We start from the raw sequence: 144,179 nt of genomic DNA on the forward strand, positions 1-144,179 counted from the left end.
AAAGGAAGGCAAAAACTGTTGGCTTACTAGTTCAAGTTTGTTTTTCTGGTGTTTCTGGTTCATAGGTTTTCAATGAGTGAAACATTAATAACATTTAGTAAGGAATCTGAGTTAATTCTAGAATCAACAGGATGATTTTTGTGAGCTTCCTGCTATACAAGGAAATAGTCTGGACTGTCCAAATAGTAAAAATAAATATATTTATCTTTTGAAGTTTTGTAACAGGCATATTAGTTTTTTAGTGGAAATATATAGAGAAGAAACAGTTTCCAATTACTGCCTCAGGTAGGGAAAACGTGGCTTTATAATGGGCTTAACATGGCTTCTTAGAATGCCTTATGGTAGAAAGTGTGGGCTGTGCATGATAATAACAGAAGAGCTGAAGTTCTTTCTAATGGAGAATTTTACCTAATAGGGTCATGGGTCCTGCCTGGGAAGTGCATTATTAGGCGATTTTGTTGTGCGAACATCATAGAGTGTATTTGTACAAACCTAGATGGTACAGCCTACTATACACCTAAGCTGTATGTTGTAGCCTGTTGCTCCTAAGGTACAAACCTATATAGCGTGTTACTGTACCAAATATTATAGGCAGTTGTAACACAATAGTAAGTAACCGTGTGTCTAAAACATATCTAAACATAGAAAAGGTACAGTAAAAATGCAGTATTACAGACTTGGGACCACTGTTGTATATGCGGTCTGTTGATTGAAATGTAATTATGCATGACTGTATTTCTTTCAGAAGGGTGTTAAGTGTTGATTTTAACCTCTTAAAATTCTTGACATTTTGATCTTTACTGGTAGTGTCTGAAGATTAATTTGAAAGGTAATTATCTGATGTCTAACCTGCCTTGATATTAGAATGTACAGGATGTTTCATTTTCTAGAAGAAGGGGTTTCTTGCTTAATAGTGGTCAGAATTGCAGTGCAGAAATGGTTGGCTTGTGGTCCTTTCTAAAAGTTGGATACCATTTTTAAGTTTTGGAATCTTGCCTTTTAAATTTCAAGATTTTTAAATTCTCTTTCTAGAAAGTAATTATGTATTGAATAATTACTACATGCTCAGCATTATGCTGAGCTGTAATAATAGAGATGAGACACAGAACATACTTGACTGGTGGACCTATTTGAATTACATTTATTTACGTATTTTTTTCTTAGCTGAAAATACTCCTTGATCAAGTTGAAGAAGCAGTGGCAGATTTTGATGAATGTATTAGGTTAAGACCTGAGTCTGCTCTGGCACAAGCACAGAAATGTTTTGCATTGGTAGGTACTACTATCTTTTGTATTTTCCTAAACATCACCTTTATTTTCCAGTGTCAACAAAAATCAGTATCTCATTGTCTACAAAGTCTTCTCTTTCTTTCCCAAAGGATAACTACTGAGGAAAAAAGGTGCTGATTAATACCTAGCTCTTGTATTTCTCTAGACATTTGTTTGGATTCATCTTGATAGATGTTTGTCCCTGATTTTATATTTCCGTAAACAGAACTGGTCTCCCTGCTTCTCCACCATAAATCAATATAAAGAGCAAAAACATTTTGAGGAAATACTCTGTAAACATGACACCATGTAACTTGCTCTCTCACCCCTGTTTCATAGAACTATTTCTTAATATTCAGAAACACAAAGCTCAAAAGGTTGTGTTTTTTTTTTTAAAGTGCATTTCTAGTAAAATAAGGTACTTCCAGTTAGCTATATGGCTAGAGTTCTAAAAGAATTTTCCATTTAAAGGAAGAAATTGTGTCACAAATGTATATTATAAATGAAAAAAAATGACAAAAATTTTACTAGCTTTAAAATTCATTTATTGCAAAGTTCACTTCTTACAGATTAGTAGTATGCCCTCTTCTGCAGTATTGAACATCTTGAAATTGTATAGTGGCCATGGAGTCATAGTTGTACATAACGTTTGGCTCTCTGCTGCTGAGATACCTACTTGGAACCCTTTTAGATGCTGCAGATTGTGTTAGCAAATCACCTGTTTTTTGGAAATATTTATGTAATTTTGTATGTTTATGTTAACATTCCATGAGTTTTTGAGTTCTTGATTTGACAGGCCTGTTTTGATTTTTTTATAGTACCGCCAGGCATATACGGGAAACAACTCTTCACAAATCCAAGCAGCTATGAAAGGTTTTGAAGAAGTCATAAAGAAATTTCCAAGGTGTGCCGAAGGCTATGCACTATATGCCCAGGTAAATGTTCTTTCAGATTTTTAAAAAATAACTGCAAACGTATGCTACATCTCAGTATGGAAATCAGAAAACAGTGCTGTCATGGTTGCAGCTTCTTTGGAAGCAGGTGGCTTTGTTGCTGATTGATTCTCATGGCTCCTGGTTGGTCCTGAATCACCTCAGAAGAGGCTCCTTTGTTACACAGTTTGGAAATCATGGCCCTAAACTCAATATGGGGAAGCTTCAGGCAAAAATTTCTCTCCTATCTTCATTTGGATTGGTTTTGCAAAAAGTAATTGCCTTCGGAAAAAATTACCGTATGCAATTGGTGGAGAAAATATCCACAGAAAGGCATTTCTTTCTGTTTGGTCACTGCCTTTTTATGTGGCTAGGTTGTTGTAACAGTTAATTTTAATTTATCTTTGCTTTATCTAAAATTCTTGAAACTCTCTTGGTTTAGGATTGAAGGTATGGAAAGCAGGATTTATATCTGAATTGTTTTAACTTTCTTATTGTTGTCTGAAATTCTTGAAAACTTCTTAGTTTTAAATCATCCATTTAAATGAAAATGATTAGCTTCTTGTAGGTCATGGTCATACATTTTCCCCTCAAATAAATGACCTCTGAATGACTCAGTTTTCTTTCTTAAAGCTGAAAATTGGTTTTGGTATCTGCATAGACTAGCCATCTCAATACTCTATATCGGGGTACAGGTGCTTTGTGGCCTCTTAGGAATGGGGCCGCCCAGCGGGTGAGCATTGGGCAAGCTTCACTACCTGCGCTCCACCTCCTGTCACTGTCAAATCAGCAGCAGCATTAGATTCTCATGCCTGATGATCTGAGGTGGAACAGTTTCATCCCAAAACCATCCCTCCTCCTCCCACCCCCATCCATGGAAAAATTGTCTTCCACAAAACCAGTCCGTGGCGCCGGAAGTGCTGGGAAAGTGTTGGGGACTGATGCTCTATATACTTAATTTTTCTTTTTAATTACAAAAGACATGTTGGGTTTTTCTCCACAGCACAGAAATAGGAAACAATAACAAATTACTATCCCCTGGCTGTGCGTGGTGGCTCCTGCCTGCAATCCCAGCACTTTGAGAGGCTGAGGCGGGCAGATCACTTGAGCCAGGAGTTTGAGACTAGCCTGGCCAGCACAGAGAAACCCCATCTCTACTAAAAATACACAAATTAGCTGGGTGTGGTTTGGTGCACACCTGTTATCCCAGCAACTCGGGAGGCTGAGGTAGGAGAATCACTTGAACCCAGGAGGCAGAGGTTGCAGTGAGCTGAGATTGCACCACTGCACTCCAGGCTGGGCAACAGAGTGAGACTGTATTTCCAAAATATATATATATATATATATATATATATAAAACCATCCCTGGTTGACCCCTCTCCTTAAACCATTCCTAAGGTTGCTTATTTTGTTTCTAATTTCCTTCATGGTATCGCTAGGCAGGTTATAAGAACAATTTCACAAGGATTTTAAGGGTTTATTGAGGGTGGAACTATGAGAAAATTGGTTTGTGTTGGATCAGTTCTTTAGAGGTAGGTCTTATATATAACTGCATTGAAGTGTACATTTTAATCCTATGAATGGGTGAGTTTATGCCTTATAATTAGTAACAAACCGGGAAGTGACAGCAACATCCTCATCATTGTCATGGAATTCAGAAGGGCTTTTTTGGTGCAGATTTCTCTAAGCATCTAGAAGAGCAAAGGCCACTGAATAGCAACCGCTACTGGGGCACAGCTCTTCTGCAGAACTTTACCAATAGCGTATTTCCCTATTACTGTTCTGCCTTCAAGATAGGTTTGGTTTGTATGAGCTGTCTTCTCATCAGCATTAGCATTATTACAGTCATTTTGCACTCAGATTTCTTTTCTTTGATCTGTTTTCTAATTTTAGCTTCACTATATAGTATATGTAACTTTATATATGCATACAGTACATGTATGTATGTGTGTGTGTGTGTGTGTGTATATACTTAGTGTAACTTTTTTGGCCCTCAAAGCTTTGGTTTAGATGCTGGCCAGCTCGCAAAGTTACAACTTGAGCATAGTCTGATATCCACAGAACTGTGCCTTACATTTCAGCCGTGGGATTTGCCTTAAGATAGCTGATTATAGCTGCTTCTTTTGTTTTCAAAATAAGTATTTATTACATTATTGTTAACTGTGACAAACAATTGGGGAAAATCCTAAATGTTCAACAGAAGATTGAATTATGTTTGCAGAATTGTAGTACACTCACTTAATGGTATATTATGCAGCCATTAAAAGTTACAAATACATTAAAGTTAACAAAGCAAGATATAGCACTGCCTGTTATTAAAGGGAAAATTGTGTGCAAAATGAACTAAACCATGTGAAAGAAAACGAATAGGGAGGTAAATAGAGATAGATAAATATATCAGGAAGGCATCCATGCTCACAATGGTGGAAGCTATAAAAATATTTCTACTTTCTACATCTTTCTGATTTTTATTATAAAGAAGATGTGCTGACAATATTTCTTTGATATTTTTAAGAGAGATTTTTAAAATATTTCATTTAAGTTAGCTTATTTTAGGTATGAAAAGACTAAGAGCCATACAGCCAAATATAATGACTCACATAGTTCTTAAAAGTCATCTTATAAATAACCAGGGTTAACCGAATATGGGCTAGGTATTAGATAATATTAGGAAATTATTTTTGGAGATGTATTAGTTGAAGCAGTTATAGCTGCTTTTTAAAAAATCAGTAATTTCAGAGAAACAGCTCTGAAGACATTTAACACATACATCTTAATTTATACCTCCAGATGAATATTGCCCTTAAGATAATTCCCTGGCTGGGCGCGGTGGCTCACTCCTGTAATCCCAAAACTTTGGGAGGCCAAGGTGGGTGGATCACCTGAGGTCAGGAGTTTGAGTCCAACCTGGCCAACATAGTGAAACCCCATCTCTATTAAAAATACAAAAATTAGCCAAGCAAGGTGTTGTGGGCCTGTAGTCCCAGTTACTCAGGAGGCTGAGGCAGGGGGATCACTTGAACCCAAGAGGCGGAGGTTGCAGTGAGCAGAGATTGTGCCATTGCACCCCAGCCTGGGTGACAAGAATGAAACTCTGTCTCCAAAAAAAAAAAAAAATTCCCTTGAGCTGTTATTATGATAAATCATGAATAAGTGATGTGACTGTACCTATGAGAATGTGATATTAGAGCCGTCACTAAGAATGGGATTATCTGTATTGTTTACCAGAGATTATCTGCTATGGCAGGTAACCACTTGCTGAAGAAAGAGGACAGTTAAGATTTTATATTTACAGCAGTGCCACCTAAAAACTCCAACAATTAAGTTGTAAAATGTAAATCAGTCTGTATCCCCAAAACATGATAATTTTGTAATAATGAATAAATGAAGTAAATTTTTATAATGAACAATAAATACACTTTTAACTGCTTAGGTTGACAGTTACCTTAATATAACTGAAGTATCTCCTCACATAGGCATTAACAGATCAACAACAGTTTGGTAAAGCTGATGAAATGTATGATAAATGTATTGATTTGGAACCAGATAATGCCACAACGTATGTCCATAAAGGGTATGTATTTTTGTGCTTGTTTCAATGAGATAATGAATTTCTTGCCTAGTAATAAAATGTATTTATTTTGGCCACTGAGGAAGGGGACTGTGGTAGAGAAGTTAATTGACAAACTTCTTAATGCTCCTGGATGTCTTTTCATTCTTACAGAAATTAGTTAAGGAGGCTAGGCGCAGTGGCTCACACCTGTAATCCTAGTACTTTGGGAGGCCAAGGCGGGCGGATCACCTGAAGTAGGGAGTTCGAAACCTGCCTGGCCAACATGGTGAAACCCAGTGTCTACTAAAACTACAAAAAATTAGCCGGGTGTGGTGGCACATGCCCGATTCCCAGCTACTCAGGAGGCTAAGGAGTGAGAATCACTTGAACCCAGGAGGTGGAGGTTGCAGTGAGCCAAGATTACACCATTGCGTTCCAGCCTGGGCGGCAGAGTGAGGCTCTGTCTCAACAAAAAAAAAAAAAAAAAGAAAGAAATTAACGTACTATTTTTGCTCTATGTTAAGGGTTTTAATTTCAAACTGAATATCCTGTCAGCTGTTGCTTATATCAAAATAGGAAGCATACACAAGTGTTCGTGGCCTTTGTGTACTTGAATTATCCCAAGAAATTTCACTTAAATTTATATAAAGTGAAAAATAAGGGATGCAAGATAAGTTAGTAATAGAGCTTAGACCTTGAACAGTTTTTGTAATAAGGAACTTAGACTAGAAAACCAATATAAGTTGAGAAAAAAACACAATTTGATGCTGATTATATATTGCTTTAGGTTTTGTTTTTCCTTATAAGTTAACTTATAAGTTCATTGAAGGTAGAAATTGAGTCATATTAATACATGTGTATTTCTACTGATACTGGGCCATGGTCATATCTGACTATTTTTTTGCATTTGCAGTTTACTTCAACTTCAGTGGAAGCAAGATCTGGATAGAGGTTTGGAACTTATCAGCAAGGCTATTGAAATTGACAATAAATGTGATTTTGCCTATGAAACCATGGGAACTATTGAAGTACAAAGGTAACTTCTGGAGTCTGTTATTAGGAAACATATGGCAGCTCCATAGATATTTAGCTTTTTGTTCTTGTTACATACGTGTTAAAGTCTGTTATGTTCTTTCCTTTTTATTCCTTTTGGGGGAAAAAAAAATGCCCGTAATGTGCTTAGGCAGTGACATAAGGATTGGTAGCCAAGTTGCCAGAAAATCGGGACCCTCCTACTGAGAAGCATCCAGCCAAATAACTGGGCAAGTCGCAACATCAACTCAGAGCCCCTGAATTTTCTTTAAAATCAGAGTTGGATAACAATCTTTTTTGCAGCTCTGTCCTTAACCTCTTATTTTGTGTAAATGTTTATCCAGAATTGCTGTTAAGATCCACCATTAAAAGGTGACAACTATTTTATATATGAGATTTACTGTGTACCATCTTAATATTGGCATTGCCATTCATTTGAGCTTCCTACTCTAGGCCAGTACTGAACTTTAGGTGTTTTCTAAGTACTCTTTCAATTAATCTTCACCCCCATCTTTAATAAAGGTGGAGATTATGTGATCCCTAGTTTAACTGATGCCCAGACTGCTTAGGTTTACAAGGTTGCACAGTAAGCCAATAGAGAAGACAGGGTTTGAGCTCTGATATCACTGATGCCAAAGTCACTGATCTTGACACTATCACTTGTCAGGAAGCAGCATGAGTTTTCTTAATTCCCTATCATTCAGCCCCTCCTGTAGTCCTCTCCTTGCTCTACAGTAGGCAGAATATATATAGGCTGGTGGAAAAAAAAAAAGTATGTTTCTTTTGAACCATTCTGTACCCACAATGGCATGTAAATACTAAGTTTTTTTTTTTTTTTTTTTTCTCTCCTTTTTGTGAGATACCTCCAGCCCGGACTAGAGTACAGTGGTGCAATCTTGACTCTGCAACCTCTGCCTCCCGGGTTCAAGCAATTCTTGTGCCTCAGCCACCCAAGTAGCTGGGACTACAGGAACACACCACCATGCCCAGCTAACTTTTTGTATTTTTAGCAGAGATGGGGTTTTGCCATATTAGCCAGGCTGGTCTCAAACTCTTGGCCTCAAGTGATTTGCCCATCTCAGCCTCCTGAAGTGCTGGGATTACAGGTGTGAGCCACCACACCCAGCCTAAATTGTTTCTTAATTGCTAATTTGTTAATGTGAATAAAATATTCTTGTACTAGAATAGGATAGGGTGGTAGTTCTTAATCTTTTTTGAGTAATGCTGTGGATTCTTCTTAGAATAATGCACACAAAAACACTTTGCTTTTAATTTAAGGCTTTCATAGATCCTGGGTTAATTAAAGACCTCTGATTTAGGGTTTGATGGAATTTTGTTCACATGTTAATTGAACTTTTAAAAAATCCATTCTGAACCTTACCTTACAATTAAATAAGTGAATTTGAATAAATGAAATTGCAGATTATCCTAGGATTTTGCAGAGTTGCTTGCTCTTGGCCTAATGCCAGAACATGAACTCTTGAAAAAAGTTTTTTTAAAAATAAGTCTATCACGTTGCCATATATTGTAATAGGGGATTAAATATAGTCACCCTAGTGGTACTTCTTACTGGCATATATAGAGTCTAACTGGCACATATGCCAGTAAAATGACCTCACTAACATGTATGCCAGTTAAACTATATATGCAGGTAGGTGTGTGTGTGTGTGTGTGTGTATAGTAGGGACTTAATATTCTTCGTAGGATTGCATATATATGTAGCTAATACTAGTTACTTAAAACGGTTCTTAGATAGCTGTGGATTTGACCAGAATCAGGCAGAGGCAATAAATCTGAGTATTGTATGTAGGTAGAGTGTGCAGTAGTACATCAGGGAACTCACATAGACTGCCTGAAGAGTAGAGGTGCATGGGGTTGGGGACGTGCTGGTAAGAGATGAAGCGGAAAGAGGGGAGCCCACATCAGTCTGTGAAGGTGAGGCCCTTGCATGTCATTAGTGTCCCAAGATTATGTTACTGCTTTCCAAAGGACTCTCATAACAGTAGAAACATGCAGAATTTAGGAACCAGACGGAATTGTGATTTTTAGATAAGCCAATTAATTTCCGTAGTCTCACTGTTCTTATCAGTAAACACAGAATACAAGAGATATAATGTAAGCACATAATATTTGTAATAGTAGTTAACATTCATTGAGTGCTTTCAATGTGGTAGGTACTCTTGTTTATTATAAAAGAAGCATTTTACCAGAATCATAGTAGAAACTTAGCGGTCAGAGTTCATGTAGCATCACTTACAACCTTCATTGAATATTGTGAAGTGCTTGTTGAATCTGAGACTTAAAAATTTTGTTCTTTTAGAGGAAACATGGAGAAAGCCATTGACATGTTCAACAAAGCTATTAACCTGGCCAAATCGGAAATGGAGATGGCCCATCTGTATTCACTCTGCGATGCCGCCCATGCCCAGACAGAAGTTGCCAAGAAATACGGATTAAAACCACCAACATTATAAAATAGGGGGAAAGCAGACTGACCCTCTTTTTAAAAGTTTACCCCCTCTTCAACTGAACCCTAAAGACACTGTCATGAACTGTGTTGAATGGTGGAAATTAGTATTTCTGTTTGTGGTGTTGTTACTTGTTACATCTGTTTCATGTCTAGGTGTTGTGGGTGTGGCTGTTGAAGGAAGTTTGCAGTCTTGCAGCTTTTATTCCCTGTGCAACAAAAGATTAGAACATGTTAAAGGGATATTTAAATAAAGTTGCAAAGAGTACAAGTGATAATTGGCCATGCAAATAAAAACTGATTTGTTGATTTTTTTTTTTTAATGGGGGTTGGGAGTTGATTATGTTCTGGATGATTTCGTCTTTATATATATGTGTGAATAATGTAAGTATTTTACAGCATGTTGATTTTTAAATTAACATAGTAAATGCTGTAAAATAGATTTATATTCAATTAACTGCTTTCAGTTGATTTTTTGAAAGAAACAGGTTCAATGGGGGATTAAAGTAAAATTGAGAGACCCTTTAAACCATTGTCAGCATGCACAATGCCTCTGATTCTGCAGAGTTTTAGAAACTTGGTGGCACTTATTAATCCTCTTGGCCCCTTTCCACTCTAATGGATAATGTACATTGTTCTTAAAGTCCACAACAGCAGATTTTCTTACAGTAAATTATGCAGATGCAAAATATTCTGATTGAGATATGTGCTGGAAGACTGAGTATTGATGGGGGAGTGGACCAGACAAAGAGGTAAGATGAAACAGAAGTGTGTTTATAATTGTCTGTAACTATTTTCTATAATAATTAGTACTATTTAATGGTGTGCTTTTAAAAGTGTAGGATAGAGGGTACAGTGGCACTGTATATACTATTTATAGTCTCAGCTACTTGGGAGGCTGAGGCAAGAGGCTTGAGACCAGAAGCTCGAGGCTGTAATGTGCCATGATGATTGCACCTGCGAATAGCCACTGCACTCCACCCTGGGCAATATAGTGAGACCCCATGTCTTTAAAAAATTTTAGAACTTTTAAAAAATCAAAGTGCAGATTGCTTGTATGTATAACCCAAATAAAGGTAGAGTAAGTGTGATATATGGGAGTACTGAAATAGCTTAAAATTTCTAGTGAAGAAAATGTGGCTAAAGGGTCAAAAAGGATGTAAGACTTGGAGCCAGAGCATAGTATTTCCTGAAATAACAAGTTTAGTGCTTTAACTATGACTACATGTGCTTAAGGAATTTTGAGCCACTTATTTTTGAAGATGCTGAGGACATGTAGAGTCCTTTTTTTGTAGTGAGCTAACCTTGATCTCTAAGGACTACCTACCCACCCAGGTCCAGGTCTTCACTAGGGATACTGACAGCAGTGTTTTATCTTTACTCCGCCTCCTTACTTAGAAATCACTTTAAGATTTATTTCGAATTTCCACTTTTATAGACCATCCTTGTGCTTATATGCTAGATTGTTCTGGTGAGGGAAGGGTTGTGTTCTTCAGCGGTCTTTTGTTTTGAAATACTCAGGATGGGGAGAGGTTTATTTAAGAACGAATTATAATTATGGTTTACACTGTTGGGAATAAAGGAGCATTTTTATACCCCTTAAGGGTGCTTAATTCTGTTGAAACCAAAAAGATTTGTCTACAAATGCTATCTTTTAAAGAAACTATTAGAAATGACTCCCTTTCAAAGTCAATCTTTGGAAAATATTGGGGAGACCACTAATTAGTTGGTGCAGTTAATATAATTCAAGATGATTTGGATGATGGAAAGTTTGAGACCTCTGCATTTTGTTTTTAAATTATGCACCTTCTGATAGGCCCCGAATACAGAAATGTTCTACATCTCTGAATGATCTCTGACTTTAAAAAAGTTTTTATTTGCATGGCTGTATTTACATTAACACTGACATTTTCTTCTACTCTTCTCCCTTCTTTCACCTTGGGGTTGGGTAGAGGAACACAAAGGAAACTGAAGCATGTGCCATTCTATACTGTCATTCCAAATTTTCCTGGACTATTGCCTATTGTGAAAATATTTGAAACTGCACTGAAAGCTGCATCTGTCTGTATCTTTCTTTTGTAAATGACCTCACATGTAAATTCACCAAATAAATATTACATTCAAGCTCTTCTATCTATTTTTTAAATAGAAAGATAGGTAGTTTAGGCTGGGCACAGTGGCTCACGCCTTTAATCCCAGCACTTTGGCAGGCTGAGGTGGGCGGATCACAAGGTCAGGAGATCAAGACCATCCTGACTAACACAGTGAAATCCCGTCTCTACTAAAAATACAAAAAATAGCTGGGTGTGGTGGCAGGCGCCTGTGGTCCCAGCTACACAGGAGGCTGAGGCAGAAGAATCGCTTGAACCTGGGAGGCGGAGGTTGCAGTGAGCCGAGATCGCGCCCCTGCATTCCAGCCTGGGTGACAGAGTGAGACTCTGTCTCAAAAAAAAGAAAGGTAGTTTATTCATTTATTATGCTATTGGGTAAATTCACAGTGAATTGAAAATAGGAATATCTGGAAATGTTAGTATATGAAGCAAAAGAAGTTTGTTGGTATGAATGGTGGAGTTTCTCGAGAGCATCCACCCCTCCTACTGTGAAACAAGGCTCCACAGAGAGCTGGTAGAGCCAACTTACTTCATTCTTTGCCTCTACCTTACCCATACATGCACAGCAGCCTGGAAGGTTGCCAATCAGACATGGACCCTGCAGATAAGTTTATTTCGAGTCTGGTTTCACCAGTGGGATTGATCATAGTTGTCAACCACGTGGAGTCTCTCAGAAAGCCTACCTGAAATAATCATCCTTGAAAATTGTGGTATAAGTAGAGAATGCATCCCAAAACAATAAAAAGCAACTTTGGCTGTAAAATAATTCAAACAGAACTTTCTGCCCTCTGGGAACTCAAATTGCAGTTTAAATAGCAGTTTGGACCTGTAGGAGTCAACTAATTGTTATCGTAACACTATAAACAGAGGGACAATGTAATCTAACCAAACCAGGAAACTTATGAGTGTAGAATAATAATTACCCAAGATTGTCCTGTATGGGATTTGTATTTATAAGGAAATAACTTAGGAGTTGTTGTGGGGATACGGGTTATAATTAGTCCTATTCCCATCTTCTGCTAAATTGATTTGTGAACAAAGTGACAAAATTTTAGTTTACTTGCAAGCTTTACCATGCTGATCGGATGAGTAATGATTCCCCAAAAGATAGCCACATCCTTATCCCTGCAACGTGTGAATGTTACTTTAGTTGGCAAAAAATGGGCTTTGCAGATGTGATGAAGGGTCTTGAGAAAGAAGGGGAGATTGTCTTGCATGATCTGGTGACCTTAAAATGCAGTCACAAATGTCTACATAAGAGGAAGGTTTCAGACAGAAGAGGAAGTGGCAGTGTTGCCACAGAGGCAGAGCCTAGAGTGATGTGGCCACAAGCCAAATAATGTTGGCAACTACCAGAAACTGGAAAAGGCAAGAAACGGATCCTGCCCTAGAGCAGAGCACAGCTCTACCAACACCTTCATTTTGGCCCGATGAATTTGGACTCCAAAAGTGTAAGAGAATAACTTTTTTTCAGCCACTAAATTTGTGATAGTTTATTACATCAGCCGTAGAAAGGAATATTCCTTTGGCTATTGTGTACAAGCAGATAAATGGTTTAAAGGAATTCCTTTGAGTATGCTAAAGGAGAATGACTCCTGGGTCAGACAATAGACTTAATTATTTAGAACATAGCATGCAACATGAGCTTGAGCCCCAGATCCCATGGGAGCGACACGGGGCGATCTAGGTGGATACTGCACATGCAGTGGGTTTGCGCCACAGCCCAAATCTAATGAGGCCACAGGCAAACTGACCTGAGTTTTGCATCAGAGGGAAACGCTTTTTTTATTGTATTGGATAGTAAACAAACCTGTCCTATGCTCCAGAGGAAGACAGTGCTTTCTCTTCCAACAGCTGGCTTTTTCTTAGTCTCCAAACTTCATTCACAAGTAGAAATGAATGAAGGTAATTTGATAGGAAATGTGACAGTCTTCCAAAGCGGTCATTATACGAACATTCTCGATTGGACAGTTTGGAACAAAACACCAATGCCTCTACTCACCAAATGTATGAAGAACTGACTCCCCATCTCTACGTGTTCTTTTATGCATCTCAAGCTTAGTTTTTCACCAGTGTAGAGCATTACAGTGTCTGCCGTGGACAAGAGCATGGTGCAGGGAGAAATACTACTGGCCTGAGCATCAGGTGACCGTAGCTCTAAATCAACACTGTTTTTTTTTTTTTTTTTTTTTTTTTTGGGGGGGGGGGGGAGACAGTTTGTTTAACTCTGTTGGCCAGGCTGGAGTACAGTGGTGTGATCTTGGCTCACTGTAACCTCCGCCTGCCTTGCCCTCCCGAGTAGCTGGGATTACAGGCATGCGCCACCACACCTGGCTAATTTTTGTATTTTTAGTAGAGATGGGGTTTTGCCATGTTGGCCAGGCTGGTCTCGACCTCCTGACCTTAAGTGATCTGCCTGTCTCGGCCTCCCAAAGTGCTGGGATTACAGGCGTGAGCCACCGTGCCCGGCCTCTGAATCAACACTGCTTTCTAATGGAGCTAAGATCTTAAGTAAATGAATATTCAGCTCTACAGCCTATGAAGTTACATCACGTCCCAGGCTCTTCCCAGATCAGACTCCCTTAAGGTAAGGAAATCATTCCAGAATTATTTGACCAGAAAACTTGGCGAGAGAACAAGTGCAACCTGTAGGAATACATTCATCCCAACTCAACATTTACTAAGCACTCATGACGGTGAGGGTTAGCCATAAAAAGATGAACACAGAGGAGCTCAAAAACTGAGTTGTGGTGGGCTGGATAGTAAATGAACCTGCCATATGCTTCAGAGGAAGGTAGTCTCTAAAACAGAAGTACAATGTGCCATGGAAACAAGAGTAATAAATTGTGCTAAGCATTAAGGAATAAATAGGATTTAGGTAAGGAGCTTTCCAGATTGTGGGGAAACAACAACCACAACAAATCTAAGTAAAGGCACAGCATGAGCGTGAGATGAAAATGAGACACTCAAGGTGGAGTCCAGCAAAGTGAAGTTGTTCTTAAACGAGTGGGGAAGAGCCAGCAGGAGAGCTACGTGAACGAGAATTATCAGCGTATATTTAAGACCATGCATGTAGCTGAGATGACTCAGGACAAAATGTAAAACATAAAGGAGCTAAAAATAAAACTATTAATATAAGGACCTTTGACATCTACGGGACAATGTTAAGTGGTCAGAGAGGCAGTATGAACAACGTCACATCCACGGTGTTGAGTTTGAGAGGCCACGTGGACAGGTCTACAAATTGGTCTTTAGTAATCTGCCACAAGAGTATCACTGGAAAGATGAGGGCAGAATCTGGCTGCGGGGGTCTGAAAAGCAACTGAAAGAAACTAAGAAATTGGGTGAAAAAAGTCAGAGAGAGTAGTTTAGAGGATGGCATGCTCTTTGTTCTGAGGGAGAAACTTTGAGAATGAATCTACAGACAAAAGACTTAAAGCCTAGTTAGCACAATGGGATATACTTGGAGGATTCAATATGCTTCAGGAAGAGCTGGGATGACATTTGGAATTCCTGGGCCCTGCCCACCATGTTCTATTCTTGCAGATTCTTGTTCATTTGATTATGAATCAACTGTGAAGTAGATCATTGAACAAGAAGCACTATCTTTGTATGTATGTGTTTTGGTTATTTGTACATCAGGGGCTGAACTTATTCCTTGGTGATTTTAACAAGACCATTTTATCCTAAAGTGCTTTCTCTTCCAACAGCTGGTTTTTTCTTAGTCTCCAAACTTCATTCACAAGTAGAAATGAATGAAGGTAATTTGATAGGAAATGTGAAACTGGCACACACAGGTGGTCAGGAGGCATAAGGAAGAGCCCCTATTTAGCCCGGAGCACACGCGTCATTTCCCTTTCTATCCCTCCTGGCTTCACTGTACCGCGCACCACCAAAGCTTACACAGCAGTGCTGAAAAGTAGCACAACAGACTTAAAACCAGTGCCAATAGAGCAGAACATGAACGGTGAAACCTAAACTCTTGTCGAAACTTTTTTTTCACTTGGTATACTTTGCACAGACCTAACTTTTGGTATCCGGAAGGAGTCCACTCGATGTCACAATCTACTCCTTGGTCATTTAAAACCCCATAATGTTGTTTATTTATTCATTTGCAACCAATGCAACACTCATTATCTATGGCTCTCAGCTTCAAACAGCTAGGTCAAAGTCAAGTAGAACTGTCACCACAAACTGCACATCCTGACCTATTTCAGCAGAGGTCATCAACCCTGTGAGGAATTCACTTAAATGTGAATTCATTAGACTGGCCAACATGGTGAAACCCCATTTCTACTAAAAATACAAAAATTAGGCCGGGCACGGTGGCTCACGCCTGTAATCCTAGCATTTTGGGAGGCTAAGGCAGGTGGATCACTTGAAGTCAGGAGTTCAAGACCACACTGGCCAACATGGTGAAACCCCATCTCTCCTAAAAACACAAAAATTAGCCAGGCATTTTGTAAAAAATTACAGGCACATGCCTGTAGTCTCAGCTACTCAGGAGGCTGAGACCTGAGAATTGCTTGAACCCAGGAGGCAGAGGTTGCAGTGAACCGAGATCATGCCACTGCACTCCAGCCTGGGCAACATCGTGACTCTGTCTCAAAAAAAAAAAAAAAAAAAAAAGGAGTTTTAGCATCCACCTGCCTTACCTGTTACAGGAATGCTACATCTCTGTAAAGCGTCTTTGCTTCTGTAGCATCAAGACAGTTAGGATGGCTTGTCCGCTGGTTTTCAAACTTCTGAGCAGCTCTTTGGAGGAAAGGAAGTTTTTTGGGGAGTAAGAGAAAATCCAAGAGAGGCTCCTAGGTTCCACACATCCACATCAACCAGATCTTTCACTTTTTTTATACAGATGTGGGCTTTACAGTAAGACTATTTAAAAAAGAACATGTAATTTGTCATGAGACTATAGTAAAATATATAAAAATAAGGAAATACATTTTTTTTTTTAAAGAAAATGATTTCACACTATTGCAAGGTTTAATTATTTCAGTGTGCCTGCTAGGATAGAGAGCAGTGGTACTATAGTCTAGGGTTACCTGAAAGCACCTGACATCCTTTAAAAGGATCTGTGAGGTTGCTTTTTTGCAACAGCCAAAATCTGGAAATAGCCCAAATCTCCAACAGCAGGTAAATGGATAAACAAATCGTATACTACTCAGCAATAAAAAAGGAATGAATTATGAATTACTAATGCACACACCAGATGAATCTCCAAGTAATTTTGAGGTCTGATTGCTTCTGTCTAAAAATGAAAGAAGTAATTTTGAGTGAAAGTAAGTAATTTTGAGTGAAAGAAGACATACAGAGTATGTAATTTTGAGTGAAAGAAGTAATTTTGAGAGAAGACAGAAAAAGCACAAATGGCATGATTTCATTTTTATATAATTTTAGAAAATGCAAGCTAATCTATACTAATAAAATTTATCAGTGATTGACAGAGGACTAGCCAGAGGGATTATAATAGAGCACATGGAGACTTTTGGGTGTGGTAAATATGTTATCTTGATTGGAGTGGTTTACAGCTGTATATGTCAAAGTTTACCAAATTGCACACTTATTTTTTTAAAGTAAAATTATGCATCAATTGTAAATTAAAAACTCAATTTAAAAAAGTCATTTGTCTTTCTCTTGTTCTTAGTACACAGTGTTGTTTTCCAGAAGTATATATATAAATATATATATATTTCCATATATAGAGACAGAGAGAGAGAGTGAGTCTCTGGCTGACCTCAAACTTGTGGACTCAAGGGATCCTCCTGCCTCAGCCTCCAATGTAGATAGGACTACAGGCGCATGCTACTGCGCTTGGCTCAGTCCCTAATTTTTAACCACAAAAAGGATTCTCAAACCAAACTGTCTAAGAACTACTAGGTTCAATGATTGTTTATCTGTGGAGCTAGAAAATGTTACTGGGGAAAAAGAAAAAAGAAAAATAATGGAACTTTCAGACACACAACACTATCAAAAAAATCTTTTGCAGAGATTCATACTAAATTGCCTTCACTAATGGCACCACTGCCATTCTCCCATGGGGCTCTTTGTTGACCCAGTCCTTCCTGCAAGACCAGGGGGGCCTGGGGTTGAATGAGCAGCTCCTTTTTAAGTGTAAAGAGCCCAAAGGCTGGTAAGAGGCGTGGGGCTGCGAACTTCTCTGGCAAACACCAAAGATGTATCACCTTGCGTCCTATAGCTACTCATGAACCAAACATGGAACCTCAAGGTACTGCTTGGAAAAGAATAGCACCAGGTCACGTTTTCTAGATGATGGAGATTCCAACTCCAGCAATGGGATGAGAGGTTCATGACACAAATATATTTACATTAGGTGACTCAGTCACCAGGATACCAAGATCTGATACTTTCACAAACTGCCTGGAGGCAACTTAAGTATGGAAGAAGCTTCAGAACCAGCCCAGCTTTCTGCTCTCTGGTTCCAGGCTGCATCCTTTTTAACGATTTAATGTGGTGTGGAAAATGTCAGCATAATGAGGCTTTCTCATCTCAATAGAGAACCTAGGAAGGACAAGGCTGAATTTCCAAAAAAAAAAAAAAAAACTTCATGAAAGAATTTAATAGGGAGTTGATTATGTTGTAGGATCATATCCTCCTGTTCTGTGACACATTAGAAACATAAACTTTAGGGCTTTTTCATCTCCACAGCATAGAGGTCTGATCGCTTCTGTCTAAAAACGGGGATTTGCTGGCGTATTTCAGCCAGCTTCTTCAGGTCTGCAAAAAACAGGAAAGTACACTATTAATAATTTGCAACTCCTCACTAACCGAGGTGATTTCTTCCCTACACTGTATAAACCACCAGCGTCTTAGTAAGTAGCTTAGTAACATAGGTCTTATCTAGGTGCACAGATGGCCTGGCATCATTTCAAACCAAACCAAGAAAACTCAAGCTGATACACTCCCCAGGGCTTGGCCAGAGAACCAGACCCTAGAATATCCTCAGAGATCAATGAGGAGGGGCATAAAGGAACCCCTACGAATGACAGGGACTTCCCAGCTATGAAGTCTGGCCTCAGAACAATGGGGACATCAGAGACCTAAACCGTATCTGGGAAAATCTTACCTATGTCTGAATACACGATTGCTTCTTCTGTGCCAGCTTTGGCTAGGACCTCCCCCCTGAAAAAGATGCAGAAGAGAATGAGTGGATTCACTGATGTTTGGTGATATTCAAGGTCTGTTTTTTCCTCCCAAGCTCACAGGCCAAAGGGAAAAGTATGAGATTGAAAACAAGAAGGTAGTGGTACAGATTTCTGTCCTATCATTTAGGTAACTCGGTGACCTTATGGCAAGGTATTTTAGATCTCCATTTCCTAATCTATAAAGTGGAAATAAGCTCTGTGAGGGCTTGGTGATAAAATTGTGGATCATGTTTCATAAATTGCAAACCACTAGAAGATGGTGGTTATCTGATGATTATAAAGATCTGGGAACAGAGCTACCTACAACCAACAGGAAGCTCCATCTCATGCCCTCATGAGTGCATTTCAGTGGACCCCTTTACAAGAGCAGTCCAGACCTGTCTTCATACCTGCCTGGGCTGCTACCCTATGTGAGAGTGATGAAGCTGGGCCTAGGCAGGGCCCCAGATCTGCTGGGGTCTGTGCCCTGGTGGCTGTGATGCCTGAACCCCTGTGTTAATGGGCTTCAGTTTCAGATTTGAGGGAAAAGAGTTCAACCTCTGAAGACTGGGTAGAAGTGGTGTGGGGGATGGAGGGTAACCTCCCACTGGCAGGTGCCCTGCACTAGGGAACAGCCACACTCCTTCATAAATCCAGGGTAAGGCTGAGCTGTAAAACTATCTCCAGGAAGGGTGCGGTGGCTCATGCCTATAATCCCAGCACTTTGGGAGGCTAAGGTGGGTGGATCGCTTGAGGTCAGGAGTTCGAGACCAGCCTGGCCAACAAAGCAAGACCCCCCCCCATCAGTACTAAAAATACAAAAATTAGCTGGGCATGGTGGTGTGCACCTGTAATCTCAGCTACTCGGAGGCTGAGGCAGGAGAATGGCTCGAACCCGGGAGGCAGAGGTTGCAGCAGTGAGCTGAGATCGCACCACTGCACTCCAGCCTGGGCGACAGAGTGAAACTCCATCTCAAAAAAAAAAAAAAAGAAAAGAAAAGAAACTGGCTCCACTGCTTAGTCTCTTGGCCCAGAGCAAGGGTTCAAACCCTTATCTAGAGAAATGAAGCTTCTCCAGAATAATCTGACGTAACAACTGATTCTGTTTACCAGATAGCCACAAACAGACTTTTGGCACAAATGAGCTACAAGCACCACCATTTATGATACGTAACTGAATTATTTTCTGATTTTTCTCCATTTGCCCTGGCCTTCAAAGATCTCTGGACAGTGGAATTTGATGCAAGTTCAAGAAAATTTTCAAGGCAACTTAAGTCCTTCAGTGTCCCTCCTCAAGCTTAATGTGCAGGAGACCAACCGGAATCTCACACAAGTCATACCTTCCAAGGCCTCCCCACCACACACATTGAGCTTAGCCCTACCTATAAAGGCAGAAGAGAGAAGCCCTCAGAAACCCCACAGCAATATTTAACTCTTCTCAGTCTTGTTACTGGTACACTCATCCTGAAATGTAGACATACATACCAGTGTGTGTGTGTGCTTTCGTACGGAGAACTGGTGTGGGACACATCCAAGTTCTGAAGGCAGATGTCCTGGATTCAAACACTATTTCTAGCCACTTCATCTCTGTAATTCTACCATCTATAAACTGGGCTTGATAAGAACAAGTTCCCGAGAGTTCAAGTTGAGACCATGTGTGTGAAAGTACGATGTAAACTGTACAAATGCAGACCGTAAGGAATGCACATGAGCGTATGTCTGTACTTGTGTCTGGGCAGGCTTATGTGCTGGCTCCACTGAGTAATAAAATGCTTCTCCCTTTTGTAGGGGAGAGGGTCATAGTTTCACTTACTGAACCCATCCTTACTGCTCCTCTGGTCATTATACTGGGAGCAAAGTCCTCACCCTATAACTCATTCCTACCCTGGGACTAGCCAGCCAACTTAAATTTTAACCAAAAATGTCAGTCTCTTACTACAACCTGCCTGTCACTGCTGCCTTGTTTCCCCATGGGATCCAAGTACGACTGACAATGGAGGTCACCAGAAGCTCAGAAGAGGGCTAAGGCCAAGTGCTTGATCATGAGAGCAGGGTGATTTCTTTCCACACGGTTTTCAAGTGGAAGCTCCTCTCACAGAGACAGACGGAACGCTGGCAGGATATGCGGGGAAATGGGAGTGAGAGGTGGGCGCCTGGCTGCTCAGGAACCGGAAAACCCATCTGCCAACGAGCCGCCTCTGAAGCTCCGACTGAGCCGATTCTCACTTAGCCTCACTCACCAAGGGTTCACCACGGTGCTGTGTCCCCAGGCAACGTAGGAGGCTTTGTCATCCCGGGCGGGAGAGGCTGTGGCCACATACACCTGATTATCAACAGCCCTGTAGTCAGCAGACAGGGAAGAGGTAAATCACACATTATAAATCTGACATTTTTCTAACCCAAGTAGATAGATCCTTCTTTTAAAAAATAGGACAGTTCAGGCTAACTCAGATGCAGAAGGAAGCCAGAGCCATGGAACCTTCTCTTTCAAAAGTTACCTTACTGCATAAGCCAGTGGTTCTCAACAAGGAGCAATGTTGTCCACCCAATTTGACAATGTCTGGAGATCTTCCTGACGGTCGTGACTAAGGAGATGCTACTGACATCGAGTAGGTAGAGACCAGGGATGCTGCAAACGTCCTACCGTGCACAGGATAGCCCCCAAAGAATTACACACCTAAATGTCAACAGTGCCGCTGCCGAGATACCCGCCGTAAGCTAACATAACAGAAGAGCTTCTCTGGTTAAAGCAAGTCAAGGTGGCTGGAGAGAACGGGAGTGGCCTCATGAGAGCAATACACCTTGCAGGCCGCGTGGTGCTTCCGTGCCCGTGGTGGCAGTCCCACCACCTCAAATAGAACAAAAATGGCAGCTCGCAGTCCAGGTACATCAAACCAGCTCACCCGGGAGCCCTCTAGACTTCATGGACCCATGTTGGGTCATCTCAGTATCCCAGAAACTTTTCTTTCTTTTGACAAAACTGTACCTTCATTAATACTCATGGCATCTTATACCCCTACCCCCATCTTCCACCATGCAACCAGCTAAAACCTCTTTCCTTTCCATTAAAAATTACCACCATCTCTAGAAGTGAGAATAGCGGCTACCTCTAGGCAGAGGGAAGAGTACTGACTAGAAAGGGGCAGAAAAGGGAGCATCCTCGGGGGCTGGAAATGTTCTGTATGTTCATCTTGGTGGCAGGTGAACACACAAAACTTTACCAACCTATCTGCTTAAAATGAGTACACTTTTTTGTATTACTTCAACTTTTAAAACTTCTAAAGAAAACCATCATCTCTGACCACCATTTCATGGGCTGTAGAGCACTTTACAGACAGACACACTCACACACACAGTCACACTCATTTTCCCTTCCATCTGACGTCCACCTATGCTATTTGCCCTTTACCACCTCTCAGCCTTAGAAGACTAAGGAAAGGCACCTGTGACCTGCCAAAGATGCTTGTGCAAAGCCCTAGAGTCACAGGTTAGAAGAACAGGAGCTTCTAGTGAGTCTCTTGGCACAGTACCGTCAGGACTAGTAGGACGGTGTGAAGGAGGGGGTAGGATAAGCATCCTGATCTGAATGGCATAGAATCAGCTGGGTACAGACCACAGATCTCTCCCTAGGTCAAGCTAAACTAATCCCTGCCTTTTCACTGGCTTCTGGGGCTCTGAAGACATAAGCTCCGTGGGTCTCAATGTCTCTGTAAAAGTTGCTGGAACTGACTTAAGAGGGAACAATCACATCTAATCACAGAAAAATGAAATCACTACCCATCTAACACACTGAATATTGAAATGCCAAAACCACAGTTTCGGCAGGGCTTAGGGCTCATGCCTGTAATCTCAGCACTTTGAGAGGCTGAGGCGGGAAGATCACTTGAGGCCAGGAGACTGAGACCAGCTTGGTCAACAGAGTGAGGCTCTATCTCTACAAAAAATAAAAAATTAGCGAGGCATGGTGGCACATGCTTGTAGTCCCAGCTACTCAGGAGGCTGAGGCAGGAGGATCTCTGGAGCCCAGGATTTCAAGGCTGTAATGAGCTATGATTATACCACTGCACTCCAGCCTGGGCAACGGTAAGACCCCATCTCTTAAAAAAACAAAAAAGTACAGTTTCCAAAATCCATGAGGTTGGTACTGTGGCTTCTGAGGAGAAAGTGCGCAGCAGTAGAAGTCCTCCTTACAGCTTCATCCTTCCCAACTGCATTTGGATACAAGGGCATCCTGAGTCACGGGCAGAATCCACATCAAGAAGGCTGGTACCTCCACCCAACCGGAAATCTTTCCACAAAGAGGACATACCGAGAGGCTTGAATATATGGTTCCTTTCTTACCGGCTTCGCTGAAGCAACTCCCAGTGGGCTGGTCCAGTGGTCAGATTAAAAGCTCCTGGATATACCAACAGCTGGCAGCCTTTCGGAGAGAAAAGCCAAAGAACAGTGGATGCAGTGAGCACCCAGCACCACCAGTCCTCCCCACTCTTCCTTAGCTAGCAGGGACTGAACTCAAACTTTCCCAAACACAAAAAGATGTCAGCCAAGTCAGACAGTGCCAGCAGCAATTAAGTTTAATACCAACATGTAAGTCACACACATATGGACATACAAGAAAAGTGGTATTGATGACCAAAATCACATGTGACGTTGAGACAGAAATAATACAGGATGGTTGCAAGAGAAGAGACCATTCTAGGCAGCAGTTTCATATGACCAGCAAAAAGAAACTGTTGACATAGCTGTATAAGCTAGAGGCTAAGACCCTGAGAAACCAGGGCTAAGACCCAGTGGACTCAATATGTGCTGCATTTGACCTAGGTTTCACCTAGGACCTCATTATCCTCATTATAAGCTCATTAACACACTAAATCACACACCCACCAGTGCCATGATAGTTTCTGGAACACCCGTATTTGGTGAAAAAATGAGTGGCACCACAATTCCAAAAAATCTCCACCTTTTTCTAGGAAGCTTCATGAATATTTCACCCCTTGGTAAAGAAACCCATAAAGGTGGCGGGTGCAGTGGCCCACGCCTGTAATCCCAGCGCTTTGGGAGGCTGAGGCAGGTAAATCACCTGAGGTCAGCAGTTCAAGACCAGCCTGGCCAACATGATGAAAATACAAAAATACTAAAAATACTGTACTAAAAATACAAAACACTAGCCCGGCGTGGTGGCGAGCACCTGTAATCCCAGCTACTGGGGAGGTTGAGGCAGGAGATTGCTTGAATCTGTGAAGCAGAAGTTGTAGCGAGCCAAGAGCGCACCACTGCACTCCAGCCCGGGCAAAAGGTTGAGACTCTCAAAAAAAAAAAAAGGGGGGGGAACCCATAAATGTAGACGGCCCAAACCTCCTTGTGCACGACTCTCTTGAGTACACACACACTCCCTTTCTTGAGTGTGTGCTTTTCACTTTGCAGTAAATCTCCATACTTTCACTATTTTCTGACTCATCCTTGAATTCCTTCTTGCAATAATGTCAACAGCATGGACATGGCTGGGGTCAAGGTCCCACTGGTGTTTGGGGGCCTCCACTAGCCCACCAGCATCAACTTCACTTAAAAAAAAAAGTACAGAAAGCCTGGGCAACATAGAGAGACCCCATCTCTACAAAAAATTTAAAAATTAGCCAGGTGTGGTGGCATGTGCCTGGAGTCCCAGCTACTTGGGAGGCTGAGGTGGGAGGATCACTTCAGCCAAGGAGACCAAGGCTTCAGTGAGCCAGGATCACGCCTGCACTCTAGCCTGGATGGCAGTGAGACCCTGCCTCAAAACAAACAAAAATAAGGTAGAGAACTGTCATTCACATTTCTCTCAGCTCTGGCTGGGCGCAGTGGCTCATGCCTGTAATCCCAGCACTCTGGGAGGCCGAGGCGGGTATACACCTGAAGTCAGGAGTTCGAGACCAGTCTGGCCTCGAAATTATGGCCAGGTGGGTGCATCCCCTGGGAGGCGGAGGTTGCAGTGAGTCGAGATCACACCATTGTACTCCAGCCTGGGCGACAAGAGCTAAACTCTGTCTCCAAAAAAAAAAAAAACAAAAACAAAACAGAAACAAAAAAACAAATTTCTCTCAGCTCCATATGTCAGCTCCACATGGCCAATGACCACTTTCTGTAATTCTTTTCAACTGAAATTAGGGGCAGGGCAGTTGCCCTAATGCTTATTGATATATGGCTCAACAGAGACTACCGACCCCAGAGCCCATGCACCTCCACCTTCTGAGCAGGCAGTCAAACCATTTCCACCCGCTTCACTTGGTTAAGTGACAGTCTGTTTGGAAGTAGCTTCAAGCAGTCTAGTATTACGGATGCTGATATTTGTTGAGTACCACACGAGGGGCTTTATAGGTTCTCTCTTCTTAATCCTCATATCATTCCTATAACTAAACTGAGAACCACACTGCTCTAGAGGTTAAATCATTTAAGCAAAGCACTATGCCAATTAAAGGGAAGAGTTGGAACTAGAACCCACATCTTTTGAACTGGCTCTTCCCAGATACTGGCACATTTCTCCTCGTCTGGACCAAAATATCGCAGACTGTATTTCCACTCTGCCCAGTGTCTGGGGTACTGAGTGGTGAAATCCACTTCATTTCTACTGGGCTGCCAGTGACTCTCCGAACACAGTAACGAGAAGGACTCAAGGGTAGACCAGACCTTTATGAGCATAGCTCCTACCTTACATGATGTGTTTAATTACAATCCCTGAAAAACCCTGTTATCCACATGCAGCAAAAGTCTGGGAAGCCTCATGGGGGTGAAAGGGCTGGTGATGGAGAGATTAAAGAGCCCTCTCCCAGCTTTTATTGACGAAGGATCCCACATAGACCAGACTAGAACCAAGCCTCCAAGCACCCACGTAACACAGCTGTTGCACTGCCTCACCTCTCTGTGCGTAGATTTGTGCAAGCTCTGCAAACCGCATGTCGTAGCAGATGCCCAGACCCACTCTGCAGTAAGCTGTTTCCAAACAGAAAATGCACACGTTAAAAGTTAACTCCCTACAGCATGGTGTGGCAGAGCAACTCCTCCGTGACTTAATGATCACAAAACACTGACAGGGATAAATTAACACAGGACCTGAGGGCAGAGACAATGTACGAGCTCATTCCTACTTGGACTTCATCTCATAAAGACATCATTTACATCAGCAGAGTGAAGATGAGAAATGCATTCTAACTGAATGCTTATTATCTAGATGGGAGGTACTCAACCATGGCCTAATAGGTATACTCTGGAAGCCATAACAGGAGGCTACAATCAAATCAAAGGGCAAAATCGTGTCAAATCTTTAGTTCTCAAATAAGCCCGAACTTTCTAGATCTGTGATAATTCTCTGCCTTTCTCACTTATGGTCTTTCAGTTAGGTTATGTGAAGAAATTGGAGAGAGACAAAAAAGAAATAAATACCTGATTGTCTTCTACTGAGATTGCTAAAGAGGCAAACTTATCTGGTACATACGAGTATCAAATGTGGAGAAACTATCACCCGCACTCAACGTTTCAGATTCTTGAAATGTAATTTTTCCAGGAACATCAATGTCAAACAGATGGATCTGCATCACAAATAATGGATTTGATTACCTCTTTTCCAGCATGTAAAATGGAATGGCAGTAATGACAATGTCTTTCCCTGGGCGGATATAGAAGGTGCTCTAAGATCAACTATGCAAAGAGTACCCCCAAACTGCTCATAATCCACCCCACAAGCTGCCTGACACCTTATCAAAATGACTTCTACCACAGGGAACTGGAAAAATGATGCTGCACCTTTTATAACCCCTATTTTATACGTGGTATGCAAATCAACCTCTAGGTTTCTCATGGCAGGTAACTAATGTGTTGCTTTTTAAAAATATAAATGCTAGGCCAGGCGCGGTGGCTCAAGCCTGTAATCCCAGCACTTTGGGAGGCCGAGACGGGCGGATCACAAGGTAAGGAGATCAAGACCATCCTGGCTAACACAGTGAAACCCCGTCTCTACTAAAAATACAAAAAATTAGCCGGGCGCAGTGGCAGACGCCTCTAGTCCCAGCTACTCAGGAGGCTGAGGCAGGAGAATGGTGTGAACCCGGGAGGCGGAGCTTGCAGTGAGCCGAGATTGCGCCACTGCACTCCAGCCTGGGTGACAGAGCGAGACTCCGTCTCAAAAGAAAAGAAAAAAAAAAAAAAAATATATATATATATATATATATATATATAAATGCTAAATAAAGACTTCTCAGAGTCAGGCTGGACTTGGTGGCTCACGCCTGTAATCCCAGCACTTTGGGAGGCCAAGGTGGGTGGATCACCTGAGGTCAGGGGTTTGAGACCAGCCTGGCCAATGTGGTGAAACCTTGTCTCTACTAAAAATAGAAGAAAAGTTAGCCAGGGGTGATTGTGCACACCCATAGTCCCAGCTACTCAGGAGGCTGAGGCAGGAGAATTGCTCAAACCTGGGAGGTGGAGGTTGCAGTGAGCCGAGATTGCGCCATTGCACTCCAGCCTGGGTGACAGAGCAAGACTCTGTCTCAAAAAAAAAAAAAAAAAAAAAAAGACTTATCAGAATCAAACTGACAAATTGACAGGAGAGGTGGAAAGTGGGTGGGCATTTAAAAATAGGTAAAAATTCTGCAAACCAAATTCAGCAAAAGAATAATGCATCACTTCCAAATTGGATTTATTCAAAGAAAACAAATGCTGTTTAAGATTAGAAAATCAATCGATTTTACTAAAGTAACAAAGAAGAAAAAATCACATGATCATCTCAAAAGATGTATGAGCATTTGGTAGACTTCTACAGCCATTCCTGATTTAAAAAACAAAACAGAGGCCAGGCACAGTGGCTCACGCCTGTAATCCCAGCACTTTGGGAGGCCGAGACGGGCGGATCACGAGGTCAGGAGATCGAGACCATCCTGGCTAACATGGTGAAACCCCATCTCTACTAAAAATACAAAAATTAGCCGGGTGTGGTGGCGGGCGCCTGTAGTCCCAGCTACTTGAAAGACTGAGGCAGGAGAATGGCATGAACCCAGGAGGCAGAGCTTGCAGTGAGCCAAGATCGTGCCACTGCACTCCAGCCTGGGCGGCAGAGCTAGACTCCGTCTCAAAAAAGAAAGAAAAACTTCTAGGAAGGGAACTTTATTAATCTGATAAAGACTATCTGCAAAATACCTAAACAAACATCATACTTGATGATGACATACTAAAAACTCTCCCACTGAGATTGGGAACAAGACAAGGACACCTGCTTGATACAGGTACCAGAGAGCCTAAACAGAGCAAGAAAGAAAAGAAAAGTAAAAACTGTAACAACTGAAAAGAAAAAATGAAATCTGTCATTATTCTCAGATGATATAATTATGTACCTAGAAATTTTAAAAAATCTACAGATAAATTGTTAGAATTAATGAGTGAGTTTAGCAAGGTTGCTATAAGTTTTTTTCATTAAAAAAAAATTTTTTTTTGAGACAGAGTCATGCTCTGGCACCCAGGCTGGAGTGCAGTGGTGTGATGTTGGCTCACTGCAGGCTTGATCCCCCAGGCTCAAGCAATCCTCCCACCTCAGCCTCCTGAGTAGCTGGGACTACAGGCATACACCACCCCCACCCCAGCTAATTTCTTTTGTATTTTTTGTAGAGAAGGGGTTTTGCCATGTTACCCAGGCTGGTCTCCAACTCCTGAACTCAAGCAATCTGCCTGCCTCTACCTCGCAAAGTTCTGGGATTACAGCCAGGAGCCACCATGCCTCACCACAAAGTCAATATTTTAAAAACTTGCTCTACTTCTATATATTAGCAAGAAACAGAAAATGGGCCGGGCGTGGTGGCTCATGCCTGTAATCCCAGCACTTTGGGAGGCCAGGGCAGGCAGATCACCTGAGGTCAGGAGTTCAAGACCAGCCTGGACAACATGGTGAAACCCTGTCTCTACTAAAAGTACAAAAATTTTCCAGACATGGTGGTGTGTGCCTATAATCCCAGCCACTTGGGAAGCTGAAAGAAGAGAACGGCTTGAACCAGGGAGGTGGAGGTTGCAGTGAGCCGAGATCACACCACTGTACTCCAGCCTAAGGGACAGAGCAAGACTCCATCTCAAAAAAACAAAACAACAACAAAAAAACAGAAAATGAAAAAGCATCTAAAAACACCAATGAGGAATAAATCTCAGAAATGTTATACAAAATTAAACCCAAAACACTATAAAAAGAAATTGAGAGAAAGTAAAGAAAGCGTAATAAATGTCAGGATATATACCACATTCATGGGATGGAAAACTTAATACTAAAAAGATATACTTCAAAGAGTTGGGTTAATAGCCCAGTGCTGGCTGTCCTTCCAGCAGGTGCACAGTAGCTCCTCTCAGACCAGCTCTCTTGTAGTTAACTATGAACTCTGGACAAAATAAAAGGCACGACTACTTAAAGCACTGAAGAACGACCAAAACGAAGCAGGCAAAACCTGAAGAGAAGAACACAAACATGTGGAAGCAGGGAAGAGCCCTGGGTGAACTTCCCGGTTCTATTTACCGCCGTTACCCTGAAGCAAGGTCTTAGCTGCTGTGATAAGTGGTGGTGAAAATTACCCATAATCACACTGGCTTGAAGAACCAGAGCTGGAAACCAAGGGGGGAAATCCTGAAATGGAGAAAGCAAAGAGTCGAGAGCCCTAAATTCTACATATAAAATCTTTCTAAATCTCTGGCTGATCAATGAGTTAAACAGAAGTGGGGCAGAACAACCAGATAGAACAGAGCAGCTAAAGTTGCTGCCCACGTTACGAAGAAGATACAAGTTTGGTGTTTGAATGCGACCAAGTTAACCATCAGTTAAAACAAAATATTCAACACTTTTTGGAAGACTATAATAGAATCTGGAATCTCTACAACATATAATCCACTATACAATCTTAAATTAGTAGATACTCAAAGAAACAGAAGTGTGACTCAGACTGCAAAGAAAGGCAATCAAATGAACACAGATCCTGCTATGACCCAGATGTTACATTTTTGTTGTTGTTGTTTGTTTAGACATGAGTTCATTTACATCAAAGGCCTTTTAAAGGCCTAAGAGTCTCATTCTGTGGCACACAGAAAGTCTGATAATTATCAGACTTTAAAGCAGCTATAGAAACTGACTAAGCTCAAGAGTGTAAAGAAAAATATGCTTTTAATGAACCAACAGAAAATATAGAGTACTAAAAACTATAAAAAAGAAACTAAAGGGTATTTCAGAACTGAAAATCTTTTTTTTTTTTTTTTTTGAGACGGAGTCTTGCTCTGTCGCCCGAGCTGGAGTGCAGTGGCCTGATCTCAGCTCACTGCAAGCTCCGCCTCCCGGGTTTACGCCATTCTCCTGCCTCAGCCTCCGGAGTAGCTGGGACTATAGGCGCCCGCCACCACGCCCGGCTAGTTTTTTGTATTTTTAGTAGAGACGGGGTTTCAGTGTGTTAGCCAGGATGGTCTCGATCTCCTGACCTCGTGATCCGCCCGTCTCGGCCTCCCAAAGTGCTGGGATTACAGGCTTGAGCCACCGCGCCCGGCCAGAACTGAAAATCTTAATATCTGAATTTTTTTAAATGTCACTGGGTTGGCTTACAGAAAATTGAACAAGACAGAAGAAATAGTGAAAAAGTCTGAAAGATCAACAGAAATTAATCTGTAGAAGAGAAGGAAAAAGTATTGGAAAAACAAAAACAGAAAAACAGAGCCTGGTGACCTGAAAAAATATTTAAAAATATAATGTACATATACTGGAGCTCCATAAGAAAAAGGAACAGAAAAATATTTAACAAAATAGTGTCAAAAAAACTTCCCAAACACAGTGAAAGATTTAAGTTTACAGTTTCAAGAAGTACCAAGGAAGACAAAGACAAAGGAAACCACATCTAGGCAGAGCAGAGTGAAAATACTAAGAACTAAAGATTATGAAAACATCTTGAAAGAAGAAAGAGAAAAACAACAAATTATATCCCAGGGAATAATACAAATTACTACCCACTTCTCATCAGGGAAGGAAAAAAAAAAAAAAAAGACTAGATAACAACTACTAGTGGAAAAAAAAAGAAAACTGTCAATCCAAAGTTTTATTCCAGCAAAAATATCTTTCAAGAATGAAAACAATGTAAAGACATATTCGTAAAGAAAAACGAACAGAATTCCTAGCTAACAGACCCTCAGTACAAAAATTCTAAACGAGGGCCTTTGGTCTGAAGGATATACCAGATAGAAGAAGGATCTTCAGGAAGGAAAGAAAAACACTCAGAAATGATAAATATTTGGATAAGCATCAAGATTGTTTTCTTCTTAATTTCTTTAAAATACATATGACTATTTAAATCAAGTATTACTGTTTTGTTGGATTTATAACATACATATATGGACTACAAATGACAACTATAGCATAAAGAATAAGGGCAGGGGCAGTGGGGTAGAAAAATGGACTTATACCATTATAAGGTTCTTAAATTTCACATAAAGTGATATCATATGAACTCTTAAGTAGCCTATGAAAAGTTAAGGATGCATATTATAATTCCCAGGGCAACAACTGGAAGAAAAAAAAAAAAAAAGCAAAGAGGTATAACTAAAAAAATAAATTAAAACAGAACTCTAAAAAATATTCAATTAATCCAAAATAATACAGAAAAGATGAACAGAGGGAAAAAAAGTAAAATGTCTGTATCCCTAAATTCAATCATATCAATAAGTGCATTAAATATAAATGGACTAACCAATTAAAAGACACAGATTGTCAGAATAAAGAAAAAATTAAGATATAATTATATGCTGTTGACAAGAGATCTACTTAAAATATGAAAACACATATAGCTTGAGAACAAAGAACTGGAAAAACCACGTACTAGCAAACAGTAGGCATAAGAAGCCTGGAGTGGTTACAGTGATAGCAGAGATAAAGCAGAATTCAAGACAAAAGGTATTACAAGAAAAAAGAGAGAGACATTTCATAATGATAAAAGGGTCAACTCATCAAGAAGACTTAATGATACTAAATGTATATGCATTTTTTTTTTGTTTTTGAGACGGAGTCTTGCTCTGTCTTGCCCAGGCTGGAGTGCGGTGGCATGATCTTGGCTCACTGCAGCCTCTACCTCCCAGGTTCCAGCGATTCTCCTGTCTCAGCTTCCCAAGTAGGTGGGACTATAGCCATGAGCCACCACACTCAGCCAATTTTGTATTTTTTTTTTTTAATCTTTTTTTTTTTTTTGAGACGGAGTCTCGCTCTGTCGCCCAGGCTGGAGTGTAGTGGCTGGATCTCAGCTCACAGCAAGCTCCGCCTCCCAGGTTTACGCCATTCTCCTGCCTCAGCCTCCCGAGTAGCTGGGACTACAGGCGTCTGCTACCACACCCAGCTAATTTTTTGTATTTTTAGCAGAGACAGGGTTTCACCATGCTGGCCAGGCTGGTCTTGAACCCCTGACCCCAGGTGATCCACCCACTTCGACCTCCCAAAGTGCTGGGATTACAGGCATGGGGCACTGCACCTGGCCATGTGTATGCATTTAACACTAAAAAGATGGCAACTCTTCCCAAAGTGTTCTCTATATACTCAATGAAATACTAATAAAAATTACTATAGGTTGGCCGGGCGCGGTGGCTCATGCCTGTAATCCCAGCACTTTGGGAGCCTGAGGCAGGCAGATCACTTTGGGAGTCCAAGGCAGGAGATCAAGACCATTCTGGCTAACATGGTGAAACCACGTCTCTACTAAAAATACAAAAAAGTAGCTGGGTGTGGTAGCAGACACCTGTAGTCCCAGCTACTCAGGAGGCTGAGGCAGGAGAATGATGTGAACTGAGGAGGTGGAGCTTGCAGTGAGCCAAGATTGCGCCACTGCACTCCAGCCTGGGCGACAGAGCGAGACTCCGTCTAAAAATAAAACCAAAAAAACAACAAAAAAATGTACTATAGGTTGTTCCTTTGCAGAAATTGACAGGTTGTGTCTAAAATTTATATAAAAATGCAAATGGCCAAGAATAACCACCTGTGCCAATCAGCTAAAACCCTAATACATGTATGATAAAATGAGAGGGACTAGGGGACTTCATAGCACATTCTTTTGTTTTTTCCACACATTGTTGCTGGCTTAAAGATAACAAATGATTATGCCACACTTCCTACTTACCTTTCTGTACTTTGCTAGTAAAGTTCCATCAGGCCCAAACACAGCACAGGTGTTATATAATTTCCCAGCATCCTCTTCAGGGATAGAGCCTTTCATTGAGAGAAGAAATGTAACATAAGAAAAAGAATAGAACAATTCTTTTGTGAGAAAGGGATAAAAGCCTGATAACTTGGGTCCAAAAATAAAGAACTCATCTTTTACGGTTTATTTATTAATTTTGTTTTTAGAATAAGGCAACACCTCATTCTATGGGTTAAGTATTCCCTTATATGGGTTATTTAATCCCTTCTATGGGTTATTTAATCATGGTGTTTAAATAAGTATTCCCTCCTATGGGTTATTTAATCATGGTGTTTTGTTTTTTTTTTTTTTTTGTCCTTCTTGAATATGATCTTTCAGAGATAAACTGCAGAGTGTAGACGGGATATGATTAGGTTAGATGCCAAAGACAGGCTTAAAAAATAACCAGACTGTTCCTGAAATTCAGCCATGTTCTTGAGCAACACTTAATCTCTAACATTAGGGCGAAATGAATAATTTCCCATTGCTTAACTTGAGTTCACCAGGTCCTGCAACAAAACTGTATCCCAAAAGATGAGAATGTAAAGTCAGAAGCCTCTCCATCACTGAATGCAGTTTCATCTCCAGGCTTCTTGCTTTGCCTTCATTTCTAATTCTTAATATATCATCGTACAGAAAACATTTTATTTGCTATATTTATAGAACTTTTTCTATGCTTATTTTTTTATTTAAGCAAACAAAACCTTTAAACATTTATTCCAAAACCACAAAAATAAAGTTACCTTTATGTATGTGGCCTCTATGGAAAAAAATTTTTTTCTCAATCCTCTATTAGTATAATAAAAAACATGCCTGGCATGATGGCTCACACCTGTAATCCCAGCACTTTGGAAGGCCAAGGTGGGCAGACCGCTTGAGCCTAAGAGTTCAAAACCAGCCTGGGCAACATGGTGAAACCCCATCTTTACAAAAAAATACAAAAATCAGCCAGGTATGGTGGCACACACCTGCAGTCCCAGCTACTCAGGAGGCTAAGAGGTGGGAGAATCACTTGAGCCTGTTAGGGTGAGGCTGCAGTGAGCCATGATCACACCACTGCACTCCAGCATTGGTGACAAAGCAGGACCTCACCTCAAAAAAAAAAAAATAAAGAAGAAGAAACTCTCTGCTTCAGCGTCCCAAGCTGAAGCTTCCCAAGTAGGGAATACAGGTGCATGCCACCACACCTGGCTCGTTCAGATGTTTTTAATGTTCAGGCCATTATACCTTGTGGGTATGAAGTTACCTCCAATGAGATATATGCTGCATTCCTTTGCTACTTCAGAAAGCTTCTGTGTGGATTCACCAGGAATTTTCTCTGCATATTCAGGAAAATATTTCGTTCCATATGGAGAATTAAAGCATTCCTAGAAAAATATTGGCAGAGAAAAAAAAAAAAGATCAAAACACCCATCCATTTTAAAGTTCTGCTGTAAGAGGCCATAGCTGCTGCTTCTCGCTCTGCTTTCAGTCGAAGGGTTAAAACACAGCTAATAAGAAAAACACTGACATCTCAAGGGTAAACAGCCTGTAGTCACAGGCAAGACTACAAAGCTAGCCTAGTGGGTTAGAAGAGACAAGTCACATGGGCTCTCCCAGAGTTCATTTAAAAAAAAAAAATGTTGGAGGCTCAGTGCTAAAACCAACATGTTCTGGTCCTATAAAGACTTAATTATATAAGTAATAAAGTGTCCAAGCACTGAGTATTTCAGTTTTCCCTATGTCCCTTAATATACTAGGATTTTGGCTTCTTCATCTGAACAAAGAGGAAGATCCAAAAGCTAAAGACCTATGACCATGTTGGCACATCCTACCTTACAAAGATCCTTGCTAAGGTCATCCTCCAGTCAAACACAAAACAATCTATGGGCTCCAAGGGACACTGCTGGACCCCAGGATACAAGAGGACAACCAGAGCTAGCAAACACTGTTCTGCTGGGTCTACAGGGCCCAGAACAGGATGGCTGCCCCCATACTGACCGGCAAAGAAACTATTTTGGCTCCTTGCATTGCTGCCTCCCGGATAAAGCTACAAGCTCGAGTGACGTTATCTGATTTGACGGAAGAAATTTGAAGCTGGATGAGGGCCATGCGGAAAGCTGAGGACAAAGACAAAAGAAAACAGCTGTCAGAGGCTTGAACTGCTGGATTCAGACAGAGCCATGGTTCTCAAATGGAAGGCAATTATGTCCCCTGGGGAACATCTGACAAAGTCTGAAGATACCTTGGATGCCACAACTGATGAGGTATGAGTGGCATCTAAATGAATAAAGACCAAGGATACTGCCAAACTTCCTACAATGCATAGGACAACCCCCTCCAGAACAAAGAATTATTTATCCTGTCCAAAATGTCAATAGTGCTAAAGTCTATCTGGAGATGGAGCAATATGCATGGGCAAAGTCCCATGCCAAGTGCAAGAATCTAGAGTGAACCAGCTTCTTACTATGCAGTGTAGGGAATGAAATGAGAATATGGCTTAAAGTAAAAAGACTGGGTTTTAATATGGTCCTGTCCCTTACTATTTGTTCTTGGACCTCTCGCCTATCTGCAGTCCATATACTGAGCATGTCCCAGCACAGAAAGTGCAATTCCTTGGAAGCTGCTCACGAGCAGCCCAGCTCGTGGGAAGGGAAGATGTCTGTCTCAGTTTCCCCAGTACTGGCTGGGTCACAGCACATTGATCCCGCTGCTGGCAGAGGGAAACCCTGGCAGCCCGTGAGCTGCACACATGCCTACTCACAGGACAGGGGTCCCAGGCACCTGTAACAGTCTGCACTTACCCCATAAACATTCCTGTGTCCAAGAGAACATGACATTAAACAGCAAATAACACCATGAGAGGTTGAGAGAGATACTGCAGAAGGAAAAGCTAACAGCACTTTTCCTTGCTCTCTGAACAAGGTGATTGGGTCCCACAAATGATGTAGCCAGCCCTGACAAGGTCTGTGCTCAGCCCTGGAGCAAGGAGGCTGGCGGCTCTTCCAAGCTTATTCCTTCCTGGAGGTAGTAGCTAGACATCTATTTGCTTTTCTTCTGTTTTTTAGAGTTCCCTTTTAGCTTTTATGAAAATCACTTTCCATTAGCTAATATTTTTAATTTTGAGGCAAGGTCTTGTTCTGTCGCCTAGGCTGGAGTGCAGTGGCACAAACATGGTTCACTGCAGCCTCGACCTCCTGGGTTCAGGCAATCCTCTTGTCTCAGCCTCTTATGTAGCTGGGACCACAGGTATGCACCACCATGCCTGGCTAATTTTTTAATTTTTTTTGTAGAGATAGGATCTCACTTTGTTGCCCAGGCTGGTCTCGAACTCCTGGGCTCAAGCAATCCTCCTGCCTCAGCCTCTCAAACTGCTAGGATTACAAGCATGAGCCACCACGCCTGGCCAAATAATAATTTCTAATATAAAATTTTCTGCTGGGCGTGGTGGCTCACACCTGTAATCCCAGCACTTTGGGAGGCCAAGGCAGGTGGATCACCTGAGGTCAGGAGTTTCAGACCAGCCTGCCCAACATGGTGAAACCTCGTCTCTATTAAAAATACAAAAATTAGCTGGGTGTGGTGGCAGGCACCTGTAATCCCAGCTACTCAGGAGGCTGAGGCAGGAGAATCACTTGAACCTGGGAGGTGGAGGTTGTGGTGAGCCAAGATCACGCCACTGCACTCCAGCCTGGACGACAGAGTTAGACTCAGTCTCTAAAATACCTAACTAACTAACTAACTAACTAAAAAAATAAATAAATTTCCTTGTTCCAGTTACTAGTGTTGTCTCCACGTTCTGCCTGGACCCTGATGGATACATAGTTCCTGCTCACGGTCTAGGGGGACGCCACAGTAAAGGATCCAAAGCACATCATAACCTCTGAAGCTCTGTGAAACTTCAGGAATTATTAGTAATGGCCTGCCCAAACTCCCCACCCCACCTGTGCTCCAGTCTGCAAATCCTACCATTAGAGAGCTATCTCTTCGGGTGTGTCCTGTAACAATGCAAATGTCTCCAGAAGAGGCAACAATGATAAACCTGGCCTCTGATGAAGGCCTGTTTGGCTCAGGGTTAACTAAAAGGAAAATTCAGATGTCCCATTCCTCAATCTATCCTAAATACAGTGAGAAGCACTAAATTTAACCCTGAAGGCAGCCTGCTAAATAGTTACAGAATCTGAAGGGATACAAAGGAAACTAAAACAGGAAATAACAGCTGGGGTTATTCTGGGGCAAACAGGTATTTTGAGCTGGTACCAGAACAGCAGACAAATCCACTAAATGTCTCCCCTCCATTTCCCGGGGTTAAGCCATCCTCCCTCCTCAGCTTCCCAAGTAGCTGGGACTACAGGGGCGTGCCACCACGCCGGGCTAATTTTGTATTTAATTTTAGTACAGACAGGTGTCGCCATGTTGCCCAGGCTGGTCTCCAACTCGGACTCCTGAGCTCAAGCGATCCTCCTGCCTCAGCCTCCCAAAGTGTTACTATTACAGGCGTGAGCCACGTGCCTGGCCATGTCTCTTATTCTGAGGGTGGGAAAGATAAAGCTCGCCATGGTTATGCTGATGGCTTCCTCTCCTACACATCTCACCCACAAGGGCGGGGTCCTCAACTAAGCCTAGGACTGCCTGTCATTCTGCAAATGACCCACTCTACAGACGTAGAAACCCCGCCACTGGGCAGTTCCTCATGCTAAGGACGTGACGCCAGTCACTCCATCTCATCTGTAAAGTGGAGACACAGTGACTTTTAAGGCTGCCCTAATATTCATCATAATCTAACAACGAAGGCCCAACGAAGGGGAGGAAAAAAAAAAAAAGAATAAAATACCGTGAGCGAAGGAACCAACAAGAAAATAAAATTTAAAGCAATGTGCCAGGTCCTTCACACATAAACTTCTGTGAGGTATCATTAACATCATTTTACAGATAAAGAAACGGGGCTTGCAGGGAGAAAGCTGCACAAAGTCACTGAACAAAGTAAGTGACACAGCAAGAAACCAAGTCAAAATCTGGAGCTGGGAAGTGAGGGGGGAAAGGAAGAACCGCCTGGGCACCTTTGTGCAGGGCGGGGCTGGAGGAGGTCACGCAACTTGAAAACACCCAAGGGAGTCGGATCCTACCACCGCGGCCCACACCGTGGAGAAATACACGTCCATCAGCCTCTCTCAAGCAGGACGCGGCGGGGGCCGGCGCGGCCTGGGCGGCCTGGTGCTTTCGGGGCCTCGCCCGCCACCCCGGAAGCCCGGAATCCGGGAGTGCGCCCGGCCGCCCCGCCACGCGATCCCGGACCCACGCGGACGCCCGCATCAGGGAAGGCCGCGCACGGCGGGAACGCGGGGCGAGGGGGCTGAGCCGGCCAAGCCACCGCCGGCGCCGCTCCAAAGCCTCCCCTCCGGCCCGAGCTCGAGCTGCAGCGCGCGGCCGCGCCACTTACTGGCCATGGCTCTCCCGACAAGCACCACCTGCGGCTCGGGCTGAGCGCTGGAGTCCGGGCGGACCTCGGCGACGCTACGGTGGGCGGGGCCCGCGTCAGAGGCCCCGCCCCACCCCGTCTCCCGGCCCCGGCCGCGGGTAGAGGGGTCTGCGGTCATTCCAGTGCGCCTGGAACACCAGGACGGACCAATGAGAAATGGTTAATTACCACAGTCCGGAAAAAGCATGCCTCGAAAGGCAAAGGGCAGAAGGGAACAGCCTAAGTCGAGGTGGTGTGCTGGCGAATGTTTAACAACCGAACTTTTCAGGGACGAAAGCCCTGATTTGTAGCGTTTGCTGATTCTCCGCAAAAGGACTAACTTTTAGCTGGTTGAATCAACTCTGTGGCCAGGGTAACATCGTATGCTAATAGGCTTGAGCTATTTGAACAAGTCGCTGTGACGGGGATGGAATGACCCTGGTTGTCCTCGAATACATTGTCATCTCTTTGCTAATATTCTTTTTTGTTTTGTTTGTTTTAGACAGAGTCTCGCTCTGTCACCCAGTCAGGAGTGCAGTGCAGCAATCTCGGCTCATTGCAGCCTCGACCTCCTGGGCTCCAGCGATCCTCCATCCTCAGCCTCCCAAGTAGCTGGGACTACAGGCACATGCCACCGCGTCTGGCTATTTCTTTTTTTTTTTTTTTTTTTTTTTAAGTGTTTTACTTTTAGTAGTGATGGGGTCTTGCTATGTTGCCCAGGCTGGTCTCAAACTCCTGAGCTCAAGACCCTACTACCTTAGCCTCCCAAAGTGCTGGGATTTATAGGCGTAAGCCTCTGGGATTATGGGCTTGAGCCGCTGAGCCCAGCCTATAGACTCTGATTTTTGCATTTTTATTTATTAGATTGCTTTTAAATTTTCGTGTTTTGTGGTTTTGTGCCTTGTCAAACTTGTGGAACAAAATTCCAAAACTTACCACCTTTTGGAATGCCCCAGAATAGTTTATACTGAAACAGATCCTGGTTTGTAAAAGAACACTATAAAAACATTTTGGGGGCAACTAGGGAGATTTAAATATGAATGAGATATTCGATGCTTTGATGATGAATTATTTTGTGCGCTATATGTTGTGATTGTGCCAATGTCTTTATTCTTAGAAAATGAGGAAGTATTTAGGGATGAACTGTCAGAATGTTTGACTTGAAAATCGTCAGCAAAAAGAAAATACATAAGATAAAGCAGATATGGCAAAATGTTAATTATTAAATTTAGGAGGAGGATACAGCTGTTCATGGTACTAGATTAAAACTTTGTAGAAGTTTAAAATTTTAAGCTTTCATAACAAAAAATTGGGGGGAAATACGTAGCAGTTACGGTCTTTCTGCAGCTTAAGAGACTATCTGGACTTGGCTTTGTAGCAGGAAGACCTTTAAAAACCTTTTAATTTCTGCTATGCTCATTAACCTATGAGGTTTCAGGGTCAACCTTTGGTCACGGACAACCTGTGAAAAAAAAAATTCATCTAGACTTCCAATTTTATTGGCTAAACATTGTATCTAATAGTGGTCCTAAACCTGGCTGGACATGTTATTTGAAGTGCTTGTTCAAAATGCAAATTATTTCAACTTTTTAGAAATGGATTCTTACAATGTTGCCCAGGCTGGTCTCAAACTCCTGGGCTCAAATGATCCCCCCACTTTGGCTTCCCAAAGTGCTGGCCTTATAGGCATGAGCCGTGGCATCCAGGTGGAGATGCCCAGTAGGCAACTGGACCAAAGCCTCAAGCTCAGAAGATGTCTGGGCCGGAAATTGACTTAGGAGTCATCAGCAGTTTTAACTAAGAGGAAGCTCTGAATTTGGATGAGAACACACAAGAGGAGTGTAAAAGGCACATGCAGAAGAAGAAGGGACTGTGGAGCCTGGGAAGGAGCCATTAGAGAAGGACCAGGCTGAGTGCAGTGGCTCACGCCTATAATCCCAGCACTTCGGGAGGCCGAGGCAGGTGGATCACGAGTTCAGGAGTTCGAGAGCAGCCTGATCAGCATGGTGAAACCCCGTCTCTACTAAAAATACAAAGATTAGCTGGGCGTGTTGGCACACGCCTGTAATCCCAGCTACTCAGGAGGCTGAGGCAGCAGAATCACTTGAACATGGGAGGTGGAGGTTGCAGTGAGCCGAGATCGTGCCACTGCACTCCAGCCTGGGCGACAGAGTGAGACGCCATTTCAAAAAAAAAAAGAGAGAGAGAGAGAAGCAGGACCAGGAGAAGGCTATCAAGACCAAAAGCCTAAGGGTACTGTCCCTCTGTCACATGCAGGGAAACTGCTGACTTGGGCACTATGGGTGTTCTGGGCACTAGGGATGTTCCTAGAGAAGGAAAAGCTAAGTGGAAGTGTGTTTTTTAAACCTTTCTTTAGAACTTTCTGGACATAATGGAAAAGCTAGTCACTGGGTTCTGGTTCTGGTTCTGGCTCTGACACTGGGATGTTAATACCTAGGGCAAATCACCTCACCCTCAGGACCTTTTACTCACCTATATATAAAAGGATTTAGAGGTAATGGAAGAAGAATCTGGCTGAAGGGTGAAGTTTGTGCAGCCCTGCCTGCCACCACTCCCCTCACTGTCCCTTCTCTGCAGCACCTCTGCTTTATCTCCATGTTCCCGTTCATCTGACATATGAAAATAGGCCAAAAAACAAAACTACCGGGCCAAATGGATCTTGAAAGCCCAGCTAAAAATCTGATGTGCCTTTTCAGTCTCTATTCTCATTTCTACCCATGTCTCACAGGTTTAATGACCATTTCCAGGCTGTTACTAGTCAGATTTTTATTTTTACTCCAGAGGATCTGTTTCAACATCTCCAGCTGCCGCCATCTCTATTTACATGTGTTAACATCAGTTCAGACTCAACTATGTGAAACTAAATGTATCACCTCCAAGAGCTTCTCCACCCAGCACTTACAGGCACCACAATTTATGCCCAGTTTTCTAATTCTCCCTGCTTTCCAGCCCTCCAAGAAAATCTAAGTCGCTTCAGTGACTTTCGAGTCTTTCATTCCCCACCTCTGGTAAGGGACAGGGCTCTTCTTACTCTCCTGAAATGTCCCTGATTCCTCCTTTCAGTTCCCACCACCACCATCCACAGGTAGGCCTTGCTTACCTTGGGGAGACTGCTACAGGCACGTCCTAACTGGTCTCTCCTTTCCCTCAGCATTCCTCCGGCTGCCGCTTCATAGTGTGAGTTGAGTCTGCGGGAACGTGAGCTCAGTTTTTGGGGGAGAGGTGGATATGTGTTCCAGGAAAACTCCGTGTTTTTCCTCTGCTCTTACATCACCATCACAGCAATCATCAACACAGAAGAATTCTGTGACCAAATGTGAGGGGGTTCCTCCCTACCGCCAAGCAGTGGACACCGGCTGGGTGTCCTCCTACTGAATTCCAACACTGTCTACCTGAGGAAGACACACCAGGCACCAGCCATATGTCTTGGACTCCAGAACTTCTGACAACCACTTTCAAGTTGGGGTTGCTATGACCCCATCTCTGGGTTTGAACGATTTGCTGGAGCAGCTCACGGAACTCACGGAAACATGTTTCCTGGTTTATTATAAAGGATGTTGCAAAGGCTACAGATGAAGAGGTGTAGGGCAAGGTATGGGAGGAGGGGCACAAAGCCTCCAGGCCCTCCTGGGCACACCACCCTCCAGAACCTCCACGTGGTCAGCTATCCAGAAGCTCTCCAACCCGCTTCTCTTGGGCTTCTGTGGGAACTTCATGTCATCAGCATTCCTTCCTCCAAGGGATAGGGCAGGAGCTCTCAGGAGAGTTTTAAGACCCAGCATCTGCAAGATTAGAGTCCTGCCTTGGGGCAGCAGGAGAGGCTGGAGAGATTCTGTTTCCTGGGTCCTGCCCCTGAGGCCTAACACACCTGGCATTATAATAAAAGACTTAAGGCTCTAGGAGTCAGGGACTGCGCTTGAAAATGTGTGTATGCATGTGTGTGAATACCTCGTAACACCACAATATGCAAATGCTAACAGCAGTCAGAAATTAGGGGCTGAAAATCAGAACTGCAGTCATTTGCAGAGAATAAGAGAAGAAATCTATGAGTAGATGTAATCTGAGAAGGAGAGTATGATACTACAGAAAGCAAAGGATCGAACTTGGGAATTATCATATTGAGTTAGAACTGTGTACAGCGAGGAGTCAAAGAGTGTATATGCATCTAAATATACACATACATGCACAGATACATAGAATTTTTAAATTTCTGATGCAGTTCTCCGCAAATCAGGAGACCTGAGTTCAAAACTTTGCTGACACACCATGTAACTTTGGACAAGTTGCTTAATGTTGGGAAACCAACTTAATATTCCCACGTGGGTTAGACAGGTACCTGTGGAGTTAAGCTGGCAACCTGAAGAGAAAAGCAAGTACTGAGAAGGCCACTAGCTCTGGCCTACTGTTTCCAGGACAGCAAACAGCAAAGAGGTGGCCCAGTAGGGCAGTTATGACCGTGAACTCTTCTGCGTGGATGTAAGTCTTCATTTCTCTAGGGTAAATACCTAGGAGAGGGGTTGCTGGGTTGTATAGTAAACGTATGTTTCTTCATAAGAAATTGCCTAACTGTTGTCTAGAGTGTCTGTACCACTTTGTACACCCACCAGCAATGTATGAATGTTCTAGTTGCTCCATATCCTCACCAGCACTCGGTATTGTCATTTTTTGTTTTTAATTTTAGCCAATCTAACTGGTGTGTAGTAGCATCTCATTGTGGTTTCGATTTACTTTTCCCCAACAGCTAATGATGATCTTTTCACATGCCTATTTGCCACCCATGTTTCTCTGAAGAAATGCTTCTTTTCCCCATTGTTTTGTTTTCTTATTGTTGTAGTGAAGAAAATTTTTATATATTCTGAACACAAATCCCTTGTTGGTATGTTTTGCAAGTACAGTATTTTCCCCCAGTATGTAGCTTGTCTTTTCCTTCTATTAAGTGTCTTTTGCAGAGCAAAAAATTTAAATTTATTTTTAATTAATTTTTTTTTTTTTTTTTGAGATGGAGTCTCACTCGGTCACCCAGGCTGGAGTGCAGTGGCGCGATCTCGGCTCGCTGCCACCTTTGCCTCCCGGAGTCAAGCGATTCTCTTACCTCGGCCTCCCAAGTAGCTGGGATTACAGGCACACACCCCCAAACTCAACTAACTTTTGTATTTTTAGTAGAGAGGGGGTTTCACCATGCAGGCCAGGCTGGTCTCTAACTCCTGACCTCGTGATCTGCCTGCCTCAGCCTCCCAAAGTGCTGGGATTATAGACGTGATTCATTCTTATGGATTGTGCTTTTCCTATGCCTAACAACTATGGCCTCACCCAAAATCATGAAAATTTTCTCCTGTTTTCTATTAGTTTTATAGGTTTACATTGCACATTTAGCTGTAGGATCCATTGAGTTAATTTTTGTATAAGGTTTGAGATATAAAGGGTGAAGTTAATTTCTTTGTATATGGGTATCTAGTTGTTCCAACGCCATGTGTTGAAAAGACTACCCTTTCTCAATTGAATTGCCTTTGAAACTTTGCTCAAAACAGCTGCCCATTATTTGTAAGGGTCTATTTTTTTTCATTTTATTTATTTTAATTATTTCCATAGGTTACTGGGGAACAGGTGGTCTTTGGTGACATGAGTGAATTCTTTAGTGGTGATTTGTGAAATTTTGGTACACCCATTCACCTGAGCAGTACATTCTGCACCCAATTTGTAGTGTTTTATCCCTCACCCCCTTCCCACTCTTTCCCCGAGTCCCCGCATTCCATTGTCTCATTCTTATGCCTTTGCATCCTCATAGCTTAGCTCCCACTTATGAGCGAGAAAGTATGATGTTTGGTTTTCCATTCCTGAGTTACTTCACTTAGAGTAATAGTCTCCAATATTATCCAGGTCTCTGCCAATGCCATTCATTAATTCCTTTTTATGACTGAATAGTATTCCATCATATATATACATACATATATATCCACTTGTTGATTGATGGGCATTTGAGCTGGTTCCATATTTTTGCAATTGCAAATTGTGCTGCTATAAACATGCATGTGCAAGTTATCCTTTTCTTATAATGACTTTTTTTCTTTTTGAGATGGTCTCTTGCTCTGTCACCCAGACTGGAGTGCAATGGCATGATCTCAGCTCACTGCAACCTCCACCTCCTGCGGTCAAGCAATTCTCCTGCCTCAGCCTCCCAAACAGCTGGGATTACAGGCGCCCACCACCATGCCCAACTAATTTTTGCATTTTTAGTAGAGACAGGGTTCCACCTTTTTGGCCAGGTTGGTCTCAAACTCCTGACCTCAGATGATCCACCTGCCTCAGCCTCCCAAAGTGCTGAGATTACAGGTGTGAGTCACCATGACCAGCCGATGACTTCTTTTCCTCTGGGGAGATACCTGGCAGTGGGATTGCTGAATCAAATGCTAGTTCTACTTTTCATTCTTTAAGGAATCTCCAGTTTTCCACCGTGGTTGTCCTAGTTTACATTCCCACCAGCAGCACAGACGCATTCCCTGTTTACAGCATCCATGCCAGTATCTGTTATTTTTTAATTTTTTGATTATGGCCATTCTTGGAGGAGTAAGATGGTATCACATTGTGGTTTTGATTTGCGTTCCCCTAATCATTAGTGATGTTGAGCATTTTTTCATGTTTTTGGCCATTTGTATATCTTCTTTTGAGAACTGTTTATTCATGTCCTTAGCACACTTTTTTTTTTTTTTGTGGTAGAACACAATTTTACTGTTTATATGTCCTGATTTTTTTATTATACTTAAGAACTCAAATATTAATATTACGTTCTAGGGTACATGTGCACAACGTGCAGATTTGTTACATAGGTATACATGTGCCATGTTGGTGTGCTGCACCCATTAACTCATCATTTACATTAGGTATTTCTCCTAATGCTATCCTTCCCCCTCACCCCACCCCACGACAGGCCCCGGTGTGTATTCCCCACCGTGTCCAAGTGTTCTCACTGTTCAATTCCCACCTGTGAGTGAGAACATGCGGTGTTTGGTTTTCTGTCCTTGTGACAGTTTGCTCAGAATGATGGTTTCCAGCTTCATCCATGTCCCTACAAAGGACATGAACGCATCCTTTTTTATGGCTGCATAGTATTCCATGGGCACACTTTTTGATGGGATTTTTTTCTTGCTAATTTGAGTTTGTTGTAGATTCTGGATATTAGTCCTTTGTCAGATGTGTAGATTGTGAAGATTTTCTCCCACTCCATGGGGTGTTTACTCTGCTGATTGTTCCTTTTGCCATGAAAAAAGCTCTTTAGTTGAATTAAGTCCCAAATATTTATCTTTGTTTTTATTGCATTTGCTTTTGGGTTCTTGGTCATGAAATCCTTGCCTAAGCCAGTGTCTAGAAGGGTTTTTCTGATGTTATCTTCCAGAATTTTTATAGTTTCAGATCTTAAAGTCTTTGATCCTTAAAAGTCCTTGGTAAAAAATATTTTTATTAAGCACTACATAACACACTGCATGCCACATAAAACTCTGCATAACATTCTCGCAGGGGTAAGTGACCATAGCTGAATTCTTTTCTCATCAATCAGGAAAATGAAAACGCTTCCTTAATCAATGTTCTCCAGTCTCTGACACATAATAACAATTAACTCCAAAAATGTGCCTCTCTTTCCATCAAACTCCACTGATATGAAAAATGGGCAACCTGTTTTTCCTTGCCCAGTTAGTGAACTTGTGGGTGTACCCAGTGGCCACTCTAGGGATTGCTATAATCAACAAGACACAGTAACAAGTGTTGGCAAGCAAGTGGAGAAATCACTCATATTGCCAGTAGGGAAGTAAAGTGGAATAGTTTGGAAGTTCCTTGAAAAGTTAAACATGGAATTAACATACAACTCAGTAATTCCACTCCTAGGTAAATATCCAAAAGAACTGAAAACGTGTAACACAAAAATTGGTACACAAATATTCACAGGGCATTATTCATAAAAGCCAAAAAGTGGAAGAAACCCAAATGTCCACCATCTGATGAATACATGAGTTGTATCTATACAATAAAATACTATTCAGCCACAAAAAATGAAATTCTGATACATGCTACAATGCAAACGAAGCTTTCAAATATTATGTTTTGAGGTTGGGCATGGTGGCTCATGCCTGTAATCCCAGCACTTTGGGAGGCTGAGGTGGGCAGATCACTTGAGGTCACAAGTTCGAGACCAGCCTGGCCAACATGGCAAAACCCTGTCTCTGCTAAAAATACAAAAATTAGCCGGGTGTGGTGGCACGCACCTGTAGTCCCAGTTACTTGTGAGGCTGAGGCAGGAGAATTGCTTAAACAGGGAAGGTGGAGGTTGCAGTGAGCCGAGATCTTACCACTCCACTCCAGCCTGGGCGCCACAGTGGGACTCCATTCACCGCCCCCCACCCAAAATATATATATATGTTTTGAATAGCTATGATTTAAAAATTAGAAAAAATATGTATATTAAGTGAAAAAAGCTGGCAATGTGTAATTCCTTTTGTAATGAAATGTCTGGAATCTACAGAGACAGAAAGTAGAATGGTGCTTGGTAACGGTTGGAGGGTAGAGGAGAGTGACTACTAACAGGTATAGATCTGTTCTGTTTTTCTGAGGTGATGAAATGTTCTAGAACTAGAGTTGCACAACTCTGTGGATATTCCAATACCTACCGAAAAGGGGGAGCTTTAAGGCATGTGAATACTTCAATAAATACGTTAAGTTCAAGATGTTAATGTTCAAACTGAGATACTACATTCATTACTCATTCAACCTACAGGGTTGGGGTCCCCCACATCAAACTATCAATTTTAACTAGGACTGCCAATTTACGGCTGGTTAGTCTAATGTCAGAGTATCATGCTAAGGAGTTAAAGGTCCTGTGTGAAACACAGTGACAAAAACGGCTGAGTATGTCAATACAAATTTATCATAATGACCAAGTTTTATTAATGGTGAGCAAATGGCATCAATCCTATACAGGACAAATAATTGTATACCTTCATAGACAAAAATACTTTCCAGGGAGTGTGGAGATAAGAGGAATACTTTCTCTTTTCACTCAATTTCTTTGAGCCTTGGTTTCCTTCTCTTGAAAATACAAAAAATAACAACCTCCTAAAGTTGCAACCTGTGCAATCATGAAAGCCTATGAGAGGTGGCCACCCCAGAGTGATTCTCAGCTCTGTGGTCAGTGGGCCAGTGAAGGAAGGATGAGCTACACAAGTGCCTAGAACATTCAATGAAATGTATTTTCATTTCATAGTCATAAATAATCCTGTAACTGTGTAGCTCATGGTAGTAGGTAACTCACTAAATGCCTTCAATTCTCTAATTTTGCGGTCTTAAGAGATTTGCAAATAGGGAAAAGAAAGAGAGAGACAGTGTCTTTAAGAACAAAGTTTTGAGCAAACTGTATTAATTTATTTACAATTGTAATTTATAAACAGTAACACAAACATCTTTACATTAATATTATGAAAAATGTCCCATGGCTGAAATGGGTGAAAAATGAGACTTCAGCACATTTCTAAAGGGGTGCCAAGAAAAGGGAAAAAATGCAGTACAACAGTTTTAGGGGAGAGTTATACCAAGTTAACGCACCCAGGTGCAATTTCATGCAGATGTCTTCAACCACTCAAACTGTTTTTATTAGATATTAGAATAAGATTTCTTGAATTATGTTGCCTTCTATTCACTTGATTTCCATAAGTAAATCAAAATGACTGGCTGTTAACCAGGTGCATCTAAATATTTCTCCCATCAACCCCTTAGAGATAAACCATTACATTTTAAGACATGTCAGATTGTGGGTATTGCAACTTCCCAAATGGATTTCACAAAATTTCATTCCATGGCCCTAAATGTGTTCCTGGATTTCTCTTACCAAATGTGTCTAATATGGACCACTATACATGAAATGAAGAGCTCTGCAAAATACAGCAGAGCAATTTTCAGTACATTAAGACAATGTGTCCAAAAATAATTTCAAACCACTGGAACTTCAATGAGAGGATAAAACCAAAAGAAGAGAAAGAAATTCAGAAAATGATGACAAAAACAATTGTACTTTATAAGCTCTCTGATTATTTGGCATTTATATAAGTGGATATTACTGTGGTTACAGACTATAATCCTCAATGAGGACAAATCAATGTGGCTTAAACACTTGTTTTAAAATATAAATCAAATAATCCACTTGTAATAAAAACCAACGACATTTTTACAGACACAATTCTGTCCCCAAAATGTTAATCTTAACAGCCTACCTACTTATTTTAATGCTTTCAACTGCTCTTTAGAAATCATTAGGATGAAGTTTCTTATCTTTGAAGCATTTAGTGTCCAAATAATTAGCTAATGGAGCAAAGGTGATTTAGAAAATGATGTTTCAACATTTTACTAGCTGCACTGTATTTTGAGTTGGCAGGAATCTTCAACCATTCCATTAAAAAGATTTCACTCTTTTTTTTTTTTTTTTTTTTTCTGAGACAGAGTCTCGCTCTGACGCCCAGGCTGGAGTGCAGTGGCCGGATCTCAGCTCACTGCAAGCTCCGCCTCCCGGGTTCGCGCCATTCTCCTGCCTCAGCCTCTGGAGTAGCTGGGACTACAGGCCCCCGCCACCTCGCCCGGCTAGTTTTTTTTTTGTATTTTTAGTAGAGACGGGGTTTCACCGTGTTAGCCAGGATGGTCTCGATCTCCTGACCTCGTGATCCGCCCGTCTCGGCCTCCCAAAGTGCTGGGATTACAGGCTTGAGCCACCGCGCCTGGCCGATTTCACTCTTCTTAAGAAGAACAGAAACAGTGAGTGAGTTATTTATGTTTTTAGTTTCTGATATTGCTCAGTGGGTAAAACAATCTAGCAATTAAGGAAGTCTCCTCAACTAATTCTATCTCCAATTTTCAGTGAAGACACTGCAGATATGTATGTGTACAGCTGTTTTTGAACCCGAAAGTGATGCATGTTCCCTTAAAACAGCTCTTCAAAACAGAACTGCATTCTGTATCCTTACTTAGTCCATAAGGGCACAGGGTCAGTTACTTCGAAGTAATTTAATAACTGACCTTTATAATACATCATTTTATAAAACCAAAATGCAAAAGAAACATTTTTAAAAAGTTTACTGTCCACAGATTGATTATAATAATTTACACTTTCTTAGACCTGCTATTTAAGCAGCCCCATGAGCAAATGAAAGGTCTCCAGTTAGTATTCACCAGGAAGTATATGTCCATGTTTCTCTTGGTTGTCTTAATTTCTTTTTAAATAATTTTCTTTTATATTAACTTTCCAAAGCATCCAAAACTTTCATGATCTGCTGTTTTATGGCTTTAGTAGCATCCCCTGCATTTGGAATCAAATACCTAAGGGGAGGGAAAAAATACATATATATATAGACACATATACATATTAATACAGTGCTTTCCCTTCAAGACTCAGCTGATAGGTCGCCTCCAATGGGAAGCTTTCCCTAACCCACAAAGCCAGCAGAAATGCCTCCTATGTTCTCCCATAGCTTATTTGAACATAATCCAAAACTTTTTTTGAAAGAGAGAAAACCTAAATGCGAAGGCAATGTGGTTTTACATACAGTGTAAAGCTAAAATTCTTTGAGCCATTATTAAATATAGGTAATAGCTAGATAAAACACAAGATAAAAAATATAATATTCCACTCCCCAATACACATGTACCTTCAATTAGCTACAAAAATCACATACGAATTGTTGGTATCCAATTCCAAAGACAATGACAATTCCAACACTTAATAGTTTGACTTTAAGCAAGTAATTTAAGTTCACCAAAACAGATTCCTACATAAAAAATAGGTGTAGTTATCCAAACTTTACAGAGGGTTATGTACATAATAAAATGGTGTTGTCTGAAATATTTACAAAAGACAAGACATATGATAACTATTACAAAATATCAGCACCATAGATTAAACGTCCATTTTCTTTTCTTGGAGAATAGTGTTTTTTTTTTTTTAAAGCATTTTCTGTAAAACCTAACAATTCCACTGTATAAATCATCTGTAAGTGTTACATATGCAAGGCAGAATAGAGAAGAACCATAAATATCAATGAAGAAAAGCAGAGGGAGAATCTAGTTACTTTATCATCCACTATTAAGACTATCTTCCACAACTCTGAATTAAAAAAAAGATGTTGATCTATATATAATAAACTTCAATTTATTTAGCAAAATTTATGGGAAAGCCTTTAAAACATAATTCTCAACTTTTACTATACATGACAAAGTCATAATTCAAATCTCCTTTGGTTAAAATTAATTTATCAGTAGATATTAAAATGTGTATACCTCAGAGACTCACTGAATCTAGTTGCAGGAATTTATCCTGAGAAGATGAATTGGACAACTATGTAAATACACATTTTTTTAAAGGCCCACTAGAAGATTAATAGTGAAATATATGAAATAATGTACATGCCAATCAACATGAGGCTTGTTATATCAATCTCCTGAGAAATCCTTATAACAGAATATCTACCATTAAAAAGTTAAGAATTTATATTTATTGGGCTGGACATGGTGGCTCACGCCTGTAATCCCAGCACTTTGGGAGGCCGAGGCGGGTGTATCACAAGGTCAGTTGATCAAGACCATCCTGGCTAACACGGTGAAACCCTGCCTCTACTAAAAATACAAAAAATTAGCCGGGTGTGGTGGTGGGTGCCTGTAGTCCCCACTACTCGAGAGGCTGAGGCAGGGAGAATGGCGTGAACCCGGGAGGCGGAGCTTGCAGTGAGCCAAGATTGCACCACTGCACTCCAGCCTGAGCAACAGAGAGAGACTCTGCCTCAAAAAAAAAAAAAAAATAGTAATTTATGTTTATTAAAATGTAAATATATCACACTATACTGTTTTCTTAAAAAATCAGAACACAGAAACAAGCCTGTATCACATTTATCTAGTTTTTAATAGAGAAATAACATATGCATTAAAAAAATCTGAGATGATACTCATCAATGTGTTAACAGAGAATTAGAATGACATATTCTTTATATCTTTATTAATTGAAAATATCACTATATAAATATGTATTCTTACATAAAGCAACAAAGTGACTTTACAAATCGGGTATTATTTTCTTTTAACAAAGTACATAAAACAGTACAGATTCATGATGTCTGCTACCTAACTGTCAGTAAAAGATCAAAGAAACTGAATAATTTCCCCTTTCAATTGAAGTTGATTATTTAAAAGTGCTCCGATATTACCTTAAGCTTACTCTTTATCCAAGCACTCCTGTAAACAAGAAGTGTAATCCTAAATCTCAGGAGGGGAACAACTTGAACTGATGCAAGGTGGAATAAACCACAAATCAGGAGTCAGGAAGGCTATATTTGGATCTGTCACAAACTAAGTGTCAGGATCTGGGAAGTCATTCAACCCCTCTGGTCTTCATATTTTTATCTATAGATTTAAAAATGGTTTAGTATCAATATCAGTGTGGTCCACAGCCCTTGGGCCAGTCTGTGAACTGTTAGTGACCCACAATGAGATAAAGGGGGGGGGCTTGTACCAGGCTAAAATTACCTATATCACCCAGTACACTGCTTAGTTCACTGACAGTTTGTCCAAACAAGAATTTTTCTGTGAAGGAAAATAAAAATATTGACACACTCTAAAACAAGTTTCTTATTTCATTGCAAGCCAGCAATTAGTGCAGCACTGGTGTAGATTAACAATAAGGATCCTTGGGTCAGAAACTTTGTGAAATTTGCTATGGCACTTACTCAAATCATGTGCTAATGGCTACACCACATATGGCTAAGGACTGGGGAGAAAGAGATAATAAGAAACACTAAAAGTGGTTCACCTATCCTATTCCACCATCCATTCCCCAAAATAGAGAAACAAACTCTGTATAGTGAACTGCAGTAATTCAGATAATATCATCATAAGGAAAATCTTACCTTTCAATTGCCAAGATTTCTATTCCTGAAGCACTGCTATTTCCATACTTGAAGGTAATGAGTTCAGGATGTTTTTTTTTGGATGTAATTTTAACTACAGAATTCAGCGCTTGTCGAGACTGTATATAAGCCAATCCTTTCCGTGAAACAATCTCCCTTAAACAATACATATGTGTTGCGGTAACCAACAGATGACTTGAGACAAAAAGAGCATTAAAAGAAAAAAAAATTTAAGTAAATATCATTCAAAACAGGTGTTGTTTTGAAACAACCACCCCAATTATTAAAAATGTTCAACTCTAAATAAAATTATTTGAGTTAAAAAATATAAACAGAGGTTAATCTATAAACAAGTAAACTACATATTAAAGGCTTTTAATTATATGCAAATTAATATTTTATTAACATAATCCTGCAATGATTTAAAAGTAATATAATGTAATAAAAAGTTCCATACAACATAGAAATCATTACAATAATATATCTTTTATTGAAATGGAGTATATTACTTTTCAAATTTTTAATACTATTATCTATATTCATAAACTATTCTCATTCAATGCACCACATCCTATATCTAATATCCAAGATCACTAGGCAATTGTTGGGTTTCCCTACACATTTTGTAATACTCTGTAACTGCATCCTGAAGGCAAAATGAGCATAGTGTTATTAACACTCACCCACAACCCCTGTATCTCAGCTTCTTTTTAATATCATACTTTCACATTTTTATGTACAGTAATACCATATGACAATTATCAGACAAGCCCAGAATGTGGAACATTCTGCAGGATGATTGACCTGGACTCAAAGGATCATTCATCATGAAGAGAAAAGGGAAGCGAGTGAGTAGGGGGATGAGTTCTGCTGCACACAGGGTGAGACTAAAGACACGTAACAGACAATGCAATGTGTGAACTATGAACTGGATCATGGATCAGAAAGAAAAAACACACTTCAAAAGATACTTCGGGAACACCGGAAAATTGGGGTATGATCTGTATGACAAATGATGTTAATTTACAAAAATTTTTAGGTTGTGCAGGAGAATGCTCATATACTTGGGAGGTTTATGCTGAAGCATTTAGGGGTGAACTGTCACATTTGTAGGCTTCTTTTGAAAGGTTTGACAAAAGTGTACACATACATGTATATGTACATATATACATATGAAATGGGGTGGTATTAAAAGGTGTTAACAGTTGATCAAAGAATCATAAGGGTGTTCAATGTACTATTCCTTCAACATTTTTGTATAAAATTTTTCAAAACAAAAATTACATAAGAAATACTGTTATAATTCAAGACCTATTATACAAGTAGACAGAACGAAATTATATCTTATTGTACTAGGATAAATATTCTTCTGTAGTTCAGTTTTGTATTATTAACTTCCCCAAATTCAATTTTACTTCTGATGAAGACATTTTTAAAAGTACCTGGGAAACATGTGTCCACTTTCTTTTACTTCTTTACAAGGAAAATGATGTTTGACATCTGGCTTGTTTATCCAAGTCTGAATGTTTACAACCTCTTTCCTATCATCATCTGACATTGAAGAACTGTCAATTTCATCTATAAAAAATATAAAGTGTTAAATATGGATACTACCAACTTTTAAAATGATACATTCCCTAACAGTCTAAAAAAATTTCAGTAGTATTTTAAAGATATGGATTAAAAAACAAACAGGCTGGGCGCAGTTGCTCACGCCTGTAATCACAGCACTTTGGGAGGCTGAGGCAGGCAGATCACCTGAGGGCAGGAGTTCGAGACCAGCCTGGACAACATGGTGAAACCCCGTCTCCACTAAAAAATACAAAAAATTAGCTGGGTGTGGTGGTGCACACCTGTAATCTCAGCTACTTGGGAGGCTGAGGCATGAGAATTGCTTGAACCCAGGAGGTTGCAGTGAGCTGAGATTGCGCCACTGTACTCCAGGTTGGGTGACAGAGTAAGACTCTGTCTCAAAAAAAGAAAAAAAGAAAAAAAAAAAGAATAACACAATCAATTCTAATCCTGCTACTGTATTTCCTTATGCCACTGATATTAATATAGAAATATTATCAAACATCACTTTCATATGGTTACAAAGTCAAGTGTAAATATTAAGAATACATTTTTAAAGATTAAACTATTTGGGGAATTTCAATTGTTTTGATATGCATAACCTAACTATGATCTGACTAGTCTGTAAAGAGATGGCTGAATTGTTAAACAATAGGCACTATCTTGAGGGTAAAGATGGCGGATTTCTTTTTATCTTGCTGCTTTTTGATTTTAAAGAAAATAATCAATCCTGGGATAAATAAGTAAAAATCTAGGGTTATTTTCCCTAAGAGAAATATAAAATAATTGTATTTTCTAATTATATTAATATTATATTAATTAATAATTATATTTCTAATTTAAGAAAGGGAAAATACAGTCTCTAAGGTAAATGATTATAGGTTCTGTCCTTTGCTTTTTAGCAAATACTGCAAAATATACAGACATAATGAAAAAGGAAATCGCACGTATCTACACTCCAGCTTACACAAAAGTGAACCTCTCATGTATCTCTTCCTACTCACATTCCCCTCCCTTCCCCACCAAGAAATACTATCTGAATTTGGTGTTATCAGTTCCATACATGTCTTTGCTTTAACATGTAGGCATGTATGCATATCCCTAAATAATATACAGTAGTATTATACATACAGTAGTATATACATGCTTTAACATGTATGCATGTATGCAAATCCCATAACATGTATGCATATCCCTAAATAATATACAGTAGTATTCGACAAACAAAATGTATATAAAAAGTAGACTACTCAACTGCATTCTTCTGCAACTGCTACCCTACTCCCAACATCTGAAATTCATACATACTGATACACATAGTTCATTTTCTCCCTTTCATTATGGTCCAATTTTCCATATTGTAAATATGTGTATGTAGATATATGATAAATGTAAATATGCCACAATTTATTCATCCATTTCTCTCTCCCCTTTGTTAATGGAAGAAGTTGAGATATTCAGGGAGAGACAGATAACAGAAAGAAGATGGCAATAGAGAGGGGAAAAAAGAAAAAAAGGAAACAATTAGAAATATCACATTTGCCTCTCTGCAAGTTTTCTGGAAAGTGATTTCATGTATCTATTAAAATATCAAATGTGATTCCCCATAACCTAGCAATCTGGCTGCTAAGAATTTACCCTCTGAATATACTTTGATCAAAAGCTAATCTGCATATATATCTTTATATAAAGATCCATTGCCATTTGAAACAAAAACCCTGGAAAACCACCAGTGTCAACTGGAAGATGGACTAAATAAAGTACGGTATGTTTATATGATAGAAGGAGAATGAAGAGATACATGAGCTGAAATGGGAAATATGCAACATGTTTTACTAACTGGAAAAAGCAAGGTGAGATTTGGGAGTCTTTTTTCCTCATTCTGTACATTTATATATTTTTTCCCTAACTCAATACACATATTAACCAAAATTAGTTATGACTGCTTACCTAACACATATTAACCAATATTAGTTATGATTGCTTAATTAGGATGAACTGGGCAGTAGAATTATAAACCAAAGACTAAATTTTTTTCTTTTCTTTTTTTTTTTTTTTTTGAGACAGAATCTCGCTGTGTCGCCCAGGCTGGAATGCAGTAACACAATCTTGGCTCACTGCAACCTCCACCTCTTGGGTTCAAGCGATTCTCTTGCCTCAGCCACCCAATCAGCTGGGATTACGGGCATGCACCACCATGCCCAGCTAGTTTTTGTACTTTTAGTAGAGAAAGTACAAAGACCAACCATGTTGGTCAGGTTGGTCTTGAACTCCTGACCTCAAGTGATCTGCCCGCCTCGGCCTCCCAAAGTGCTGGGATTACAGGCGTGAGCCACCGAACCTGGTCTAAATTATTTTTAAAAAACATAACCACAGAGAAGACAACCTTCCCTGACACAATATCACCATCTTGTGGCCCTTTAGGATATTGCCTCCAGTTTCAAAAGACTTCAGAAGTCTCAATTTTGTAATTTTCAGTGCTTTAGTCCCACAACTCTCAATCTCCTAGGTGACTGATCAAAGGAATTTCAATCCCATCACTTGGATTTATATACTATTTCTACACTGATAGCCCTCAAATTATCATCAGTTTAGACCTCTCTCCTCAGCTGAAGACACCTATAATCAATTGCCTCTACTTAACATTTCTGCTTGGATTTCTAATAGTTACAGTTCAAGGTGTCTAAAACCAAACTCTTAATAGAAAGCCACAGATTCTCCAATTATTTCTACAGAATCTCAATTTTTTAAAAAAGCAGTTGATTGGCTACTCCCAGAATGACTGCTGTAATCACTCCTGATGACTGAGCAAAGCCCTCTGTAGCAAAGTGTATTACTACACCTGTGTCGTATTCTTCTTCATCCCCAATGCTGAAAACAGGCTTTACACCACGGTAAGGCTTGCCCACTCTGTCACTGCTGCTCACATGCCTATATTCAAAGAATTTTAGGGGAGAAATAATCACTTAAGAAGTTTTCAAAGATGTTTACCAAGCATCATTTGAATATTCACACAAAATGTAAACATTCCTTATCCCCCGCAAAACCCTGTGCACTACCCAAAGTTTTAGGAGAGCTATGTTAAGGAAATCAAAAGAAGATAAAGAAATTATGTTAGCAAAAGTGGCATAAGGCCTTGGTAGACTGAATGCTCTTAAATATGTAAAAATTAAATTTTAAACAATTTTAATATCCACATTAAAACTAATGCTTAGATCTGTTTGGCCTTGCGCAAGTTATTTAGACTTCTGTGCTTCTGATTCCTCCTCTGTAAAATAGTGCTAACAATATCTACCTGTCAGGGTTATCGTGAGAACTAAACCGGTTAATTTTATTGTAAAACTATTAGGACAACGCCTGGTACTACCTTCATGTCTGTTAGGTAAAATAAGTTACTGACACCAAATATTCAAATTCCAACAGGAGTGGTTAAGGTTTCTCATATAAGTGCAATTGTCTTAAGGGTTATCTTCCCATTTTTTTATTACTGTTACTTTTGTTTCAATAGAAATGAAGATTCTACTTTTGTTGTGCAAATATAAGCTATAAAAATGAATCTGCCTCCGCCGGGCGTGGTGGCTCAGTCCTGTAATCCCAGGACTTTGGAAGGCTGAGGCGGGTGTATCACCTGAGGTCGGAAGTTCAAGACTAGTCTGACCAACATGGAGAAACTCCGTCTCTACTAAAAATACAAAATTAGCTGGGCATGGTGGTGCATGCCTGTAATTCCAGCTGCTTGGGAGGCTGAGGCAGGAGAACCGATTGAACCCGGGAGGCGGAGGTTGTGGTGAGCCGAGATCACGCCATTGCACTCAAATCTGAGCAACAAGAGTGACACTCCACCTCAAGGCAAAAAAAAAAAAAAAATAAATCTGCCTCTTTTTCAAAAGGCAGAAGCATGTAAACTCAAGCTTGATTAGGTCTACAGGAAGTGTGACCTCTCTTTTTAATATAAAAAGTAATACCCTATTAATTTTCAGGTAATCCCAAATAAACTAAGAGGTAAAATTAAAATGTGTCAACAAAATACTACATGTTTCTGAGGGGAAAAGCATTGTTTTACTTGTAGGATAAGGATCAGCTAAAATTACCTACTACAAAGGAAGACTCTAGCTTTTTGGGGTGTGTGCATGTAATGTATGAAAACACTCAGAATCTTCTATTTTCAAGAGATATTCCAATGTGAGAAAAAACATCAAGTTACATGCCTTTAGTTATTATTATTATTATTATTATTATTATTATTATTATTATTATTATTATTATTATTATTATTTTAGAGCCAGGGTCTCGCTCTGTCACCCAGGCTGGAGTACAGTGGCACAATCTTGGCTCACTGCAGCCTCGAACTCTTGGGCTCAAGCAATCCTTCTGCCTCAGTCTCCCATGTAGCTGGGACCACAGGGGTGCAGGACCACAGGGGTGTGCCACCACGCCTAATTTTTTTATTTTTTCAGAGACAGGATCTTGCTATGCTGCCGACTGGTCTGGAACTCTTGTACCTGTGATCCTCTCACCTCAGCCTCCCAGTGCTGAGATTACAGGTGTGAACCACCACACTTGGCCTTTACTTAGGTTTAGAATTCAATTTTCCCAGAAGATAGAGATCAAATCCATACTTAAATTTTAAATATACATCATCAATAAAAATTTTTTTGTAGCCTAATTCTGTTGATTTACTTCTTCCAAAATAACATTCCTCAACATAATGAGAGTTTAGTGTATAACAAATATTCATTGGAAATTACAAGTTAGGTTAATCAATACATAGGCTTAAAGTCTGGTTAAACAAAAAGTGACATAATCATTTGGTTTTATGTTAAAATATATCTAATGTAAAACTGTCCTATAAATTACCAAACTATGCTCATCAGAGAGAGATAGAAAACGATATAATTTGGATGCCTTTGAAACTCAGACTCAGCTTTCTTACAAAAGAAAGAGGTAAGAGCTTTATCTAAAAATGTTTTGACGCCATCTAGATAGTAAAATTTTAGATTAGATTATGAGTTCTCTCCTAATATTAAAGCACAATTAAACTGCCATAACATAGAAAGTAACAAATATAAATGTTTACAGCAAATAAGCATTTGCTATAACTAGATAACCAAATAACCAGAAAGTATCAGTAAAGAGACAATCCTAAAAAACAAATTATTAATTGTTGATCAAGATTTATAATACAATGCAAAGTCTTTATAACCATGAATGCTAAGAATTATTGAGACATTTCTGGAAAGACTGTCTAAAAATGAATAAAATTCAACAGCTGGACTATTTTTTTAAAGCATAATATCTATACTTTTTTTGCCATGGTAATAATAGAAACATCTCTAGTATGGTTTGAGTAGGCTTTAATTTACTGAGCTTAGAAAGAAACCTATTTCATTCTAACTTCTCATTTTTCTAACCAAATATATCTAACTGTGATCAGAGATGATTTAAGTTACAAAAATTAATAATTTGGGAACTTGGGGGTTAAAAAAATTAGACTAATGGTCCTATAACAGAATAAAATGGAAAGGATGATTCACAAATAGATTATAATTTTAAAAGGAGCAATTTCCTTTAAAGTAGTGCTAGGTAAAATTATTAGCAGAAGTCCTGTAATTGGCATTGTGTAGGAATAGTCACAATAAATCAAAACTCTTAGAAGATAAGTTATTAGAGAGTAAAGTATTATTATTAATATTGAGACGGAGTCTCACTCTGTCGCCCAGGCTGGAGTGCAGTGGCACGATCTTGGCTCACTGAAAGCTCTGCCTCCCGGGTTCACCCCATTCTCCTGCTTCAGCCTCCTGAGTAGCTCAGATTACAGGTGCCCGCCACCATGCCCAGCTAATTTTTTTGTATTTTTTTTTCAGTAGAGACGGGGTTTCACCGTGTAAGCCAGGGTTTCACCGTGTAAGCCAGGATGGTCTTGATCTCCCCACCTCGTGATCTGCCTGCCTCAGCCCCTCAAGTGCTGGGATTACAAGCGTGAGCCACCATGCCTGGCCAAAAGTATAGTCTTAGAGAATGAAGTGTTATTTTTTAAAATGCTACTTCACTCAGAATACTGAAGTGACCTGAGAAAAATTCCATTCCATTATTCCAAAGCTTAACTTATATTCAAAATATGACTAGAATTTCTCTCTTTTTTTTTTTTTTCTGGCCCACTTAGGATTTACAGAATTTCTTTTTAAATGTTTGTAGGTGTTGCTGTAATTGATATTCTAAATTAAATGGCTGAAAAATTCTGTGAGTATAAGAACTGTAAAGTCACACAGAGTTAAGTTAGTAAAGTTCTTTTGTTATCCTAATTGAGGATCCAGTAGATTTTTAAACCTTAAACTTATTTTGTCTTTTAATGAGAAACACCTCATTTTATTTGGGTTAGAGAAGTGACAAATTATACATTAAAGTAATCCACCACCTAGAAAAAAACGCAATTTTTTTTTCAATAAAAACCAAGGCAGAACCCTAGAACTGTAGTGCCTTAGATTTATATATGCTAACTCAACCTAAATACATACATCTTATTAAGAACATCTAAAAATATAAAATTACATAATGTACATTAATTAACAAAAATTTTGAACCACGAATGGTGCCTATTTTTAGGTGCTATAATTTTCTCTGCTGCTAGGCAGGAGATAGAAGCAAATGAGTACCAAAGCAAATAACCTGCCAACTCGTGACCACACACATGCTTTCTTTGTTTCACCTTCCCCTGTCTCAGAATAAAAACTGCAGGTTTTGAACAAACTTAATTTTCATCTGTGGAATGCGTGATACAAACAAGCATGCAGGAAAAGAAATTAAAATGATCAAGCAAAAAACAAAAGAAAAGTATATCAAACAATATGACACACTCCTAAAAGCAGAATGAGAAAAGTTTAGCATTCGAAATAGCTGCATGAAATTTGAGCCAAGACAGCATAAGGCTTATAGATGGCATGAGGCATATTAAAGGAAAAGGATGGTTCTAGAAAAATGCTCTACTCATTGGCTTACCGCTCTGTACATGATCTGTCTGGCCAAGGAAGATTGAAAGACATTCTATAGCAAATCAAGGCAGAGGACAGAACAAAATGATTATAAAATAATGCAACAGCTTTAAAACTCAAAAATATGGTACAGTTTAGTCAGTTTTTCTCACCCAAAGTGTACATTATAAAGATGTTTCCATCATCCCAAGTACAAAGAAAAACAAAGAAAAGCCAATTACAAGTAAATCAAGGCAGCAGTCTTTTTGACTTAGTTATCACCAGTCCATTTTAAAATAAAACAAATAAATTTTAAAATAAAATTGCAAATGTTCATGCTACAAAATGTAGCAATAATAGTCCTCCAACCTAGAAGCACCAACAAAAGGTAAAAGGGTTAGTTAGCTTTTGAGAACAGACATAACTTTATTGCATAAACAAGTCTTTCAGGCTTGATAAAACACCTTGGTAATTATCAGTTGACCACTCTGGATAAGGTACAATTATTTGGATCAATGAAAATAATCTATTACCTTCTCAGCTATTTACTAAATGCAAAAAACTGTATTTTTGTATGCATATATACTATACTTAATAAACGGACAGACGACAAATCCCTGACATTCAGTTCTTAAAGTAAAATACGTCAATTTTCCCAGGATACTGCAAGACATGAAAGTCAAACAAAATACTGTAACACATTTCCAATATAAGGCTTCCTTAAAAACACATTCTCTGTTGCAATTATAAGACTAGCTTTGAACTCTAGGAACAGGAAAGATCAAACAGACTCATACATGGAGAAAAAAATGTATCCTCAGTTACAATAAGAAACAAGATACATAAAACAGATATTTTTAAACTTGTTTATCAGTTGTTAACCACGTCCCTCATTTGTAATTTACAAGGAAATGGGGTTTTGTAAACGAAATTCTATGAAGGTCTGATCTTAAACATCAGAAGGTGGGTTTCTGCTATATTTAGCATGATCAGATTTTCTAGGTTTTAAATTCTTGGAGCAGAGGAAGAAGTTCTTACTATGAGATCACTGAATTCAGCAGATGATTCTCCATCCATTTGACATTTGGGAAGCAGCTACTATATGAAATGTAATACATACTGGGACATAAATTATTTTTAGTGAATGACATGATGTGACAGATACATTATTTGCATCTTTGAGTAGTAAGAGAGAATAATTATGGATATAAAGTACATTCCTGCAATTCTAATGAAAACGATGAAATCATCTAATAGAAAATGTACTTTATGATCCTTTTCTGGAACACATTTAAGTCAACTAACATTTACTTACTGTAAGACATTATTTCTTTAGTTTTAATTATTCACCATAAACTCATACTGTACAAACAACTCACCGATCCACAGGAGTTGATGTATTCTCTATAAAACTGATAACTTTTTCCCTGACATTAACGGATTTTGTCTTCAAAGCCACAGTCATTTTATTTACTAGTGATTTCATTCCTCTATCATTTGAGCCATTAGGAGATTCACCCTAAAAAAAGAACATAGATGGATTAACTGCTCTCTAAATGACTAGAAGACATACTACTGCTAATGGTTATCTACATGCTATAGACTGAATTGCAATCCCACCAAATTCATATGTTGAAGTCCTAACTCCCAGTATATCTTAGAATGTGACTGTATTTGGAGACAGGGCCTCTACAGGCATAAGTAAGGTTCAATGAGGTATTTATAGGTGGTCTCTAGTCCAGTCTGACTGGTGTCCTTATAAGAGACAAAGACATGAGCCTATGAAAACAGACAAGAAGCCATGTGAGGACACAGAGGGCAAGGCAGCCATCTACACGCCAAGGAGAGAGGCCTCAGGATAAACTAAACCTGCCAATACTTTGATCTTGGACTTCTAGTCTCCAGAACAGTAAGACAATAAATTTACATTGGTTAAGCCACCAGTCTGTGGTATGATATTTTGTTGCGGCAGCTGCAAACTAATTCATTAGGTGAAATCATTTTAAGAATAGAAGGTAGAGGCCAGGCGCGGTGGCTCACGCCTGTAATCCCAGCACTTTGGGAGGCCAAGGCGGGTGATCACAAGGTCAGGAGTTCAAGACCAGCCTGGCCAAAATAGTGAAACCCCGTCTCTACTAAAAATACAAAAATTAGCCAGGCGTGGTGATGGGCACTTGTAATCCCAGCTACTTGGGAGGTTGTGGCAGACAACTGCTTGCACCTGCGAGGTGGAGGTTGCAGTGAGCTGAGATTGTGCCACTGCACTCCAGTCTGAGCGACAGAGTGAGACTCCGTGTCAAAAAAAAAAAAAAAAAAAAAAAAAAAATAGAAGGTAGAATAAAATATTAGGATATACTTGTACATATATGTGTGTGAAGTCTGACATTACCTTCTTTATTATGAAAGAAATAGTTAAAACTACTGACCTTTCTTATCTCAGACTAGTTTACAAAAATAAGCAAAAGTATGATCAAACTACTATTTGCACATATGTGTGGAGTCTGAAATTACCTTATTTATTCAATAGGAAATAGTTAAAACTATTAACCTTTCTTAGACTAGTCTACAAACATAAAGGAAAAGTATAATCAAACTACTATCCATGTAGCTAAACTTTTAAATATTTATCCCTTGTAAATGCTTGTTTTTTAAAGACACTGCCACCGAGGCCTTTATTTTCTGAAGAAAAGTTATCCTGATGTACCAAATGTAAGAGATGCGAGTATAATTCTTTTTTGTTTGTTTTTTGTTGTTGTTTTGAGACAGAGTCTTGCTCTGTCACCCAAGCTGAAGGGCAGTGGCACGATCTCGGTTCACTGTAACCTCAGCCTCCCGAGTAGCTGGGATTACAGGCACCTGCCACCATGCCTGGCTAATTTTTGAACTCCTGACCTAAGGTGATTCACCTGCCTCGGGCTCCCATAGTGCTGGGATTATAAGCATGAGCCACTGTGCATGGCTGTGAGTATAATTCTTAAATTGTTTCATGGGATTGCTCACATACACCTTCCTAGAAGGAAATTCAGTGATGGGTGTCAAACATTTAAAAGTGATCCTCTTTTTTGCCAATTAATTCCTCTTTAGAATTAATGGGAAGGAAGTGCCCAGAAATTTGGGTACTATTTGATGGAAAATTATACAGTCATTACAAACTCATACTATTTTTAAGTAGCATTTTAAAATGCTAGAAAATGCTCATATGTTTAATGAAAAAGCAGAAAATAAAATTCTACTTTGCTATGATCACTACTTTTAAAATAAAGAAACACATTCACTAAAAAGGGTTTGATGAAAATACTTCAAAATATGAATGGCAAAATTATCTCTGGAACAGCTACAGGTGATTTTGTTTTCTTTATACTTTTCTTATATATATATGATGCTACAATGAACATCTGTTACTTTTATTTTTAGAAGAAATGTCATTAACAACACAAAAAAACTATGTTTCTATTTCTATATCTAAATTCAAAGCCAAATTAAACTGCCAAACTTCTTTGGTACTTTGAAAAGAATGCTCTTTAAGATAATTTCTAAAATAGCCTCAATCAGTGTTTTTCAAATCTGAATATAAAAGCTTCAACAGAAAAACTATCCAGTGATGTGAACAGGAATATAAATTAGAATGTTTTTTGGAGAACCATTTGATAATAATGCAGAAGTCTAAGGACTCTGGTAACATTTTAATCAAGTTATTCCACTTCCAGGACTAAATAATCATGGCATATGCAAATTTATCACTACAAAAATTAAACAGTGTTTGTAACAGAAAAAAACTGGACACAATGTAAATACTGAATAATAGAGAACTGAATAAATTATAATATACCCAAACAATGAAATACTATTTAGTTATTTGTAAGTGAAAATAGCAAACATTTACTAAGTAAATGGTGATTTCACACAAAGAGCATCAAGTTAAAAATAAGAGTATCAAGTTAAAAATAAGAGTATCAAGTCAAAAATAAGATTCTCAGGCAAGCCTTATCTGCTGATGTGAAAATAATCTGATTTTGATTTGCATGGCCAAAGATAAACCTCAACTAACACAGGTAGTGAGTTACAATTTCATAATAACTACTATTAAATATTTGGTGACAGGTACTATACTTTCCATTTACTTCCACAGTTAATCCTCAAGTTATCCTTAGGAAGAAGGTTATGTTGTTAACATTTCTATTGCACAGGTGGAGAAACCACAGCTCAAAGACCTTGCTGGAGATCATGAAGAAAGTAAGTTGTAGATGAAATCTGAACCCAGGTATGTCAGACCTGTAAGCCCAAGCTACTAACCATGACCTTGTACTGCAGTTTCCCTTCCATTTCTGTTTTAAAAAATAATCACTAGGTAGATGAGGACCATTATTTATGAAAATAATTTAATGACATCTAATTCAACTAACATGAAATACTGAAGTACTGGAAAAGCACAAAAGACCTATTACCCAAATATTTCCAAAGTAGAACAGAAAAACAGATTTATCCACTGTAGCAAAACCGGGTAGTAATACACATCTCAATAACTAAAAATCAAATAGGGTTGGCAACTGGTTCTTGTCTTCCTCTGCCTGACCAATTCACAAATGTGGACAGACTCCAGTCCAAATCATTTAAGTCTGTGATGGGGATGGGTACAGATGCAGTGTGCATGAGGTGATTATGAGCCCTTGTATTCTGGCAAAAACTAACTGGGAGATGCCTGGAATCAGCTTGCTTAAGAGTCTCAGCTATTTATAGGACCCAGATTTGTCCCCATCGATATTTAAGCTGGAGCATAAAACTGTCACTACGTGATACCAAACTACAGATGGACAGGGAGAAATTTGAATTCAGCAGCTGAACTTCAAGAGCTCCCACCTAGTTTAGCTGTGAAGGCTTGCTGTATCATGTCATCAATCTCACAATAAAGGCTTGCTGTATCATTTCATTAATCTCACAATACTATGACTCTTCATGGCATGTGTTTAAAATGTTTTGACTCCATTTCTGTTATGGTGGGGGTTTAGTAGTTAATCACCTTTTCTGGGAACTTATCCAAATCCGGTAACGTACTCTCTACATACACTTACATCAACAGAATTGATACTGCTCCTTGAGCCTGAGGTACTAGCAATCCAATGGCCATATCCATTTTCTGGTCCATCCACATTAATGTCTGCCAGGTGCTGCTGCAGTGCTTAAGATAAATTAAAAACAACGACAACAACAAAACCTAAAATATCAACCCTCTTTGGAAAAATTCATTACCAATGAAATGTAATAAACATGTCACAGCTGAGAAAAAAGGACCGAAGGAAATAATCACAGGTACTTCTTTCTGCACGTCTGTGATGGAGAAAAGGCCTCCAAGCTAGAGCAAACCTTCCTCTTCTTCCTTCTAAAACCCTCTGTACACGGACAACATTTCTTAAGTGATGCCAAAAGTGATGATAACTGTATAGGCTTTATGTTTTCTTCTTTGGAAGGAAATCTTTCAAGTATTAACAGATAATTTCTGCAACATTTTTATGACATAAAGGATTAATAGAAAACCGATTGTGACTGTGACTTTCATTACACCATAAGGAGACATCGATCAATCTCTCCCATAATAAAGAAGCATTGTTAGGCATTAACAGTTACAGAAAGAGATATTATTCTTGGTGAATAAATAATCCATGGTTTTAAAAAGTTTCCAAAATCTGGGCTATACTATTAAAAAAATGCTTTTCAGACACTTTTGAGAATTACAAGCTTAATAATCAAGTTTTATATCATTACCAGGATTCCTAATAAATAACACTGAACCTAGGGCCAATACATGTTTAACACTACTTATTAAAATAACCCTTTTTGTACATCACTCTGGGTATGAACCTCAAAAGTCGTTAGTTATCAGGTCATGATATATAGAAGATAATCATAATCCTTGTTAATATCAACAAAGACCAAGAGGAAATACATCCTAATGTTCCAAAAATCCTAAGTTACAGCCTAACTCCCATGATTAAAGCCTAAGATTCCATTACCCTCAACATATACTGATTCAATTTTTGGAGTTTCAGTTGCACAACTGGTTAGCATGTGATTCTTATATATTGATTTGATTTGATCATTAATTTTCCCCAGCATTTACAGCTCAGTATTTTTGTAATCTCTTTTTCTAATGTAAGACAGGCTCTTTTAAAATCTTATTACTCTGCCTGCAAAGTAAAATTCTCAATACTTGCCTGCAGAGATCTTGCCAATTATTTTACTCTCCTAGATTATCAAATATTAGTCTGCAGTTCTGAAAACATCAGTTTATTTTGTTCCACTTAGCTAACATTTTTTAAACAGAGAATACCTTCAAGTAGTTCAAAAATAAAATAATAAAACACCGAAAGAGTCCAAAGGGTATACTATAAGAAGTATTCCTTGAATTCTTCCTTCCCCGTCCCATCATTTCATCCTTCTTCTCCATAGAGGCAATCATATGGACAGTTTTTCATTCATCTTTACAAAAATATTTTTTGGAAACAAATCTATTAAAATAGTCTTACATCAAATAGTCACTCATTTCAACTGCCTATTTCATTTGTCTGTTACCTGTAAGTCCTCCTGGCCTCGCCTTTTCTGAAAATATTGAATGAATGAAGAGAGTCTACCCATTAACTAATGTGACCACTCCAGATCAACTCTATTGATAATCAATACAATTTCTTCTGAAACACAAAGGAAAAAAACTAATAAATTAAAATCTTACCCATAAATCCTCCACTGGCAATACTCACATATTCTTTGTTTTTCTGTAATGGAAAAGAAATTTTAATTCTTCCAAAAATGCAACTTAATTAAAACTTCAGCTAGTTCTAAAACACTGATAAATACAATATCAAGTTATATATTAAATTTCGGGGCTTTCTTATTTCCTTGACATTTTGGACTTTGGCACAGAGCGGTATATCCATTTACCTTACGTATTGTAAGGGTCTGGTGCTTGGGTGGGAAGAAGGGGACAACTTCAAGGCTACTAACAAGTCTTGATTTCACTTGTATTATCGTTTCAATAGTGCAATGTTCAAACCGAAATTAAACAGTATTTTAGGATGTAATCAGAGTGATTTTTAAAAGCTTTCAAAATACTCTGGGTCCTCTATTAAAAGATAATGTAAAAAGTAACATTATGGCTAATTATGAAGAAATAAGGGAATGTTACCATTTTGCAAACTACTAAAAACATAATGGATCTAAGTAATAAAAACAACAATAAAAAAGAGGAACACTAAAAAGACATCTAAATAGTATTTACCATCTAAAAGAGGCAGGCATCACCCCCTCAGGACCTTTCCCCAAAACAAAGAAGTCTGAACACATCTCTACATTTAGACTACTGGCTGACAGGAAATACCAGGGACAGAACATGATAAAGGACACCATGTGAATGTAATCAGTAAAATCCAGAATGTGGGGAACTCTGTAACACAAATTAACTGCTTTTCCCAACAAAAATATGCAAGGAAAAAAATTTTAAAAAGGAACCTATAAACTAAAAGAAACTTAAAAGACATCAACCAAATGTCAACGTCTTGTTTTAGATCTTAGGAAAATCAGGGAAACTTGAACACTAAATTTTTTTTTAATAAAGTATGATAATGATGTGGTTATGTCTTTATAATGAGTTTATGGCATTCAGTTCTCCCTACTTTTCAATTTCCTTGAAATTTTCCATAATAAAAATTGGGGAAAAAATTTATAAAACCACATAAAGAACTTGAATAATTTTAAAAAGTTCACAATATTCCAAACTCTTGCCCTATGACAGCCCTCACAATATACAGTATAGTTTACACTGAAGCATTTTTATTTCATTTTGTTTTTGACGATAGGGTCTCGCTCTGTCACCCAGGCTGGAGTACAGTGGCATGAATATGGCTCACTGCAGCCTCAATCTCCCAGCTCATGCAATTATCCTGCCTCAGCCTCCCAAGCAGCTGGGACTACAGATGAACACATCCACACGCAGTTAATATTTTTATTTTTTGTAGAGACAGGGTCTCATTATGTTGCCCAGGGTGGTCTTGAACTCCTGGGCTCAAGTGATCCTCCTATCTCAGTCTACCAAAGTATTGGGATTATAGGTGTGAGCCACCCTGCCTGGCCCGAAGCATTTTTAGAATAGACCAGTTAAATTTATGAGTGAAACGAGTTTGGTTCCTTATTTTTGTTATTCCGTATGCTTCTAAACTCTTTCCTTTAATAAAATTTAAAATTATCCTACAATCCCTCTCCCAAATACCCTCTTCCTTCTCTGATTTTGCTTTTCAAGGATTTCGTCTTTAATTTTTTCAAACCAGATTCTTAGTAAAACACAACATAAATAGAAATGAATCCAAATTGAGTGGCTTGTGTATTACCAGGCCTACCATCTTACTGATTCCATAGTTCAGGACCATACAAAATAAGGACTTTAACACATAAACTGCCAAAGAATACCTAATAAGTAACTATTTTAATAAAAAACAAGCCATCACTGAGTGACGTTTTTAAAAAAGCAGAGAAGCAGGCTGCATAAAATCACTAATTCAAATTAGCTGTGTTGAAGACAATATTTAAACACAAAAAGGAAAGATGGCTAGGTGTTGTGAATGAATGTGCATATGCATTTATTCAGTTTCAAATGAAGATATTAAAATGAATTATACAGCTACTGTAAAAAGTACTAGGACATAAATACACATAAAGATCAATGTAACGTAATAGGCCAGGCACGGTGGCTCACGCCTGTTATCCCAGCACTCTAGGAGGCCGAGGAGGACGGATCACTTGAGGTGAGGAGTTCGAGACCACCCTGGCCAACATAGTGAACCCCGTCTCTACTACAAATACAAAAACTAGTCAAGCGTCGTGGTGCATGCCTGTAGTCCAGCTACTCGAGAGGTGAAGGGAGGAGAATTGTTTGAATCCGGGATGCGGAGGTTGCAGTGAGTCAAGATCACGCACTGCACTACAGCCTAGGCGACAGAACAAAGACTCTAGCTCAAAAAAACAATAATAAACAGAAAACAATAAAAGATCAATGTAACATAATAATCCAGAAATAGATCTTGATGCATAGAGGAACTCAGTATATTAATACAGTGGTATTTCAAATTGTACAGCTATTTGGAGAAAAATTTTTTTAATTCCTACCTTACTTCTTACACAAAATAAATTCCAGATGGTTTGAGTTAAACATTAAAAAAAATCATACAAGCATATGAGAAAAATCTGGAGAAGACCTTAACAAGTCACAAAACCAAGAAAAATACAGATAAATCTGACAAGCAGAAAGTTATCTACGCAAATTTTTAAAAGGTGATAACATTAACCAAACAAAACTGAAATAATTTATGTCAGCATACCTGTAAAAAGTGTGCCAGGACCATGTTCATATACATGTCTTCTTCCTCCCTGCCACTGCCCATAAAACAGAGGTGCTCCCCACCAGCTATGGAGCCAGACTCAATGGACTGCTTCTGTGCTTCCAGCAAGGATTTTACTGACTGTGCAAACTCAGATGGATTCTGGAGCATCTAGACAATTTTTTTAAAGTTAAAAACTTGACAAGCCTGTGTTTCACATATATTTGTAAATTTGAATTTTTTTTAGGAAAAACCCCAATATTTAAAGAGCCACAATGAAAATGAAGGGAAAAAAAGACTCTTATAAATAAAACCCCTCGGATAAGAGAAACATTTATAAATGTATCTATAATACAATAGAACAAAAATTGAACATTCACACAAACATTGACGCAAAGAAAATACTTCTCTATTAGAGAAAACCTGTTTTGTTCCTGTTTTTTCTTACATAACAAGTAGCAACTGTGTCCTTAGGTATCAAGACAGAAAGAGTATAAAACTATAGATCAAAACAAGCTCTATTTTTCAGTTTCCCCTTAGATGGTAAACCATGTATTTCTTAGAGGATAGTCAGAAATAACAGAAGGCATTTGTTTATCGGTACTATTCCAGGTAATGGAAATACAAGAATGAAATATTCATTTCTTACCCTCAAGGAAACAAGTACGACAATGACTACAAAGATGTTTAAAAACTGTTTTAATGGAGATACACAAAAAGTATAGTGAAATAGAAAAACGGACAGACCACATAGAAAAGCAATTTGTAAAAAACAAAAGCAAATATAAACAGCACACTCACAAAAAATAATGTTCAACCTTATTGGTAATTACAACTATTTTTCACTCATCACTCTGGTAAGATGAGAAAAGACTGATAATACCAATGGCATTCTCATTTAGAGTTCTGAAACATAAGAAGGTTCTACCTTTTTTTTTTTTTTTTTTTTTTGAGACGGAGTCTCGCTCTGTCGCCCAGGCTGGAGTGCAGTGGCCGGATCTCAGCTCACTGCAAGCTCCGCCTCCAGGATTTACGCCATTCTCCCACCTCAGCCTCCCGAGTAGCTGGGACTACAGACGCCCGCCACCTCGCCCGGCTAGTTTTTTGTATTTTTTAGTAGAGACAGGGTTTCACCGTATTAGCCAGGATGGTATCGATCTCCTGACCTCGTGATCCGCCCGTCTCGGCCTCCGAAAGTGCTGGAATTACAGGCTTGAGCCAAGGCGCCCGGCCGGTTCCATCTTTTTTTTTTTTTTTTTTTTTGAGACAGAATCTCCCTCAGTCACCCAGGCTGGAGTGCAGTGGCGCGATCTCGGCTCAATGCAACCTCTGCCTCCCAGGTTCAAGCAATTCTCCTAACTCAGCCTCCAGAGTAGCTGGGTTCCACCTTTTTAAAGGGCAATATGGTGGTCTCTAGTAAAATGTATATACCCACACACCTCAACAAAACAATTTTACTTTTAAGAATCTATTTTACAGAAATATTTGCATAAGTTCACAAAATGTATATAAAGATGTTAACTGCAGTATTATTACAAGAAAACAAAAAATAACCCACATATACATCAATCAGGCAATAAATTATAGTATACCTACATGTACCATGGACCACTACACATCATTAGAAAGAATGTACTTAAATCAAAAGATCTCTTAGAAACTGTTCTGTGAAAAATCAAGTGGCAAAACAAGAAATATGTAAATAGATATTAAAAGTCTGCAAGATTAAGTAAGTTGATAATATTCTTTAAAATTTTTTAAAAATTCAAGCCTGGCATGGTGGCTTATGCCTGTAATCCCTGCACTTTGGGAGGCCAAGGTGGGCAGATTACTTGAAGCTGGGAGTTCGAGACCAGCGGCCAACATGAACCCCGTCCTCTACAAGAAACAAAAAAATTAGCCAGATGTGGTGGCGCACACCTGCAGTCCCAGCTACTCGGGTGGCTGAGGCCAGAGAATCACCAGAACCTGGGAGGCTGAGGTTGCAGTGAGCCAAGATCACACCACTGCACTCCAGCCTGAGTGGCAGAGTAGAAACTCTGTCTAAAAAAAAAAAAAAAAAAATTAATTTAAGTATTCATGAATCACCTGAGCAAACTGTTAAAATAGGAATGACAGAGGAATCAAGGGAAGAGAAAGGCACAGAGTTCAACTATAGAATATGGATGAGCTAAGATGGCTTTTCTCACAATATCCAATACTCTGATTTCTTATGTTAGTTTTCTCTCAATATTACCTAGGCCCTTTCACACACCCTTTCAGTCTCAGCATCAAATTTTTAAGACCAGTTAGGAAGGGGAAAGGTAGACTTAATATTTAGCTAAGAGATTTCTCATCCCACTCCTGTCTTCCCCATCCCTGAGGCTTTAATGATCCCAGAATGGCTTAAATGACGTTAGCCTCAATTTTACCAACGGCTCTATACATCTCTGACAATTATTTACTTTACCATTCTTCAAATTAAACGACCTAGGATGGTAGTTTTAATAACTAAGTACTTATAAGCCAGATACTATCCTTATTAAATATTACTTTATTATATGCATACTCATGATTAAAAATGGTTCATACTATAAAGCCTACAGAATTCTTACTCAATTACAATAAGAGCTGATCCGAAGAGTACTTAGTAGGTGCAGTGCACTATGCTAAGTGCTCTACTATGTAGCTCAAACTAAATTCAGAATTTACTGACATAACAATGGTAAGCAATAGTAAGCCACAGTGAGCATTGTTTCAACTACTCTTTATGATGCCAAAGGGGTATCTGGGCCCGACGTAGTGGCTCAGGCCTATAATCCCAACACTTTGGGAGGCTGAGGTAGGGGGATCACCTGAGGTCAGGAGTTTGAGACCAGCCTGGCCAACATGGTGAAAGCCCCTCTCTACTAAAAATACAAAATATTAGCCGGGCATGGTGGCTGGTGCCTGTAATCCCAGCTACTCAGGAGGGTGAGGCAGGAGAATAGTTTGAATCCAGGAGGCAGAGGTTGCAGTGAGCCGAGATCACACCACTGCACTCCTGCCTGGGCAACAAGAGCGAAACAAACAAACAAACAACACAAAAGCATATTTGGGTGAAAAGGAAACCTGACAGCAACACTTTTCTTACAAGGACAGAGACTCCCTTCTTAAACAGAAAGAAAAAATTCCCCTAACTGGGACCTATACATTTATTTATGAACTAAAGGAAAAAAAGTTACTTCAATAATAATCAATCAGCATTTATACTAACCAGATCTGAATCTAAGTGGAAAGCAGTTGCTAAATGCCCAGCATTATATTGCTCTGCAGGACGGCAATCCACCACAAAGTACCGGACTCCTTCCTGAAGGGGAAACAATATTTGATATACAGGAATTTCCCATGAGGTTCACACTGCACAATATAATATTCACAGTTAACCAAAGGAAGGGAATAAGTTTATGAAAACATGGATCTCACATGGAATTAGGAGGACCTAGTTAGTATAGAAAATAACCTGAAAGTTCTAAATACTTTTATTTCTTTTTAACAGTTAAAACATTTTTCTTTTTTAGATGTTGTTCTTTACTGGAAAGTCTTAAAATACATAGAAGGAGAATGCCTGTTTGAGCTATAAAACTAATTATACTGGAATTTGACAATGTACCATGTAAACACTACATAGTTATAAACATAACTTTAGATATGTTTTTTTTTGCAAATAAATCTGCAAATTTATCAACAGCTCAATTCACATAAGAACTAAACATCTATTTCGTGTGGGTGGGATGAAGAGAGAATGTTCTGAAATACCAGTTTTAACTAAAGAAGTTCATGTGGGTCTCTTTAAACTGGATAACATGTTTTCATTTGTTTTATAATATTAGTCTGAATAAGAAAAAAGCGAGATGCTTGTATTTTGAAAATTCTTAATAACCAGCACAGATACAGTAAGAAATCCAACTAAGAAAGATCTACTATAAAAGGCTATCTTCCCACGTCCATTTCTTTCCTGACCTCAACCTTGGAAATACACTACACCTTCCAAATACACACCACGGTTAACTGTTGCACTACTAGTAATAAAGACCATATATTAAAAGCCATCATCAGTCAAACTGACTTATTAGATTTTCATGAAGAAAATTACATTTTCACAATTCTCGTTTGCTATAAGTTGTATCGAACTGAACTATGTAATTCAATTAGCTGTAAACTACCAGAAACTGTTAAATGCTAAATTCACCCTTTTAAGTATTTTATACAATGCCACATTCAGTCGCTCTACTGAAATATGAAAAAAGGTATGTCGATTTACAAAAACTGGTGTCAAGAATGTCAACAATAATTAATTGTAGACAATTAAAGCAACACACAAGCTGACAAGTTTTAAAACGACCCTCTGAACATAACATTTAACACAACCATTCAAAAAACCAAAAGAGCCACCTTGTTGCAGTAAATTGATTTTGTGGGAATCACTGAACAGGGAGGAAGTTGGTTCCTTGTATTTAAAATGAACAGTCCCCTAACAAACTGGGTTTCCTTTACTTACCCCTTGTAGCTGATTCGCTTGAAGGATCTCTGACACTGAGATGGCCAGACAAAGAGCCTGACTCAGATCTGCATCATCATCCTTAATTCCCAACAAAGTACTACCAAAGAGATGGTGATTATCCTGTTTGAAGGGAAATTTTTAAACGTTATGAAAAAAAATCAAAATTTCTTCCTAAAAATATTCTAATTAAACCATAACGGGTAAAATTATAATATTCTTGAGTTGTGATTTTTAAAACTTAATACTAATCTCAAATTTTATATGCTAAGAACTACAAAAAAGTCACATAAAGTCCCTGTTAGTGTTCACACAAAATGAAAGACTAAGAAAAAAATAACACATTCTAAATAGCTATTTTCTATACTACCACCTGTAGTTAATATTGAATTTTTAAAATGGTTACTTACAATTTTTCATATCTTAATAAAAGCAAATATGTGGCAGAAATCGATTGCATAAATGAGTTAAAATACTGATCCACAGCCTGCTCTAATTCACAACTGCTAGTACAGATTCACTATGTCTGAAGAATAAAAGGTGCAGCTCTTGAAAGAGAAAAAAAATAAGACGTCTTTTTCATTCAGTATTTTAAACTACTGTCCTACCATCTGACTTATCCAGCATTGTTAGGAACTGAAGAGTTCTAGATAAGAAAATTATTAAAATAGTTGAAATTGGTCCCCAGAAATAAGTCTTTTAAAATTAGCTATTTTTAAGGGAAAATGATCATAAAAGGTTTCCTTTACCTGCTTTCTAAAACACAGTATACTAAACATAATTTAACTTTATTTTGACACTTCAGTGACATGACGAGTACCAACTGGAAATTATTATGGCAGAATGCTTCAAAAAAAAAAGATAATAATGCTCTCATGGGCACCTGAAGTCACATACAAACCTGCTGGCTTTAAAAACTTGTGCCTCTTCCACTATTAGCTTTTGCTTCTTGAGAGTTTCATTTGTCAGGAGTTCACATCACTCACACTTCTAATCTGGTGTCCTTTATTAAGCATCTGTCTGGTCTAAGGCTCTAAGTCTTTATGGGGCCTAAATGACCTTTCATTATAAGACAGCTCTGCATCACTAAGACTGTACAAGCCTGCACTCCAGAGAAAAGTGGCATAACTCTTACCTCCTCCACTGAATTACTACTGTAATAGAATGTTTTTTTTTTTTTTTTGAGACAGCGTTTTCTTCGCTCTATCACCCAGGCTGGAGTGCAATGGCGTGATCTCGGCCCACTGTAAGCTCCGCCTTCTAGGTTCACCATTCTCCTGCCTCAGCCTCCCGAGTAGCTGGGACTACAGGTGCCCGCCACCACGCCTGGCTAATTTTTTGTATTTTTAGTAAAGACGGGGTTTCACCGTGTTAGCCAGGATGGTCTTGATTTCTTGACCTTGTGATCCGGCTGCCTTGGCCTCCCAAAGTGCTGGGATTACAGGCGTGAGCCACCACGCCCAGCCCTGTAATATAATTCTTAAAGTCAAGCAAATACTAATTTAGCAAATATCTCACAGTCAATGTTCTTATGATCAGAAATAACAATAATCAGAAGAGAGGTAAGATGCTTTCTACTATCTTTTTAACTAGTCTCTTCCTCCACTAGGGAGGGTCTTTATGGAGAGGAAAAAAATAACCACACAACACTACAACACATAAAGAAACAGAAAAAACTGACAACCTAGAGTATTTTAACTAAAGTGAATACAAAGTAATAAAACAATGTACAAAATGTGAAATACAAAATAGTTGACTATTTCTTGTCTTATACCTTCCTAAAAGAAGCTGGTGTTTTGCTGCAATAATACTGAGCCAGAGAGAAAAGGTCTTCTATATCTTCTATATTCAGACTGGATGGAGTATTTTGCAAGAACTCTGAAACACGATTATAGACATAATATTTAGTAGTTTGTGAAAAATGCAAACATTAACATTGTTTATGTATCAGAGCTGAAATATCTTCATCATAAATACTATGCAAACAGAGTCTCAACAGTGGTGCTTTTACAATGTCTTGTGGAAAAGTGGATTTCTCCAAGTGAGCTGAAACTGTTAATGTAAATCTCTTGTTAGTGAAGGATGGTGTCAGGCAATCAAATCAAATTCATTAACCTTAATTAGAATTCTATGATTTATTTAACAAACATATATGAAGAAGTGCCAGGGCCCCTGAACATACAAAATAACTAAGAAATAGTTACTGACTTAAAAGAACTTTGTCTTGTATGAAAAAAATAAAAATAAATCATTATAATGTAATAAGATAAACATTACTACACAGATAGCACAAAGTGCCAGGCAATATAGAGAGGAAGTAACTCTCTCCATGTGGGGAATATGGTGGGGAGAACCCAAAAGGAGAACTAAGGTTTCACAATTGAAATATCATATAAACTGAGTATTGAAAGGTAAATTAAGGATGGGTAGGGAGGAACAGAGGAGGGCGATCTATTTGAACAGTGAAACCAAAGGAATAGCATATGGAAAGCAATGAAAGAGTGAACAAATATGAAGGAATGAATGAAGATGGCAAAATAAAGGAAAATAGTCTTCAAGGTCTGTACCTGGAGAGTGTTTATATAATTTGAGAGTTGAATGGAGCCTCAGAGCTCTTCTAATCTCCTAAATTTATGAATGAGGAAACTGAGTAACTTACACAGATAAGGAGACCCGAAATGTTTTCGCTACATTAAATGATACTTACGGATAACTTCTTCTTTGCTGTCTGACTCTTGTGTCAAAATAACTTCTCTGTAAAAGGGAATCAAATCAATTTGAGTTAAATATTAACAGAGCACCCTGAGAAAAGAGGAAAAAAAAAAAACAACTAACCAACCAGATACTTACTTTGCATTAACAAGGATAATTAACATTAAGAAATAAATAAAAAATGGATCTGCTTGTTGTAGATATCCATCCCATATTGCCTGAGTGACTTCAATGGAACAGTAACATGCAAAAAGACTTCCAAGCTGTAATCAGGAAATGAAATGAGAGACATAAACCACTGGAGGTGACTTGTTCTCTTAAAAGTATTAAAGCAAATGAATAAGAAACATTACATCAAATTGTCTGCACCTGATATTTAATGCGTACCTTAATCTTAGTGTATGAAATCCAAAGGCAAAACATGTAAATTCAAGGGACAATGGAGCCACTTATTAACTGTGTGACTTAGGACATGTCAACCTCTTTAAAGCTTCCATTTTTACTTCTGTAAAAAAGAGGAATACTGCTACCCATCTTCTACTACTATTGTGAAAAGAATGCCTAAAGTAACCACACATATCTTTGCCATAGCATAACTGACGTAATTACGGTCTGAGCTCCATAAGAGTAACTAAAATAATTACAATATAATAGCAGCACAGTATATAAATTACAAGGTAATTGTGAGGATCAAACATGGTAATTTAAGAGCAGCTAATAAAACTCTAATCATAATATAAATATGAATTGCCCCCAAAGCTCACTTGTACATCACTTGAAAGAGATTAGGCTGGGCACAGTGGCTCACACCTGTAATCCCAGCATTTCAGGAGGCTGAGGTGGGTGTATCACCTGAGGTCAGGAATTTGAGACCAACCTGGCCAACACAGTGAAACCCCGTCTCTACTAAAAATACGAAAATTAGCCAGGCATGGTGGTGCGTGTTTGTAGTCCCAACTACTCGGGAGGCTGAGGCAGGAGAATCACTTGAACCTGGGAGGCAGAGGTTGCAGTGAGACGAGATCTCACCACTGCACTCCAGCCTGGGTGACAGAGTAAGACTCTGTCTCAAAAAAAATAAATAAAATAAACAACATTCATATCCTTCGATATATTTCAGGAGCTAAGAGTTGTTAATTTATAAGCATCTCTACAACCCAATTGTGTTTTAAGTTGCATGAAGTAATATTTTTAGATCATTCAACTTTCATTAGATACAGAAATAATTCCATCTACAGGTCTAAATTTAAAACATTTTTAATGGCTAAAGAGAATTAACGGGAACACATATATTTAGTGCACTCTTTGTGCAATACTAAACTAATACTAAACTATTATCACATGTTATTAAAAATATCTCTTACTTAAATTCTCACAACAGGCCTGGAAAGTAAACACACTTCTTCCCATTTTGCAGGTGAGAAAGTAGATTTCAATTACTCCCCATTTTTTTCAGGTGAGGAACTTGGATTACTTTCTCAAGCTCACAGAGCTAGTGAGTGGTGCTGGGAATACAAAAAGGCCTGAGACTCCACAGCCTATGCCATTGCCATCACACCTGACCACAAGCCTTTTAAAATACATAATGCTACTAATGTTTTTTGTGGTTGCTTTCAAAATTATGATTACAAACACAGATTAGAAGAGGTACATACAAACAGAATAGCAATATACAGTCATCTTTAAGCTCACTTAGCTCAACTAAAGCTACCACTGCATTGTTCACAGTGGTTTAGAAATTACTCTTTAATTGTTTCATCTCCTGATATTTAACAAATTCTATTTCATCAACATGATGCTAGTAGCAAGAATAAACTATCTGGCATATCAGCTGAAGAGAAATCACTCAGTTCAAACCTCCAGCTACCAGCACTAATTCAGAGCTCTGGCATCAGAAATGGCATTTCCTAGGCAGAGAGACCACTATTAATTATTAAAATGCTCAAGAGAAATAGTTCACTTCTTAAACATAAAAGTAGATTCAGTGGCAACATATGAATCTCAGAGAAGCTACAGTTTTATAGGTATTTATTCATTTTAACTCAAAGTGGTAAGACTAGGCTTGGCTCACACCTGTAATCCCAGCACTTTGGGGCCTGGGCGGGAGGATTGCTTGAGCCCAGGAGATCGAGATCAGCTCAGGCAATACAGTGAGACTCTGTCTCTACAAAAAAATTAAAACATTAGCCAAGCGTGGTGGCACATGCCTGTAGTCCCAGCTACTCAGGAGGCTGAGGTGGGAGAATCACTTGAGCCCAGAAGGTGGAGCTCGCAGTGAGCCAAGACTGTGCCACTGCACTGCAGACTGAGAGACCAGAGCAAGCCCACATCTCAAAAAAAAAAAAAAAAGTGACAAGACTGTGGCCAAGAGGGAATTAAAGAACAGGCTACTGAGGTTTGAGATTTAATGAGCCCAGAAGTGTAACCAGTTAGAATTCTCCAATTACCCATTTCCTGATTGTTAACTCATCCTATCATCCTCTGAAGTAGGTATAGTACCATTATTATTTCCACTTTGCAGATGAGGAACTGAAGCTCAGAGGCTGTCTTAGATCACACAGTTAATAATCGGAAGAAATGGGATTCTTCCTGAAGAAAAGTTAAGCAATACATAACAAAACAATATGAATATATAGTCTCCTAGCACCCAATCATTGTTTTAGAAAGATCTTCAAGCTAACCAGAAGAGCAGTTCTCAAAGTGTGGTCTGGGGACCTCCTAGAAGTCCCCAGGATTGTTTACAAAGGATCTGTAAGGTCAAAACTATTGTTACAAAAATATGTAGAATTTACCTGCCTCTTTCATATTTATTCCCACAAAAATGAACAACAGAATTTTCCAATGGCCACATGATATGTGATATTAACACAGATTGAATAAAGAAGCAGATATGGGCCAGGTGTGGTGGCCTCACGCCTGTAATCCCAGCACTTTGGGAGGCTGAAGCAAGCGGATCACCTGAGGTTAGGAGTTTGAGACCAGCCTGGCCATCATGGTGAAACCCTCTTTCTACTAAAATTACAAAAGTTAGCCGGACATGATGGTGGGCACCTGTAATCCAAACTACTTGGGAGGCTGAGGCAGACGAGTTGCTTGAACCCAAGAGGTGGAGGTTGCAGTGAGCCAAGATCGCGCCACTGCACTCCAGCCTGGGCGACAAGAGCAAAACTCCATCTCAAAAAAAAAAAAGAAGAAAAAAAAAAAGCAGATATGATAATCCATCTTTGATGTAGCCAAACATTAATGAGATTTGCAAAAATATAAAACAATGCCACTACTCTGATTTTCTTTTGGAAAATAGTTGTTTTTTATTTTTAAAAAGGCTATTTATATCAACATGTAATAAATTTACAATTACTGTTAAATAAATTAATAAACATTTAAAATTCCTTAAATTTTTTTTTTTTTTTTGAGACAGAGTCTTACTCTTTTGCTCAAGCCAGAGTGCAATGGTGCGATCTCGGCTCACTTCAAGCTCCGCCTCCTGGATTCAAGTGATTCTCCTGCCTCAGCCTCCTGAGTAGCTGGGAATACAGGCACACGCCACCACACCCGACTAATTTTTGTATTTTTAGTAGAGATGGGGTTTCGCCATGTTGGCCAGGCTGGTCTCAAACTTCTGACGTCAAGTGACCGCCTTCCTTAGCCTCCCAAAGTGCTGGTATTACAGGCGTGAGCCACTGCACCTAGTCTAGTTTTAACTTCTTCTCAACATAATCCATATGGATTATCAACAAATTTTAAGAGTGTAAAGGGTCCTGACACCAAAAGGTTTGAGGACCACTGACCTAAAGTAAGACTTCCCATTGAAAATACAAATACAGAATGATAGAGTGCTGAGTTATAATTTATATTCTTTTATATTAACCATTTGATAACCTTAAGTTATTTTCCTCGTGACTGTATACAAATTCTTACACACACCATCAACAATTTAAACAAAGTTCTCAATTGAACTGATATATGTATCATATATTACAGGTATATATTCATATTTATTACATATATGTAAATAGTTGTAATATTTACTTGTAATTAGCTGTAATATTAGTTACATTTACAAATACATGTAAAACAATAAAAGTAAACTTCATATCAAATAATCTGAACACAACTGAAGAGCAAAAAAAGTTATTTTTAAATGCCAATAATTTTACCCCTTTGGTTTAAACAGTAATGATCTATAATTAGCACTTTTCTTTCTCTTCCTTGAAAAAAAATCCACCTAAGTATAGCTTTATATAAATTTTTTTTTCATTAAATGTTCCTACTTTCACTTTATTACCCAGTTGAGTGCATAGGAGTCTGGAGTAATTTTCTTTGTATCAAGATAAGAACAAAGCTCAGGCTCATGGTATTGGATGAGCAACCTGAAGAGATGAAATGGTCTCCCTTTCTGGGAACAATCCCTAGAAGACAAGAAGCAAAATTTTTTTGCATTAATAGATCAGAAATAATCACATCAGTAACCAGTCTTCCTGCTATACCTTCCACAGCATTCACTGGAAGCCCACCTGACAGTAGCAGGCAGAGGTCTCTTGCTAACACCTTTTTCAATGTCCCTGACTTGACAAAAGTTGTAGAAACAGTAAGTCTAAAGCCACTCTAGGGAGATTCTCACAGGTGAACCCAGGCAGCACTCAAGTGAGAGAACTACAGGGATCACTGAAAACAAATTTAGGTTATTTTGATAAGGCTGGGATCCCAAAAGGAGATCTGGAGAGTCCTTTCTTCTCTGCCAAAAAAGAGGAAATTCTAAAATCTAGGCTTCAGGTTAGCGCCACAATTTATATACACAATTAGAAATGTCCTTTAGCAAAGGTACAAGTCTGAAATGGGCAGGTGAACATTTTAGAAATAGTGGCCTTAAAAATTGTTGAAGTGGCCCAAGTACCAACTCCTCAGAGCAAATTCCAGAAGGTGCCAAAATACTCATCTTGTTCAATAACTGTCCTACTTCAAAGGGTTATTGTGAGAGCAAAATGGAAAAAATGAATCTGAATATCGTTTTAAAGTACAAGGCACCAAACATGGCCATTAACATTTTTATCTAAAGCCTTTTTAAAAACAAATACCACATTTTCCTGCCAGAGACTTCAGAAATAGAAAGAGAGTACTCTACTTATTGCCTGGGTGGTGAAATAATCTGTACACCAGATCCCCGTAACACACAATTTACCTATATAACAAACCTGCACATGTACCCCTAAACCTAAAATAAAAGTTAGAAATAATCACAAAGCACCTACAGATGCATTTTGGGTCATGGATTTCCTAGTTTCTAGTCATCACCTCAGGAAGCATCTCAGCCTGCTCAGCTCTAAGAAGACTCCTCTGCCACAGGTCACAGTAGCCACTCACAGCCTTGATCTGAAAAGTACTGTCCCTCTACCCAGGCACCCAAGCATCTGAGCCGAGAGATGACAAACCCTTGGAGCAGGTCCAGATGTGGTCCATGAACTAGGCTCACTCTTCAGGAAGTACAGTTACTTCCTCCTTCCATACTCAGTCCCTGATCTCGAATTCAGAAGCCTTATCTTCTAACTCCCACATAAGTAGCACTCTTAGAAAATCTTTCAAGCCCAGAGGATTTGTTAAGATACTATTACATTCACATTAGTTCATTTTCTTGTGTCCATGTTTGTGATAACGCAAACAGAATACTTCATGGAAAAAAATCCCTTAAAAGATACTAGAGTTTTGGTAGTGGATCTTACTGGATATAGGGAGATAATTACATGTTTTTTGGGGGAGTTTTTTGTTTGCTTTTTAAAGACAGGGTCTGGCTCTGTTGCTCAGGTTGGAGTGCAATGGCATGATCTCAGCTCACTGCAACCTCTTTGCCTCCTGGGCTCAAACCACCCTCCCACCTCAGCCTCCCAAGCAGCTAGGACTACAGGTACATGCCACCATGCCCAGTCGATTTTTGTATTTTTGGTAGAGACAGGGTTTCTTCATGTTGCCCAGGCTGGTCTCGAACTCCTGGGCTCAAGCAATCCTCCCTCCTTGGCCTCCCAAATTGCTGGGATTATAGGCATGAGCCACCACACTGGGCCAGAGGTAGTTATTTTTTAACTCATACAGTTAAAAACAAAAAGCAATACTGCAAACACAGTTACTTCCAGACAGTTTGGTTAAAGTATGGTGTTACTGTTAACAAGGTGCTGACTAACGCAATCTTCATTTAGACCAGTACGCTTCACTAATTCCTCAGTTCTATAAATTTACTCCATTCAGCTTTTGTACTGAAATACCTTCTACTATTGCAAGGGAAGGAGGCGAGAACATATCTAATGAATCAGCAAAAACTTACAAACAGGTCAAAGCACAGGTCATCTTAATAAAAGTCAACTATTTATTGAGGAAATACCATGTGCCAGACAAAGTAATAAGCATTTTACAAAGTTATTTCATTTTATCTTACATTTTATCAAACAAACCTATGAAATCAACACCCAATTTACAGATGAGAAAACTGAGGCTCATCTGAAGGTAAAATAGCTCACTTCAGCTCACTGAAGGTAAAATAGCTATGAAGTGATGGAGCTAAGACTTGTACACAGAAACTGGACATTAAGTCATTTTGCCATACTGCCCCCTTCCATATCTAAGTTGATATTTCAACAAGTGGTATTTTTGTAGGGGTACAATCTCTAAAAAAGCAAACTGTAAAGAAAATGAAGTAAAAGGCCTCATGTAAAAAAGTCAACGAAATGAATGACACAGTTTTAAAACATTTTTAAATTTTTTTTTTTTTTTTTTTTTTAAGCAGGGTCTCACCGTTGCCCAGGCTGGAGTGCAGTGGCAGGATCATGGCTCACTTCAGCCTTGACCTCCCTGGGCTCAGGTGATCCTCCCACCTCAGCCTCCTGAGTAGCTGGGACTACAGGTGCACACCCCCATGCCTGGCTAATTAAAAACATTTTTTTGTAGAGTCAGGGTCTCACTATGTTGCCTCAGCTGGTCTCAAACTCCTGGGGTCAACTGATCTGCCTGTCCTGGCCTCCAAAAGTGCTGGGATTACAGGTATGAGTCACTGCACCTGGCCTCACAGTTTTAACATGACAGCATTAATAAAGAGTGTTTTTTTTTTTTCTTTTTTTTCTTTTTTTAGACAGAGTCTTGTTCTGTCGCCCAGGCTGGAGGGCAGTGGCCTCACAGTTTTAACATGACAGCACTAATAAGGAGTGTTTTTTTTTCTTTTCTGAGACAGAGTGTCACTCTGTCGTCCAGGCTGGAGTGCGGTGGCCTCACAGTTTTAACATGACAGCACTAATAAGGAGTGGTTTTTTTTTTCCTTTTTTTTTCTTTTCTGAGACAGAGTGTCACTCTGTCGTCCAGGCTGGAGCGCAGTGGTCTCACAGTTTTAACATGACAGTATTAATAAGGAGTGTTTTTTTTTTCTTTTTTGAGACAGAGTCTCACTCTGTCGTCCAGGCTGGAGTGCAGTGGCCTCACAGTTTTAACATGACAGTATTAATAAGGAGTGTTTTTTTCTCTTTTTCGAGACAGAGTCTCACTCTGTCATCCAGGCTGGAGTGCAGTGGCCTCACAGTTTTAACATGACAGTATTAAAAAGGAGTGTTTTTTTTCTTTTTTGAGACAGAGTCTCACTCTGTCATCCAGACTGGAGTGTAGTGGCGCAATCTTGGCTCACTATAAGCTTTGCCTCCCGGGTTCACGCCATTCTCCTGCTTCAGCCTCCCGAGTAGCTGGGACTACAGGTGCCCGCCACCATGTCTGGCTAATTTTTTGTACTTTTAGTAGAGACGGGGTTTCCCTGTGTTAGCCAGGATGGTTTCGATCTCCTGACCTCGTGATCTGCCCACCTTGGCCTCCCAAAGTGCTGGGATTACAGGCCACCGTGCCCGGCCAATAAAGAGTGTTTTAAGCAGGGCAGAGTGGCATGAACGTATAGTCCCAGCTACTCAGGAGGCTGAGGAGGGACGATCACTTGAGACCAGGTTTTCAAGACCAGCCTGGACAACACAGGAAGATCTTGTATCAAAAAAGCAAAAAAAAAAAAAAAAAAAAAAGTCTTACAATGTAATTTAAAGGGAATAAGAAATAATTTCTAAAATCTAAGATGTGAGGTCAATGCCAGGATTTGTATGACTCTCAATCTATCACTTTCTGATACTGCAGGTAGAAGGAAGTTTTACAGAGAAGGCCCCAGGCTGGCAATTCAGGTGCCCAGACACAGAACTAGATTCATACTGGCAAGATTACCTCCTCCTTAGTCTTAATACATATCCTACTGCATAAATACAAGGCAAAAGAATGCTAAGGCAGAATACACAGTGAGTAGGGGCATACACTATAGAAACAATTGCCTAGTTCATGATCTTGTCTTCTGAAAAAGTGGGGAATCTCTGGGAGTCAGCCATTGCAACAGCATCTATTCATTTAACAGCTGTACACTGCAAAGCTGCTCTCAACTACAAGGCACTGTGCTTGATGGGATTCTGCCATCTTATATGTGAATCTGTAATAAGAAGATATGGTAGTGGTAAAACCCACTCTCTATTAAAAATGCAAAAATTAGCCAGGCGATAGTGGCACGCACCTGTACACCCAGATACTTGGGAGGCTGAAGCAGGAGAATTGCTTGAGCCTAAGAGATGGAGGTTGCAGTGAGTCGAGATTGTGCCACTGCACTCCAGTCTGGATGACAGAGTGAGACCCTATCTCAAAAAAAGAAGAAAAAAAGGCCGGGTGCAGTGGCTCGCGCCTGTAATCTCAGCACTTTGGGAGGCCGTGGCGGGCAGATCACCTGAGGTCAGAAGTTTGAGACCAGTTTGGCAAATGGTAAAACCCCACCTCTACTAAAAACACAAAAATTAGTTGGGTGTGGTGGAATCACATGCCTGTGATTCCAGCTACTTGAGGGCTGAAGCAGGAGAATCGCTTGAACCCGGGAGGCTGAGGTTGCAGTAAGTCAAGATCACACCACTGCACGCCAGCCTGGCAACAGAGCGAGACTCCGTCTAAATAAATAAATAAAAAAAAAAGAAGAAGATATGTTAGGTCGGGAGTGGTGGCTCACACCTGTAATCCCAGACTTTAGGAGGCCAAGTTGGGTGGATCCCTTGAGGTCAGAAGTTCGAGACCAGCCTGGCCAATGGTGAAACCCCATTTCTACCAAAAACACAAAAATTAGCCAGGTGTAGTGGCACACGCCTGTGATTCCAGCTACTCAGGAGGCTGAGGTATGAGAATCGCTTGAATCCAGGAGGCAGAGATTGCAGTGGGCTGAGATTGTGCCACTGCACTCCAGCTTGGACGACAAAGTGAGACTCTGTCTCAAAAAAAAAAAAAAAAGAAGAAGAAGATATGTTAAAATGGAGTTCTAGCAGCATTCTGTGGGGCTCAGGGTTCTTTCCAGGGCTATTAATGCTGATCCTGGCTGGAGGGCTGTTCCATATGGAAGTCATAGAAGCAATAACTAGAGAACCTGACAACAGTATGTTACAAATCACAATGCAAAAGTCTTTCCCCTCTAGTCCTAACTACCATCACCACCATTCTCTAGAGGCAAAGCTGGGACATCCTGTATCTTGCTATTGCTAGCTCTGTTAGAGCAAGAGGTGGCCATGAGAAGTGCTAAAATATAGGCAGTTGAGAGACCTAGCACAACAGAATGATCCCTAAATATGAATTCAAGTCTTGGCTCTGTCATGATCTTAGCCTTGTTTTCTGGTATCTTTAAGTCTGTTTTCTTTCTGCATCCTGGCACACATCAGAATCACCTGGGGAAATTTAAAAATATCTATACCTACACTCTTTGCAGTCCACTTATATTTGAAACTCTAAAGGCTTATTGGGGAAAAAGAGAAGTGCAAAATATTTATTGGGGAAAAACAAAAACAAAAACAAAAACTCTAGGGACCAGTATGCTTTAAAAGTACTTTGGGTGAAGAGTCATTGCTCCAAAGAAAAAATACAAATTGCCAATAAACACATAAAAAGATGCTCAGCATCATTAGTCATTAGGGAAATGCAAGTCAACAACCATAATGAGATATCACTTCACATTCACTAGGATGGACTATAATCAAAAAGACAAATGTTCACGAGGATGTGGAGAGACTGGGATCTCCACTGACTGTTGGTGAGAACATATGATCAGCTGCTATGGAAAAATCCGGCAATTCCAGAAAAGGTTAAACATAATTACTATACGGTCCAGCAATTCCCCTTGTAAGCACATATCCCAGAAAAGTGAAAATACACATCTACACAAAAACTTGCATGTGAATGTTCACAGCTTCATACTCCTAACAGTAAAAAAGTGAAAACAATCCAAATATCCATCAACTAATGAACAGGTAAATAAAATGCATACAATAAAAAATTATTTGGCAAAAAAATGAAATATGATATGGTACAATATGAATCTAGAAAACATACTGCTAAACATTAAAGGCAGTTACAAAAAACATATAAGGTACGATTCCTTATATAGAGAATCATACCGATCATTCCCATTTTGGGGGAAAGTGGAGAGTTGACTACTAATGGGTATGGGCCTTCTTTCTGGGGTGATAAAATGTTCTAAAATTGGTTGTGGTTATGGCTGTACAACTCTGTAACTATAATTAAAACCAGTGAATTGTACACATTAAAATGGTGAATTTTAAGCAACGTAAATATCTCAATAAAGTAGTTATTTAAAAAAAGAAAAAGTGCCTCAGTTGATTCTAACAAGCAACCAGGGTAGAGAACCATACAAAACACTTATACCTCGTACAGTGTGATATCACATAGAAAGTAGTAAAAAATAAGAGTCAGTTAACTATCAAGGTCCAGATTAGTGGTTCTCTACCTTGGCTACATGCTGAAATTAGTTAGCTCTGAATAAACTGATGCCGAGGTCCCATCATCAAGAGATTTTGATTTAATTACTCATGTATGCAAATACTCATTAGGATTTTTAAGAGCTCCCTCAATAGTTCTAATGCGTATTCAAGGTTGTACAGCCAAGCCACTAGTCTAGACTACGTCTAAAGTTTCTTTTGGTATTAAAATTCTAACTATCTGATCTATTGCACTGGGAACTACAACAATTCTTTCTGGCCTCATGAGCCACCAGGACCCCCACTACAATCCCCATCACAACCACCTGCACATCTGTCTGATCTCAACTTAAATGCCACTTACCATGGGAAAGCCACCCCTGACCTCCAGGGTAAGTTAGGTCGCCCAAATTATACATCCCCATAGCACTCTATATTTCACCTTTCTAACATTTAGCATACTTCAATTTACTTGTTCAATGCCTAGATTTCTAGGATTTCCTTCCAAGCTCAATAAGGTAGCACTCCAAAAATTTTGCTTTTCACTTGGACACTGTAACGTTTTCATTTTATAGGCAAATAAATGAAAATAGGAATACCACCAAATAAACTGGAAGAATTATATATATAAACTCTAGAAATTTTTAATTTTTAAAATCTTTTTTAAAAGTAAATTTCTGTGTATAATACAGCATGTTATAAAAAACACATACATGGAAACACATACTGTGGAACAAAATAACGTACCTATCATCTCACATTCCCACTTTCCCCTCTGTGGCAAAAGCAGCTATAATCTACTTATTTAGCAAAAATCTTCAATATAACACACTATTATTAACTAGAGTCCCCACATTGTATATTAGGTCTTTTAACTTGTTCATCACATCTATTTGCTATTTTGTATCCTTTTGACCTAGATCTCCCCACTTCCTCCCCAACTCCAACCCCAGTATAACCGTTTCAGCAGTATACATTTTTAACTAAAGAATCTTTTAAAAAACGTTTATAACCACAAAAATAAAATAATAATTATGGCTCAAACAACCTTCAAAATTATTTGAACCTTTTACTTTACTGCCAAAGTAAATCTAGTAACTTTAGCTCAAGGCAAACCAGACCTGTGTTCACTTTAAAAAACTACAATAACTAAATCATATTTTACCTGGGAATGTACTTATTCATTATGGCATAAAAGCAGTTGTATAAATCGCTGCGTGGCAGTTGAAGATGCACCAATGGTTTGAGTAGATGTATCCAGCTAAGGGATGTGCTATATTTAATGTTACGTGATTTACAATAAAAGGTAATTACAGATTCAATATCCAAAAGTAATTCTGTTGCCTTCTCCTCTGGCACTGAAAGCTGGTCTAGAAAATAAATGTTAAAAATAAAGTTACCCAGGGCCTGTTAGAGGCTGTTAATGGACATAACACTTGTTTACAAATATATAATACTATGTTAGTGCATTTAGAGAAAGACAAAGTGAAACTACATGAAAGTATATTTTCCCTTACACTTAACAATCATTGGTTCACAGATCCAAAACCCAAGGAAAACACATAGTCAAAACTCTTTATGACAGCCCCCCCCCTTTTTTTTTGAGACAGAGTTTAGCTCGTCACCCAGGCTGAGTGCAATGGCACGATCTTGGCTCACTGCAACCTCCACCTCCGTTTCAAGTGATTCTCCTGCCTTAGTCTCCCAAGTAGCTGGGATTACAGGCAACTACCACCACACGTAGCTAATTTTTGTACTTTTAGTAGAGACAGGGTTTCACCATGTTGGTCAGGCTGGTCTTGAACTCCTGACCTCAGGTGATCTGCCCGCCTCGGCCTCCCAAAGTGCTGGGATTACAGACGTGAGCCACTGCGCCCGGCCTTCTAACAGTCTTTTAACTTTAAGATAGTTATTTAAAGAAAATTAAGAATAACAGTTTCACTTAAGCATGTTTTCTTTACCTAGTCCGTTGAGAGAGAAGGGAAAGAAACAGAACACTTCTATAAATTCAATATTTACTAAACATTAGCATTTAGTAATACCTGTCAAACATAAGAATAGCCAATCTGAATTAAAGGGATAGGCAAAGATAGGCATAGCCCATATTCCTGGGAAGCAAAACTGTTTTCTAAACAGATGATCACCTACCCCATGATGGGCAGCTGTTGCTATAACTCAGGCAAAAAGAGGGAAAGGAATTCATTCTCCACTACCAAATTCTCTTTCTTTTGTCCACACCAGCAATAATGTTTCTGGTGTGCTTACCACACATAGGCCTATCAAGCCAATAATTTAACTAAAATATGATGGAAAGAGAAACAAAAATACAACAAAACACTAGAGATGAATTTAAAAGAAGAATAAACTAAATTGATCTACATTGTGAATTGAAATAGATGTTGTGGGTGACTGGAAACCTATTCAATCACAATTTATAATAGTTTCTCTATAGCAGACCACAAACTATGATTGATAGATAAACTTTTGCAACAAAATTCCCCTTTAATTTGAGGGCTGTATACAATCATACAGATCTTTAATTATACAAAAATCAAAGTTAAGACTACAACAAACCCATAAATGTACGTGAAAAATCTAACATATAATGCAAAAGAAACAGTAAAAACTAGGTTATCATGCTTGTTTCTTTGAGACAGAGTCTCACTCTGTGCCCAGGATGGAGTGCAGTGGCGCGATCTCAGCTCACTGCAACCTTTGCCTGCTGTGTTCAAGCGAGTCTCCTGCCTCAGCCTCCCAAGTAGCTGGGACTACAGGTGCCCACCCCCACACCTGGCTAATTTTTTTATTTTTTAGTAGAGACAGGGTTTTGCCATGTTGGCCAGCCTGGTCTCGAACTACTGACCTCAAGTGATTTGTCCACCTCGGCCCCGCAAAGTGCTGGGATTACAGGCGTGAGCCATTGCACCCAGTCAAAACTAGGCTCCCTTAAAATCAATAGACAATATTTCATAAGAATCTCAAAAGAAAAGTTCTAAAGCTATTTACAAGCCTTTTCCATATTTTGAAATTATAAGAAAATAATTCTGAAGAGTGATTCCTCAATCCAAAAATTATTTCCAAAATTTAACTCTGCTTGAAAATGATTATTAAGCTTACCCATAAACTGCAGGCAATCTTTGTGAATAGTGTTCTGTTCTGGCAAGTCTAAAATACCATCCCATGATGCCAAACTATCACCTTTTCCTGCAACATTCAGAGCAATCTGGAAGAAAGATTTAAAAAGTGACTAGCTTCATATGTTATTCCTCATTCTTGGAAAACATGCTGTAATAATTAAAGGCCTGAATTTAAAAATAATAACAAAGATTACAATTAAGGTATCCATACTCCACCAAATGTTGAGTATTTAGCCATGTCACATCCAGCAGAATTATTTTAAATCCTCTTACATTAGGTATTTCTTCATGTTGATTTAGGGAATACAATAAATTACTCAAAATACTTATATATTTAGATATGTAAATTTACACAAGCAATCATCTTTCCTGTTTTTTTTTAATGTAAAAACAACAGAATGTACTGGCAAAGAAAAAGTACATCTGTGCCATGTATATTTTAAAATTATACAGAAGAATATTTAATAAATTGAGAAAATGTTTTTGCTGTAAGGTTTTTTTTTAAAAAATGTAAAATAAACTGTGTTGATTTAAAGAATCTTAAGTGACATATCCAAATGCAACAGGTGGGCCTACTAGAATTCAAATTTAGACAAATCACCTATAAAAACACATGTATGAGACAACTGAAGAAATTATCTTATGATGTTAAGGAATTACCAGTCTTTTTTTTTTTTTTTTTTTTTTTGAGCCTCGCTCTGTTGCTCAGGCTGGAGCATAGTGGCATGATCTCAGCTCACTGCAACCTCTTTGCCTCCCGGGTTCAAGCGATTCTCCTGCCTCAGTCTCCCAAGTAGTTGGTACTACAGGGACCCGCCACCACACCCAGTTCATTGTTGTATTTTTAGTAGAGATGGGGATTCACCATGTTGGCCAGGCTGGTCTCAAACTCCTAACCTCAGGTGATCCACCCGCCTCAGCCTCCCAAAGTGCTGGGATTACAGGCGTGAGCCACTGCACCCGGCCAGGAATTACCATTCTTTTAAATGTTTCAGACTTTTAGTATGCTAGCAAGGATTTGCTTTAAAACAGTCCAGTGAGTTGGGTGTGGAGGAAAGGATGAGGATACTAATCAAACAACATTGTTCTAAATGTTGATACCAGTTAAAGTTGGGTTATGGGCACATGGGAGTTCATTATACAAGTTCTACGCTTTTGCATGTACTTAAACTTCTATAATAAAATGCTCAGAATGCTATGTACAGTTTTAATTCCATTTCTGTTACATATATGCATAGGACAAAAAGGTAAAAAGGTAAGCACCAAGACGTTACATGTTTTACCTATAGGTGGTAGATAACAGATTTTTATTTTATCCTTTGCGGTTGTTATGTCGTACATGTTTCCACAAATACATGTATTTCTTTTGTAATTATAACAACATCTTAATTCAAAATTTTAAAAAATAATAATACACATGCACTGGTGAATAGCTGAACAGAGGAAAACAAAGGAAAAATTTCCTATAACCCCAACAGCCAGAGGCATACTTACTTTCTTTTTTTTTTTCTAACATTGCTATGAGCATTCTGTATCTGCAAATATACATCCTATTTTACTCACTGATTGTATCTTGTTTCACGAAACAATTTTCATAAATATCACTTCTTTTCGTTTGTTTGTTTTGAGATGGAGTCTCACTTTGTCACTCAGGCTGGAAGGCAGTGGCGCTATCTCAGCTCACTGTAGCCTCACCTCCTGGGTTCAAGTGATTCTCCTGCCTCAGCCTCTTCATAGAGATGGGGTTTCATCACGTTGGCCAGGAGGGTCTTGAACTCCTGACCTCAGGGGATCCGCCCGCCTCAGCCTCCCCAAGTGTTGGGATTACAGCATGAACCATTGCGCCTGGTCCCATAAACACCATTTCTAATGGCTACAAAAGCATATATTACATTCCAAAATCTAAACCATTATTGTTAAATATACCAAACACTACAGAAACACACATTTTAATAAGCTACTGTTTGATAAATCTTCTAGATGCGGCATGCTCATAACATAATAAAGTTTTCTGCAACTAAGACAGCTGAGGCAACAAACTTTTAAATATATTACTCTTCAGTGATTACATTTTATTCATTTTAGTTTCTAGTTACCTTCCAAACTTTGGCCCTCAGATCAGCAGGCAGTGGTCTTCCTTGAATTATATTTCTCAAAGTTTCAAGATCACAACCTCCTGCTTCCAGAGCTTCTTCAAGATCTCTTTCCCTAAAAAACAAGTCCTATTTATTAAAATAAACTTTACTTCATACTTTTTCTTATTCAAGATTCATTTATAAGCATGGCCTATTAAAGGCTTGTCTAAGACACAAAAGTTCTCAGCAGCCAAAATGTAATGCCAAGGCATACACAATGTATTTTCTTGGTGGGAAATCTCAGGCTTCATATAGTCAATTTACTCTCATTTTACCCTTAGTTGTAACCAGTCTGGTTGTCTTTTCCTAGATTAATTTAAAGAGGAGATGGGGCAAGCTGGCTGACAGCACTGTGAAGTCACAGTAATAATAGTGTTCCAAGCAGAGGTAATGTCTTTACATAGCAACTACGTGTGGGGCACTATTTCAAACATTTTATGTGTTCTTTTTAATCCTTATAACAATCCCTATGAGGTAGGTTACATTACTGACCCCACATACAGATGCAAAAATGGAGGCAAAGAAGGGTTATAGACATTTAGGGGACAACTGAAGAAATAACTTTATTGGTATTAAAAAGTTACTATTCTTTCAGGTGTTTACCAGTATTATGGTATATGGTCACATGTCATATTAGCAGTAGAGCCAGCATTCAAATTTTAACAGTCTGGTTCCTAAATTCGTGTTCTTAACATTATGCTCAATTCAGTCAAGAATTCAAAACACTGCAGCCTGAGACTATTTAGTAAATGACTATATCAATATCATGCCTAGAGCAGTGCCTAGTTTAAAATAAGTATTAAATAAATGTTAGAGGGGAAAAAGGATCTATTGGTATATTAAATAAAAATAATAATATCACATCATCTATCAGGGAATCTGCCCCCAATATTTCAACATAGGTTCTTTCTATTTTCCGTAAGTGTTGGCTGGCTGAGAAATAAAGAGAAAGAGTACAAAGAGAGGAATTTTACAGCTGGGCCACCGGGGGGTGACATCACATATCAGTAGGACTGTGATGCCCACCAGAGTCTCAAAACCAGCAGGTTTTTATTAAGGATTTCAAAAGGGGAGGGGGTGTATGAACAGGGAGTAGGTCACAAAGATCACATGCTTCAAAGGGCAAAAAGCAGAACAAAGATCACATCCTTCTGAAGGCAAGAGGCAGAACTCCTGTTATCTATGTTCAGAGGTGCACATATTGTCTTGATAAACATCTTTAACAGAAGAAACAAGGTTCAAGAGCAGAGAACCGGTCTGACCAAAAATTTACCAGGATGGAGTTTCCCAATCCTAGTAAGCCTGAGGGTACTGCAGGAGACCAGGGCATATCTCAGTCCTTATCTCAACCACATAGGACAGACATTCCCAGAGCGGTGTTTATAGACCTCCCCCCAAGAATGAATTCCTTTCTGAGAGTATTAATATCAATATTCCTTCCTAGGAAAAGAATTTAGTGATATCTTCCCTATTTGCACGTCTGTTTATAGGTTCTCTGCAAGAAGAAAAATATGGCTCTTTTTGCCTGACCCTGCAGGCAGTCAGACCTTATGGTTGCCTTCCCTTTTCCCCTAAAAATTGCTGTTATTCTGTTCTTTTTCAAGGTGCACTGATTTCATTTTGTTCAAACACACATTTTACAATCAATTCATACAGTTAACACAATTGTCATAGTGGTCCTGAGGTGACGTACATCCTCAGCTTACGAAGAAAACAGGATTAAGAGATTAAAGTAAGACAGGTAAAAGAAATTATAAAAGTATTATTTGGGAACTGATACATGTCCATGAAATCTTCACAATTTATATTCCTCTGCTGTGGCTCCAGCAGGTCCCTCTGTTCGGGGTCCCTGACTTCCCGCAACAATCATCAAGTAAATTACCAAGCAGTTTTGTTCAGTCTACTATGTTTAGGAGAAAAGTATGAATTTAATTTCATTTGCATAAGGTAAAAATAATTAAAAGAAAACTTTTACAAAGGTATACATTGTTTTCTAGACAGAAAATAACCAGTTAAATTATCAATTCTGGCCAGGCGCAGTGGCTCATGCCAGTAATCCCAGCACTTTGGGAGGCCAAGGTGGGTGGATCACAAGGTCAGGAGTTCAAGACCAGCCTGGCCAAGATGATGAAACCCCATCTCTACCAAAAACACAAAAAAGTAGCCGGGCGTGGTGGCAGGTGCCTGTAATCCCAGCTACTTGGCAGGCTGAGGCAGACAACTGCTTGAACCCGGGAGGCAGAGGCTGCAGTGAGCCGAGACTGCACTACTGCACTCCAGCCTGGGTAACAGAGCGAGACTCCGTCTCAAAAAAAAAAAAAAAAGAAAAAAGAAAATCACTCAATTCCTTAGGAATTTTCAAAAACCGAGGTTTCAGTCATTATTTACGATTTCGGCACACATTAAAAATCTGTACAAATTTTTAAGAGCTTCATAACCTGGACAATTTATAACATTCCTTGAAGCAGCCTAAAAGGCAGTTCATCTCACTAGGATCAGGAAATCAGGATTTTTGTCCCATTTTTGTGGTTCTGAAGAAAATAAATTACTCCCACTCTTCATTTTTTTCAATAAGACAATGAAAACCTCCCTATTGACAGGCATCTAAGAATATTAGTTTAAATGTATATATTTCATAAAATGTTGCTCTCCTAAGGTAAAGGAATTAAATGAAAATGTAATCACTTACAATCATACTCAACAGAAAAGTACTCATTGTATTTGAAAGGTTCCTCGACAAAGCTACTACAAATTCACAGAAACAGAAGATAACTAGTGATCACCACAGAAGAAACATTTAGTTTTTTTGTTATATGGTCACCGAAGTGTTGGAAGGGAGAGGTAGAGAAAAAGATTTCAAGTCTACTGTTCAGACAGAGTTCAGGTCTATAGCTGATAAACACGGGTTTATCTATTCTCTTCTGGCCAAAATGTACAAGGCAGGCTGTTAGTAACTATGAAACAAAGAAAATTTAATGGCATCTTTGGCAAATAAATACCATATATTTAAACGGTCAAATGTATCAAATAATAAGGGACTAAAAACACTACTTACTGAGATGGAATTATTTCACTAGATGAATGAAGAATTGGAATTATTCACTTTTTAGTGCAAAATTCTTTTTTGAAATATTTTTGCCAAATCCCTTACTATTCCCAACAACAAAGCTTGTATTTTGTTGCAAAATGCCCAATCCTCAAAGTACTTTTTAAATCACAATAATGTACAAGCACATCTCTGTTGATACAGCTGCTGTTGGATTCTTTGATGCTGTCCCCAGGGAACCACAAATGTGCTCTCCAGCAGTAGAACCATCAGCAAGGGCTCCTTTGAAGACTAGAAAATGCTACACCTTAAGTAGTAAAAGATACTTCTTACAAACCTAAATAATTAAAAGTAACATGATTTTCTGAACAAGGCATCCAAAGGTACAGTTACTAGACCTTCGACAATATAAATGTGCTTATAAAAGTAGTAAACAGCTGAAAATTGTTAAGGTAAATAATTCATAGAAGGATCAAGCAGAGATAAAGAATTCTACGGCATTTAGCTCTCAAACAGAATTCCTCTTCCCCTAAACCAAGTTTCTACTTTTAAACAAGTAATACAATTCTAACATACAAAAGCAAAATCCATGTCTGGTGTGGTATGAGTAGGTGGACTGTGTTTTGTTCAGTCTTCTTTGACCTTATAGCAGCTTCTCACTGACCTTACAAATTGAAGGTTGGTACAGTTACACTGGACACCCAGACAAGGTTTTAAAACAGAAAGGTACAGGCCTTGTCCATTTATTCTAGGAAATACAAAAAATAGGCAAAACTATCTACTTTGCTCAGAAAGTTCAGGACAGACCAAATCCAATGCTTCTGAGGTTGGAAGGAAGGAGAAACTCACCTCCTCCTGACTCTGTGACTTTTAAACTATTAACACGTGTTGGTATAATACCACAGGTTCCTGTCATGATCTATCAATAGCATATTTTCAAAACCTAAATAAAACATAACAGAATATCCCCTCACCTGATGTTGTGTGGTAAAATCACCTACTCTAAGCATTGTAGCCCAAGTTGCTTCAGAATTAGAGTGAGTCAAACAATGTCACTAGATTTACACGGAATTAGTTTAATGTTTATATTCAAGCTAGCAAATGAATTGGATTTTTCTTCTTCCACCAAATGGTGAATAACATATGGAAGCATTTGCACAATGTATGGGAGAAGGAAGCATGAATTTTCAAGCACTACCAAATTTAATATGCATTTCCAAATGCTTCTATGATTAATTCATTATTAGAAATTTTGTAATTTTCTGAATAAACCATATTGAATCATACAAAAATTATGATTTTTAAAAGTAATTGGATTACATATATTTTGATCCTAAAATTTAAAAAGTTATAGAAAATCTCCCACTAGCAAAAAATGACTATATATTAACATTTTTCTAAATTTGGTTTTCCTCCCAACCATGTTCTAAAAACTTATTTTTCCCATCATTTCAAAATTTATGAAAACTGTTTATTGTACACACTCTCTCGCCAAACAGGGCATAAAAACAAGAAACAAAACTTAGTTCATCTCCTTTTTTTTTTTTTAAGAAGTATCTTTCTTCACTTAAAGAAACACCATACCCATTAGCAGTCACTCACTATTCCTCCCCACCAGCACCTCCTACCCTGCCCCCAGCCTCTGCCAACCACTAATTTACTTTCTGTCTCTACATATTACCTATTCTGGATATTTCACATAAATGGAATCATATAATGTGTGGCATTTATGCCTGGTTTCATTTAGCATAACATTTCAACATCTACCCATAATGTAGCATGTATCAGTACATGCTTTTCATTGTCAAATAGTCCACTGTATATGAATATACCATATTTTACTTATCCATCCATCACATAATGAGTTTTTTAGTTTTTTCAACTTTTTGGTTATTATAATTATCTTAATTTTGAACATAAGTATCAGTAGTTCAACTGGTTAAGTGTATGATACATATGTATTATTTATTAATTATTCTTCAAGAAGTCTGAAAGAATTTAAAGATCAAGTCTATTAAAACCTCACTCAAAACCAAACCCAAACCAGGCCAGGGGCAGTAGCTTACACCTGTAATCCCAGCACTTCTGGTTGGATGGCTTGAGCCCAGGAGTTTGAGACCAGCCTGGGCAACATGGAAAAAAACCTGTTTCCACAAAAACTACAAAAAATGGCAAGTTGTTGTGGTGTGCGGCTGTAGTCCCAAGTACTCAAGAGGCTGAGGCAGGAGGATCAACTGAGTTCAGGAGGCAGAGGCTGCAGTAAGGCCAAGATCACACCACTGCACTCCAGCCTGGGCTACAGAATGAGACCCTGTCTCAAAACACAGGCTACAGAAGACCTTGTCTCAAAAAGCAAACAAACAAACAAAAAACAATAAAACCAAACCAAAGAACCTGTCACGCTCATTAGGATGACTACTATTTTCAAAAACATAAAATAACAAGTGTTGACAAAGCTGTGAACTCTTGTGTAGTTAGTGGAAATGCAAAATGATGCAGCCACTATGGAAAACAGTATGACACTTTCACAAAGAATTAAAAATAAACGTCCCATACAATTCAGCAATTCCATATCCTGGAATGTCTGAAAGAACTGAAGGCAAAGTCTGAAAGAGACTTTTGTATACATATGTTCACAGCAGCATTATTCCCAGTAGTCCAAAGGTGAACACAAACCGAGTGTCCATTCACTGAGGAATGAATGAAGAAACAAAATGGGGGGGTGTACTTTAAGTATAGATATAACGGACTATTATTCAGCCTAAAAAAGGAAGGAAATTCTGACACATGCTATGACATAGGTAAACCTTGACGACATTATGGTAAGTGAAATAAATCCGTCCCAAAAAGACAAATACTATACAACGCCACTTATATGAGGTACTTAGAGTAGTTAAATTCATAGAGACAGAAAGTAGAATAGAGGTTACCAGGGCAGAGGGATGGGAGAATGCGGAGCTCTTTAACAGATACACAGTTTCAGTTCTGCAAGATGAAAAGAGTTCTAGAGATTACATGCACAACAATGTAAATGTACTTAATACTAATGCACATTGAAAAATGGTTAAGATGGTAAACTTCTTACATTATGTATATTTTACCACAATTTAAAAAAAAATCTAATGTATTATAAAAATTCATAAATTTGAGCTTCAGTATCAGATCCAGGTTTCAATTTTGGCCCTTCAACAGCCATATGACCTTACAAAAGGAAAAAGCACCACAGTGCTTATCTTATAGGGTCAGTTAATGCTTAAATAAGTTTCTAAACACAAAACATTCAGCGCAATGCTTGGCTACATAATTCTTTATTAAACAGAATCCATGAATACTATTACTTTTGTTATTATTACTGAACAATAGCTTACTTTCTTAAAATGACTTTTTAACCATAATCATTTTAGAGAATCTTGCCAATGCATAAAAAAAATTAAAAACCAACCACAATTCCATTACCATGAGATAATCACTTTTTGTTAATTACGTTTCAGTTTGTCGTGTGTGTATTTAGACATATATATTTATAGACATATATATTTATAATAAACTCAATTATACTGAAAATATAATTTTGAATGGTATTCCCTGGGTTTTATTCTGGGGTTTTCATAGTTTTTAGATTTCCATCTTGAGGTGATTTTTATATACAGTGTAAAGAAGGGGTCCAGTTTCAATTTTCTGCATATGGCTATCCAGTTATCCCAACACCATGTATTAAATAGGGAATCCTTTCCCCGTTGCTTGTGTCAAGTTTATTGAAGATCAGATAGTTGTAGGTGTGCAGTCTTATTTCTGGGTTCTCTATTCTGTTCCATCGGTCTATGTGTCTGTTCTTGTACCAGTATCATGCTGTTTTGGTTACCGTAGCCCTGTAGTGTAGTTGGAAGTCACGTAGCATGATGCTTCCAGTTTTGTTCTTTTTGCTGAGAACTGCCTAGGCTATTCGGGCTTTTTTGGTTCCATATGAATTTTAAAATAGTTTTCTCTAGTTCAGCGAAGAAAGTCAACGGTAGTTTAATGAGAATAGCACTGAATCTACAAATTGCTTTGGGTAGTATGGCCATTTTAACAATACTGATTCTTCCTATCCATGAGGATGGAATGTTTTCCCACTTGTTTGTGTCATCTCTAGAGGTCATTACCCCTAGCAATCTAAGGCAGGAACGGAAAATGAAATACTGCATGTTCTCAAACATATTACTTCTTTGCTTAGCGTATTAAGTAACTGTTACTTAAGAAAGGATACTTTACAGAATCATTAAGTAGGAAACAACGTGGCATATGTGCTACTTTAAACTGTTTCATTCTAGCTCTCCAATACTTAATATTGGAAGTATAAACAGGCTAAACAAGTTCAACTTATAGCTGACAACAAACTATATTTTAAAGGTTTTCAGTATGATAAACTTGGAAGTAACATAAAAGATATAAAAATATGTGGCTCAATTTTTGAGTGGAGAAATAATTAATTGGAGGGAGTAAGCAACCTCCCCACACTCCCTGTGGATGGAGACAAAGGTAGAGGATGGAAGGGTGGCAGGGATTAGTCAGAAGAGTCTTCATGTGGCTTCACTTTATGTCCTCCGTCTTGATTCCATGGCCCAAAACTTAAAGCATATTCTTGACAACACTCTTGACTTTTTCACTCCTTGGTCTTTCTGTCACATTCAGAAAGCTGCAAATTCCTAACATTAGGTTAATCTAACCAGTCTGCCTTCTTTGTTCCTATACTCTACTCAATGTGGGCTTCTTGGGAAAATAAGACAACTCTATGATGCTATCATATAACGATAGTGCCTGGAAACCTCCTATTCACCACTTACTTCAGACTCCTTACCCGGCCACTTTACCTCATGTGACTTTACTTATGACTCCAAAGAGAAAATACAGGCCAGCAGGCTTCTCTTCCCTTTGATCTCAGCCCCCTCCAAAAACAAACAAACATAAGCAACTTATTATTCCAGTCATTATTTTCTTCTTTCCTGTATCCACAGGAGACTTAACTATCTCTTCTCTAGTCTAAGACTGATAACTTCACCTGGCTCTTATCTCCACTCACTCCCCAATCTTTCAGAAGCCATGTGCCATCCATTATCCCCTCTCTCCTATCTTCCACTTCTGTCTCTACTGGCTCTTTCCTCTGAGACAATATGCTCAAAAATTGTCATTAGAAACAGCAATGTTCACCACAAAAACGTCTCCACACTTTCCCTTGCCATCCAGCTACCAAACTTTTGGTTGTTCCTTTCACAAAGAATTCTTGACAAAATACGTAACAACTTTTCCCTCATCTTAAATCTCTCTCTTCCCTCTCTTGCCAACCCCCTTTCATTTCTCATCCTTCTTTGATCCTCACCACTCCACAGGGACCACTCTCTGTACCGTCTCCACCTCCTTCCTTAACCAAATCTAAAACACTACGATATTAATAGAATGTTTTCTGGGTTGGAAAAAAAAATGTTTTAAATTCATGAAGCCTCTCAGTCTATCAACTAAGCTAAGTCAGCTTTACTAATCTTCAAAATTCTTATAATTGAATCCTTTTCTGTAATTATAAAAATAATGAAGACTAGCAGTTTTAAAAGGACCAAGTAGGGCCTATAATATATGTAATCACTCTACACTTAATAGCAGAGTACAGAGAAATTACAAAGAAAATCCAGTTACCACATTAAAAAATTAATTTTGTATCTTAAAGTGGCCAAGGTCTAAGATTTATTATTGTTTTCTTAATATAAAAATACAAAAGCTACACTACTGGGAAATCAATAAAAGCCCAAAGCCTGACATGTAAACATCTTAAATATGTTATTTCTGTTGCATAGGATATTATTCAAACCTGTGAGTCCGCTAACAATATTAAACAGAGCCAAGAGAAAAAAAAGAACTCAGAAATCTTCACTGAAAGTACTTCTAGCATTCAAAAATATAACCTGTGATTATCTCCTTTCCTTTAAAATTCACATTTACTTACTTGAAGGGTCCTATATATAAATATAACCTACTTCCCATCAAAAAGTCACCTCTCCTTCCCTTTACAGTTCAACTTCCTTGAAAACAGTAGTCTCTACTCACCTACACACTCTCATTCACCCAAAACCTCCACCACTCTACTTAAGGTGCTCTCAGAAGTCATTAGTCATCTTTCTCAGCTCTTGTCCCCTTTACAAACACTGCAAAATTTGACTGTCTCCTTAAAACACTCTCTTTTAGATTTTCCTCTGCTTTCCTAACCCATATTCTGAATCATTTCCTTCCCTGACATAAGTATTCTTTTATTCAAACCTTCAACATATATGTATTGAGCACCTACTACAGGCTACCCACTGTGTGAGGCACTGGGGATGCAGTACAGAAAAAAACGTCAATGCTCTCATGTAGCTTACATGCCAGATGGCTATTCCAAGGTTCTAGTCCAAGTCCTATCATCTAAATCCTGTTGAACAGAGGTGAGAGTGCCTATGAGGTGCAGTTTATTCATATTTGTTTAGAATGTAAACCTCTGTGAGCACAGATTAAACCTTGACAGCCCAGCTTGTCCATGTCCATGTATATATCCTAATCAGGTATAAGCCTCTGACCAATTATTTAAAACTCTAAAGCAAACAGCTAATTAGTCATAAGCACTGGCAAACTGTGGAACAGTGAGGAAGCAGTGGCAAGCTGCATGTACTGAATTGTGGCTTCATGGCTTAATTTGTGCCACCACATTTCTGGGGGTTTCTTAATGCCCAGGTAATGAGACATCAGGACCAAAGCTTTGTCTGAACTTATTTTGCTACTGTTATTAGGACGCTGGTTACAAAGTACTACCATAACAAAACTCCTTACTTAGTTCTTGAATATTTTGTATGACATTTGGTAGACATGAAAAGAGAATAACTTTGTTACAGATTCACTTGTACAGTAGATACGCATGGAGCTCAATGATCACACTATGTCTTGTGCAACTTATTTTTAAATACCAACCTCAAACCATCAAAACTTTCCAAGTATTTCAATAGTATGATAGCACATTCAGAAAAGAACTTGACAACTTAAAGTCTTGAGAGAACACAATTTGATACAATTTGATAATTGTGAAGTTATCTAGATTTGTGTCAGAATCAGACATGCTTGTTACACGCATTTTAACAAGTTACAAATTTATATGCCAAGGGGAAAAACACCCATTCGCCAGCTTTAAAAAAATTGTAAAACTTTGCATTAGGACCAGATCCACAAAAACAGCTTTGGGAGATTCCCTTATGAATAATGTAATCTTCCCTAGAATTTGTGTTTTAATCATGATCTTGGGCCAAGTAAAGAAGGTGCTAAACCTAGTCCTCTTGGCTTGACAAGCCAAACTTAACAGTTACAGTATTTCATCACTGTATGCAATAGGCAAAAGAGATAGAGATCACAGAAATGTTATTTTATAAGCTACTAAAATTAACTACAAATGGAACAGGTGTTCTAAATCTTAGATTTATTTTTGACCTACAATCCATGTAGATCAAATTACACCAACGGTACCAATGGTGCCCTTTTCTCTGCTAAGAAAAGAACTCAGTTGTTGCCTAAGTAAAAAATAAAAAGATACACACACAAAAGTTTCTCATAACTACATGTATAATGTTGCAATGCATTTGCTGTAAGATTCTGACTACAAAATTGGAGAGTAATTTCTCTAATGAGCAGTCAACTTCAGCGAGTACTCTAAATCCTTTCTTCTTCCATGCTTTCTCAAAATAAAAATCCTCAACACTGTTCCCTTCTATCTATATATATGGGGTGACTTTTCAGTATTTTTAAGGCACTAAGAAATGCATCCTTGTTTTTTTACCCCCACTAACTATTTGGAAACTAAAAATAGAGTGTATCTTTTGCTTAAGACAGAGAGCGGTATGAAAACAGCAAGAAGTCAGAGAGAGGTATTACCTGTGTCTATTACAAATTTCCACTTTATCCAAAGTGTAACGATAAAAGAAGTGTCACCAACATTCCTTGTCTTGAAACTATCATTTCAGAAACATAGTTGTTATAAAGAAACAACTATAGCAAATGAAGTGACAACACTTTGTAACATATGGACAATTCTCAAGGGTACTATGCCAATGGGGATCATAGTTTGACAAAGAAATACATATTGGGTTTTTTTTTTTAAGCTGGACTGAAACCATCAGAGAAGATTTTTTTTCATAAGAGGATTTCACTGAATTTTATGCTGATGGTTATTAATCTAAATGGAATTCACAAAATAAAGGATTTCTGGTATTCAAATTGCACACATATATGAGACGAATCTTTTGCATCACAAAGTGATGCACAGAGGCTTTAAAACAAAGGTTAGAAACTGTTCAAAGGAAAAATAACACATGTACATTATTATTATTATTATTAGAGACAGAGTCTCGCTCTGTCACCCAGGCTGGTGTGCAGTGGAGTGATCATAGCTCACTGCAGCCTCGATTTCCCCCATTAAAGCAATTCTTCTGCCTCAACCTCCCAAGTAGCTGGGACTACAAGTGTGTGCCACCAAGCCTGGCTAATTTTTTTATTTTTAGTAGAGACAAGGCCTCACTATGTTGCCCAGGATGGTCTTGAACTTCTACGCTCAAGCAATCCTCCCACCTCCCCAAGTGATAGAATTACAGGAATGAGCCACCACGCCCAAGGCATAACTATGCTTTCTCATAGAGCTGTTTTAAGATCAAAATGAAATGTTTATATAAGCATTATATATAAAGAGTAATGCTCTATGTAAATGTATAGTATTTTCTTATATAGGTTGAGCATCCCAAATCCAAGAATCCCAACTCCAAAATGCTCCAAAATCTGAAACTCTTGAGCACCAACATGATACTCACAGGAATGTTCACTTAGGCATTATGGATTTCAGATTTTTGATTAGGGATGCTCAACCGGTTAAGTATAATACAAGCATTCCAAAGAGATATTCGACCTGTATCTCCTTGCTAAAATTATTAAATACCACCATAACAACTAGTTTAATGTAATAACTACTTTAAAAAAGAAGCAAACACTACAAGATTCCCATCCAACTATCAACTGCAATGTCAGCTAAAGGATAAGAGAAAACTCCTTTAAGCATCAAGAAAATAGATGAAGACTTGCAACAAATGATGTAATTAGACATTATTTTCTTAACTCAGGTTAAAAAGTTAGGCAGACCCTTAAAACAAATAGACAGTAAATTTCAGAAAATAGGTTTAAGTGGCTCTTATGTTCTTTATTTCTATAAGAAAGAATTTGATTTTATGAGCTTAATGGAAGGTACTTACTTGCTTTCCATCTGTAATTCTCAATATCTAACTCATTTTAAGCCCTGCTCCTTTTCAAACTGTTTAATCCTATTCTTTTCTGCTAGAGCCTGTAATTTCCAAAACACCAGCACTTAGATATCTTCAGAAGTTATTTTCACACAGTATTCCTAGAGATAAAATGATGAAAAAATTAAAGTGTCCAAGGAAGGCAGCACAATGCACATTCCTGGTCTTAAAACTGTTTCAATTTTTTTTCTAAAACCTTACACAGCAGCTTGAATATAACCACTATTCAGTGAATGTTTGCTGAACTGAGAATGTTTTTGCTAAACTCTATTTTGCTTTTTGACACATGAGAAAAGGCACTGTCTTTATACTAAAAAGAATCCACATTTCAGCACTATGCAGCAGAAATGCTTTGTCAAGCATATTTTCTCAATTCTGTCCAGAAGACTCCTACTGAAAAGTTGGCTGCATACTGCAGTATATTTAACTGGGTGCTCTGAATTGCTCACTGTACTTACATAGGGAATGCACTTGTCCCCTCTCTGCAGTGAGTACACAGAGATAAAAATGAATTAATTGAAATACATTTATTTAGCATGCAAAAAGCAATTGCTAACTCAAATTATGGATATTAAAACATCTACAGGAAACAAAATCCTATAAGTGAATTATTACTTAAGAATTACCTTTAGGCTGGGCGTGGTGGTTCACGCCTGTAGTCCCAACACTGTGGGGGGCAAGGAGGGTGGATCACCTGAGGTCAGGGGTTCGAGACCAGCCTGTCCAACATGGTTTTAGTAGAGAAACCCCATCTCTACTAAAAATACAAATATTAGCCGGGCATGGTAGCACATGCCTGTAATCCTAGTTACTTGAGAGACTGAGGCAGGAGAATCGTTTGGACCCAGGAGGCAGAGGTTGCAGCAAACCAAGATCATGCCACTGCACTCCAGCCTGGGTGACAGAATGAGACTCCGTTTCAAAAAAAAAAAAAAAATTACCTTTAAAAATTATAAAGTTTACATTATAATTAAATACTTTAATGTAAACAGTATGTCTTTTTCATTTCTTTGCCTGCCCTCTAATTATAGTTTACAAAATCAGGTAACTGTCACATCATAACCCCAATTCAACAAATGAAGTTCATTTTCTCATTTCTTCTAAAGTAGTATCTAGCCTTCCCAGTTCCACAAGTAGACAATGTTCTTCTTAAACAAAGTTACTTTTTCTTTTGTATTTAACATATTTCTTTATTGATTATATCATATCTAAAATTTCAAACACTTAGTTCTTAAATGACATTTAAATCTTTTCTCATATTTTAATGATTATTAAACAGGGAGCACTGATAGTACTATTTACAGAGTACAGAAAACTTTGAAAAATAACTTCTTATTCTCAAACAATTCCTACTCACATCTCAGATTAACAATAGAAGATTCTTGTGGAATTGATATTTTTACAATTTTAAGAAAAGTTTAGCAATAATTTAAGAAGATTTTAGCAATAAAAAACACTAAAAGCTGAATATTAAGTAACATTTTTTAATTAAACAAACTCCCAATTTCAACAGTTATATAATTAAAGTCAATACCAAAACAATTTTTAAGTTATGATTTTTAGATCTTTAGACATTATTTCAGGAAGAAAGTCTTGGAAAATGAGAACATATGTTCAAATCCAGTGCTATTTTTCTTCAATACCAAGAAGGGTAATTACCAATCTTTTCACTGTAACAATTCAACATGCTTGATTTTACAAATCCAGATTCTCACAACTTATATTAATCTTTTAAAATTAAATTCAAATCACTTCAAACTAACTATAAGCATTTTTACAAGAACTTCAGCACACCCTTTGAGCTTACATGGCTGAATCCCAGAGAGCTTGAAAGACGAGGCATTTTCTGATTACTCTGGCTTTCCATAAAGAATAAGCATTATACCAACAGACAATTCCACAGCTCACAAAAACACTGGAGTCAGGAAATTCGTATGAAATGACAGCTTAGTATGCTATTGCACATAATTATATGAAAGTCTTTATTCATTCATGCGTACATTCACTCAACAAACATTTACTGAGTCTCCTGCCTTTTATCAGCCACTGCCCTTGAGAAGTTCATTATCTAAAGAGCAATGATAAGTCATGTAATTACACGCATTTTAGTATAACATGTAAGGTGATACAATGTGACATATACAAATTCCTCTGACCTACTCATTCTGATATACATATAATCTAGAACCCTGATAACTAAAGTGTGGTCCATAAACCACCATAATCGGCAACACCCAGCAGCTAGTCAGAAACAGAATCTCAAGTTCCACCTCAAAATCTACTGAATCACAACTACAATTACCTGGGTAGCATTTTAACAAGCTCCCCAGATAATTCCAATGCACATTTAAATTTTGAGAAGCACTGAACTAGAACATAACTGAAAATCAGCAAAAACAATGTCATAGAGTCCACATACTTTTAAGATCTTCAAGGTCCATCCTGAGCCTTTTTAAGAATGTATATACAATTTTAACAAGTTCAATGACTTAGTTTCACAGACTAGGAACAAATTGAGATACTACTGACAAAAAAAGAAAAGAAAATAGGAAAAACTTACAAAAAGCAATCTCGAAAAGGGACTGCTGTGTCATTTATTATAGCAACAATTTGTCTAGATAGGCTCCAAAAGTCTCACCATATTACAATAACACAACTGTAATCCATGTTCTCAAACATGCCTCCTGTATCTAGACCATAAATTCCTTGAGGACAGACATGTAGTTTTATCCTTAAATTACATTTGTAAACTGAATGACTCAAGTCATTAAGATGAGTTTGAACTAGGCAGTAAGATATACGATATATTTTAGAAAAAACTCCATCTGACGGAGTTAAAAACATTTGCTCCAAAAAGAGAGAAAGAAAGAGAGCGAGGGAGGGAGGGGGAGGAAAGAGAAAGAGAGTGTAAAACACCCAGACGGATGGGGCACACCTGTAGTCCCCAGCTACTCATGAGTATGAGGCCAGTTTGGGCGCCATGGCGAGACCTCGTTTCTTAAAAACAAAATAAAAAAAGAGTAAAGCATCCCCATTCTATAACCCATTCACCAAGCACTCTAAGAACACAGGCTTTACTGAACCTATGGCTCCCAATCCCAAAGTCTTCCTGACTCTATTCAAACCCTCTTCTGGGGGCACGATGAGAGTGCCAGGAGAAAAAGGAGAAAGATTAGAAGAGGATGGAGGGAAAACAGAAATCACTGACCATGTCAGTGTTCCTCCATTCATGAAAATAAAACCAGCAAAAATACAAAGACACACCAAAGATACAGCAATCCTACAAGAGAACAAATGCTATCTCTAGCAAACATTCACTCCATGTCCTCTGCCTCTGCGAACCAGGAACATGCTCACAATCCCTCAAATCTAAGAACTCCCCAGAGACACCTTAACTGTGGAAACATTTCCCCTCGTGGCACTCAATGAGCTGGTTAAGGCCAGTTTATGATACAATTCACCGTTCCAAAACAGCAAACTTCAGGCTGTAATCAACTAGGTCACTTTCTGAAAAGTGTTGTAATGTCTGTTACTGATTCTTAAAAGGTTCTTTTAATTACTTAAAAACTTTTTTGCTATTTTTCCAGACCTATTTTTTTTTCTCCTGCCATTCTTGCAGGATACCAGAAGCAAAAAGACGTATTTTTCTGCAACTTCTCTCCAACCAGGTAGTTCTCATTCTTACTCTCAAAACAAATTAGTTGCCTTGTCTACGCCCTTGCTTATGCTGTTACTCCATTCAGAGGCCTTTCCCAACTCTTAATCTGATTCTGCACTAATATGTTAGCCCCAAGCCATGTGTGGATATTTAATATCTGAAATGTGGCTAGACCAAACTGAAATATAAGGTAGATGTAAAATGCACATTGGATTTTGAAGACTTTGCACAAAAAAGATGTACAATTATATAATTTTTAAACTAATTACATGTTGAAATACGTTAAATAGATTATTAAAACTGGTTTCACCTGTTTCTTTTCAGTTTTTTTTTCTTTTTTTTGAGACGGAGTCTCACACTGTCGCCGGGCTGGAGGGCAGTGGCTCGATCTCCGCTCACTGTAACCTCTGCCTCCCGCGTTCTAGCGATTCTCCTGCCTCAGCCTCCTGAGTAGCTGGGATTACAGGCACGCGCCACCACGCCCCGCTAACTTTTGTTTTTTTAGTAGACACGTAGTTTCACCATGTTGGTCAGGCTGGTCTTGAATTCCTGACCTCAAGTGATCCGCCCGCCTCGGCCTCCCAAAGTGCCGGGATTACAGGCGTGAGCCACCGCGCCCAGCTTCTTAGTTTTTAATGCTGCTACTGGAGAATTTTAAATTACAACATGTGGCTTCTATCAGACAGCCCTGGGGTTTAAATCCTACTCATTCTTCAAAGCCTAATTGAAATGCTACTGCTTTCATGAAGTTTTCCACCAGTGACTCCAACTGCCCCAGCCCCCACTGCCAACCTCTCGTAATACTTTTAATCACACTCACAAAGAATGAGATTAATTTTACCTTGTTATACCTCCCCAATAAGCAAGTTGAAGAAAAAAAACTACATCTAGATCACCATGAAGTGTTCCTCTGACACCTTGGAGAGCCCAGCGCTGAGGAATGTTTGATGTCTGCTAATGGAGAGCTGAATTTCTTAATTACTAATTATCTATCCCTTTCAACGATTTCCATTTTTTTCCTCTGGGATTAAAGTCGAGGTCTATGAATGTCCTGTATTATTTTTAAAGTGCCCATGAGCTGTACACATACAATATAACGAACAAGTAAACTCAAAACTAATACATGTGGTCAATACACTTAGATCAATTGTAAAACTTCGACAAGCCTCTAAAGGTTCCTTTTTCAAAAGTGATGTTGTAGAACATAACAACGTATTGTGAGATCAACTATTTCAAAAGTAGAAGCCTTTCCCAAAGATTAACACTGGGTAAGCAATTTACCAAAAAATTATTGGCGGTCCTCCCCCACAATCCCGAGTATAAATCAGGTAAGCATGCAAAAGCTTGGGTGCAGCAAGAGCAAAGTCCTACACTGCATCCAAAGCTCAGAAATCAAGCTGTGAGAAACATGGTAGTAGGGGAAAAGACGACTTGCGTGAAGATGAAAACTGTTGGAATGCAAAACGAGATAACAGCCAGAATAAAAAAAAGTATACCAACTACGTGGAAGGGATCCTCCCGGGGTCAACCTCTGAACCCTCAAGCAAAGTTCGCAGCGGTCATTTCAAAACGTCTTTTCTTCATATTGTATTTTAGTGCCTCAGATCTGCATCCAACAAACTTCCGTCTTCAGCCTACTCCAACTCCCACAGCCAGGGACTCCGGCCAAACCCAGCCCTGAAGCCACCCTCTCCAGGACACTTTGGAGACTGACGGACGACATGGGAGGACCGTTCTGAGGCCCAGTACCTGGATGACACCCCTCTCCTTGGGAGTCCCGCCCCAGTCCCTTGGGCAGAACCAGGCAGGCAGGGGGCACCCGGCAGGCAGAGGGGGCGGGGCAGGGCACCGGACTTCGCCTAGGACCGGCCTCTCCGTTCTATGCCGACGCCAGACGTCTCCTCGGGGACCGGCAGGATGTTGAGAAGGAAGAATAAAGGGGCACTGGGAATTAGCCCTGGCTTTCACTCACCAGCCGTCGCCGCTCGACGTTGGCAGCGGCAGGACCTCTTCTCCTTCCGCCATTGCTGTTGACGTCCACGTCACTTTGCCGAAAAGTGGATCCCGCGCTGAGACCAACTCCGAGACCCAGTGTCGTAAAAGGTCTTCGGAAGTCCAGCACTGAGCTTCCCCAGACTGGAAGAAAGAGGGAGGTGGCAAGGGACTGCAGGAACGCAGCGTCACGGCGTCCCGAGGCCGAAAGGCAGCGTCTTGGGGGAGGAGACTTGGTGGAGGCAGCTGCCCCTCCAAAGACTACATGTCCCAGGATGCCACGGTGCCGCGGACTGGGCGGGGTGGGCGGAGCTCGGTGGGAGCCGTCCCAGTTGGAGGCCTTGTGTGATAACAGCGTCTGTTTTTGGCGTCCAGTTAGCGTCTTCATTCCAGCTTGGCGTCGAAATTAACAAAGTTAGAATTTAGAGTCCTAACTATTTGAGAAAGCCAGGGAAATGGGAATTGACACAGGGAAGGCGGACGTAGGAGAAGAGCCACAGTTCAGTAATTTCCTGCTGTAGCAATTTAATTTGAAGAAAGAAGTGGGACGTAAGGAAAGGGGCAGACCACCCCTATTTGTGAGGCCCCGTCAAAAGTATAAGTGAAGGCCCACATACCTTTTGTCTGAATATTTAAAAGTTGTAAATCAAGCTAAATACTAAAGGAGATACGTCTAGCCTCCTAACTTAAATATATCTTCCTAACAGTCTGAAAGATCAAGTCCGAATTTAGAATTCTAGGACTGGAATTCCGGCAAGGAGAGCTGCCAAAATCCTCTTCCCATTCCACTTCCTCTTCACACCACATGGGCGGACACTTGGCCACCACCGGGGCCTTGGGATGAGCACACACTCGGGAGGATGGACCTAAAGAAATACTTTTGCAAGTCCTGAAAACAACAGTGATGAAGTAGTACTGCATGTAACAATATGGATACATCTGAGAAATACGCTGTTAAATGAGCAAAACAGATGGCAGACGGATAGGTAAAGTATGGTATCATTTATATTTGGTGTTTGAAAGACAGTATATTAAAAATAGGTCCATATGAGCTTAAAATGCAGGGGAATGATACATAGAAATCTCGGAATGGCAGTTACATTCAGGAAAAGGGAGGAGTTTGCATTAATTTTTTAATATTTTATTAAGGGCCCAAGGTGGCCACATAGGTGGCCAGTATTCTTTATAGAGTCTATGCTTAGGTATGTAAAGTGTTTCATAATTTTAAAACCTATTTTTTTATTAAAATAAATACAAAACATAGTACAGCTATCTCATTTACAACCAAAAACATGTTCACTCTCTTCCCTAAAAGGAAAGAATACAGATCTGCATGGTACTGCACCCACTTCCAAGACCCAGATCTCTGTAATGTTCAGTCCTCTGTTAGGGAACATTTCTTTTAACATAGAATGAGACTTTAGATGCCCTCTATCAAAAAGAATAAAATACGTGAATCTAGGTCACATTACCATTCTAATATTCAGGACCTCCCCTGGGTCCCTTCAATTGTTGCCAGTAGGTTTTCAGAAACTTTTCAAAAAATGGTTTGAAAACCTATTCGGTCATTGACATGAGGAGCGGTTGTTCACTGGTTAAGAAGATTCTAGTACTCAATTATGATTCATTTTGAGTATAATTAAATCAGCAACTGCTTTATAGTCTCTATTAGAATATTTTCCCGTTAAAAATATGTCACTTGACATTTTTAAACAGTTCTTTATTCTGTCAAAGTAAAGTGGAAAGTTCTGACTTCTGTGTTCTTTAATGGAGCCAGAGCCAGCTTCATGGGCATGTAGTCTATGCAATAGCATGAGACCACATGCTTAGAAGAGCTCTGTGCTTAATTTCACGCTCTAGTGTTGCCATCTTGAAATTCTTGATAATTTGGGAACAAGGAGATACTGGTTTTAATTTTGCACTAGTCCTCACAAATTAGGGAGCCAGGTCTAGATAGGGTCAATATCTTAGTGATGTATAACCCATTGGGGACAAGATTTCAACCAAAATTGTCTAGCAATAGTATCTTCTGGGGATTTGTGTCATTGGTTTTTTTTTTTTTTTTTTTTTTTTGAGACAGAGTCTCACTCTGTCACCCAGGCTGGAGTACAGTGGCATGATCTCAGCTCACTGCAACCTCCACTTCCTAAGTTCAAGCAATTCTCTCGTCTCAGCCTCCCGGGCAGCCAGGACCACAGGCATGTGCCACCATGCCCGGCTAATTTTTGTATTTTTAGTAGAGTTGGGGTTTTGCCATGTTGGCCAGGCTGATCGCGAACTTCTGACCTCAGGTGATCCAGCCACCTTGGCCTTCCAAAGTGCTGGGATTACAGGTGTGAGCCACCATGCCCTGCCCATTTGCTCTTTATTCATCAACCTGTTGTAAGTTCTACTCAGTATTTGCTCCAAGGTCATGATATTCAAGATTTGCTCCAAGGTCATGACATCCTTTTTCCTCTAGTGATAATTCTAGAAATTATCTAGAAATATTCTAGAAATCTAGCTGAGAGGCCAAATAGTACTTGAAACTTGGAAGGCCTTTGACTCCTTTTTCTTTATTATTGTTTTATTTTTATTTTTCTGAGACAGGTTTCACTCCCTCAAGTAGAATTTGTTAAATTTTCGTAATGGACCTCTGCTTAAAACAAAACAAAAACACTTTTCAAGAACTAGAGAAGATTTCATTATGAAATCTTGGGGTGTATCCCCTACCTGCATTTGTGCATCTAATTGTAGTTCCCACATCCAAATGGGAAGGTGTATTATTTCATATTATCCTTGGATAAAATCAAATCAAAATGTATTTCTTATAACGAGAAAATTAAAATGTCTTGGTTTTAAATGAAATTGTAGAGAACATAAAAAGATTTTGCATCTATTATTTGGTGTTCTGAGCCATATAATTATGTCATTTATACTGTATTACATGTACTTAATTTGTACCATGCCTATGACACATAGTAGAATCTCCATAAATATTTGTAAAATGAACTAGGGAATTTTCTGAAGTACTTTTGTAATGGATTAAGCTATTCACCTATATAGAAATGGCTGGTTGGGTTCAGGGACAGGTAAGGATATGAACTCATCTGCATGGTCATAGTTGTTATGTGAGTAGAATTTAATTCGGTTTTCATTGTAATATTTTAGCATTTGTTAAAAAGAGATGGAGAAATGATCATAGCTCTTGATCATTTATTCCACATTCGTGCAGCCTTTTCTTGACTTTTGTGTATTCTTAGGTAAAGACAAAGACCTAATGAGATGTTTTAATCTACTGCTACACAACAAATTACCCCAAAACTCAATGTCTTAAAGCAATAAATACTTAACTCACAATTTCTGTGCATCAGGAATCTAGAAGCAGCTTAGCTTGATGTTCTGGCTTAGAGTCTCTTGAGGTTGGAGGCAAGATGTTGGCCAGGGTTGCAGTCATGCAGTCATCTAAAGGTTTCAGTGGGGCTGGAGGATCCAGTTCCATGGTGGCTCACTCACATGCCTGATGAGTTGGTGTTGACTGTTAGCAGGAGGCCTCAGATCCTCCCCAAATGAGCCTCTCCATGGGCTGCTGGAACATCCTCTTGACGTAGTGGCTAGCTTCCCACAGAGTAAGAGTTCAACAGAGACCATGATTGAAGCGACAACATTTTTTTGTTACCTACCCTCAGAAGTCGTAATTTCTGCAGTATCTTATTGGTCAGCTTTATTCAATGTGGGAAAGAACCACAACAAAGGCTTGAATACCCAAAGACAAGAATCACTGGGGGCCATCTCAGAGGTTGGCTGCCACATGAAGTGATATTAAATCTTACACATTCTTCATTGTTCAGTGAAACTTGCCCCTGAGATTCCTGCTCATATCATCTCAACCCTTCTTACATTCTGTCGCCTCTCACCTAGTTTCGGACCATCAACAGGCACTTTCATCTGGGCACTGAATCATACAGCGTCTTGTATTCTTTAACTCTGAGAATGGCAACTGTTTTTAAGTTCCTCTGTAGCCTCCACTGCACCAAATGCAAGGCTGAATGCATAGATAGTGCCTAAGAGTTCTTGTTAAATAACAAAATACTGATTTTTGTTTCTGCAGCTATTGTGTGAGAGTTTCAGAATTCTAAACTTTCCCAAGAATTTCCCTTTTTACCTTACAAGGACAAATGTTTTCACAATTATCAAAATTAGTTCAGTTATTTGTCGTTTTAAAATCCCATCAGGACCTACATTCCCAGACTCTTTAAACTACTGAAGCTTAACATTTCATTGAATGATGAACAAAACCAAGTTAATTCCCATTCACAGATGACAAGTGAACAATTGGCAGCAATTTCAACATCTGCTTTTAATTCCTTTTAAAATGTTGAGCAAACTGATAAAAAAAAAAAAAAAAAAGAAAAAGAGCTGGAAGCTCTGTTTCTCCATTATCCTTCTAGTAGTTGTCTTCGCTAATTGAAGTTGACTCTAAATAGGTTTTGTAGTTGGACCCAAAATAAACATTTGGATAGGGATTGACCCATTCTTAGGTTTGAGATGTTTGTGCTTTAATGTGGGAGTCTGTTTAACCCTTTGCTCATTCCAATTTTGTTCCCAAATGTTCCAGGCAAAAAGCTTTTATTGGGGTTGAGTACTTCCTGGTTGGAAATAGGGATAGTAAACAACATGTTAGCTGGAACTAGCCTTAGTTTTTAAAATTGAACTTCCTGCTTTTTCATGAACTACAGGCTCTGAGGACACACACACACACAGGCACAGTCTGAAAACAGAATCCTTCAGACAATGGCAGTGCTATTCTTGATGTATAATTTATCTCTATTTGTCTTATACACTTATATTCACCCTTCCTTTTTGGTATATATATGTGTTACCAAATAAAATCATTAGCAAGGAATCATCTAAGGTAACTGGATGGAATTATATGATATATGCTTTTGCCAAAGTGTGTTAAAAATATAGGTATATGTTACAATTTATCTGAATATGTTATTTACAAGCTGATTTCTCTAATACCCAAGCTAAATTATACAGCTTGTCATTGTCATTTTCACATCTCAAATTCACATGAGAAAAATACAAAAGTAAACAAAAAGAATTTTAGGATATCATGAACGTAAAAAATGACTACAGATACAAAAGCATCCAGAAGTTTAAAGAATTTATTCTCTATAATTTTGCTCACACTTTTTTTCGGGACAATAATAAATTCTCTGTTGTTAATTATCACCTATAATCTGGTAACTCCTGCATCTCCGTTTCCAACCCATTATTACTATAACAATAATGTTGCCATAAAAAAATTATTATTTTAAAAATTATTAATATTTTCAAAACATTCTGTGATAATCTGTCAGCAGAGAGAAAGCCCATTTGTCTTCAGCCTATTTGTCTACCTTCAATTTAGATAGATATTCAAAAGAAATTTTTTTTTTTTGGCACTCCTCATATATAAATCCAGTCATCTACTAGGAGCTTGCACTTGGACGACAGACATTCCGAACTCAACATTTGAAAACTAAACTCATTTTGTCTATGTACCTGCCAGTCTCTACCTGCCATTTCTTTTTGTTAATTTTTCTTTATTATTTACTTTTATTTTGTTAAATTTCAAAGACTGTGCACATCTACCTGCCAATTCTATGGAGTTGAATTTTTTCATTAAATCTCCAGTCATCTAGCCAGAAACTTGGAACTTAGTCTGACTTCTTTGTCTTTCTTCCCATTGGTCAGCATGGCCTATGATTTTTTCCCTTTCTAAATATTTTTCAAGTTGGCTTCTTGTTCCCTTCTGCAGATTTTCTCTTGTTTTTGTCCTGGTTATATTTCAGATGAAGGGGTTCCTTAATTAGTCTGTACTTCTTCTATGCTCTTCCCCATGCAGTCAACACTTCCTCTACCCCAGGGGTTCAAACCGGCAATCCTCAGGCTGAATTTACTTAGCAGTTTTTATTTTGTTGTTGTTTTTAATAACTTCAATGTCTTTATATACTTTTCATTCTGCTTCCCGCAAGATTTCCCATTGCTTCAAACCAGACCCCATTTGTTACTTGCTAGGTTCTCCAAGGTATTTGAATTTGTGCCTCTTGCTGCACATTTTCTAAAATGAAAATCTACCTAAATTGCTTCAATGACTCACCACTCCCTGAAAGAATATTCAAATTTCTTATAACTGATACAATATTCTCATAATCTGTCTCATTAAGTGCTTTCCCATCTTTCTTTTTGGTTTTTGTTTTTTTGAGGTGGAGTCTTGCTGTGTCACCCAGGCTGGAGTGCAGTGGTGTGATCTCAGCTCACTGCAACCTTCACCTCCTGGGTTCAAGCCATTCTCCTGCTTCAGCCTCCCCCGTAGCTGAGATTACAGGCACGCACCACCACACCTAGTTAATTTTTTTTTTAAGTAGAGACGGGGTTTCACCATGTTGGCAGGTTGGTCTTGAACTCCTGACCTTGTGATCCACCCGCCTCAGCCTCCCAAAGTGCTAGGATTACAGGCGTGAGCCACCACGCCCAGCCCCCATCTTTCTTTATAAAATATACTTCAGCCATTCTGTATTCAAGGCTTCAAATATACCCTGCTGCTCCATGACTTTATGTCTTTTTTAAAACTATTTCCTCTGCTTTGTTAATTCTACTCAGTCCCTCAGCTGGTTGCTCCTAGCTACAAGCCTTGAGCATCATTTCCTCTGTAACCCTCTCTCCCAAACAGAATTATTCATTTCTGCCTTTTGCTGCTGCTGCCCCTTAAACATATGTCAATTATTGCCATTTGATTTACTTGAATTTGGATTTCATATTCTTTCATTGATAATTTATAGGATTGTTGGGAGGATTAAATGAGTTAGTAGAAGTGCTTAGAACAATGTCTGGCACATAGTAAATGCTCTATAAGGGTTTGTACTTATATATGTGTGTATGTGTATATATGTGTGTGTGTGTGTGTGTATGTATATAATCCATTCAATCATTTATTCCTACAGCAAATTACAGTTGTGTATCAGGTATAATGCCAGGCATTGGAAATGGAAAGGTATAACCTGGTCCCAAAGATCTCATATCTAGTGGAGAAAACAAACATGTAAAAACATAATGAAAATAAAGTTGGAAACAGCGTTATAGCCCAGAAAATGGATTGGGTCTAAGGACACGAATCATGGTAAATTTTGGTTTTGATTATTTATGTAAGATGAGAGATTACCAGTCAGAGACAGAGAATGGCAATAGGCACTCTCATATGCCATTTATGGGCGGTCAATTGATACAACACTTTTGGGTGGAAATTTTGAAATACTTACAATTAAAATATACATGCCTTTTGAAACATGCGTTTCCAAGAACTTATAGAAATAATTATACAATCGAGTAAGAATATATACAAGGATACTCACTGATATTTTGTTTGGCTTGTAAATGCAAAAAAATGGAGTCAGCCTAATTGTCCATTATTGAATGGTTCGTCTGTATGATGAAATACCATGCTGATGCTAAAGTAGAATAAGGTAAAACTGTGGATGCTGACACAGAAATATGTTTATGATATATTAATTTATAAAAGCAAGTTACAGAACACTGTCTAGTATTATCACATTTTTTCTAAAAAATTGAGATGATATTTGAACATGCAAATAGAAATTAAATAATATATGTGGAATTGTTAACGGTGGCCAATTTTAGTGGGTAGGATTTAGGGGGAGCTTTCGTTTATATGTCTATAAATTGTTAGAATATTTTTTTCCAATGAGCATGTATTACATTTGTAATATGAACAAAAGTTTGGTGAGGCTAGGCATGGTGGCTCATGCCTATAATCCTAGCACTTTGGGAGGCCGAGGCAGGCAGATCACCTGAGGTGAGGAGTTTGAGACCAGCCTGGCTAACATATACTGAAACCCCATCTCTACTAAAAAAAAAAAAAAAATACAAAAATTAGCAGGGCGTGGTGGTGCACGTCTGTAGTCCCAGCTACTTGGGAAGCTGAGGTAGGAGAATCCCTTGAACCTGGGAGGCGGAAGTTGCAGTGAGCTGAGATCACACCACCGCACTCCAGCCTGGGTCACGGAGCAAGACTCTGTCTCTAAAAAACACACACAAAAAACAAAAAACAACAACAAAAAAAGTTTGGGCTAGGCACAGAGGCTCACACCTGTAATCCCAGCACTTTGGGAGGCTGAGGTGGGCAGATCTCTTGAGTCCAGGAGTTCAAGACCAGTGTGGGTGACAGAGAGAAACCCTGTCTCTACAAAAACCTACAAAAATTAGCCAGACATGGTATCATGCACTTATTGTCCCAGCTACTTGGGAGGCTGAGGCAGAAGGATCGCTTGAGCCTGGGAGGCAGAGGTTGCAGTGAGCCAAGATCCTGCCTCTGCATTCCAGCTTAGGCAATGGAGTGAAACCTTGTCTCAAAAAAAAAAAAAAAAAAAAAAAAAAGAAAGAAAAGAAAAGAAAAAAGTGCTTGGAATTTTAGAAAAATCACTTAGAGATTTTCTTCAGGAGGTTAGTCAGTCACTGATACTAAAGGTAAGATAGTAATAGCAGGTCAAAGCAAGGCAGAAAAACATGTGACAGGCTTAATTGTGAGAGGGAGTGGTACATGGTATGTATATATATGAAAGCAAATGGACAAGGCCCTCCCAGACATTCTAGTCCCTTTCCACACCATGTTCTTCTTTCTCTTATACTGGTCTCCTCTGTGTTCCTTGAAGAAGCCATACTCTTTCCCAACACGTGACCTTTGCTGTCTCTTCTGTCTTGAAAGATCACCCAGCCCTGCACACCCTTGGACTCCAACGTATGTACACATAGCATGAAGTTACTTCCTACTCTTACTTCAGTGCTCAACTCAGTTGTTTCTTCCTCAGAGAATGACAACAAAGCCTTTTGGAATATAGCCAGTCCCTTTATCATATGTGCCCTTTATCACATCTCATACATGACATGTGAGTTGAATGGAGGAATCAACAAATTAAAAATGGGAAAGGAGAAGGAAAGCAGAGAGTAATGTAGACTTGAATAGTGTTCAGGTTTTAAAACATTTCTTCTTGATCTATATGGACATGTCTACCTGCTTCTCTTTTAAGTTTACTTGTGGTTCTTTGTACATGTTTCTTATGTGAGGCTATAAGGAATCCTAAAATCATGAATAGATTGGGAGCTCCTTCATTCTCATCGTAGCACCTCACATTGGACAAGTTTCAGCAATCATTTATTGAGCACTTGAGTATAGACCAAATTCTGTTTCAGGATTTAGAGGGAATGGTCTTATCTACCTCCCACCTTTCCTACATTTATTTCTTCATTCTCTTTCTCAGCAGAAGCTCAGTCCAGCACTGTGTTTTTCAATCCTTTTAGCCTCAGAATAATCCAAGGAGCTTAAAAACACACACACATAAAATGATGTGGGAACCTCACCCCCAGGAATTCTGATTCTGCTGGTCTAGGGTCAGACACAAGCACAGGTGAGTTTTAAAAGTTTCTTAGGCAGTGCTAATGTGCAGGCAGCATTGAGGACCACTGGCCTAGACTAATCTTGAAATAGAAACTTGAACTGGAGAACTGCAGAACATCTGACTTCTGGAAATCAAAACTTGAGTGGTTCCAATGATATTTTTATTACAACTGATCTCTAAGATGGTGTTACACCCACAGAAGGTGCTAAAAAGGCTATAACTGATGCATTGCCCCTGAATTAAGGTTGATGACTTTGGACCAGAGCACTTGGTTGTAGGAAATAATGTGCTTATTTATACACCTGCTTCAGGGGCAGTCACTCATGGTGGAGGAAAGCAGACTAAATGCCTATGCGCACTTTTACCAACTTTTAGGTTCTGTTCTCTGACACTCATGTGTCTCAAAGGCTTGCAACAAATATTATTTTATGAGTTTAGTGCCTGGGTAACCTGAGACCCTGAAAGGTTTAGGCTTTATTTTCTGGCACAGTCCAGTAGGCAGGACTCCCGACTCCCAAACTCCAGAGATTATCTCCAGTTGAGGAAACCGTGAAACAAGTCACCTGATTCCTAGTCTTAGCTCAGCCACTAGCCAGGTAGATGTGTGGCCCTGTTTAGGTTATCTCTGATATCGGGGCCTCAGTTTCCTCAGATGAGGTAAATTGAGCTAGATGGTCTATCCCGGCCCCCTTCAGCTTTAACAAGTGTCACTAGGTGGCACTCATGTAACTCCAGTGAGGAGCCATTGGAGCGAGTTGGCTGCCAAGCTCCTTCTGTCCCTTAAACGACCCTGGGACCTGTCAGGGGCAACTTAGAAAAGAATGCACTTTTAGGAAGACTGTTTAGGAGTCTTTTTTATCAAGAATAACTTTTGAATATGCGGACACTTGTTGTATTTTACCAGTTGCTTTCAAGCATTATGTACTTCTGGTTTTATATTCCTATCCTTTTACCATCTCAAATTTTAAAATATTGTATAGAAAACGATTTCTGTGGCTTAGCTACATTTGTCACGTTGTCCAGACATACTCGTTTGTGTGACGTAAACACATGAGGTATTCTCTTAGCAAGTACTGAACTCTGCCAGCCATAAGCCACTGCATCAGTAACTTTTAAGAGGAGAAAGATTCACTATCCCAACACTGGACTTCAAGCACATGGGATTCTGCCCTGGGATGTCTCCCCACTGGATGGAGTCAGTCAGATATGGTTCTTGTTTAAAGACTTGCTCCCCAAACCTGGTTTGTCTTGGTGTCTGACATTGCTAGGGAGGTTTATTCTCACTCAGATTCATTTCAGAAATTCAGTCCTGCTCAATCCGGCTTCCAAATTCAACTCACAGGTAGGGGAGTTGGGAGCCTCCATCTGCCTGGCCAATACAAACAACTTTTATCATTTATAATCCTCCTCTTGATTGCTTTTCTCTACTACAGTGTTTTTACTTTCCAACCGCATGTCAGTTCTACAAAGCTTAGCAGATACCCAGTTGTGGCTTCCTTTCGCACTGTTGCTGTCACTCATTATTCCTTTTAACATACCCCAGGTAAATAACTCTCTGGGCTCAGAAAAGATTTGGAGGAACAAACTAGGTGTGTAAGCACAGTGAGGTTACTGAAGTGTTCTGGAGTTCTGATTTTCCATTTGTAAAGTGAAGCGTGTATGTTCTTACCATCTCTATCACCTGAATTATTATAAGGATAAAATGAGATAATTGATATGGTTTGGCTCTGTGTCCTCACCCAAATCTCATGTGCAGTTTTAATCCCCACATGTCAGGGGAAGGATGTGGTGGGAAGTGACAGGATCGTGGGGGTGGATTCCCCCATGCTGTTCTCATGATAGTGAGTTCTCACGAGATCTGATAGTTTAAAAGTATAGCACTTCCCCCTTTGCTCTCTGTGTCTCTCCTGCTGCCATATAAGATGTGCCTTGCTTCCCTTTTACCTTCTGCCATGATTGTAAGTTTCCTGAGGCTTCCCCAGCCATGTGGAACTGTGAGTCCAACCTCTCTCCTTTATAAATTACTCAGTCTCAGTGTGGAAATGTACTAATAGAGAAAACTGGTACCAGCAGAATGGGGGCACTGCTATAAAGATACCTAAAAATGTGGAAGTGACTTTGAAACTGGGTAATGGGCAGAGGTTAGAACAGTTTAGAGGGCTCAGAAAATAGGAAGGTGAGGGAAAGTTTGGAACTTCCTAGAGGCTTGTTGGTTTTGACCAAAATGCTGATAGTGATATGGACAATGAAGTCCAGGCTGAGGTGGTCACCCATGGAGATGAGGAACTTATTGGGAACCAGAACAAAAGTCACTCTTGCTGCATTTTACCCCTTCCCTAGAGATCTGTGGAACTTTGAACTAGAGAGAGATGATTTACGGTATCTGGTGGAAGAAACTTCAAAGTAGCAAAGCATTCAACAGGTGACCTGGCCTTTTTTTTTTTTTTTTTTGAGACAGTCTTGCCTTGTTGCCCAGGCTGGAGTGCAATGGCATGATGTCGGCAACCTCCACCTCCTGGGTTCAAGTGATTCTCCTGCATCAGCCTTCTGAGTAGCTGGGATTACAGACACGCGCTACCATGCCAGGCTAATTTTTTGTATCTTTAGTAGAGACGGAGTTTCACCATGTTGGCCAGGCTAGTCTCGAACTCCTGACCTCGTGATCTTCCTGCCTGGGCCTTCCAAAGTGCTGGGATTACAGGCGTGAGCCACCACACCCTGTCCAACCTGTCTTTTTATAAAAATGTACACTCATATGCGTTCACAAAAAAAATGACCTGAAATTGGAACTGTATCCTGCAGAGCCATGGAGGCAGAGCTCCAAGGCCTGGGGAGCCTACTTCTTGCATTAGCATGTCCTGGATGTGAGACTTGGAGTCAGAGGAGATTATTTTAGAGCTTTAAGACTTAATTTCCTTGTTGGGTTTTGGACTTGCATGGGGCCTGTATGCCCTTTGTTTTGGCCAATTTCTCCCGTTTGGAATGGGAGCATTTACCCAGTGCCTGTACCCCGATTGTATCTTGGAAGTAGCTAACTTGTTTTTGATTTTACAGGCTCATAGGCAGAGGGAACTTGCCTTGTCTTAGATGAGACTTTGGACTCGGATTTTTGAGTTAATGCTGGAGTGAGTTAAGACTTTGAAGTAATGTTGAGAAGGCATGATTGTGATTTGAAATGTGAGAAAGACATGAGATTTGGGAGGGGCTTGGGTAGAATGGTATGATTTGACTGTGCCCCCACCCAAATCTCATGTGGAATTTTTTTTCTTTTTTTTTAAAGATGGAGTCTCGCTGTGTCTCCCACGCTGGAGTGCAGGGGCGCGATTTCTGTTCACTGCAAGCTCCACCACCCGGGTTCATGCCATTCTCCTGCCTCAGCCTCCCCAGTAGCTGGGACTACAGGTGCCCACCACCATGCCTGGCTAATTTTTTGTATTTTTAGTAGAGACGGGGTTTCACCGTGTTAGCCAGGATGGTCTCCATCTCCTGACCTCGTGATCCGCCCGCCTCGGCCTCCCAAAGTGCTCATGTGGAATTTTAATCTCCACGTGTCAGGGGAGGGACCTGGTGAGAGGTGATTGGACTATGGGGGCAGATTTCCCCATACTGTTCTCATGATAGTGAGTTCTCACAAGATCCGATTGTTTACAAGTGTACTTCCCCCTTTGCTCTGTCTCTCTCCTGCTGCCTTGTGAAGAAGGTTCCTTGCTTCCCCTTCACCTTCCACCATAATTGTAAGTTTCCTGAGGCCTCCTCAGCCATGCCTCCGATACAGCCTGTGGAACTGTGAGTCAATTAAACCTTTCTCCTTTATAAATTGCCCAGTTTCAAGTGGTTCTTTATAGCAGTGTGAAAACAGACTAATACAATAATGTATGTGACAGAGCTAAAATTCTACAGGTGGGTTCTTTGGCAAGCAGATGGTGAGATGGAGTTAGGATTACCAGAGGTGTTTGGGGGGAATTTACACCTGTAAAAGAAGAGAAATAGGCAGGACTGGGCAGGGAGTTGTCAGAGTACAATGCTTTCTCTGCTAGTCCAGTAGGGAGCATTTCTGCAGAGGTGAACAGTTGTAGGAGTCCACAATGGGTGGGAATGGCTAGCTCCTTGTACCCACCGCCTTGTTCAGTTATTGATTGAGGACCACCCTACTAAGAGTACAACCTCAGCTCCAGTGCAGAGTAAGTTTTAAGGGGCTAACAGCTGGAATCTGTCAGTTAACTAGACTTCTTAAAGCTAGGTAGCGAATCCTTTCTTGAAAAGGGGAGCCTGAGTGGCACATCTCGTGTTTTCCACAGCCAACCACTAATATGACTCTGCTCAGGGCCACTGAAGACATTTATAAGTTATATCTCAAGATCTTGAGTTCCCTTTTTCTGATTACAAACTTTTGCCCTTTGTTATTGTTCATTTTCCCTCTGAGCACTGAACATGCTCCTCCCTCCATCTGTGACCTCATCCATCTGTCCCCCTTTCTCTTGACAGCTTGTCACCTTCTTCTGATTTCTCTTGCCTTTCTGTCAAGGTTCAGTAGTTTGGACTCAAGTTTAATCTTTCCCTCGCTTGCTCCTCTTAATCTTTTGAAAGTTTATCTGCCTGTCAGAGTAATTTCTAAGTCTGAGTTACCCCATAGCCTGCCTTCTTTCCTCTGAAATTTGCATGAGTGAGCTCTACTGGAGAAATTTATGTAAATCTTCTGAAGCTTAAACTACACTTCTGTAACAGCCAGTTTCATCAAGTCTTTTACTGTTGCAATCTTTTTTTATCCGGTTTTATTGTCTCCCTATTCTGCTTACGTGGCACTTAACTCATAGATTATTGACATTTATCCTGTGCTATCTGTGCCAAAAATATCTAAATACTTAAAACAACTGCTTCCACTCTTCTCCCTCCAACTTTTATATGGTAACTCTTGAGGGTTGGGCCGTAACTTAACTTGTTCAATCCCCAGCACAGTGGCATTAACTTATTTAGCACTGAAAAAAATTGTAATTGATTTTTTTTTAAAAAGAAATGTGTTGCATGTATATTGCAGGCTAGATACAGTGTCAGGTTCTTTATATATGTCATCTCACTAATCCTTTTTTCTTTTTTTTTTTTTGAGATGGAGTCTCACTCTGTAGCCCAACTTGGAGTGCAGTGGCATGATCTTGGCTCACAGCAACCTCCGCCTCCCAGGCTCAAGCTATATCTTGTGCCTCAGCCTCCCAAGTAGTTGGAACTACAGGTGCACGCCACCATGCCCAGCTAATTTTTTGTATTTTAGTAGAGATGGGGTTGCACCATGTTGCCCAGGGTAGTCTTGAACTCCAGAGCTCCAGCAGTCCACCCACCTTGGTCTCCCAAAGTGCTGGAATTACAGGCATGAGCCACTGCACCTGGACTCATCTTACTTAATCCTTAATCTTCACAGTACTCTCATTTTGTGGGTTTTAATAGCCCTACTTTATAGATTTATCTGTTGCTTGACTGTGTCTACCACTAAATATAACTTCCTTAAGGGAAAATATTATGTCTGATTAATTTCTGTAGCTTTCTATCTCCACTTCTCAGACAATGCCTGACACATAGATGATGTGTCAGATGATGAGATAAAAATTAAATGAGGGATCAAGTAAGTGAAAGAACCAACGGTGAAGGGGCAATATCAAAACCGAGGCCCAGGTCTCTTCGATTCTAAAGCTTGTACACTTTGTGCCAAGCATTGTGGCTCTGTCTGAATTAAGTGTTGTCAACTACCCAAGGGCTTATAACAATTTAGTGATCAAAGCTGAAGGAGAAGAAAACGATCTTCTATGCCATACTTCAATAAAAATAGGGACAGAAACTGTAGTTTTCACTTGCTTTATTTATTTACTTCTAAAGAATGTATCTAATATCGTAGGGAAGACAGTTAGTTCAGTAATTTTCTGTTTTCTCTTCAAACATTGGATTGTCATTGTTTAATTATTCTCTTACCTTGGTTTGAGGTCAGTGGCAACTGGTGCAGTGGCTTACACCTGTAATCCCAACACTTTGGGAGGTCAAGGCAGGTGGTAGATTGCTTGAGCCCAGAGTTCACGAGCAGCCTGGGAAATGTGATAAAACCCTGTCTCTACAAAAAATTAGCCAGGCATGGTTGTGCATGCCTGTAGTCCCAGTTACATGGAAGGCTGATGTGGGACTATTGCTTGAGCCCGCAAGGTTGAGGCTGCAGTAAGCTGTGATCACACCACTGCACTCTAGCCTGGGTGACAGAGCAAGATGCTGTCTTGGAAAAAGGAAAAAAAAAATAATAAAGTAAGTAAATAGTACTGTGTTTGGGTATCACTCAGGAGGCCTGTGCATTCTATATGGCTTCTATTTCTTACCACAATAACAAAATTAGCTAATTTTGCATATGCTAAAACTGGTGATAAATGATAAAGTATGAGTTAAATAAAATGACATTTAACAGAAAATTATAATTAAGTGCTTAATTGATCTTCCTTTCTGCTAGAATTTGGCTTTTAGTCAACTGAAACCTTTTGTTAATAGTATAATGATGTGGCAAACATCAGAAAGAAGACAGCTCACAGTTCCCAGCAGTAGGTGTGTGTTTAAAACATATGTTGAAAATTGAAAAACAATAGATTTGAGATTCCAGAATTTCCATTCCCACTACTACTTATTATGGAACTCAATAACCATGAATGCATTTTAGAAATAAATGAGGCCTTCATTCATGAAGCATTTTATGAATCTTTCTTTGTAAATGCCAAATACTTTTAAATCTTGTGATTGATTACATGATGAAATGTATTCATAAGCAAGCTGGACCACTCCATAATAGTTCTAATGGTTTCTCTATTTATGTACCTTTCAAAAATAGCCACAATATAGTGAAGGAGGACTAAAGAAACATGTCTTTTTAAAATATATGAGTAGTAACCACATGGAAGCATATATTAAAAGTTTCTGCTCAAGCAATGAAACCAAAACAGTCTGCAAACAAGGGAGTTGAACTAAATGATCTCTAAAGTTGTTCACTCATGGGGGGAAAAAACTATGGCTCTAGCTCTAAAAACATTTAGCCAATGTTAAAACCTAAGTACAATTCACATACCCTGTTATTCATGACTTACATGATACATTCTTGTTTATGAAACTCAAATCTGGAGGGAAGTTAGCAAGTCTATGTAAATTTATTCATTTGTTTTTATTAAGTCATCATTCCATCTCCATATTTAATAAAGTGGTCATAATATACCAAGAGATCCTGGTTGAAGGAAGAGGCATTTTCAGAATGTTTTTTTCTTTATTTCTTTTTGTAAAGGTATTGACAGAATTTCAAAACCCAGCTTTATTATATTCCATGGTTATAATTTTGTACCATATTTACATGAAAAAAAAAACTTACTTTCGCAGTACCTCTCTTGATTGTAATAATATCTTACATTCATATCCTACTTTACAGTTTAACAAATTATCTTTTTCAGTATTTAAACTTCCTAACATGTTCACCGCATTGGCTCTTCAAAACCTTCTCATCACTCTTTAAGTAACTAGTCTCCTTGTTCCCTCATTCATCACCTCTGATCCCCTTGGTGTCCCTAACCTGAGTGCTTGGCAGGCATTGTCATTTGGAGATGAGCAAGCTGAAGCTCAGAAAAATGAAGAGACTCGTTGGTGGGTGGTGATGACTCAGATTACAATTTAGATCGTGTCTGTATAGTTAATTTGAAAAAAAAGTTTCTGAATGAAAATAAATCATTTGGACAACAAAAATATGCTGACATCATTTTAGGAAAGTTGATAATTGATAGACTCACATCAAGACTATTGGCCTGGCCGGGTGGGGTGGCTCACACCTGTAATCCTAGCAATTTAGGAGGCCAAGGCAGGAGGATTGCTTGAGACAACATAGTGAGACTCTTATCTTTACAAAAAATTTAACAAGGTTAGCCAGGCAGGGTGGCACATGCCTATACTCCTAGCTACTCGGTATGCTGAACTGGGAGGATAGCTTGAGCCCAGGAGTTTGAGATCGCAGTGATCTATGAACATGCCACTGCACTTCAGCATGGGCAACAGTCTGAGAGCCTTTCTCTAAAAAAATTTATTTTGAAGACCATTGCCCCACCCACAAGCATCCTTAATGACTTTTAAACAGAACTTATCTCTGGACATGTAGTCTTCTTGCTAAAGATAGATCACACATATGAATTTGGATTTAGACCCTGCTGACTCCCTGTGTAGCAGGTCTGGGTAAATATAGTGTCTGGCACATAGTAGGTGCTGGACAAATATTTGTTGAATTAATAAATGGACTTCAGAATTTTCATATGGTCTCATTTTTTAAAAAGCTATTTCTTTGGCACAATCCTCTTGAAAAACAATAAGTGCAATGTGTAGCAAGAACCACAAGAATGTGTGATACTCCTTGATCCAGATATTCTACTCCAAAGAATTTTTCATAAGGAAATACAGTTGTTCCTCGATATCCATGGGGGATTGGTTCCAGGACCTCCAGTGGATACCCAAATCTGCAGATGCTCAAGTCTCTTACATAAAATGGTGTCATATTTGCATATAACCTACACACACCCTCTCGTATACTTCAGATCATCTCTGGATGACTTATAATGCCTAACACAATGTAAATGCTATTTAGTGTCTGTACTATATTGTTTTATTTGCATTATTTTTTGTTGTATTGTTGTCGTTTTGAGACAGTGTCTCACTCTGTTGCCGAAGCTACAGTGCTCAGTCTCAGCTCACTGCAACCTCTGCCTCCTGGGTTCAAGTGATTCTTGTGTCTCAGCCTCCCAAGTAGCTGGGATTATAGGCATGCACCACTACATCCGGCTAATTTTTGTAATTTTAGCGGAGATGGGGTTTCACAATGTTGGCCAGGCTGGTCTCAAACTCATGGCCTTAAGTGATCCACTCTCCTCAGCCTCCCAAAGTGCTGGGATTACAGGCGTGAGGCACCACAGCCAGCTGTCTTGCTGTGTTTTAATTTTTTCAAATATTTTTGATCCATGGTTGGTTGAATCTGTTGATGTGGAACCCACAGATACAGAGGGCAAACTGTAATCCCATAAGAATAAGAGAAATAGCCGTAAAGATGTTCCCAGTGTTATCAGTCCCAGCCAATATACTGAAACAATCTCAAAGTCCAGGATTTAGAATCTGTGAAAGGTACTGCTCAGCTGTTTCTTCCCTATCACTTCCTTTGCCCTTCCTAAATGTATGGGTAGGCACATGACCTAGGGTGATCAATCAGTTTGTCCCATCTCCATAGCCCACAGTGATTGGTTTAAAGATGAGTCAGTGAAAGTCCTTTCCTATGACTTTTCCTTTGGAATTGGTTAGGAAGACCTCCTCTTTCCCCTAGGGTCTAGAACTGGAAAAATATAACCCTAACATTCTCAGCCACATGCAGAGAGCCTGGCTGCAGTTAGACCAAATACGGCCTATACACAAGCAGAGACGAGATGAAGAGTGACAGAGACTCAGCTGACACATTCCTGAAAACATCATCTGAACCTTGAATCTAGTCACATCTAACATCTCCGCTATGCTCACCCCCGTTATATGAATCAATAAGCCTCTGCTTTTCTTAAGCCAGTTTGAGTTCTGTCACTTACAATTAAGAGTCCTGATTACTGTATCCACAGAAAGGAATGGTATGTAGCCTTTGAAATAGCAATTATATGAAAATGTGGAAAATGTTTATAACAACGTTAAATGGAAGTAAAACAAGACAAAATTATAGGTGTGTATGTATAAGTATACAAGGAAAAAGGTGGATGCGTTAACAGTGATTACTTTTTTTTTTTTTCTTTTTTGAGGCGGAGTCTCACTGTCGCCTAAGCTGGAGTGCAGTGTTGTGATCTCGGCTTACAGCAACTTCCACCTCCCAGGTTCAAGGCATTCTCCTGCCTCAGCCTCCCGAGTAGGTGGGATTACAGGCATGTGCCACCAGGACCAGCTACTTTTTGTATTTTTAGTAGAGATGAGGTTTCACCATGTTGGCCAGGTTAGTTTTGAACTCCTGACCTCAAATGATCCACCCACCTCAGCCTCCTAAAGTACTGGGATTACAGATGTGAGCCACTGCATCTGTCCAACAGTGATTACTCTTGAATGGATGTGAAAGATATAGTACTTTTCCTTTTGCTTTATATACTTCTATTAAAAATATTTCAGCATGTATAATATTGCTATTTTCATTTAAAAATAAATAAGATATCACCCAAAAAGTACCTATTTTAGGATTACCGTGATATAAACATACTAATTCACCTGGAATATCATATGAAAATAGTTACTGTGTTACAGTGAGATTACAGTTTGTATTACGGTTCTCTAGAGGGACAGAACTAATAGAACTAATAGGCAGAACTAATAGAACTAATATACATATGAGAGTTTATTAAGTAGTATTAACTCACATGATCACAAGGTCCCACAATAGGCCATCTGCAAGCTGAGGAGCAAGGAAGCCAGTCCAAGTTCCAAAGCTGAAGAATTTGGAGTCCAATGTTCAAGGGCAGGAAGCATCCAACAGGGGAGAAAGATGTAGGCTGCGAGGCTAAGCCAGTCTAGCCTTTTCATGGTTTTCCGCCCCCTTTATATTTGCTGGCAGTTGATTAAATGGTGTTCACCCAGATTAAGCGTAGGTCTGCCTTCCCCAGCCCACTGACTCAAATGTTAATCTCCGTTGGCAGCAGCCTCACAGACACACCCAGGATCAATACTTTGTGTCCTTCAATCCAATCAAGTTGCCACTCAGTATTAACCATCACAAGTCCACCCCTTGTCAACTTGAACCTATACACAGCTCCTCCTACCTTCAAGCCAACAGACCAAGAAGGGAGTTACAGTGTTAGCTGGGGTGATTTACCCGGACTATTAAGATGAAATCAGTCTACTACTCCACAATGGAGGTAAGGAAGAGTATGCATGGAATACAGGAGACCATTAGGGTGTCTCTTAGTATTACCATACCCTGTGATTAAGGTCAATGGGAAACTACAACAGCCCAGTCCAGGCAGGACTACAAATGACCCCGATCCTTTAGGAGTGAAGGTTTGGGTCACTCCGTCAGGAAAATAAACCATGGCCTGTTGAGGTGCTTGCTGAAGGCAAAGGGAATACAGAGTGGGTAGTAGAAGATAGTAGTCATCAATACCAGTTACAACCATGTGACCAGCTGCAGAAACGGGGACTGTAACTGTCATGAGTATTTCCTCCTCCTTTTGTTAAAAACCTGTTTGTGCATGTATACGCTTGTACTAAGAAAATATCTTCATTTAATTTCCTTTTCCTTTATCATGTGACGTAAGATTTATAGACTTCATGTCAGCATTTAAGTATTGCTAACTTTATGTAATAGTATTTGGATTGGGGATTGATGCATTTCCAGTTGTACGAAGGATAGTTTTATTATGTTAGGTGTAATTATGACCTTATTATTATCTTTATTTGAAGATTATGTACAATCTCAGGAGCAAAAGTTTTGCTAGTGGATCACTAGGGGTGATGGTGAGTGGTGCCACTTCCACTTCCACCCCTTGATTCCTGGACCCGTGAAGCCTGGCTGTGGGAGAGACAGTATTATATATTGGATGCTGATTCCGAGCATACATGGCCTTCTGGAGAACTTTGCCCCAGCCCTGCAAGTATTGTCACCTAGTTGGCATTGTAATTGTGACTTCAAAAGGCCATTCCACCTTTCTATCAATCCAGCTGCTTCAGGATGATGGGGAACATGGTAAGAGCAGTGAATTTCATGAGCATTAGCCCACTACTGCACTTCTTTAGCCATAAAGTGATTGCCTTGGTCAGAGACAATGCTGTGTGGAATACCATGATGGTGGATAGGGCATTCCCTGAGTCCATGGATGGTAGCCTTGGCAGAAGCATTGAGTGCAGGATAGGCAAACCCAAATCTGGAGTAAGTGTTTATTCCAGTGAGGACAAACCTCTGCCATTTCCATGATGTAAGAGGTCCAGTAAAATCAACCTGCCATCAGGGAGCTGGCTGATCATCCTGAAGATTGGTGCCATATCGAGGGCTCAGGGTTGGTCTCTGCTGCTGGCAAACTGGGCACTCAGCAGTGGCTGTAGCCAGGCCAGCCTTGGTGAGTGGGAGTCCATGTTGCTGAGTCCATGTGTAACCTCCACCCTTGCCACCATGGCCACTTTGTTCATGGGCCCACTGGGCGAAGACGGGGGTGGCTGGGGATAGAGGCTGAGTGGTGTCCACAGAACAGGTCTTCCTATCCACTTGATTATTAAAATCCTACTCTGCTGAGGTCATCTGTTGGTGAGCACTCACATGGGGTACAAATATCTTCACTGCTTTTGACCACTCAGAGAGGTCCATCCACATACCTCTTCCCCAAATTTCTTTGTTACCAGTTTTCCAGTCATGCTTCTTCCAAGTCCCTGACCATCCAGCCAAACCATTGGCCACAGCCCATGAATCAGTACATAATCGCACATCTGGCCATTTCTCCTTCCATGCGAAGTGCACAACCAGGTGTACTGCTAGAAGTTCTGCCCACTGGGAAGATTTCCCTTCACTGCTATCCTTCAGGGATATCCTAGAAAGGGGCTGTAGTGCTGCAGCTGTCCACTTCCGGGTGGTGCCTGCATATCATGCAGAACCATCTGTGAACCAGGCCCTAGTCTTCTCTTCCTTTGTCAACTGATCATAGGGAACTCCCCATGAGGCCATTGGTGCAGGCAGGGTGGCAGGAGTGGAGACCATGGGCATTGGAGCCACTTCTTCATGTAACTTACTTGTGCCTGTGGGACTTGCTCGAGCCCGATCATGTGTATATCACTTCCATTTGATGATGGGATGCTGCTGTGCACGACTCATTTTATGGCTAGATGGGTCAGAAAGCACCCAGTTCCTGATAGCAGTTCAGGTGGCATGGTGACTTGATGACCCATAGTCAAACGTTCAATTTCCACCAAAGCCCAGTAACATGTCAAGAGCTGTCTCTCTAAAGGAGAGTAGTTATCTGCAGAAGATGGCAGGGCCTTGCTCCAAAATCCTAGAGGCCTCCACCGTGATTCACCTACGGGGGCCTGCCAGAGGCTCCAAACAGCCTCCCTGTCTGCCACTGACAATTCAAGCAACATTGGATCTGCTGGGTCATATGGCCCAAGTGGCAGAGCAGCTTGCACAGCAGCCTGGACCTGTTGCAGAGCCTTCTTCTGTTCTAGACCCCACTCGAAACTGGCAGCCTTTCAGGTCACTCAATAAATGTGACACACCCAAAGGAGGAATGTGTTGGCTCCAAAATCCAAATAGGCCCACTAGGCATTGTGCCTCTTTCATGGTTGTAGGACGGCCCAAATGCAGCAACTCATCCTTCACTTTGGAAGGAATATCTCAAGAGGCCCCACACCACTGAACTCCTAGAAATTTTACTGAGGTAGAAGCTCCCTAAATTTTAGTCAGATTTATTTCCCATCCTCTGGCACGCAAATTTCTCACCAATAAGTCCAGCATCTTTGCTAGTTCTTGCTCACCGGGTCTAATCAGCATAATGTCATCAGTGTAATAGACCAGTGTGATAGCTTGTGGAAATGAAAAGTGGTCAAGGTCTCTCTGAATTAGATTATGACACAAAGCCAGAGAGTTGATATACCCCTGAGGTAGGACAGTAAAGGTATATTGCTGGCCTTGTCAGCTGATGGCAAATTGCTTCTGGTGGGTTTTATGGACAGAAATGGAGAAAAAGGCATTTGCCAAGTCAGTGGCTGCATACCAGGTACCAGGAGATGTGTTAATTTGCTCAATTAATGAAGCTACATCTGGTATAGCAGCTGCAATTGGAATCACCACTTGGTTAAGCTTATGATAATCCACTGTCATTGTCCAAGATCCATCTGTCTTCTGCACAGGTCAAATAGGAGAGTTGAATGGGGATATGGTGGGAATCACCACCCTTATATCTTTCAAGTCCTTGATGGTGGCACTAATCTCCACAATCCCTCCAGGGATATGACATTGTTTTTAATTTACTATTTTTCTAGGTAGAGGCAGCTCTCATGGCTTCCATTTGGCCTTTCTCACCATAATAGCTCTCACTCTACCAGTCAGGGGGCCAATGTGGGGGTCCTGCCAGCTGCTAAGTATGTCTATCCCAATTATGCATTCTGGCACTGGGGAGGTGACCACAGGATGAGTCCAGGGACCCACTGGGCCCACCGTAAGTTGAACCTGAGCTAAGACTGCATCAGTGACCTGACTTCCATAAGCCTCTACTTTAATTGGAGAACCACAATGACGTTTTGGGTCCCTTGGAATCATCATCACCTCAGCCGATGTCCAGTAGTCCCTGAAGTGTCTGATCATTTCCCTTTCCCCAATACATAGTTACCCTGGTAAAAGCCCAGATGTCTCCTTGGGGAAGGATGGGAGAATGATTAACAGCATAAATAGTCAGTAGTGTAGTGAGGTCCTTCTTCAAGGGGCCCGGCCTCCCATTTATTCGAGAGGTTCTGGGCATGTAAACTGCCTGAAGTCTGGAAATTGATTGAGGGGCCATGATTCACTGTTTTCATAATTCAAATTAGTCTTTTGTCCATTTGACCTAGAAGTTTCCTGCTTATATAAATTAAGTAGGAATGCAGTAGGCTTCCTATCAATTTCACTTCTAGGAACACCATGACTAATCAGCCAATGCAGAGCTCTACATGAGTCAGATTATTCTGATTACTGCTTTGCTTCTGCTGTTCATTACAGTAGCTATGCCCACCTTGCCTTTGACAGTTGAGTGCCACCATTTGGTCCCTGCCATCTTGGCATCCAATTATTCCCATTGTATTTAAATTTTGTAGTTGAGTGACTGAGGCTCCCACTGTTAGATCTGACATACAGAGAACAGCAATTACAGGGCTGTTCAGAAATGCAGGTGCTGCCCTCACAAATCTATTTTGCAAAGCACTATGGAGGGTATATCTTCTGGAACCTCCCAGCTGGGATGAGTAGGTCTAAAGTAACTAATATACTCCACCATCCCAATCTCCCTAAACCTTTGGATTCCTTCCTCTACATTAAAGTAAGGGAGCTCAGGCATTTCCAGCTTGTTCACAGTGGGCCACCTTTTCATCCATATTTCAGCTAACCAAGCAAATAAACTGTTAGAACCTTTTTTAACTCCCCGAGCTGCAACATTAAATGCAGATATATATAATAGGATATAAAGGGGAGTTTATTAAGTAGTAGTAACTCACATGATCATAAGGTCCCACCATAGCCTGTCTGCAAGCTGAGGAGGAAGGAAGCCAGGCCGAGTCCCAAATCTGAAGAACTTAGAGTCCAATGTTCAAGGGCAGGAAGCATCCAGCATGGGAGAAAGATGTAGGCTGCAAGGCTAAGCCAGTCTAGCCTTTTCACAGTTTTCTGACCACTTTATATTTGCTGGCAGCGGATTAGATGGTGCTCACTCAGATTAAGAGTAGGTCTGCCTTCCCCAGCCCACTGACTCAAATGTTAATCTCCGTTGGTAACACCCTCACAGACACACTCAGGATCAATACTTTGCATCCTTCAATCCAGTCAAGTTGACACTCGGTGTTAACCATCACACAATTGTTTAAACTTTTTAGAACATTTTTTTTTTGAGACAGAGTCTTACTCTGTCACCCAGGCTGGATTGCAGTGGTGTGATCATAGCTCACCGTAGGCTGGAACTCCTAGGCCCAAGGGATCCTCCTGCCTTAGCCTCCCTAGTAGGTGGGACTACTGATGTGTGTGTGTGTGACCATGCCTGGCTAATTATTTATTTTTTAAATTTTATTTTTTCCGCTCTTTCTCTAAAGGGGATAAGATTCTGAATCAGGGCAATCTTAGAAGATTTGAGGCTCAGTATCTGCTTCTGAAGCCAGGAGTTAGAATCCCTGAGTTCATCATTTTCTTTCATCACGAAAGTCTCACTATGTTGACCAGGCTGGTCTGGGACTCCTGGTCTGAAGCAATTCTTCTTCCTTGGCTTCCCAAGTGCTGGGATTATAGGCATGAGTTACTGCACCTGGCCCCAAAACATCTTGAGATGATTTTACTTATTACTGGCTTTTCAGTGACGAAAGAAATATTTTAAAGAATAGAATGTTCAGGGCACGGTGGCTCATGCCTGTAATCCCAGCATGTTGAGAGGTCAAGGCAGGAGGATCTTTTGAAGCCGGGAGTTCAAGACCAGTCTGGCAACAAAGCAAGACCCTGTCTCTACAATAAATAAATAAAATAAATAAATACAATAAAATAATTAAAAATAAAAATGAGTCAGACATCATAGCACATAAACTCCAAGGTACTTGGGAGGCTGAGGTGGGGGGCTCATCTCAACCCAGGAGGTGAAGTGTATGAGATGTTAGTGTAATTAGTAATTTATTATTCTGAAGCACTGCTTGCTGCAAAGGGGGAGAAATGTACAATTAATACAAAGTATAACATTTCTTGATCTCAAGTGGATAAAGATCTGTTTTAGAGCTGGGCAACAGTGTGAAAAATAAGTACTCTGAAATAGTCATTTATCTTGTCTTTACCTCACTGTTTTCTTGTATAAAATGGAGATATCATTGTAGCTTTCTTGACAACCTCCTAGGATTTGTGTAGCAACTGAGACTAAAACAAGATATCTTTGGCCTATACTTTAGAGAAAAGTATACACATCAGAAGTGACCAGCTTGATGAATTTTCAAAAATTGAACATGCCCATGTAATGAAGGCACAGGACAAGAAAGAGAATATTACCGCATCCCAGAAACCTCCCTCATACCCCTTCAAATCACTAATCCCCTGCCAAAAGCGTATTCTGTATCCCAGTCTCTGCTACTATAGATTTTGCTGGTGTTTGAACTTTATATAATGGACTCACACAGTATGTACTCTTTTATACCTGACTTCTTTTGCTCAACATTATGTTTGTGAGATTAATTCATATTGTTCTGTGCAGTTATAGATTGTTCCTTTTTCTTGCTGTATAGTATTGAATTTTATGAATATACAATCGAGTTTTCAGCTTCTCTGTTGATAGGCATTTAAATAGTTTTCCCTTCTGGCTTTATGAATTGAAAAATAAATACATGCCTTTTTATTGGATATATACCTATAAGTGGGATTGCATAATCATGGCTTGTACATATGTTTGGCTTTAGTAGATATCACCAATTATTCAAAATAGATGGTTCAGTTAATACTCCCACAAGTGATGTATGAGATATCTGTTTGCTATGTACTTTACCAACACTTGGTATTTTCTCTGTTGAGATTTAATATACACAAAATAATTTGGTAAATGAAAAATCTTCAAATGCATAGTATTTTCCAATTTTATTTTCCTAATGTATTTGTGTTTTTCAAAGTAACTTAAGATGACTAGAAGTTAACACTGTGAATCTCACTTCACTACTTGCAGCTTTTCTTCAGATTGCTGTTACCCTCTGGGGTGGTCTTAACCAAACTATGCCTTTCTTAGTCTAAGTAAAAGTAAGCCTAATAAACAGGTCAAATTAAAATTTTCTAATGTTTTGCAGAAATATTAATTATGCTCTTTAGTTCTGTAGACAACAGAAACAAAATTCTAATTCATAGAACCTGGAGAAGCTCTAACACAGGCCAGGAAAATTTAGCAAGCAGCACGTATACTCACTTGAAATGCAAATCTCATATCCTATGCAGTTAGTTACCTAAACACTTAGAACAGAATTCATCTGATTTCTTTTTATGTCTACTGCCTAACTTGTTTATGGAATCTTTTAAGTAGTTCTACCCTAGATGGTTTGTTGGTTTGTTTGTTTTGGTGGGGAGGGGTGCGAATAAGATAAATGTTGGATAGAAGACAGGAAGGGAAAAGTCTGTACTAAAAATGGCTGTGGTTATTAGCGGACCAAGCACCGTTCTGGATCTGTTCTGCTAATCAGACAAAAATGATGAAACGCTGGGAACTCTAATGACCAGATGCAATTTTCCTCTTCACTCTCTGCAGCTGCTGACCCTAATCTTCCTTACTGCCTCAGTCTCCCCTTCCACTTGCTTTAAGCTGATGGGATTTTGCTCTGTTACCCTCATTTATAGAACCCTACTTCCATCAGAGAGTGTGACTCTGAGGTCTTGTTTAATTAATTAACAAAACATATTCACAAAATACCTTTTATGTGCCCGAGAAAGAGAACTCAGAGGTAAATAAGAGCCAGTCTGCCTTTAAATAGTTCATAGGCTAGTGGAAGAGTCAGATATGTACATATCTGGCTGTAAGTGCTAAAATAGCTCTAATAAAGCATTGTATAAACATAAAAGAACTTTGTTATACAAGTGGATGTAGCACAATGAGGAGAAAGATACTTCATTCTCCTCTCTCTGCAGTTTCATTTTATTTTGTTACCTCAGTCTCAGGTTACAGTTATAGTTATTTAAGTGGAAAGAAAACCATAATCTGGAAAATATATGAGTGTAGTATCTATGATAGAAAATGCTCGTCTTTTATATTCTTGTTTCTTTGCTTTGGGTATTTGTTTTAGTTTTTAGAAAAAAATTTTTTTGGCCTGTTTTCACAGTTCTTTCTGAAAATCACTGATGATTCCTATACTCAAAGCTCATGAGCTATCTCCTACTTGTGTTCACTTCTTTTCTGTTTGTTTGTTTGAGACAGGGTCTCACTCTGTCACCCAGACTGGAATGCAGTGGTGTGATAGCTCACTGCAGCTTTGGACTCCTGGGCTCAAGCAGTCCTCCCACCTCAGCCTCCCAAAGGGCTGGGATTACAAGGGTGAGCCACCACATCTGGCCTTGGTCATTTCTGATACATTATTTCCATCAGGCTCAACTTTTGCCTTTTCAGGGTTTCTCCTTCAGGTTTTTCCCCTTGTTTCCTTTTTATCTTTCCTTCCTTCCTTCCTTCCTTTCTTTTCTTTCTTGGCATTCCTTACCTTTTTGGATTTATTTTGTTTTGCCTCTGCAGAGCAGCCTTCCTAAGAATCAGTTGAAATATCTCTTGTCACTTTTTCTCTGTCTTCAATCTAGATGACTTCTAACACCTTGCACTTATTTCTGAAAGACTTTCGTTCATATGCCTTTGTTTTCCAACTTAGTCAATGTTGTCTGATCCTCTGTATTGCTTCATTGCTGTTTCAAATGAACCTAGCTGTCACATGGTGTGGAGAGTGAATAGCTTACCTCTAGTTCTTGTCCTCCTTCTCCACTCAGGCTTAGAAGCTTCTCCAAGCCGATTGTTCATCAGCCTGTGGTGTGTCCTTCCAAGCCGATTGTTCATCAGCCTGTGGTGTGTCCTTCCAAGCCGATTGTTCATCAGCCTGTGGTGTGTCCTTCCTACTCTTTCCATCCTAAGCCCTCCTGTTCATAGGCTTGTTACATGTATTTGAGAAGAATTTAGTGGGCATTTTCTCTTTATTCCTCCATGTGTGCAAAAATAAAAGACTAACAGTTGAGCAGATTGGTAGAGTGTATACTAATGAGTCTCAAACCTTAATGTGCATAGGAATCACTGGGGTATTCTAAAGGCAGATTTCCAGGCCTTGTTCTTAGAGATTTTGATTCAGTAGCTCTGGCCCAGGGCCTAGGAATCTGCATTTAACAAGCAACTCAATTGCTTCTGATAGATGTAGTTCTTGGACCTAATTTTGAGAAACTTCATTGTGCTGTAAACCCTCTAATGTATTCCCACTTAATAGCCACACATGTAATGTACAGCATTGAGAGGAGGCAAATCTGTCCCTGGCCCCTTTGTGCAGACAGGCATTACCAGCAGCTTTTTTCCTTTTAAAATTAATATACTTTATTTTTTAGAGAAGTTTTAGATTTATAGAAAAATTGAATGGAAAATACAGAGGGTTCCTAGACTGCTTAAAAAATCCCCTATGCTCTACCTAGTCATCTTTCTTCCCTCCCCCAGAGCCCTGGCAATCACTAATCTTGTTACTGTCTCCATAGTTTTGTCTTTTTCAGAATGTCACATAGTTGGAGTCATACAGGATGCAGCCTATTCAGATTGGCTTCTTACATTTAGCAATATGCATTTAAGTTTATTTTGTGTCTTTTCATGGCTTGATAGCTCGTTTCTTTTTATTACTGAATTGGAATAAATGGAACGAATAATATTCCATTGTATGAATGTGCCACGGTTGATCAGTTCACCTATTGAAGGACATCTTGGTGTTTCCAAGTGTTGGCAATTATGGCTAAAGCAGCTATACACATTCATGTGCAGGTTTTTGTGCGGACATAAGTTTTCAACTCATTTAGGCAACCAAGGAGCACAATTGCTGGGTAGTATGGTGAGATCAGTTTTGTAGGAAGCTGCCAAACTGTCTTCCAAAGGGGTTGTAACATTTTGCATTCTGACCAGCAATGAATGAGAGTTCCTGCTGCTCTGCATGCTCTCCAGCATCTGGCCGCATAGTGCTTTGGTTTAGCCATTCTGAGTTATATAGTCACATCTCATTGTTGTTTTAATTTAAAATTCCCTGATGACATCTGATGTTGACCATCCTTTTTTTTTTTTTTGAGATGGAGCTTCACTATGTTGCCCAGGCTGGTCTCGAACTCCTGAGCTAAAGTAATCCTCCCGCTTCAGCGGCATGCGCCACCATGCCTGGACAGCAGTTTTAAATTTTAATGAAGTCCAACTATCAATATTTTTTCATGGATCATGATCTGATGTTGTATCTAAAAATTTATCACCACTAAACCCAAGATCACTTAGATTTTTTCCTATGCATATGAGTTTTATAGTTTTCCATTTTCCATTTAGGTCTACGATACAGTTTGAGTTAATTTTTGTGAAGCTGTTCTTTTCAAAGTGAAATACTGAGTGAATCTAGCATTGCTGGCACCCTCTTCTCCTCCAACTTTTCCCTCCTACTTTTTATAATAGAAAATTTAAAACACATACAAAAATGGGGGAAAAATAGTATAATGAACCCCCAGGTAACAATAGTTCACCTTCAAAAAGTCTCAACATTTTACCAGTTGTATTTCATCAATTACCCTACCAGCATTTCTTTATTTGTTTTTTCTGAAATTTTTATTTATTTATTTTTTTGAGATGGAGTCTTGCTCTGTTGCCCAGGCTGGAGTGCAGTGGCACAATCTCGACCCACTGCAACTTCTGCTTCCTGGGTTTAAGCGATTCTCCTTCCTCAGCCTCTCAATTAGCTGGGATTACAGGCGCCTGTCACCACACCTGGCTAATTTTTGTACTTTTAGCAGAGACGGGGTTTCACTATGTTGGTCAGGCTGGTCTCAAATTCCTGATCTCAAGTGATCCACCCTCCTCAGCCTCCCAAAGTGCTGGGATTACAGGCATGAGCCATGGCACCCAGCCTGCTGGAGTTTTGTAAAGCAAGTTCTGAACGTCATCATTTCGCCATTAATATTTCAGTATAAGCACACCTCGGAAATAGTGCCTATTTGGTTCCAGACAACTGCAATAAAGCAAATATCACAATAAAATGAGTCACACACCTTTTTTGGTTTCCCATTGCATACAAAAGTTATTTTTGTGCTATACTGTAATCTATAAGTATGCAACAGCACAATGTCTTGCTCTGTTGCCTAGGCTCAAGTGCAATGGTGTGATCTCGGCTCACTGCAACCTCTGCCTCCCAGGTTCAAATGATTCTTCTGCCTCAGCCTCCCGAGTATCAGGGACTACAGGCGTGTGCCACCATGCCAGGCTAGTTTTTGTATTTTTACTAGAGACAGGGTTTCCCTATATAGGCCAGGCTGGTCTTGAACTCCTGACCTCGTGATCTGCCTGCCTCGACCTCCCAAAGTGCTGGGATTACAGGCATGAGCCACCGCACCCAGCAGCTGTCACAATTTTTTAAAAGATGACAAAGAAGTTTGCTGCATCAATGAACTCTTCCTTTCATGAAAAACATGTGATGCTGTTTGATACCATTTTACTCCCAGTATAAGTGATTTGTTTTTTCTAAGACCACCAGAGTGGGCATAAAAGAACCAGCGGGTAGGCAAGGGTAACAGCAAAACTGCAAGTTTATTTTACTAACCTAAGGTGTGGAGAAGAAGTCTGTCGGCCTCCGGCAAAGAAGGCCGGCAGAGTTCCCCTCCCAAGCTCTCGGACGGAGTTCCCACAGCCCTGACATCCCGACAGGAGTGGGGCTGTCGGGGCTGTGAGAAGGCCGCCCGAGAGCCCCACCGGGGGACTCTGCCGGCCTCCTTTGCCGGAGGCCGACAGACTTCTCCCCCACACCTTAGGTTACCAAAAATAAACTTGCAGTTTTGCTCCTACACTTGCCTACCCGCTGGTTCTTTTGTGCCGGCTCGGCTGGTCTTAGAAAAAACAAATCAATAAGTTCTTTCAAAATTGGAGTCAGTCCTCTCAAATCCTGCTACTATTTTATCTACTAAGTGTAGGTAATATTCTAGCTCCTCTGTTGTCATTTCAACAATGCTAACAGCACCTTCACCAGGGTAGATTCCATCTCAAGAAACATTGTCTTTATTCACAATAGGAAGCAATTCATCATCCATTCAAGTTTTATCATGAGACAGGAGCAATTCAGTTCTGTCTTCAGATTCCACTTCTAATTATAGTTCTCTTGCTATTTCTACCACATCTTCAGTTACTTCCTCCACTGAAGTCGTCTGTGAAAGCTGGAATCAACTTCTTCCAAATTCCTGTTAAGGTTGATATTTTAATCTTCTCCCATGAATCATACATGTTCTTAATGGCATCTAGAATGGTGAATTCTTTCCAGAGGCTTTTGATTTACTTTGCCCATATCCATCAGAGGAATCGCTATCTATGGTAGCTATAGCCTTACAAAATGCTTTTTTTTTGAGACAGGGTCTAACTCCTGTCACCCAGGCTGGAATGCAGTGGCACCATCATGGCTCACTGCAGCCTCGATCTCTGAGGTTCAGGTTATCGTCCTGCCTCAGCCTCCCGAATAGCTGGGACTACAGGTGCATGCAACCACACCAAGCTAGTTTTTATATTTTTAGTAGAGACAGGGTTTCACCACGTTGCCCAGGCTGGTCTTGAACTCCTGAGCTCAAACACTGCTCATATCAACCTTTCAAAGTGCTGGGATTACAGGCGTGAGCTACTGTGCCTGGTCACAAAATGTATTTCTGAAATAATAAGATTTGAAAGTCAAAATTACTCCTTGATTCATGGACTGCAGAATGGAGTTTGTGTTAGCAGGCATGAAAACAACATTAATCTCCGTACATGTCCATCAGAGCTCTTGGGTGATCAGCAGTATTGGTCAATGAGCAATAACATTTTGAAAGTGATTTTTTTTTCTGAGTAGGTCTCAACAGTGGGCTTTAAAGATTCAGTAAACCATGCTGTAAACAGAGGTGCTGTCATGTAGGTCTTTTGTTTCATCTATACAGGACAGGCAGAATAGATTTGGGATAATTCTTAAAGGCACTAAAATTTTCA

At 39.4% G+C, this 144,179-nt stretch overlaps 3 protein-coding genes across 5 annotated transcripts in view; 1 reads left to right on the top strand and 2 right to left on the bottom strand.

Moving 5' to 3' along the window:
• Positions 1-11,377, top strand: part of TOMM70 (translocase of outer mitochondrial membrane 70) — a 39,642-nt gene extending 28,265 nt beyond the window's left edge. Inside the window, exons 8-12 of the mRNA XM_023212076.3 lie at positions 1,165-1,272; positions 2,088-2,204; positions 5,678-5,775; positions 6,668-6,790; positions 9,107-11,377. Of these exons, the coding sequence (XP_023067844.1) occupies positions 1,165-1,272; positions 2,088-2,204; positions 5,678-5,775; positions 6,668-6,790; positions 9,107-9,260 (600 nt within the window). The 3' untranslated portion in view covers positions 9,261-11,377. The remainder of the gene's footprint in view (positions 1-1,164; positions 1,273-2,087; positions 2,205-5,677; positions 5,776-6,667; positions 6,791-9,106) is intronic.
• A 6,296-nt stretch (positions 11,378-17,673) lies between these two features.
• NIT2 (nitrilase family member 2) lies at positions 17,674-38,280 on the bottom strand. Of its 2 annotated transcripts, none has more exons than XM_023212091.3 (10): positions 38,124-38,280; positions 34,685-34,803; positions 33,951-34,071; positions 32,645-32,733; positions 25,978-26,071; positions 25,401-25,475; positions 22,851-22,929; positions 20,750-20,848; positions 18,452-18,507; positions 17,674-18,102 (listed from the first exon to the last, which is right to left on the bottom strand). In XM_023212091.3, the coding sequence occupies exons 1-10, from the start codon at positions 38,278-38,280 to the stop codon at positions 18,011-18,013; spliced, it is 981 nt and encodes a 326-aa protein (XP_023067859.2). In that variant the 3' UTR covers positions 17,674-18,010. The 2 variants fall into 2 exon arrangements, with proteins under 2 accessions (XP_023067859.2, XP_023067853.1); XM_023212085.2 differs by lacking the exon at positions 38,124-38,280 and adding an exon at positions 37,744-38,117.
• A 10,974-nt stretch (positions 38,281-49,254) lies between these two features.
• TBC1D23 (TBC1 domain family member 23) lies at positions 49,255-111,545 on the bottom strand. 2 transcript variants are annotated; one of them, XM_023212054.1, is made up of 19 exons: positions 111,297-111,545; positions 93,250-93,361; positions 91,134-91,239; positions 89,182-89,386; positions 81,506-81,629; positions 77,359-77,483; positions 77,216-77,262; positions 76,283-76,386; positions 74,509-74,631; positions 73,225-73,317; positions 69,990-70,160; positions 67,352-67,394; positions 65,697-65,803; positions 62,007-62,146; positions 60,656-60,700; positions 56,502-56,590; positions 53,530-53,665; positions 52,088-52,282; positions 49,255-49,511 (listed from the first exon to the last, which is right to left on the bottom strand). In XM_023212054.1, exons 1-19 carry the CDS (start codon positions 111,347-111,349, stop codon positions 49,430-49,432), a joined length of 2,100 nt encoding a protein of 699 aa, XP_023067822.1. In that variant the 5' UTR covers positions 111,350-111,545; the 3' UTR covers positions 49,255-49,429. The 2 variants fall into 2 exon arrangements, with proteins under 2 accessions (XP_023067822.1, XP_023067832.1); XM_023212064.1 differs by lacking the exon at positions 60,656-60,700.
• Between the last annotated feature and the right edge of the window lie 32,634 nt (positions 111,546-144,179).

Source organism: Piliocolobus tephrosceles, chromosome 2 (genome assembly GCF_002776525.5).
Source record: "Piliocolobus tephrosceles isolate RC106 chromosome 2, ASM277652v3, whole genome shotgun sequence".
NCBI lineage: Eukaryota > Metazoa > Chordata > Mammalia > Primates > Cercopithecidae > Piliocolobus > Piliocolobus tephrosceles.

What these genes read in the sequence shown, in the direction of transcription:
- NIT2 (XM_023212085.2), bottom strand. Translation starts at nt 37,996, where the DNA reads ATGCGGGCGTCCGCGTGGGTCCGGGATCGCGTGGCGGGGCGGCCGGGC. An exon ending in TACTAGCAAAGTACAGAAAG is followed by an intron (nt 26,072 to 32,644) that starts GTAAGTAGGAAG and finishes TTTGTGATGCAG; the next exon opens with ATCCATCTGTTTGACATTGA. An exon ending in GAGTTGCTTCAGCGAAGCCG is followed by an intron (nt 20,849 to 22,850) that starts GTAAGAAAGGAA and finishes TGCTGACTACAG; the next exon opens with GGCTGTTGATAATCAGGTGT.
- TBC1D23 (XM_023212054.1), bottom strand. Translation starts at nt 111,349, where the DNA reads ATGGCGGAAGGAGAAGAGGTCCTGCCGCTGCCAACGTCGAGCGGCGAC. An exon ending in ACTCCTATGCACTCAACTGG is followed by an intron (nt 77,484 to 81,505) that starts GTAATAAAGTGA and finishes TCCTGATTACAG; the next exon opens with CTTGGAAGTCTTTTTGCATG. An exon ending in CAGCAAAGAAGAAGTTATCC is followed by an intron (nt 76,387 to 77,215) that starts GTAAGTATCATT and finishes ATCGTGTTTCAG; the next exon opens with AGTTCTTGCAAAATACTCCA.